Raw genomic sequence first — 144179 nt, 5'->3', positions numbered from 1 at the left:
ACATCCCCAAAATCACGGCTAGAAAAGACCGATTTTGTTTATGCTTTATGAAAATCAGAGTACTTCGTTTTATAAAAAGGTTGCGGAATTTGTTCCCAGAAAAACATGGTAAATACGTTATTAAAACATTTTCGAGGAAACGTATTTATTTCATTTTAAAACGTTCGGGATGTCATCGTTAATACCGAAACATAAGCATAAACAGAACTTACAATGATTTACACTAGTGATCTACATCTCTTTAAATCTCTCAGTGTAATGTCACTTCACTTCGTCACCTGTGATATACATAAACTGAGTGGGTCAGGTTGGGAAGCCTGGTGAGTACATAGGGTTTTCAACCCACAATAATATAATTGTTATGTTCAATCATCAAACAATTAACCCAATTACCCATCCCCGTTATCTTCTTTACTCTTAAGGATTTAACCTAAGAGTCGTCTATCCTGCATTCGTTTATTCCGAAGTCCCTTACTTCCAGGGTTATAGGACTGGCACTAAGTCCATAGCTGCCAATGTTCGTTCATAAAGCACTAATTCCATAGCTGCTATGGTCTATTCATCGGGTACTAAATCCATAGCTACCAGTCTTTATCTAATAGGTACTAAGTCCATAGCTACCAATGTTCAACAGGTACTAAGTCCATAGCTACCAATTCCTATAGGTACTAAATCCTTAGCTACCAGCGTCTAACTAATAGGTACTAAGTCCATAGCTACCAATTCCCAACAGGTACTAAATCCATAGCTACCAACGTCTAACAGGTACTAAGTCAATAGCTACCGGTGTTTGTCCCATAGGCACTAAGTCTATAGCTGCCAATGTATACTCACATCATCTTCTATCTCTCATCATTCATCTACCCATCTCATACCCAACATATTCGTATATATAAAATACGTATACAGTTTAAATTCTTTAAAACATGTATAAAACGTTCATCCAGCATTGACAGCAAGTATTCAGATAATATGCACACATAGCATGTAGTTTATATAAAATACTTCATATCTATGTGTAAGATGAAAGGGACTATGCACTCACTTGAGTAGGTGGTGACTCAACACTCGAACAGCGCTTCGATACTCTCAAAATAATTTCCTTCGATAAAACCTAGTATCAATACAACTAGGGTTTAGTCCAACGATAACCGCGACAAAGTAATAGTCTGACTATTATTAATATATAAGCGTTAAATAATACTCAATATAACTCATAATAATAGCCCAAATACTCATTATAAGTTCCTAATAATGTTACTATATTAAAACATAAGCTATACTAAAGATGGGTTAGGCGTAGCTCACTTACAGCGGGTTTTCTCGAAAACCGGGCTTCGCTGGAGCAGCGTTCCCGAGCCGAAAGGCTCTTTTCTCGGAGCCGTCGGGCGCTCCGGGGCTTCCGCCTCGTGCTAGGGAGTTACCCTAGGCTTTGGGGGGTTAGGGAGGCTTAGAGAGAGAGTTTAGAGAGAGAAAGAAGGGTTTGAAGGTGTGAGAATGAATGGAACCCGGCACCTCTATTTATAGGGTGAAATCCTGATGGACTCGCCGAGTCGGTTCACTGACTCGCCGAGTCAGTGCCACGTGTCATCATCTGATGGCTTTCCTTGGGGAGAAAGCCTTGGCCCATATTCAGCCACATCACCCCTTTTGCAGCAGCACCCTACCGACTTCTAAACCCCATAACGTTCGCATACGAGATCCGTTTTCGACGTTCTTTTTTTCCACGCGTAGGTAAAAACAAGATCTACAACTTTCGTTTAGACTTCATCGGCTAATTCTCGACCGATCTCAAATTTAATAGTAGGAGGCGTTTAGACTGTTAAATGACCGCGAAGAATTCGTAACTCCTTCATACGAACTCCGTTTTTGTCCATCTTTTTACCGTTGAGTTCCTATTAATGAGATCTTCAACTCTCATTTAGGTCGCGTAAGCCAAAAACCGCTCGAACTAAAATTCGAGTTTCGGGCCATGCACTGCTAAGCCGAATCTTAGAAAAATCATAACTTCCTCATACGAAGTCAGATTTGGGCGTTCTTTTTATCGACGCTCTTAGTTTAACATATTCTACAACTTTCATTTAGATTTCTAAGGCTAAATCTCGCTCTATCATAAGTTCACTATTTACGCTTCCCGGTGCCTTGTTGGTTTTGCCGTAAAACTTCGACGGGCCATAACTTCTTCGTTATAACTCGGATTTTCGCGTTCTTTATATGTACGGAAACCTTGTGAAATATTGTACAACTTGATTAATATTATTTATTTTAAATAACCTTTTGTCGAAAAGTCGTTTTCGACCCCTATTGCCTCTAAATTGACTTGCCCGGATCTACGGGCGCTACAAAATAGGCTGTTGATGAAGATTTTAATAAATCTTGGATAGAGCAGGAATTGATCCTTCAACTTCTTGTTAGCATTAGAAACCATCTCTTCCAAAATAAACCTTGAGAAGTTGAAGTCAATCCCAGCAGCCAATGCAACGATCGCCTGAGTATTTCTCGAGGATATTTCGTCTGAACCACCCTTTCTCCCAGATATGCAGTTGACAAATATGTGGGCTAGAAACCTACAGTAAGGAGGTAACAGCTTTTTATGGTTGGTGGAAAGACTCCTTCGTATCGCATCTTCTCGGATACTCATCAACAATTCTTAGATCAATATCAGTCGGGTAAGCAGCTTGATCATCAATCTTCAAGATATCTCTAATGAATTGCTCAGAGATAACAACTTTGCGTCCCCTGATAGAAGCTTCAATCTTCACTGATCCATTGTCTCCAGTCTTGACACTTGCAGATCTCTAGAATTCATTGATCAGGTTCAGATAAATGATAGGGTTCCAAGTAAGTGCAGTTGAGATGCAACACTCCCTTAGCCTATACATCATTTATTTGAACTCGTTGTGTGCTACTGGAGGATCATCAAGAAGAATGGATACGTTGTGACTTTCTGGAACTTTGAGACTTTCCATTTTATCTGCACAAAACAAGCCAGGTGAGAAGACATTTGATTATAACAAATTAAAATTATTTTCTCTATTAAATCCATTAATATTGGCCATTTTAAATTGAATTTTATTAGACAAAACATGGGTTTTCGGTCAAGACAGTCAGACCGAAAACTCATGGGCCAAACACTAGTGTAGACCGAAAGCCAATTAGAACCGAAAAAAGGCTTAAATGAGCCGGTTTGACTGAATCATGGCTTTGACCGAGAGCCGTCTATGTCGGCTTGACCGAGAACGGCTCGGCTTGACGGAAAGCCGGTTAGCTGATGGACCAAAAACAACTTTGACCGAAAACTCGCCGACAGTTCTTTTTCACGATTTGGCCTCGATTTCACGGTCGATTCTTGGTAAAAATTACATGGGCATGGTCGGAATCTTCATACCTTCAAGAAAAACAAGATTATTTGAAGAAATAACACAAAAAATTTTTGAGGGTTTGAGAGAAAACTGGAGGTATTCGGTCAGAGAGGATGAAATGAGGTATCCGGCCCAAACCCGGTTCTTCACCCATGGGTTGATCCCGATTTCAATTAGCATTAAGCCCAATACTCAAAAATTTTAAAAATAAATCATTTTGAGGATTAACTTCAAATAAAATAAAACAAAATAAAATAAAATTTTCTATATTTTACCAATCCTAAAAATTTAAAGACTAAAAATAAAAATAAAATAAAAAACATTTTCTAAAATTTATCAATCCTAAAAAAAGAAAATAAAATAAAATAAAAAATACTAAAATTTTAATTCTAACTAAATTTAATCCTCTATCTTGAAATTGATAAACTTTTTTTGATATTGGATCAAAGTTGTTAGACAATCATTTTCCGTTTATCAGTACCTCTCCTTTCATGAATAGATCTGGTCGATCGCCGATATTGTGGTCCACTTAAGCACGAAAAATTGTGACAAATTTTAGGAATGTTATCAGTGACAGGACAGATTGATCCTAAGTTACTAGATAAAACTTCCTAAGGACCATTTATCTGACGATGACCAAGGATATTGTTGTCCACCTAAATTGAGCAGCGAGATCTACAGACAATCTAGAATTGTTCAGTTTTAGATGTACTAGAACATGTTTCCCGCTTCTTTACATACCCCAATAATCAAGAACTTCTGAGATACTCCTTACTTTAGGTGAGCAGACTATTATTCATAGAGAGAGGATAGTTTTAGAACGCATATGTTGTACACCTTGGTCGGATCTCTTCGAATCACGTAGAGGGTGAAACATATGACTAACTAGAATTTCAGAGGGATTGCGAAGCAGAAGGTTGCATATGTTGTGTACCAGGTCGGATTATTAATCATGCAAAGGATACATCATATGGCTAACAGACAGAAAGAATAGCATAGATAAAAGATGTAGAGAGACAGAATTGCATATGTTGCAGTCCAGGTCGGATCCTTCGATCACACAGAGGAAGCAACATATGACTAACAGTAAGAAAGAGAGAAAATAATTTTCTACAGACCTACTTTATCGGAATTCCCCAGTCGCCCCATCAGTACCGGAATTAAGGACAGAATCTGTACATTGAGGAAAAGTTAATCCACAGTTCTAGGTACGGGTTTCTTTAATGTGACTGGTGGATTCTCATGTATATCTCCCTGCTCAACCTACCCAAGCATCATATTGTCAGGCTAAACGGAACTATCTAGGTCAAGATTTATCAAGTCTCTAGATTCCTTAAGTTCATCTGCACCTAGTCAAAACCATTAAATATTTCGTGCCTACCAGCGCATCGAACACAGAGCCTAGACAATTCAGCTTTGGTACCTTACACAGATTCAGATTGCCTATTATCAAAAGTTTTATATCACTTCCCATCTCATCACTTTTCAGAAATATTTTTGATTTTTCTGTTCTTCTAATGTTTTTGGATTTTCTGATTTTCTATTGTTTTTGGATTTTTAATTTTCTAATTTTTGTTTGGTTTTTGTTTATTTCTCCCCCTAAATTTGTGCATGGGTGAGAATGGAATTAAAATGCGCAAATTTAAACTAACCAAAACAAAAATTAATTCTCAAAGCGAATCATTTTCAAAAAGTTTACCAGCACATCGAATCGAGCTTTGTTAAACGGCTTGGTGAACAGATCCGCCACATTATTATCAGTGTGAACCTGTTCTAGCCAAATGAGCGAGCGCTCATAACAATCTCTGATAAAATGAACTCTGATGTCGATGTGCTTGGTTTTTGAGTGCTGGACCAGATTTTTAGCAATTTGGATCGCAGCCTCATTATCACAGAATATAGGGGTTTCTTAAAAATTCAAACCTTAATCCAACAGCTGATGTTGGATCCATATGACTTGAGAACAACAGGCAGATGCAGCTACATATTCTACTTCTGCTATTGAGGTCGAGATAGTATTCTGCTTCTTGCATTGCCAAGACACCATCTTATCTCCGAGAAATTAACATCCGCCTGAAGTCGATTTCCTGTAAAGCTTGCAACCTCCATAATTGCAGTCTGCAAAAGCATAAAGATCAAATTCAAAATTTTTCGGATACCAAAGACCCATTTTTGGGTTTCCTTTGAGATACCGAAAAATCATTTTAACAGAAATAAGATGAGACAGTTTAGGATTAGCCTGGTAGCGCGCGAATTGACAGACCGCAAACATGATTTCTGGGCAACTTGTAGTCAGATACATTAGCGATCCAATCATCGATCTATAGTAGGTTTGATCTACGGATTCACCTTCAAGATCAGGAGTCATCAATGATCTCTCCTCCATGGGCGTTAAAGCAGGTTTAGTGTCTCTGAATCCGAACTTCTCGAGCATATCGTCCACATATTTGGTTTGATGAATCAGGATTCCGGCTGAACATTGTTTGACTTGAAGCCCCAAAAACATGGTCATTTCCCCCAATGAACTCATCTCAAAACGCTTTTTCATGACGTCGTTGAAATCCTTGCATAGTTGAGGAATCGTCGACCCGAAAATGATATCATCCACGTATATTTGGACAAGAATCTAGTCTGCACCGACATGCTTGATGAATAGGGTCTGATCGATAGTGTTGCGGGAATAGCCATGGTCAAGCAAGTGTTGTATGAGGGTAGCATACCAGGCTCTGGGAGCTTCATGCAGCCCATATAAAGCCTTGTCTAACTTGTAGACATGGTTAGGAAGTTTGAGTTAACAAACCCACGAGGTTGGTCAACATAAATCTCCTCCTTCACCGTGTCGTACAAGAAAGCCGTCTTGACGTCCATTTGATAGACGGTGAAGTTAATGTAGGAAGCATAAGCGAGGAAGATACAAATGGCCTCCAAGCGCACCACCGGAGCATAGACTTCTGTATAATCAAGACCCTTAATTTTTCAGAACCCACGGACCACCAATCTCGCCTTATTACAGACAATGACACCCGAATCATCTTGCTTGTTCCAAAACACCCATCTAGTGTCAAGAGATTTCTTGCCTTTAGGCAGCTCCACCAACTTCCAAACCCCGAGCCTTTCGAATTGATTGAGCTCGTCATGCATGGCATCTACCCAGCTGGGCTCATTCAAAGCCATTTTGACGTTCTTGGGCTCTATTTGAGAAATAAAGCAAGAATAGAGACATGTGTTGACGTCTCCACTCTGGCTTCTCGTTTGAACTTCGTCGCCCAGCTGGCCAATGACATTTTCTATCGGGTGATCGCGCTGTATGCGAGAGGGGATTTCGTGAGTGATGTCATTGAATGAGACGGGAAAGTTATGAATATTAATAGCTCCGTCATGTGCTGAAGAATCCACGGTAGATGTACCAGCTTCGTGTGGTGAATTTTCTACAAACTCATCTGTGATTTTTTCGGGAAAGAGAAGTTCCATTAAATTTTGAGTAACAGCAAAAGCATCTTGGTTAATGAACTCTCTTTCAACTGGAGTTAGAGGAGTAGCGTCAACATCTGGAACAGATTCTTGTGTTGAGGATTCAGGAGAAGCAATTGGAACAATAGACACCACCAGAGGATCAGAAGAAACCATTGGTGGTCTGTAGACAACCTCTTCATCTTCGTCTTCAATGATAGTCTTCGAGCCAGAGGTAGACCCAGCTTGGTTATCAGGTGACACACTAAAGGATTTGAATAGAGACATGTAGTCAAATAGCCAATCAGGACCCACCTTAGCGTCCGTCTCATTCTCTTGAAGCCAGCGAACATCGAAAGACTCCACGATTTGCTTTGTCTTCTTGTTGTATACCCGGTAAGCAGTACGAGAAGCGTATCCGACGAAATAGAAATCATCAGCTTTGGCATTGAACTTTGGGTTGGATTCCAAGTGGAGAAGGGTGCAAGGACAACCAAATACTTGGAAATGGCTGACAGATGGCTTGTGTCCAAAGAGAATCTCATACGGTGTTTTCATTTGGGCTTCGTTGATCAGGACAAGATTTTGAACATAACAAGCTGTGTTGATCGCCTCCGCCCAAAAGAAAACTGGAAGTTTAGAATCACAAAGCATCTTCCTTCCTGCATCTTATAATGTCTGATTCCTCCGCTCAGCAACACCGTTCTGTTGTGGTGTTCGAACAGAGCTAAATTAACGCACGATCCTTTTCTCAGTGCAAAAATGATCAATAATAGTGTTCTTGAACTCTGTTCCATTGTTTGTACGAAGTGCTTTCACTTGGTTATTGGTTTGGTTCTCGATCATCACAATGAACTTCTATATAAGATCGGCGATCCCAGCTTTGTTGGACAGAAAGAAGACCTACGTGAAACGAGAGAAATCGTCTATCACAACGAGAAAATATGAATTTCGGTTGATGCTGAGGACGTTGACCGGACTAAACAAGTCCATATGCAACAATTGGAGCATCTGACTGATGGAGTTGACCTGCTTCGGCTGATGTGGTTTCCGATGGTGTTTGCCTTGAGCACAGGAAACACATTTTTCAAAGGTAATAAAATCTCTAACAGGAAAACCGCGGACCATTTCATTCTTAGCAAGGCGATTCAGATTCTTTGCATTTGCATGGCCAAGTCAACGATGCCGCATCATTGCATTTTGTTCTGAGACTTTGGAAAAGAGACAAGTGACTTCATCGGGTACATTGTTGTTCATGTCGATAATATAGGCATTCCCATCCCGCTTTGATTTTACGCGAATCCACTCCTCCGAGATGACAATGCCTGGCTTTAAGATTAGACATTCTTTATCAGTGAAGTGTGTTGTGTAACCCTTGTCACAAATTTGAGAGACGCTCAGTAGACTGTGCTTCAGCTCAGGAGCATAATTGACATTCTCAAAACTGAGCACTCTGTTGGTCAGTGTTCCCTTCTATGTATCTTTCCGCCTTCTCCGCCCGCGGAGGAGACATATCCCCTATTAAATGTCTGAATGTCACGCAGTTGGGAGATATCTCCAGTCATGTGCCGGGAGCAGCCGCTGTCAACATACCAGGGTCTAACGACATTCCTTCGCAACTGTCCCTGCACGATGAGCGGAATCATTTAGATTTGGAGACCCAGGTCATTACAGTCCTGGGTTGGCCCTTAACTTTCATAGATTCATCTTTCAATTTTTCTTTTGATTTTTCTTTTTCAACAGATACAGAGGAGGATGATGACTGATCAGATTTTAATTTTGGCATCCATTGATATTTAGGTTTTGAAACAGTTTTCTTTTCAGTTTGCTTTGAGCAGGTGGATTTTCTACTCGAAAAGTTTGAAGATCCAGACGTACTCAAACCAAAATGAAAAGAAAATTGTTTCAAAACCACCTGTTTGTGAAAAGAAAACTTTTTCAAAAGAGCAGGTGGATTCACAAACGGGTTTTCAAAAGAACAAACGTAGAAATGTTAGTATCCAAGATTTTATCGTTAGACTTTTCAGAAGCTGATTTCCCATAAACCATGAATGATTCTCTGACAATTTCTTCTTGAGACAAGGGAATAGCATTGTAATTATGATTGAAGGGAGGGGGGACACTCTCAAATTGTAATCCTACTTTTATCTGATTACCACAAGTAATATCCTTCCATTGCATCTGTCCTTCTATCATTTTTGCAACTACTTCACTTGACCCATCGAATTTATTAAAAATAAATTCAGCATTTTCAAGACGATTTTTCAATGTGTCAAGTTCAACGGTTACAGCAGCAAATTTTCTTTTGAGACGATCATAGTTCTCGCATTTGTTGTTGTAATCCTCTTGCAGTTTCTTAAAGTCCTTTGTTTTATTTTATAATTGTGTCTTTAAAGGCTTTTGATTTTTCTAAGTGTGTAACCCTCATATTTCAAGTCCTCGTTCTATCTCTTGATTAATTCAATTTGGTCTCGTAAAAATTTAACAGTTTTAATACGAGATTGAGAGCAACCTAGTTCACTAACCTCGGGTTTGGCAGGCTCTGGAGTGGTTTGCACCATGAATGCAAACTGGAGACTCATCATCTCTTCTTCAGGATAATTCTCTGTTTCTTCTTCCACACCATTCTTGATCTGGGCAAGATGTGCATTTTCAGGTCCTGAAATATTCAGAGCCTGAACTTGGTCTTCCCAATTAAAGGATTGGGCCACCATCGCCAAGTTAGCAGTCTGATTGCTTGAAGAAGATCCCTTGTTGACATAGGTCACTGGCACCATGGTTCGTTCAGAATTCTCTCTTCGATCTGGCTTTGGACATTCCCTAGCAAAATGACTTGGCTCATGGCAGTTGTAACATCATAGTTTTCCTTTGTTGAATCCTACTTTCTTGTCGGAATTCACACTCCAATTGTTCTTTCCTGTTTTCTTGGAGAATTGATTTGCCCTGAAAACCGTCATGGCCATCTGCCATGTAATGTCCATCTCTTCCACATCCTCAGGATGGGTCTGGTCTAGGTCAGCAAATAAGAGTTGTGGGGAGAGTTCTCTGGCCACAAAAGCATTGTAGCAGTTTACCAAACTACTGGCAAGGGCCATATTTTCTTCCTTTTATTTTAAAGATGAAACTTGAGGATTGATTCCATGAGATTGAACTGGTGCAGCTGTGGATGAACCAACACTAGAACCAACTTGTTGAGCTAAATTTTGAAGTTGAGGAACTTGAATGTGTTGCATTTGAGGTGTAACGTATGAGGTGGGCTGATGATTCACATAGGGTTGAACTTGAGGAATATGAACTTGGGGAGCTTGATGAGTAAAAAAGCTTTAGAAAGTAGTGTTGTTGGTGGTTTGGATCCCAAGATTTGCTGTGGATTATGAATTGACATGGTTAATCTCCCTTTGCTTATCATCGAGATCACAAGCCTTGATGATCGCCATCATTTCAGCCAAACTCAAATGGTTCAAATCTTTGGTCTTCTTAATCACTGAGACATTCATATCCTAGGATTTTAGCAGAGAGTTCAGCAGCTTTTTGTTGATCTCCGATCTTGTAACCATCACACCAGCAAAGCTCATTTCTATGGTGAGTGTGATAAACCTTTGCAACTGATTCTCAAGTGTTTCTCCCAAGACATAGTTAAACATATTGAACTTTTGTCGCAGCATCTCTTCGCGACTCTGTTTCATGTCTTCGTTGCCTTCATAGACATCTATCAGAGCTTCCCATAAGGCCTTTGTTGATGTATATTCACGGAAACCTTGAGCGATTTCTGGAGATAATGCTATGGTAAGTGTAGCAAGAGCCTTTTCCTGCTCCTCGACTCTCTCGAAATCATCATTGGTGTAGTTCTCAACTTGCTTATCAATTATGGTTCCATCTTCCAATGTAGTTGTAATGCGGATTGGACCTCTAAGAATACTTCACCATATCTTGAAATCCTTCATTTTGATGTACTTCTCAATCTGATATTTCCATTCTGGAAATCCTTTCGCAGATAATAGTCGTGGAATTCGAGAAGTGGTTCCCATAATCGCATCCAATTCATGGTGAGCTGACATGCTTTGAGATTCCATTTTTTATTATTCTTGTTGTTGTTTTTTTTATTTTTAAAAATAACTTGAAAATCAAATAAAAAGATCAAGTAAATAGGTTTTCGGTTTTGGAAGATTCGAAGGTTTTCGGTTGAAGAACAATTTTCGATTTTTGAAGATTCAAAGGTTTTCGGTTGAAGAACAGTTTTCGGTTTCTGAAGATTCAAAGGTTTTCGGTTGAAGAACAGTTTTCGGTTTCTAAAGATTCAAAGGTTTTCGGTTGAAGAACAGTTTTCGGTTTCTGAAGATTGAACCGAAAACTAAAAGTTTTCAATGAAAAACTTAAATTTTCGATTTGATTTTGATTTCCACACACTTGAAACCTCAAACACAGCTTCCAAACAGCTTAGATCTGAGCAGAAATCAATTGAAGATACATCTTCGGTTGAGGAAGATCAAACCGAAAACAATAAGATTTCAATTGAAAAGTTGAAATCCAAGCAGATCTCTGTTCCAAACGATGCAAACTGTGATTTGATCTTCAAAACTCGAGCAAAATCAAGCTTCAAGAGACCGAGAACATGAAGAACATGATTGTTAAGCAAAAAAACTGAATAAACACACTTGATTGACAACGGTTTGTGCTCTGATACCAATTGTAAGGTCATAGATGGAAGGATCTTCACCAATGATCAATCAAGCATAAGAAAACAAAGAAGAAATGGAGTAGAAGATGAATGAAACTGAGCTTGCATACGATTAAACACTTGAAACCGTCTGATACAACTCAGGGACCGAAAACTAGCAAAAGTACAACTGTTATATGATACTGACAACCTGACATCTATATATACTGACAAGGACCAAAAACTGGTTTCGGTCACACCTTAACCAAAAGCTTCCTAGACCGAAAACATTAAGCATACACAAAAGACTCCAAAATACATTGACAAATTCCCTAACTCATCCATACATTGATGCCTAGCCCAAACCATATATATATTGGCCCTTCATTGTCGCACCGTGGAAGGGTACCAGGATATCTACTGGTAGGTGCTTGAGCTGCAGGGGCGGTTGTAGGAGTGGTAGTAGTGTGAACTGCCACAACTTGTTGTTTCTTGGAGGGCTTCTACGAAGACTATCCCTTTCGCTTGTTCCAAAACTTCTTCTTCCCACCACTCGCCTTTGGTGGTTCGGGAGCGGCTGTCACCCCATCAAGATGAACCCCGTGATCTATCAGGGTCTGCGCCAGGCACTTGACGCTGTCAAAAGTGGAAGGTTTAGCAGCCAAGACTTTTCCTTGAGTTGGGGGCGTCAATCCCCAAATGTATCTCTCTATCTTTTTCCTTTCCGAGGTGACCATTCCCGGATAGAGAAGAGCCAGATCACTGAATCTAGTTGTATAGGTAGCAATTTCGGAACCCTTCATATTCAGGTTCCAAAGTTCGTGCTCCAACTTCTGCATTTCACCTCTTGGACAGTACTCAGCAAGCATAAGTTCCTTTAAACTCTCCCAACCCATGACATTGGCTACAGGCAGAGTTAGGGATTTGACTTGGCTATTCCACCCAATCAGGGCTCTATCGGTGAAGGTGCAGGCAGCAAAAGTTCACCTTTCTAGCCTTAGAACAAGCACAAATCTCGAAGATTGATTGGATTTTCTTGAACAATCGGGTTAGGGCAATGACTCATCCATTATCGTCGAAGGATTTAGGCTTCGCATTCATGAAATATTTGTAGGAACACTCCTTCTGGTGACCCTAGCCACCTACAAGATTAAGGGAATGGACACCACTTCCCGATCCGCTAGAGCCGCCAGAATTTATCTGCGACATTGCGGCAACCACATCAGCCGTAACTGTTGCCTGGAACATGGCAGGATCGAACTAAGGAGGTGGTGGCGTCGGATCTGTTGGGGGATTGTTGTTCTTCCTGTTGGGTCTTTTCTCCGGGGCATCTTGTTCTAAAAATAATCAAGAAGAAGAGGATGTTAAGTCCCCTAGAATCAAGTGATATGAAATAAGGCATATCCCGACCAGATAGATAAAGTGTTCTACTAAGCAATAAACAAAGAACAGTTACCAATGTAAGCAAATTATCGCTAGGAAGAAATAAGTAGCAACACATGTAATGAATCTCTACACTGTATTCGGCTCAAGCTAAAATACTTCTATAGTATTTTAAGTTGTATGCTATGTTCTATCGATATCTTGATGTATAGCTTGGTAAGTTTTAGGCTTGCTGCAACACCACGGTCACTCCCAGACACATGTTGGTAATATCTCAAATAAATATAGTTGATTTGGCTATATTGATCCCAGACATGATTACATAACTATCCAGGTTTAACCGCAGCATTCAACATCCAAATACTTTTGTTTTGTTCTACTTATGATATTGTTTCTGGTACGTATGTATACTTGTATACTTCTTATAAAATACTTATATTTTAAAAAGTATACTTTTAGTTTCAGAGCACTTCGGCCCCTTAGTGTTTATAGTTGTATACCATGTAAGGTTCGGTATACTTAGTTCACTATAAACAATGGCTCTAATACCAATCTGTCACAACCCCAAACCGAAACGGCAGAAACATTTGGGGGTGGAGGACGTCATGTATAGTATCACAACATTTGCATCATAGTAATCAAAGTAAACACAACCATTACATTAAGATATGAATATTTACATCTGTTTGATACATAGTTTGTATACATCAAAAGTATGACAAAATAGGTAAAAGACGTGTCTCTATACGCTCTGTCTTCTCAAAATGTTGCAGGGGTACCTGATTACTGATTTCCTGAGAATACAAGAAATTTTTGAAAGAGTATCAGCATAAAGCTGGTGAGTTCATATGAATTTTTTGTAGTGAAAACCAATCATTGAGTTCTGTAAAAATGTTTGTATCCTTCCCAAGAAAATCCAATATTTTCTAACATATATGTCGTTTACTATGTTCTGTTTGAAAACCCTGATTACCACCAGTATGTATAGTATGTTCTTTTCAAAAACTATGGTTACCACCAGTATGTATAGTATGTTCTGTTCAAAAACCATGGTTACCACCAGTATGTGTAGTAGTTTTATTATTTAAAATAAAACCGAGTATTGTATCCCTGAAATCCTCCAGTGTGATGTAAATAGTTCTGTCAACTAAAATAAAACTAGTGAAGAATGAAATCCCGTAAACAAAGGTTAGTTTATACTATTGTGAGTTCGTATAACCATGCCTGATATGACTGATGCCCTCAATGACGTTCTTCAGGCGTCGTACGGTATGATATTTGTCACCCCATGCATGCCTGCCTAATTGTAGCTAGCATTTTAGGTGCGGGATTGTCAGTCCCGAATAGATCTATTCACAAATCTAACGCTCTCCCTCTAGGAGACTTTGGTTACACTAATTGTTGAGGATTTACCAATAACACAATGGGTACAATTAAAGAGTTGTCTCGTAATTGAAACTGTTTGTATACTTGGTAGAGTATTAATAGTTATAATTAAATAATTATGTGGTGTTATACTCTTGTTATCCGAACGTAGCAATGATTATCATAAACTAAAGTTGCCATAGTTTATATATTTGTCCATGTATATAGTCTGAATCGGTACAAACTGTGTAATGAATTCCCCAAACTATACCCATTATAGTTTGCTTGAAATGTTATGTACTTGGTTTGTGAATTGTTCTGAAAACTATGCAATTATGTTTTCAAGTTGAAATCCTTATGTTTTGATTCACAAAATCATTTGTGTTTGGCTTGTATTCCCCCCCCCCCTTGAAAACGTTAAAAATTCATAAAAGTGTAGGGGTATGAACTCACTGTTAGTTGTGTGCAAGCGTCAAATCTACGAACTGGAAATGAAGACCCTTGAGTTGTTGTATGTGGCACTTAACGGAATCCGGGAATTGATGGAATCGGGGAAGACGAGTTTTCAGTCTAATTCACCACTTAGGGAGGGTTTGCGGCCGTGAAGGGGGTTTACGGCCGTGAACTACCTCTTGAAGGGTTTACGGCCGTAAACGAGTGTATGCCCTTTGAAGAATTGAAGGTTTGAACGGTGTATAGCCTTAAACTCGAGAACAATGATGTTGGATTCGATTCAAATGCGTTTCAGATGCTCCAAAACAACCTCCAAAGGTGTTTCTTGATGATTTTCGGAAAAAAAAGAGGTGTTTTTGGTGTTTACGGTTAAGAGATTAGACAGAGAATGAGGGTGTTTCTGGCCAGAAAGGTGTAAATGAGGGGTAGGGGCTCATATTTATAGGGGTTTTCATGGTCGGTGGTGGGGGCCACATGTCGCTGGCCGTAAACAGGTGTACGAACTTAAACGAGTTTACGGCCGTAAACATCACTCAGCCGAAAACTATTGATTTTTCAAAGGAAACTTGGGTTTTTCGCGTGATTTTGGTTCCGACTCATAAATTTAAAATTCAATTATACAACTAAATGAATTTCCAAACCAAAGGAATTTGACGGAACACAATAAAATTCAAAATTTATTAACATAAATTGGCTAACGGTAACGGAAAAAAGGTTCGGGTTGTCACAAACTCGAACTCGGATCGGCACCAATAAACATAGCTATTCTGCCGACTCTGAGTAGTCTGTAATCTCTTTCTGATTAGCTGAATCATCTCTATAGTCTGAAGGACCACTTTGGTCTGACTCATCACCTTGTGACTAACCTCCCTCCAAAAAACTCTGGTACAACATCTCTGACCATACAAGAGCTCAAAAGGCGAATCACCAATGCTGGAGTGATAACTATTATTGTAGGAGAACTCCACAAGAGGCAGGTAGGAGTCCAACCTCCCACCGAAATCGATAACACAGGCCCATAACATATCCTCAAGGGTCTGTATCCTCCGCTCACTCTAGTCATCAGTCTGCGGATGATAGGTAGTGCTGAAGTGCAACCTCATGCCCAATTCCTCATGGAACTTCTGCCAAAAATAGGAGGTGAATCGAACATCACGGTCTGAAACAATGGAGCCCAAAACCCCATGGTGAGCAATGATCTTGAGAGCATACACATCAGCCAACTTCTCGGCCGATAAACTCTCCTAGATCGCCAGAAAGTGGGCACTCTTGTTCAATGGATCCACGATGACCCAGATAAGATTAAAACCTTTGTCGTCTTCGGCAACTTGGTGATAAAATCCATCAAAATCTACTCACATTTCCACATCGGAACCCCCAGAGGTTGCAGCTTGCCATGTAGCCTCTGTTGCTCAGTCTTGACCATTCTGCAGGTCATGTGTCTCTCAACGTGCCAGACTATCTCTCTTCATCCACGACCAAATAGCGTAATCTCAAATCCTCATACATCTTGGTGGCCCCTGATGAATAGAAAAACGTGAATTATGACCCTCCTCCAATAAAATTTTCTGACCCCACCAAACATTGGAACCCAAACTTGACCATATCGGGTCAACAACTCTCGACTATCTGAAACAAATCTAGTAATCTCACCTTTGATCCTCTCTTTCTTCCAATTCTCTTCCCGGACACCCTCGGTCCGAGCCTCCCTAATCAAAACTAGAAGCGGGGAATCCATAGATATCCTCATACACGACACCCTATCTGAAGACCCAACCGAATTGCGGCTCAAATGATCTGCCACTACATTCGCTTTTCCCATATGGTAAAGGATTTCAAATTCATAATCCTTGACAACATACATCCACCTGCGCTGCCTCATGTTCAGGTTCGGCTGATTCATAATAAGCCTCAGACTCTTGTGATCCGTGTAGATAGTACAACGGACCCCATAAAGATCATGCCTCCAAATCTCCAGGGCAGAAACCAGTGCCCCAAACTCCATATCATACGTGGGATATCGCGCCTCGTGTGACTTCAACTGTCGTGAAGCATAGGCTATCACCCATCCTGTCTGCATGAGGAACGCCCCCAAACCAGTGATGGATGCATCATAGAACACCACAAAACCCTCAATATCGTCTCGGAGGGTCAATACCGGTGCCACACATAATCTCTACCGAAGGGTCTCAAATGTCGACTGCTGCTCAAGGCCCCATCGGAAATCCACCCCCTTCCTCGTTAGACAAATGAGGGATACTACAATCTTGGAGAAATCCTAAATGAATCTCCGATAGTACCCTGCCAAACCCAAGAATCTCCTGATATTCGAAGGGGTTTTTCAAACCTCCCACTGCATCACAGCCTCGATCTTGGTTGGATCGACCAATATCCCATCCTAGTTAATGAGGTGTCCAAGGAACTAGACCTCTCATAATTAAAACTCGCACTTCGAGAACTTAGCATAAAGTTTTTCTCATCTCAAAACCCCCAGTAACTCGTGAAGATGCTCCTCGTGCTCCTCTCGGGTCTTGGAATACACCAAGATATCATCGATAAACACAATGACTGAACGATCAAGCATCAGCCTACATACCTGATTCACTAATTCATGAATACTACAGGCATATTTGTGAGCCCAAATAGCATCACCACGAACTCGTAATGCCCATAACGGGTTTGGAACACGGTATTCTCCATGTCCTCCTCTCTCACAATGATCTAATGATACCCAGACCTCAGATCTATCTTGGAGAACTATGATGGACCTTGTAACTGGTCTAAGAGATCATCAATATACATCCGATGTGAACCATCCTTCTTCTTGATGAAAAAATTTGGCGCTCCCCACGGAGAACTGCTCGATCTGATGAACTGCTTACCTAGCAGCTCCTACAGCTAAGATGATAACTCCTTCATTTCAGGCGGTGCCAAGCGGTACGACACCTTAGAAATATTGGTCGCACTTGGCACGAGTTCAATCCTAAACTCGACCTGCCTCTCAGGAGGAACATCGGGTAACTCCTCCGAAACCACATCTGCAAATTCCCTGACAAACAGGACATCCGAAACTAAAACCTGATCCCCAACTTGCGTATCCACCACATAAGCCAAGTAGCTCGCACACCCATGCTGAATATACTATCAAGCCCTGGCTGCAGAACAAGACCCTGAACCCAACCTAGTGCGTTCTCCATAAATAACCAGTTCTCCCCCACTTAGGGTTCAAACTACCATGTGCTCCTCGCAAACAATCATAGAACCAAACATGATTATCCAATTCATACCCACAATCACACAAACATCCCCCATGGGAATAGGGATCAGATCGATCGAATAAGGCACCCCGAAGATCTCCATCACACGTCCCTAATATACTGATGATGCAAAAACTTTGTGTTTGTTGGCGATAGAGACTCGCAACAGACACTCCAACTCCCCAATGGGTATGACAAACTCCTTACTGAATGATTCAGATACAAAAGAACGACTCGCACCCGAGTCAAAGAACACCAGAGCAGGCAAAGAGTTCACTAAGAACGTACTTAACATAGGCACAAATATAAGCACAACATAAACATAATCAACAAAATAATGGATACAAACATACCAGTCACAACATCTGGAGCTGATCTGGCCTCCTCGACAGTGAGCTGAAAAGCGCGACCTCAAGCCCTTGGGGGTTCTACCTTGAAATGAATCCCATCTGTGATCCTCAAAGTAGCCGAAGCTAGATACTACGTCAGCTGGGCAACAAGCAAGGGACACCGGGCCTTCATATGGCCCACTTGATCACAATGGTAACAAGGTCTTATGCCAGAAGCTGGAGTCTGTTGCCGATAGCCCCTCTTAATGTGGCCCTGCTTGCCTAATTTATGGAATCCTGAAGAAGATCGACAAGATCCATCATGTACCTTACCAAACTACTCACAAGTGCAGCCCCTCTGACTCCCCGACCTAGAATCAACAATTCTAAACCGCTTCGACGCAGGCTGCGACTGCACCGGGGCCAATCTCTGCTCCCTCCTCTGCAAAATCAATCTCAATCTCACGTCGCCTGGCGGCCTCCTGCTTCTCCACAAGGAATCATAGCATCGGTGGAAAGAAACTGTCTGATCTCCATATTGAGCATGCTCAAGTAACGGGTCATCTGAGCATGCTCAGATGCATCAAACTCAAGACAAACATAGCCCTTTCCGTAAACATCTTGGTGATCTCCGTCACCGACTCTGTCCCATACCTCAAATCTAGGTAGTCCTATGCCAACCTCTCACGCTCCACCAGTGGCACATATCTAGAGTGGAACATATCCGAGAACTCCTACCAAGACACAACAGCACTCTGCTTAGCAAAGAATGAAATAGTAGCAAGCCTCCACCAACCCTGCACTCTTTTCCTCATAAGGTTCAAAGCGCATCTGACCCTCTAGTCAGCTGGGCATGAACACGTGAAAAAGAATCCCTCAACATCCGATAGCTACCTCATGGCTATGATCGAGGGCTTCGTATTGTCGAAGTCCGAATACTGGAAAGTCCGCCCAAAACCAATCCCTGCAGCCGCAATGGCTGCGGTGGCTACAGCAGCAACAACCTCAGACAAAGCAGCATAACGCTTATTGAAGTACTCAATCATGGCGGTCTTAATAAACCCAAACATCTTTGTCAACTAAATTCGGAAGAGAGAAACAACCTCCTCCTGCGGGATCTCCCTAATCCTATCATCCAACACAACTGACCCACCTTGACTGCCAGCTCCTGATCCTGATCCAGACCAAGCCTCAAATCGCCTTGCAGTCACCATACTAAAAATAAACTTGGGAGACCTCAGATAACATGCATATCACAATAGTGGAGCCAACTCCCAACAAATCCCTAGGGGTTGTGACTTCATGTTACGCGTACGGGTTCTGTGCTTTAAGTAGTACGGGCCCATACTACCTTTCCTTGCCTATGTGTATTTGTCTCAGAGGATCATCACAACAACCCTAACAATAGACACTAGAATAATCATACACTCAATCCTCACTCAATAGGGGAAGGCTAAACATCTCAAAACTAGACGGATGACCCCACACAACTCATCCATGAAACTTCTACCAACCTTGCAGCACTCGTGTATTCTAGTCATATATAACACTGGACCCTATAGAAAGTCGAATATCTAATCCAACCCTAAGCTGTTCATCAAACAAGGACATGAAATAAGACCAAACCAAACATTCTTAGGCTATAGAGTCTTAGTTATGCATAACCATGATGCATACACGAAGCAACTACAGTAATGATGTCAATTCCGTAAAAAGAAAGGTCCTAGGCTATCATGCATCATGCAATCAGGCAATTCTATCATGCAGTTCCTGAAGATCCCTAGCCTATTACTAGCATGTTGTTCTAACATATCACGATATCAATAACAATGTGGTATTTTGGGGTCTACTTACTGGCTCTGGCTGATTATACACCTTACATCCTCCTCGATTATTTTGAAAACTATTTGAAAATTGTTTTAAAAATCATTTTCCTTAGTTTGAGACTGGATTGACACAAGTGTTCCTACGATTCACTCAAACCAAGGCTCTGATACCAACTTGTAACATCCATAAAATTCATGAAAAATTTAAACTTTTCAAACCAACCAAAAAATATAATTGTTTACAATGTAGCTTTCACATGTTTAATATCAGAGTTATCCCAAAATCACAAAACATAACACGAGGAGGTGCATGATCATGTCTTTGCCTTTCTGCTATCATTTGAGGTAACTGAAACATAACCCAAAACTGTAAGCCCAAAGCTTAGTAAGTTCCCCCAAAGCACCAACACAACAAATAACATGTACACAATAACAACATACTATGCATCCAACCAACCATCATGTTGGAATACCCTAGGCACCTCAACCATTGAGTTGGAATGCAGACATACTATGGGTCCAGTCAACCATCGGGTTGGAATACTCCAGGCCCCTCAACCATTGGGTTGGAATTCCAACATACTATGGGTCCAATCATCCTCGGGATTGAATACCCTCAGTCCCATTTAACAATCGGGATGGAATGCTCGACCTATTGGCTTACACACAAAGGAGTGAAGCCTCGGCCATCGACCAAGCATGTGCACATATAACAAATAATAATGTAACGATATACAACCAGTAAAACAGATCTACAAATAACTAAACATAGCAACTTCCTATTTACCAAGATACTTATCTAATAGATCCCTACAACATAATAACATCCTACCTACCAGGATACTGATCTAACAGTTCACAACAACACAATAGCATACATAACATGATTTCAATCCAATGGGCTGACATTGGTGCCTTCGACCCGCAAGTATGGTGAGGACAACTCACCTCTCAAACTGAATAGAACTGATGAGGCTAGACTCTGAATCTCAGCTCTCTACACAATACCTAATTCCATCAAATGACCAATCTCAGCTCTCTACCCAAAATACCCTTAAGGTCAAGCTTGGTCAAAGTCGAAGTCAAAGGTCAAAGTCAACAGTCCATGTTGACCCAACACGCCGTGTTTACTAGCAAACACATTGTGTTCTGCCAGCATTCAGACGGTCAGGAAAATGTCACCCAACATGCTTTTTTGACTTCCAAACACGCCGTGTTGGCCCGATTTCCAGCAACTTAATACGTTCAACTATTTTCTTTGATTCTAAGAGCTCCAAGGCTCAGATCTAGACCAAAATGTTATTAAGAAGGATAAAGTTTCCAAATTTATCCACTTTGACTACTTAAAGGGTCCAAAACCAAACCAGAAGGCTTGAAAATGCAAGGGCTTAACCAATTAAGCACTTAATCCTTAAAGTCTATAGCTCATCCTTTCCAAAAAGGATTCTAGAACCAAAACCATCCCAAAGGTTGGTGCTTTATAGACTTGCATGTCCAATGCATGTCTTGAACCTATATTAAGTGAAAAAATGGGGATTTATGATCTAATCTCTATGCATGGCATCAAAACTCAACTATAGGCCAGATCCAAGACTCTAGTAGGTCATCTTGACCTGGAGATTCATAAAGTTGTAAACTTCATGAGATCTAACCATTCCAAGCTTCAAAATCAAGAAGCTAAAGGGGGAAAAACTCAAGATCTAGCAATATTGAATGATAAAAATTGGATCTTCGACACTTACGAAGGTCCAGAAGAGTACCAAACTGAAAGATAAGGGTTTGCTTGCTGGATCTTTGCTTCCTTCTTCCAACTTCTTCCATCTTTGGCTTCAAAAACACCACAGTAGCTCACAAATGAGAGGAAGGATGATTAGGGCTTTCAAGGATCGATTTGGGAAATGGAGATTGATAAAAGGACAACTCTTGGGACTAAAGTGGATTATATATGGTGCAAATCCTGAAAAATTAGGGTTTTCTCAACCAGCTGCAAACACGTCGTATTTACACACCAACACGCTATCTCGGTCCATAAAATTACGTGGCCCAAGTGTTCCCCAACACGCCGTGGTGAGGCTTCACCACGTCATGTTCCAAACGAAAATCATGCATAATTAGAAATAAATTTCATACCTGGAAATCCAGATGTTACAGTTCATTTCAGATGAGGTTATTCGCGGTATCTTGGATGCTACTCCTGTGTTGTTTGGTACCATCAAGGAGGGGATTATGGAGCTGATGGATGAGAGGCTCAGGTTGTTTCAAGTTAAGATTGTTGTTGGTCATGTCGGAGCTTGAACTCCCTCATTCCAGGAGTTTAGGGCCTGTGGAGCTCCTGAGTTCTTTAGGGTTCAGGACCCCATCGCTAGCTGACACATATCAATGACATTGAGAATGCTCAGTGGATGAGTTTTTTTCCTGAAGGGGTAAATATGGGATTTGCAACCTGCCTGCTGATGGACCGAGCGCGAGACTGGTAGGATTAAGTTACCTGAGCTTTAGGCTCAACGGTAATGGCATTGATGACCTGGGAGGATTTTGTTCAGAGGTTCCAGATGGAGTTTACACTAGCTATTGAGGTGCAGCAGCTGGCGAGGGAGTTCCAGGACCTTCGCCAGACTATTGAGACAGTGGCGGAGATTACTGCCAAATTTAGGGAGAGGGATTTGTTGGTCCCACAGTATGCTGAGGATGAGGAGATAAGCAAGACGAGATACCATTACATGTTGAGAGAGGATATTAGAGAGTTTGTGAGCTTTTTGGGGTCGAAGATCCTGAATGATATGATCGAGAAGGCCCGTGAGAGGGAGATTGATTTGGAGCTCCAGACAAAGCAGAAGCCAGAGCAGGTACAAATAACAGTGGGCCAAGATAAGATGTCCAAGACTTCTGATGCATACACCAGAGGCCAGTAGGGCTGGGCCTGTTATCTCAAGTGCAGCAAGCTTCACAGTAAGGCATGCTAAGCGACGGGTTCATGTTGTTTTAGTTGTGGCCAGTCGAACACGTGAGTAGGGATTTCCCCATGGGTGCTCTAATTTCTTTCCATTATAGTTAGACTATAAAAGGCCAACTGTCCAAGATTATCCGAAGGAGCAATGCCGGCGCCTGCGCCAACCACCTTGAGGATCACTGATGGCCACCAGAGCAAGGAGGAAGCACCTGTGGTGAAGATCAGGGAATTTTGGCTGACCACCGATGAGGGTCATGCAACGCTGAATATGGTTACTGGTATGCGACTTATTACTATATGCTCTTGCATTCCTTATTTATGCTTATGATTATTTTGATCTTGTATAGGGACCTTTTTGGTCAATGGTACGACTGCTCATGTTCTGTTTGATTTGGGTGCTACCGATCCTTTGTATCTCTTGCACTTAGCAAGAAGTTTTCAGATGCTCCCAGGATTTTGATTTCGCACTGGAGGTTGAGATTTCGAATGACCGTACCATGAGTGCTTCGAGGGTTCATCGTGGGTGCGTTCTGAATCTATTAAGGGATATGAACTCTATTGATTTGGTGTTGATTCCCCCATTGGGATCGAAGGTTATTATTAGGATAGATTGGTTGGGTCCTAATGGGGCCATGATTGACTATAAGTGGCAGTAAGTGAGGGTTCAAACCATAAGTGGTGGAGAACGTCTTATTCTGTCCGAGGGAGCCTCGCAAGGACCAGCTCTCCATTCAGCTGCGAGGGCTAGGAGATATCTTCAACATGGTTGTTCTGGGTTCCTAGCTTATGTTGTAGACACTCGAATTAAGGTCAAGACGAAGCTGAATGGGGTGCCCATTTTTGGGGATTTTTCCGATGTCTTTCTTAAGGATCTTCGAGGAGTGCCTCCCGAGAGGTAGGTTGAGTGTCAGATTGATCTGGTTACCGGTGTGGCCCTGATAGTCAAGGCACCATATCCTGAGTATACTGTAAAGCTCTGGAAGCAAAACAAATGCCTGAACCAACCTTGTCGTCCATCTATGATCCTCAATTTAGCCAATGTTGGAGCCTTCGCCGACCCTATAGTGAGCAAGGAACAGTTTGCCATAATATGGCCAATCTGCTCACAGCGATAACATATCCTGGTGCTTAGTACTGGGACCGTTTGACGACAATCCTTGGCATCATGCCCCTCCATTCCACATTTGTGGCATCCAGATGAAGATCGACAATATCTATTATGAGTCTTGCCACAGTTGCCACAAGTGCGGCCCCTGTGTCCCCTAAATCTCAAATCAGCAGCCTTGAGTTGCTTCGCCAAAGGTTGTGTCTGCACCGAACCCTGCTTTCGCTCCCTCTCTTGGAGCTCTATCTCAATCTACCGCCTCCACACGGCCTCCTGGAGCTCCACAAGTATACCATAATGTTGGGTAGAGACCAACTGACAGGTATTTGTCTTGAGCATGCTCAAGTACCGGGTGATCTAAGATTCCTCGGAAGTGGGAAACTCATGACAGAAAATAGCCCTCTTTGTAAAAATCTTGGTGATCTTGGTGACCGTCTCAGTCCCCTGTCTCAAATCCAGATACCCCTAATCCAACCTCTCCCTCTCCACCAAGGGAACATACCTCGTGCAAAACATCTAAAAGAACTACTCCTAGGTCACCACATCCCTCTACTTAGGAGTGTACGAGTCAGTCACCAATGTCCATTAATCCTTCGCCCCTGACTGGAGAAGGTTCAGGGCACACTTGACCCTCTGGTCAGCAGGGCAAGAGCAGGTGAAGAAACACCCCTCTATGTCAGACGACCACCTCATCGCCACAATCGGGTCCTGGACTCCATCGAACACCGGGGGCTTCGTATTGTTAAACTCCTGATACTAGACAAGTCACTCCCTCAAATCCCTACGACAACAGCAACAGCCTCAAAAAGTGCAACATAATGATCATCGAAAAGCTCAATCACGACGATCTTTTTAGACCCAAACATCTCTGGCATAGACCTTCGGACAGAAGTAGGCACCTTAGTGGCAATGATCTCCCTAATCTGATCATCAGTCAAACCTGGCATATCATGGCCACCCGCTCCAGACCTGAAACCAGATCCTCTCGTAAGCACCATACTGAAAATAAAAAAGAATATATTAGAAATTCCATAATTCATATAGCTATAAACACGATACAAGACTAACCCTTGTGGTATATGTCACAAGGATTCCGTACATATAAAGAACGCTGAAATCCGACTTATAACGAAGAAGCTATGACCCGTCGAAGACTTACAACTAAATCGAGACGGCGCTACATATCGTAAAATGTAAATTTTTGATAAAATACCTTTTAGCCTTAGAAATCTACATTAAAGTCGTAGTATATGTTAAACTGAGAGTGTGCATATAGAGAATGTCCAAATCTGACTTAGTTTGAGGAAGTTATGATTTTTCTAAGATTCAACGTAGTATTTGACAGCCCGGAAATCGAATTTTAGACTGATCGATTTTTAGCTAACACAACCTAAATGAGAATTGAAGATCTTATTAATAGGAGCTCAACGATATAAAGACAGCCGAAAAGGACGTCAGATGACAAAGTTATGAATTTTTAGTGGACTTCAACTGTCTAAGCATGTTAAAATATACCTTTAAAATAAAATCGAAACCAGCCAACGAAGTCTAACAAAAAGTTGTAGGTTCTATCGATACCTTCGCGTGGATATAAAGAACGTCAAAAACGGATATCGTATGCAAAAGTTATGGATTTTAGAAGATAATTACTTTCTGGAGTAACCAACAAGGAACACGTGGCGCGATCTGAGCCACTGCTTCCTCTGCACGCCTTACCACCAGATGGTGACACCTGGCATGAGTACGCCCAACGTATGTATCCAGTACGCCCATCATACGGCCTGTAGACATACTATAAATAGAGGCACAAATCACTTCATTTTTTGACACCTTCTCATTCATTTCTCTCCCAAACACCCCAAAGCCTCTATTTCTTTCCCTAGCACCTCCTAGGTGTTAGAAGCAAGACCCAAAGTGCCAAAAAGCCCCGAGAAGAAGAGCTTTCAACTCAGAAGTTCTACCTGCATAGAGCCCGGTTCTTCGGTAAACCCCATTGTACGTGAGTTATGCTTATCATACTTTAAGTATAACTTATGTTTAAGTTCATTATCGTTATTATGAACCTATAAAGAAGATTTATTAGTGATTCAATTATGTTATACTAATTATTCTAATTACGGAGATGATGTCTAGGCTGTGATTTAGAGAGGTGTTTAAAGTGAGATTTCCAAACAGTATACTTTGTATACCAAACGGACCCTACCTCCAATATGATCCTACCTGGTTGTTCCTTACTTGATAGATGATGACAGTAGACTTTGAGTTAATGATAAATCTAGACTAATAACTAGTTTTAATAAATAGTAGACTAAGACTTTGCGATAATAATGCTAGGTTACGTCAAAGGAAAAGACAGTTGCTAGAAGCGAAGCGTTGCCCAAACTTCAAGTCGTCACTTTAACAAGTGAGTGTGTAGTCCTTTTCATGAACATGATTTTAATACAAGTATTAATAAAAGTGTTAAATATATGTTGAAAGTTTATATGTGAGTTATATCTTTATTATTTGGAAATATGTGTTATATGTATATTTGATGATATACACTATGCGAACTAGACATGGGTCTATAAGTGTTGAGATGTATTTACATGATAATAATATTAGAAGTACTATAAATAAGAAGATTAATGTATGTTAATAGTTAATACTCTATATAAAATATTACACTAAATTAAGATAGGGTTGCCAAAATAGAGTTAGTATTGAAAGTTGATTATAAGCATTATAGGCTTGCTTAGTGATGAAATAAGAATTAAAAGAGTTTCTTAGTTCAATTAAGATGGATATTGGGTTGTATCTTATTAAGGGTATGTATGTGGTCGGTATAGAGAGTACAAACTTTGTTCGAGGAGATTGATGATCGATGGAGTATGTCCTACGTACAAAGGTAATTTCTATGTACCAAATCTTTTTCAAAGCTCTGTGTGTTAGTTGCTGTTTGTGCTGGGGTATTATTATGTTCTTGGGTATAATCCTACTAATATCAGGGTACTATAATGTGCCAAAAGTACTATCATGTACAAAGTCCTTTTTTCACAATATTGTGTGTCGGGGTACGGGAGCGTATGGGAGTACCTTATTAGTATTTCCCCATACTTTTTATTTTGAATACCTTTGGAGTCATCATTAATTTTACGAAGTGATCGGACGAGCTTCATGTGTAAGCGTTTCCTTTCACAAAGTAATTGAGGGAACTTCGTAGACTACCTAATATAATGTGTCAGTAATAGACCACTACTAGGTATATTTGATGTTGTATTGCCGAATAGGGTGAGTCTGGGGGTAAATACCTCACTGTATCAGACCACTGCTAGGCACAGTTATCTAGATAACCACCCCTGACTTAATTGTCTTGTTGTTTTTACGAACGGAGGTTTGTGGTGAAACTGATTCCATTCCCCTCATTTGATGTACTTATTGATCCTCCTTTTCTTCCATGGAATTTCCAAAGCAGGGTCGTCAGATTGTTTTTAATATTGATCCTTTAGGCTAGATATTGTAAGATCGTTGTATAGGATCTATACGGGGGAATCGACGGGATGGGATAAATTGTTTTAGAGATATGATAATGATAATAGTTGGATTTGCAGGTTTGAGATATACATTATTTTTATATTCTGGGATTGAAATCCTTACGTACTCACCAGGTTTCCCAACCTGACCCACACAGTTTATTGTATCACAGTTAGCTATACGAAAGATACATTATGTTGAGAGATTCAAGGAGTATTAAGCCACTAGTTTAATTACTTTAAGGCTTGTAATATTCCGTTATGCTTATGTTTATGTGTTGACGATGACATCCCAATGGTTTAATGTAAACAAAATACATTTCTTCGGAAATGATTTGATAATACCATTATCATGTTTTCTGTGAACAAATTTCGCAATACTACTTTTCAAAAAGGTTACCCTGATTTTTAAATAAGCGTAAACAAATCGGTCTTTTTGGATGTGAAAGTAGGGATGTCATAGTTGGTATCAGAGCATTAGCTTAAGCAAACTAGGAGTAAGGACTTATTCCAAGACTTAAACTTAGAATGCTAAGTGATGATCGTGAGGAGTGTGTCTATTATATTTTAGGTAGTACATCTGAATTGACACAAGCACTAGCTTACTTTAGGATTAGATGACATAATTGCTTTTATGTGCTAAATGATTTATGCTATAAGATGCCATATATGCTTTATGATGCTATCCTTTAATCATATCTATGGCCTATTGCCGACCGGATCTGGAAATATTATGTGCTCAGGTTTCTAACCGTTTAATTAAAATATTAGAACTGGCATATAACTTTTCAAAGTAATAAGAAAGAATATGCTTCTAAACCTTCCTCTTATATTCTTGTCTCGATACACTTTGGTGTACAAAATGTCAAGATAAGTACTCATAGCAAACTGAGTAAATAGAGGAAATGAGAAGGCTTACGATAGTGAATGATACCTATCAAAAGATATCGTAAGAGTGGTATCTTGCCTTTAGAATATGTCTGATAAAATAGCAGTACGTCCAGAGGAGCACGGTACATCTGAATGTATACATTTGATTGGCGGGATGATAAAATGATTGGTGTAATTCCTAAAATTGTCCTATCATCTGGTGTTTCCATCACCAACTGAGTTGAAGCAGAATTGTTGTTGAAGATATGCATGGAAGAAGTCCTAGTAGGGTCTAGGGAAATTTTGAAGATTATTTGGACACATTTGTCTGTGTTAAATCATTTTGTGATATTAGGAAATAAGAACTTAGAGAACTGCGAGAAAATACTTGGGATGAGTATGAGTAGGTGTGAAAGGTATTAGAGGCCTATAATACTGGAAGCACAGGACTCACACTTGGATCATGGAAAGTCACAAGGTTACCAAGGCGCTAGTAATTTCTTCTGTTTTGTTCATGTCTGTCGTTACCATCGTTTCAGTAATGACTAAGAAGATGATTGTTATTCCGACCCTAATGGTCATATCAACTCGAGTCCAGCTAAGATGAGTATGTTACGTGGTTCAGAGAACCAAGTTCGATGTAGCATATGACTTAAGCCAGAAGATTGAAGTGAAAGATAATTGAAGCGATCAATAGAAGTATTGTGATCCTTGTTAAAGTAAAAAGCTTGTAGCTAGAAGTGTTACATGCTAGAATGTGATTATACCACATTAGAACATGAAGGAAGGTGTCGTCCATTCTGGAATCTGACTAAAAAAGACATGAGTCTAAGTGTTGCATCATACGATGAAAGGTCATTAGAACATGACCCTTGTCTCCAACAAGGATTTATTTTGTAACTCGAATGCTACGATTGAAAGTCCAACATAGGATAAAGAGCGGGTGCAAGATTGCGCACCGCCAGTAGTCAAGAAGTCTAAGAGTTAGATACTCATTTGAAATGACTAAAGAGTTATGCTTATTACCTAGGATGAAAAGATAACTTATGGAGTCATTATACAAGCCCGGTTTTGTTGATGATTCCAAGACGTAATCATCCTAAGGGGAAATAATTATAACGCCTGTAGATTCAGGCTAGTCAATTTAGAGATAATAAGCATTAAAAATGACTTTTTGATAGAAGATTATTTAGAACTAATAATCTTAACCAAAGTATAGTATATGTCACAAGGATTTCGTACATATAAAGAATGCTGAAATTCAACTTATAACGAACAAGTTATGACTCGTCGAAATCTTACGACTAAACCGGCACGACGCCGCATATCATAAAAGTAATTTTTTTATAAAATACCTTTTATCCTTAGCAATCTAAATTAATGTTGTAGTATATGTTAAATCAAGAGTGTGCATATAGAGAACGTCCAAATCTGACTTCGTTTGAAGATGTTATGATTTTTCTAAGAATCAGCGTAACAGTACATAACCTGGAAATCAAATTTTAGACCGATCGATTTTTAGCCGACACAATCTGAATGAGAATTGAAGATCTCATTAAGAGGAGCTCAACGATATAAAGACAGCCGAAAACGGACATCAGATTACAAAGTTTTGAATTTTTAACGGACTTTGACGTTCTAAGTTTGTTAAAATATAACTTTAAAAATAAAGTCAAAATTATCCGACGAAGTCTAAACAAAAGTTGTATATCTCGTCGCTACCTACGCGTGGATATAAAGAACATCAAAAACGGAGCTCGTATGCAAAAGTTATGGATTTTAAAAGTTAATTAGTTTTTGGAGTAACCAGAAAGTAACATGTGGCGCGATCTCAGCCACTGCTTCCTCCGCATGCCTTGCCACCAGATGGTGACACCTGACATGAGTACACCCAACATACCCCCTTCAGACAGGCTATAAATAGAGGCGCAAATCACTTCATTTCTTCACACCTTCTCATCCATTTCTCTACCAAACACCCCAAAGCCTCTATTTCTTTCCCTAGCACCTCCTAGGTGTTAGAAGGGAGTCGCGGAGTGCCGGAAAGCCCCAAGAAGACGATCTTTCAGCTCAGACGTTCTGCTATGCAGAGCCCAGTGCTTCGCTAAACCCCCTTGTAAGTGAGTTATGCTTACATCATGTTTATTAAATAAATAAATAGATAAAGTTGATGAACGAATAGTTGCCCTAATTCCATATTATTTAGTGGGTGTTGGTTTTGGGGAGCCGAATGTTATAATTTGGATTATTCGGGGGTTAAAGTGTAACTTATAGGACTTCATTTGAAGAGATTTTGGAGGCTAAGAGGCTGTTTGGTGAATTAGGGATCGAATTTGAGAGGAATTGTGGAAGCAGGGGTGTAATTGGTAAATATTATACATGAATTGTAATGAATGTTAATGCTGAGGGTTGAAACGGTAAATTAATGGGTTAGTTTTGAAAATATTTTTGAAGGAAGGGGCCATTTGCGTCATTATGGAAAAACATTAGGCTGGAGGCAGGTATATAATCCGTCCATAACCTTAACCCTAGTTATGTTGTTCAGCCGCCACCATCTCACGACCCTCCTTTAGACTACCGGCCGCCACCTTCTCGCTCTTTCGATAACCATAGCCACCGCCATGTCGAGGATTGTTGCTTCTATCTTTTAGTGGAGGCTGAAGACGGAGATCGACGGGGGTTGCGCCATTCCATTCGTGAGTATGGAGGAATGCACCACAGCCGCCTATCGCTACAGTTGTTGCAATGCGGAGATGCTTCCATCGCCGGATGCCGCGGCCTTCTTACCAGAGAAGCAAGCTGAGGAGGAGTCGCTGCCATTGGTCGAAGTCCGCTGCCACCATACTTCTTGTTCTCTTCTTCCTCTAGCCGCCACCTGATGTCGAATCACCATTGAAACATCGTCGTTGTCGCCGCCTATGTTACTGTTGTTGTCGCCGCTCACCACAGGTGGGTGTTGGGTTCGCTTTCTGAGCAAGGGCTGCTGGTTTGTGTGGCAGCTTGGCTGGGAACCAAAAGAAATCACCACCACCACCGTGAGGTGGTGGCTGCCATCCCAAAACCGTTGTTGTCGCCGTCATGAGCCACCAGGTGGGTGGCTGGAGTGCATCTCGCAAATCTGTAGTGTGTGTTTGTTGATTTATTTGTGTATTTTGCCTAGCCGGAAAACCAAGGAAGCCATCGCCACCACGGTGAGGTGGTGGCTGCCACCATGTGTCACCGCCGGCCACTACTAAGGTGGCTGTGTGTATGTGTTTGTATTAGTGTGTGTGTGTGTGTTATTTGGGTTTTTGCTTTGTAATATTGTAACCGGTGCTAAAATAATAAAAGAAACTCGTAACCACCACCGTGAGGTGGCCGCCGCCGCCGTGAGCCGCCGTTGACCACCACTACCCGAGGTGGTAGTGGGTAGTGCCCAACTAGGGAAACCCCTAATTGTCCTAATGAAAACCTAATGGGCGTAAGGACTTGAATTTTGGGCCTATTTGGATTGTGATAGGTTGAAAACCATAATTTTGGGATTATTAGTTTGGACTTATCGAGACCCACAATTTGGACAATTGGAGTGAAGTTATGACTCAAGCTCGATTTCAATGTATGTTTGGACTTAATGGATTAAGTCCTTAATGGGTTAACAAGAAACACTTGACCCTAATCATCATTTTATGTGAAAAAACCCCTAATTTGGATTCGGGTTTTTATTGGGCCATTTATTGGACTAAGCTGTTGTGGGCCTTTCTGGACCAATTGGGAACATATTTATGGACTAAGGAAATTATTCGGCTTTAGGATAAGACCTATTGGAGAGGCTTGGGCCTAATTTGGAAAATTGGGCCACAAGTGGGCCATAATTGGGCCTTGAGGATTAGTAGCTGTTGGGCCATCAGAATGCCAATTGTTTGGACTAGAATAAACTGTTGGGCCTTAAGACAAGCCCATATAGAGGTTTGGGCCTAATTTGTAAAATTGGACCATATATTGGGCCTTGATTGATTATTTGGTTTTGGGCTTCAGAGTTGAGTTTGGGCCTTTGTTTTGAACCAAACTAGCTTAGGGGTAAGAGAATATCCTCACCCCAAGTATGGAGTTGTGGTTATGTATTAGAACCCAATTACTGATTGGGTGTTATTTTGATGATTGATAGTTCGGGAATCTGTCATCCAACAACTAGAGTTTTGTCTGCGGGACTTCAGCAGTGTGAGGTGAGTCTGCTCACCATACCAATGGGTCTAAGGCAGCAAGGCCATCCCATTTAATGTTATATGGATTGATAGTTGGTTATGTGATATGTCGTTAGGACATTTGTATGGAAGTCCCTGGGGGGTTCCCGTGGCAGTATATTAAGACCATGAAGGGGTTCCTATGGCATTTAGTATAAGTCATTGGAGGGTTTCCATGGCTTCCTAGTATTTTTACTTGTTTAGCTCATATGATATTTCCATGATTAGTATAGACCGTGTGGAGGTTCCTGCGGCAATTAGCCAAGACCACGTGGGGGTTCCAGTGGCGGCTAGTAATGACCACGTGGGGGTTTCCCATGGCAGTTGGTGTAAGACCTTGCAAGGTTTCCAATGCTTCCTTATATGTTCATATGCATGGTTTGTGCAGTTGATATGATTTATGTGATTATGTGTATAAGACATTGGAGGGTTTCCATGGCTCCCTTATATGATTGTTATGGCCTATGTGATTGATATGGTTTATGTGGTTATGTGGATTATGTGGGGTATGCTATGGGAAACTCACTAAGCTTCGTGCTTACAGTTTTGTTTATGGTTTTAGGTATCATCGTTTTGGAAAGGAAGGGCTCAGCTTGATCACAGTGCACACACCCTTGTTTTCCGCAATATATGATTTTGGGACGAACTCTGATGAATGTTTTTAATTAATTACGTTTTTGGAATGTTTGGATTTAAAGATATGTGTGTTTTTACTATATTAAAAATGAAATTTTTACCTTTGATTTTTGGGTCGTTACAGTAGTCCTTTGGAAACACTTGATTTTCGAGAATCCCATCAAGCTCAAGCTAGGCTCGGCATCTCCCCCATTTTCTTCCTACAACTCATGAAATACCAAGGTGAGTTTCATACCCCCATGTTTTCGTGTTTTTCATGCTTTTCCAGGGGGGTGGAATACAAGTCAAGTTTCATTAATCCATTGGATATTTACATGCACCAACTTGTTTATGGAATGATTTTTGCATTTGATGCCAAAAACCTCATGCTTACATACATAAATATTGTGTTTTATAAACTTGCTATAAGTTAAAATGTGTTGACCATTGGACAATCTCATGCACTATGATTATATGATGAACATGGAACATATTCTTGTATAAAACGGTTAATATCATGTGTTAACAACATAAAAATTTTGACACGTGTGTTTGTCACACCCCAAAACTGGAACGGCGGAAACGTTCGGGGGCGGAGGATGTCATGTACAGTATCATAACAATACAAAGTAGTAAACATGCAACAACATCATCCATTGCATTAATAGTATAATTTAATACAAGTGTGCTCTTTGAAAGTAGTAAGTCACCAAAAATGAATAATCAAAATAAGAGACGAGTCTTGAACATGCTCCGCCTTCTCAAAAGCTGGTCGACTGTACTTGTCTGCTGATGACGTGAGAATACAAGATATTTTGAAAGCGTAGATCAACATTTAAGCTGGTGAGTTCATAAGTATTTAGTGTCAATGTTCGTATAAGTTTGATGAAAAATATTTGTAAATTTTCAATTTAAATGTTTGTATATGTTTGAAAACTCCTAGAAAATCTTATATTTTCTACTAGTATAAAAAGTAGTCTTCTACCAACATCTAACTGTTTTCTATGTTTGTTTCTCTGTAAAAGTGGATGTTTTTCCCAATTATGACTATCATTACTAAAATATAGTTTTATATTACCCTTTATGTGAGAAGATCAAAATTTGAATATGTTGTACGTGTACTGCAATATTACATGTAGTAACTACTGTAATAACTACCTTAAACCAAAAGGCTTATATAAGGTAAAATGTGATGAGGTTGTTACCATACTAAACCGACTATACCACGACAATGTAAGACGTCGAAAGAAATGACATTTGGCACCCATAGACTTGCAAGTCCCACTGTAGCGAATAACATGGTGTAGGATAGTCAATCTAGTATAGATCTATACGCAAACTCACGCTCCCCCTCCAGGACATTGTGGTCACAAAATGTAACACAACGAAATGGTCACTGTTTCATGAAGTAGTATCTCACATTATGTTATTTCTGAACCTTGTTATAGTATACTTGTGTAACAGCCCGGAATTCCAGGTATTGTTATATTTATGATTTTGGGTGTTTTAAGAGGGGACTCGGCGAGTTGGAGCTCAGACTCGCCGAGTAGGATCGCGGATCTGGTCGCGGGTTCGCGACTGGACTCGGCGAGTCCAGATATGGACTCGGCGAGTCCGTGCTGTTTAGCGAAACCCTAACTTTCCAGGTTTGGGACATATATAAGGGGCCTTATAGCCGTCATTGTTCACCCCAGCCCTTTGAGTGAAACCCTAATTTGATTGTGAGCATCTGGAGCAAGGTAGAAGACCATTATTGATCTTGGAAGTGTTATTTTGCAAGGAAGAGGAGGCTTGGTTAAGGGAACAACAGGAGAAGCTATATTCTGAGAGTTAGGGACACAGAGCAACGTTATTCAGGTAATATTTTCGAGTTGTTCCCTTCTATGTTGATGTGTATATGGATTTAGGGTTTATTGAACCCTTTTGTGGCTAGATTGAGTGTTTCCTTAGTCCCCCAAGTGATTGGAACCCTATATTGGGACCCTTGGAAGTCCAGAGTGTCCCATGCCTGAGCTTTTCGGGAATCAATGGAGGTTTTGGATTGGAATCTTTATGCCTTAGGTCAAAATGTCAATTATGAGTCATGGGGTGTATTATGAGCACCGAAATAAGGACTTTACATGATGAACCAGTCTAGGAAGGCCAGACCTATGAATTGCCGGAGCAGATCTGACCTTAGAAAGCAGTTTGAGCGGTTGCATGGCATGGACTCGCCGAGTCCGATGAATAGACTCGGCGAGTAGCTTGAAGATTGCCTTAGAATGGTCCTGTCCGGGTTATGGGTTGGATCGGTGAGTCAGGGCGAGTTAGAGAGGGTTAACAGGTGGTCTGAGTCGAACTGGGACTCGCCGAGTTGTTCTTCAGACTCGGCGAGTTGAGTCGGGGTGGCCCCGCGATTCTTCCAGGAGGAACTCGTCGAGTCAGGGGAGATACTCGACGTGTAGAAAGGTAATCTTAGAGAATTGGTGAGGACGTCTAGACTCGCCGAGTCGCCCTAGCGCTCGCCGAGTCCGGTCAAGTTGACCGTTGACCGTTGACCGTTGACCAGAGTTGACCTATGTTTGACTTCTTAGGGATAGTCAAACTTAGAAGAGAAAAGTGTTAATAAGAGATGCATGATGTTATAGGGAGATTGTAGCTCGGCGGATCGAGCACGAGTGACTTTGGGATTTGCTAGCTTTCGATATTCACGAGGTGAGTCTTCTCACTATACCGTACCCGGAAGGGTTTGACTATGTGACCGGAAGGTCGGATATGATATGTGATATATGTGCTATATGTGATAAGATAATTGTTATGCGTGCTATGTATGTTTATGTGGGCCGGAAGGCATTATGTTATGGGCCGGAAGGCGTGTAATCTGGACCGTAAGGTTGGCGTGGGTAGGACCGGAAGGTTTACCCAGCAGGGACGGAAGTCCCCTGAGACACATGGACCGGGAGGTCAGGGCCTGGAAAGGCGTATGTGCGTAAGTTGTATTTTGGGGAACTCACTAAGCTTCGTGCTTACAGTGTTTTGTGTTATGTTGTTTTCAGGTTTCTTTCAGTATCACGGGACGGCACCGGCTTGATTGTACACACCAGAGAAAGAGTCATATTTTGGAGGATCCTGGTTTTCTATGCAAGTGAAAATGAAGCTATGTTTTGTAATTCAATTATGAATGAGATTTTAAACAAGTGTTCTAAGATTAAAATGATTATTTTAAATGAAAATTTTGTCTTGAAATTTACGGTGTTACAAATTGGTATCAGAGCCTTGGTTTGAGGGATTCGGATGCGCCTTCGGGTAAATCTGGACTCAAACTGTGGAAGTAAGAAAAGTTTTCAAATAAATAGTTTTCTAAAAGTGAATAAGAGTTCAAAGAGAAAGCAAGAAAGAGCAGTGTGTACAATCAGCCAGAGCCCGAACGGTGAATTCCCAGAATACCCTTACTTTTGTGTTATGAGATATTTATGATGCACTTTATGAGATATTATTGCATGCTAGAGACAGGCTAGGTATTTCATATCTTAGGACTAGAGTGGCCTGACTTGTGATGCCTTAGCCTAGGTTTTGTTGTATATGTGTTATGCTTTTAAGTATGTGATGAGTGAGAGTATCCAGTTAGAACCCATGAGGGGTAGAGTTACAGAGTTCAGTGGTACTTCCGAGGATGAGCCGAGAAGGTGGAGTTATCACAGAGAGGGAGTCCTATGTATTCTTCGATGCTCGAATGCTGCTTGCTTTGTGCTTTGTGGAACTCTCGATGATGGGAGTCAGCTACCAAGTGAGTATGACGATATTCAGGAGGTAGATGGCTGGCATCATTAGGAGCTCTTCAGCAGCTGATAGCAAAGAAGTGGGAGGACAACGGAAGAGCCTAGGGAGTAAACCTAGCCAGATGAGTGCGCTGGTAGAATAGAGGATTTCGCTGGGGAGCGAGCACGCACGATGGGATTGGTGAAAGAGCAGGTCGAGCAACTACTTAGGAGCTCTGGGATGGTCCGTGTGGAAAGTATGGGTAGATGTGGCAGGTAGTATGGGCCCGTACTACTGAAAGCAGAGGACCCATACTTGATACAGGGAGTATTCTGAAGGTCCTAAGGAGCGGATTGAGGAGTGATGTTATGGTTCGAGTACCATACATCGGAACAGATTGAGGAGTGATGTTATGGTTGAGTACCATACATCGGAGCAGATTGAAGAGTGATGTTATGGTTGAGTACCATACATCGGAGCAGATTGAGGAGTGATGATATGGTTCGGGTACCATACACCGGAGCATATTGAGAAGGGATGTCATGGGATGAGTACCATGGTTCGTAGTGAATGATGCTTGTGATTATCTTGTTATCCGGTCATGATTAAGTTCGAAGAGGCGTCCCTTGAGAGGGAGATCGAGAGCCCCTCAGAGTATTTTAGTAAGGAGTCAGCGAGAAGGGAGAATTTCGATCTGGGTTGAGCGATCAGTCGATAAAGGAGATGTCACCTTCTATGATCTGGGAGGTACTAATTATGTTCGCATGCAAAATATGAGAAGCATGATGTTTTAGTTTTGGGTTTGGGGGTAAACCCTGCAGGTCGTCATTGACAATGATTTCCCACCAGAGTATCAGGTAGCATGTGTGCCGCGAAGCAGTGATTTATCATGAGCAGATAGTCAGTTGGGACTGAGATAGTCGAGGACCACACTACACCTATTCGAGTATAGTAGGATGGATTGTAGTGGTATCAGTGGGGAGTTCAGTCGAGTCTAGCAGTGCAGAAAGTTTTCTATCTATGTTGGGTGATGAATATGGGAGTGGGTCCCTGTTCTTGGGATCATCCCGGTGTTGGAGCATTGGTTGATGAGTTGAGGCGAGGGGTACGATGATTTTGTGGTTCGGTCTATGAGCCAGGGATGTTATTGAGCAGTTGAGTTGTTTGGTACTAGATTGGTACGAGATTTGGAACGACTAGAGGCGGTCGTGACGAGGAGTTCTTGAGGAGTTCATCAGAGGTTCAGAGTATATGAGGTTGATTGATTTCCTTAAGGGGGGATTATCGGGCGTTGTGTAGCACTTTCCGGGGGCAGGTGCGATTTTGTTGGTAAAAATAGTTATGGGTTGGTTGTGTGTTATTTGGTGATGGTTCGAACCCTAAGTGGGGGAGAACCGGGTGCCGTATGTAAGAAGGCAAAGATTTGTCAAGATCAGTTATAAGTGGAGTATAGAGATCTGCGGTAAGAAATCATGAGACCAGAGATGTCGGTGATCGAGGAAAGGGGTCAGAGCGAGTTAATGCGGGAAGTACTTGTTTGAGAAGGATGAATGTCTCCACGGCAGATGTTATTGGTTAGGAATCTGGTATTGGTCAATGTTGGGACAAGTAGATAGAGAATGATTAGGCAGCCAACTCCCGGGTTCGGTATGCGTATCCTTGTTTGGATTTTGAGCGGCGGGAAAAAGGGTTTCGGAGAATTGTCAGCATATTTCGTAGCGTCAGCGTTTTCTTGTATTCTAATCGAGAAATTAGATGCACCGAAGTTGCAATGTGGGAAAAATGTAGATCTAATTATGGGGTTCAGAGGAAATGTATTATTGTGTCTATATGATGCTTGGGGCAGGAGATCAGTGGTTGTGGTAGGATCTTGTGATGTCCTGTTGGGGTATTCCAGGGTATCCAGGTACGATATCTTTATTTCGGAGTTACTCATGAATCTTGAATTGAGACGACTTGTGGTATATCATGTATCTATGGATCTAGTGGGAGCCCTTCGAGTATGGACACCCATGGAGATTATTAGAGAGAGTGGATCTTTGCAAGGGTGGGCATTGTTATGTCGATTGCCTCCAGAGTCTGTGATGAATATTCGAGTCGAGTATGGGTAGCCGCCTATGATAGTCTGCAGAGCACAAGCTAGTGGAGGCAGAGGGTGTTGTGATACTGCGGGGAGCCGTAGTACTCACTAGTTAGAGGGAGTTGTGATACTACGGGGAGCCGTAGTACTCACTAGTCAGAGGGAGCTGTGATACTGCGGGGAGCCGTAGTACTCACTAGTCAGAGGGAGTTGTGATACTGCGGGGAGCCGTAGTACTCACTAGTCAGAGAGAGTTGTGATACTGCGGGGAGCCGTAGTACTCACTGGTCAGAGGGTGTTGTGATACTGCGGGGAGCCGTAGTACTCACTAGATGGCAAGATCATGTGATGATGGAATGTTTTCCGAACAGTGTATTATGTGGAAGAGTTTTGGGCTTGAGTAGCCTAGTATTGAGTTTTTGGAGCATGAATGTTGAACCGGGGGCGTGACTGGGGTCTCCGTCTCTGTCGGGAAATGTGGTGAGATACGCAAGGAATATGCGCAGCAGAAACCAGACATCAGAGTTGAGACGATCCTCGGTTGGATTGTATTTTTCTCGCATGAGGAAAAGAGGATTTCGTGACTTGCGTGTCACTGGGCCAGGATAGTGGTCACGGGGAGGAAGTTAGTGGGATATTTGGATCATGATATGGGTGACCTTTGGGGGCTTAGCTGTGGAGCCAAAAGCTGACCTGGTGCTCAGTCTCGAAGAGGGATATGAGAAATGAGCTAGAGCTTATTATGATGATGTCTGAGGACACTTTAGAGAGAGTGAACGATTCAGACGCTCGAAGACATGCTTCGGGCATGTGTATTAGATTTCGGAGGAAGTTGCGGCACGTATTTATCCTTGGTTGAGTTATCCTATATCAACAGCCATCATTAGTGCATTGGTATGCCACCATTTGAGCTGTTTCATGGGAGGAGGTGTCGAACCCTCATTTGCTGGGGAAAGTGTGGTTCACGGAAGTGAAAGTAGTGGTGAGAATGGATGATTTGGAGTACGGTGATTTAACACTGTATTTGTGACAGTGGTATGGAATGACATCATGTTGGGATGTCTGCTGAGGACGCGGTAGGGATTCCGCGGGTGTAGAGCCAGGAGTCTCAGGAGGGATGCAGGAAGGGAGTCTGGGACTCCCAGCTTGATTCAGACGACAGAGCAGATTCAGCAGGTCGGACAGAGGTTATTGACCGCCCAGAGCTGACAGAAAAGTTATGCAGACAGACGCCGGTCCGAGCTTGAGTTTCAGGTCGGTGACTTCGTACTCCTGAAGGTCTCTCCTTGGAAAGGAGTGATTCGATTCAGGAAGAGGGGCAAGTTGGGGCCCCGGTATATTGGGCCTTTTCGTGTGATTGCGAGGGTAGGACGGGTGGCCTACCGTTTGGAGTTGCCAACGGAATTGAGACAGATCCACGACACTTTTCATGTGTCGCAATTGAGAAAGTGTATAGCCGACGAGTCGGCAATAGTTCCATTAGAGGACATTCAGGTGGATGCGAGTCTGAGTTATGCCGAGAGATCAGTGGCCATCAAAGATCGGAAGATCAAGGTTCTGAGGAATAAGGAGATACCTCTAGTGTTAGTTCAGTGGCAGCACCGGAAGGGATCGGAAATGACCTGGGAGCCGAAGCGTGAGATGCGGGAGCAGCATCCGGAGCTATTTTCAGAGTGAGACTTCGAAGGCGAAGTCTAGTCCTAGTGGGGGAGAGTTGTAACAGCCCGGAATTCCAGGTATTATTATATTTATAATTTTGGGTGTTTTAAGAGGGGACTAAGCGAGTTGGAGCTCAGACTCGCCGAGTAGGATCGCGGATCTGGTCGCGGGTTCGCGACTGGACTCGGCGAGTCCGGATATGGACTCGGCGAGTCCGTGCTGTTTAGCGAAACCCTAACTTTCCAGGTTTGGGACATATATAAGGGGCCTTATGGCCGTCATTGTTCACCCCAGCCCTTTGAGTGAAACCCTAATTCGATTGTGAGCATCTGGAGCAAGGTAGAAGACCATTATTGATCTTGGAAGTGTTATTTTGCAAGGAAGAGGAGGCTTGGTTAAGGGAACAACAGGAGAAGCTATATTCTGAGAGTTGGGGACACAAAGCAACGTTATTCAGGTAATGTTTTCGAGTTGTTCCCTTCTATGTTGATGTGTATATGGATTTAGGGTTTATTGAACCCTTTTGTGGCTAGATTGAGTGTTTCCTTAGTCCCCTAAGCGATTGGAACCCTATATTGGGACCCTTGGAAGTCCAGAGTGTCCCATGCCTGAGCTTTTCGGGAATCAATGGAGGTTTTGGATTGGAATCTTTATGCCTTAGGTCAAAACGTCAATTATGAGTCATGGGGTGTATTATGAGCACCGAAATAAGGAGTTTACGTGATGAACCAGTCTAGGAAGGCCAGACCTATGAATTGTCGGAGCAGATCTGACCTTAGAAAGCAGTTTGAGCGGTTGCATGGCATGGACTCGCCGAGTCCGATGAACAGACTCGGCGAGTAGCTTGAAGATTGCCTTAGAATGGTCCTGTCCGGGTTATGGGTTGGATCGGTGAGTCAGGGCGAGTTAGAGAGGGTTAACAGGTGGTCTGAGTCGAACTGGGACTCGCCGAGTTGTTCTTCAGACTCGGCGAGTTGAGTCGGGGTGGCCCCGCGATTCTTCCAGGAGGAACTCGTCGAGTCAGGGGAGATACTCGACGTGTAGAAAGGTAATCTTAGAGAATTGGTGAGGACGTCTAGACTCGCCGAGTCGCCCTAGCGCTCGCCGAGTCCGGTCAAGTTGACCGTTGACCGTTGACCGTTGACCAGAGTTGACCTATGTTTGACTTCTTAGGGATAGTCAAACTTAGAAGAGAAAAGTGTTAATAAGAGATGCATGATGTTATAGGGAGATTGTAGCTCGACGGATCGAGCACGAGTGACTTTGGGATTTGCTAGCTTTCGATATTCACGAGGTGAGTCTTCTCACTATACCGTACCCGGAAGGGTTTGACTATGTGACCGGAAGGTCGGATATGATATGTGATATATGTGCTATATGTGATAAGATAATTGTTATGCGTGCTATGTATGTTTATGTGGGCCGGAAGGCATTATGTTATGGGCCGGAAGGCGTGTAATCTGGACCGTAAGGTTGGCGTGGGTAGGACCGGAAGGTTTACCCAGCAGGGACGGAAGTCCCCTGAGACACATGGACCGGGAGGTCAGGGCCTGGAAAGGCGTATGTGCGTAAGTTGTATTTTGGGGAACTCACTAAGCTTCGTGCTTACAGTGTTTTGTGTTATGTTGTTTTCAGGTTTCTTTCAGTATCACGGGACGGCACCGGCTTGATTGTACACACCAGAGAAAGAGTCATATTTTGGAGGATCCTGGTTTTCTATGCAAGTGAAAATGAAGCTATGTTTTGTAATTCAATTATGAATGAGATTTTAAACAAGTGTTCTAAGATTAAAATGATTATTTTAAATGAAAATTTTGTCTTGAAATTTACGGTGTTACAACTTGTTATAGTAATAGTATTCTATGTATAGTATTCTCTATATAGTATCCTTTGTATAGTATTCTCTATCTAGTATTCTCTGTTATAGTATTCTCTGTTATAGTATTCTCAATTATAGTATTCTCTCTTCTAGTAATTGTATATGATAGTATTCTCCTAAACCATACCTATTATAGTTTACTAGTGATTTCTATAATTGAATAAATGACTAAATGTATACCTTTGCTACCCAAAGGTACTGAACTGACTGATAGTACTTTTATATCTACATATGTATACATAATATATATCTAATATTTATATGACCTTCGGAAAAATAACCAATACTCTAAGTCCACATCCAAACAAGGAAAAGGAAATAAGGCGAGTTAGCAGTCCTAAGTCCTTTAAACACTATTTATATAACTATACATATATAGACATGCTTTTGACAATATATAAGTTTAAAAGAGGTTTTGTAATACATTTTAAGAGTTTAACAATGAATATTAATGACTTGATGTCAGTTTATAAAACAATTTAAAAGCAGTTTGTTTGATAATATAGTTTTAAAGTATAAGAAATCCTTTGTTTGAATCACAGTTGAAGTAAACGAAATCCTTTATTTGAAACATAGTTATAAATCACATGTGATTGATTATATAACTAAGATGTTTTCTACTTGTACGCCCCCCCCCCCATAAAATCATTTAAAAGATAAGATAAGGGGTATGAACTCACCCATAGTGAGTAACTCGAATGTAAGATCAATAAGGATTGCTAAGTGTCAAGTGAAGGCTTGAGCACACGCGGATCCTATTTAGCATATAAGGACACATATGTGTGTCTAATTAGTGTTTATAATGTCTAATCATGAAATGGAACAACCTTAGGAACTACAAAACACTTGTTATGATGTGTTAAACCACATAGGGTTGCATATAAGGGGTGTAGGGCCTCGCATAGGAGTTTACGGCCCAAATGGCAAGCCTCCCATGAGTTTAAGGCCCATGGGTTTACGGCCCAATGAGTTTACGACCGTAAACTCATGGTAACTTGTACCATTTTGTGTGTTAAGTTCCTATGGTCTTACTTGAAGTGTTCTAGACTTAGTTCCAAGGCTTAGGAATAAGTTGTGGCAACATTGCACCACTAATTAGGGTTTACAGCCCAAGGAGATTGCCTTGGCCGTAAACAGCTTTTGCTCTTGAGTTCTTGATGTTTTTAAGTCCTTGATTCAACATCCTAACTAACTAACAAGTATAGGAGGTTGGTACTTACAATATAGAAGCTTGTATGGGTGATTAAGGTCCAAGAACACTAGTGTGTGTTCTTGGTGAAATGAACAACACTTGAAGATCTATCAAAATGAAGAGATTTCATGGATGAAATCATGTACAATCACTAGATATTGAAGGATATCAACAAATCAAGGGAAGAAACACTTACAATCTTGAAGATCTTAGTGCAAAATCGGATGATACTTGAGAGAGAACGAGTTCTTTGGCTTAAATGGTAAAAGTGGCTAAAAGTGACTAAGTATCATATATATACCATAGATTTTATGGCCGTAAACTCCATTTTATGGCCGTAAACTCCAATTATTGGAGTTTTGAGACTTGAATGTTGCACATTGAATTCTAGAGTATACTTCCTATAATTACCTCTTGAAGGTACTAGGCTTTAGAACACTTAAATAGACTCTAAACAGTGCTAAAAGTTGGCTGAAACAAGTCTGACTTTGATTAAAGTGAATGGTTGTACAAGATAGAAATTTCGGGTTGTCACATCATCCCCCATTAGAGAGAATTTTGTCCCGAAATTAGAGTTGAAGCAATTAAGTAGTTAAAAAAAACTAAGCGAAAAGTTGAGGATATTTCAATTTCATTTGATCCTCGTGCTCCCAAATGAATTCAGGTCCTCGCTTGGCGTTCCAGCGAACCTTCTCTATAGGGATACAGCTTTGCTTCGTTTGCTTGACCTCTCGGTCCACGATCTCTACAGGTTCTTGCACGAAGTTAAGGCTCTCGTTGATCTCGATTTCATCGAGTGGGATTACAAGAGTCTCGTCGGATAGACACTTTTTCAAGTTCGAGACATGGAAAGTAGAATGTACGTTACTAAGGTGCTGTTTGTTTTTCCGAAGCGAAATTGTCTGAAGTCTGCGGACCACCTCTGCTGCCCTCTGCAGCAGAAGAGGTGGACCAAAGTGTTGCAGACTGTAATGAGAAGCATGTTTGTTTTTTTAACGTCTGCAGACTGTTGCAAATATTAAAAAATTTAAAATAAAGTAATTTAATAAACCAAAAATAGTTTTTTAATAACAAAAAATTAATAATTGTAGCTATTGCTAAAAATATAAAATTAAAACATCTTTTCAAATAGATAAATTAAAATCGTGAAGGGCAAATAATAGCTATTGCTAAAAATGATGTTATTGAGATTTCATAGTTATATATAGTTATATACATCTAAATATAAATATATATTAAGTTTGGGTACAAACGTCCACATGGATCTACCCGATTGGTTATGGGTGACCCAAACAAAACCCAAGAATACAAGCATCAATAATTCATCATTCTCCTAATCCCCTCTGTATTCTTGCTGGCAAACAACACTCTCTTCTCCATCTATTTCTATCTCTATATCTCCGATTCCCTTAAACCCTACACAAAAATATCCAAACACCTAGCAATTCCAGGTGTTATATTAAATCAAACAGATTGCCTATGGGTTTGTTACCCAAAGGTGTCATCGTTCAAACTGTATCCAAAGTAATTTAATATTCCAATCCAATCACCTAACATGCCGGAGGGAGAGGAAGAGGCGTCGGTAGGGTGCTGCGCTGATGGGGGTTGGGCTGAAAGTAGCAGCGAGGTCGACGGGAGGTAGGAGACGAGAGCTTGTGATCGATTTCTTGGAAAGAATGGGGGAGGTCGGCCGCTTTTTTTTTGGTTTAGGTTAGAAGAGGGTAGAAACAATTTTCAAGTGTTGTCCCAAGCAAAGGACGGGAAGAGGTTTTTAATTTAGAAGTCTACGAAAAAACAAATAGCTGCGGGAATGAAAGTGATGCGCGTGTGCTGCGCCGTGCAGCACAAAGAGGTTTGAAGAGGTTTTAAATAAAAAACAAACAACACCTAAGCTTTCGAGGTAGGTTGAGTTTGTAAGCTACAGGGCCGATTCTAGCGAGAATCTCAAAAGGCCCTACGTATCTTGGATTTTGCTTTCCATGCTTTCCGAAGCGTATCAAGCCCTTCCAGGGTGAGACTTTCAAAAGAACGCGGTCTCCCACCTGAAATTCCAAGGGTTCCCTTTTCTTGTCTGCGTAACTTCTCTGTCAGTCTCTAGAGGCTTTCAATCGTTCACAAATCTGAACTATCTTCTCTATCGTTTCTTGAATGATCTCCGGATCTGTGAGAGTGCTGTCAGGAACTCGTCCTTTAGGTAACTGCGTGTCACCCACCTCAGCCCAGCACAGAGGGGATATGCACTTCCGGCCATAGAGGGCCTCGAATGGAGCAGCCTTGATGCTCGTGTGATAACTATTGTTGTAGGAAAACTCGGCAAGGGGTAAATGAGTATCCCATGCCTTCCCAAAGTCATTCACACAGGCTCGCAACATATCTTCCAAGGTTTGGATAGTTCTCTCACTTTATCCGTCGGTTAGTGGATGGTAGGCTATACTCATGTCCAGCCTCATTCCTTGGGAACTTTGTAGCGACTACCAGAACCTCGAAGTGAATCTACTATCTCTATCAGAGATAATAGATATAGGAACACCATGTAGTCTTACGATCTCCCTAATATAGGTTCTTGTAAGTTTCTCCATCTTGTCAGTCTCCTTGATGGGCAAGAAGTGTGCGGACTTGTTAAACCTGTCAACGATCACCCAAATGGTATCGAGACCACCCGCAGTCTTGGGAAACTTGGTTATGAAGTCCATTGTGATTTGCTCCCACTTCCATTCCGGTATTTCTGGTTGCTGTAGTAAACCTGAGGGTTTCTGGTATTCAACCTTAACCTTGGCGCAACTAAGACATTTACTCACGAAGGTAGCAATCTCTGCTTTCATGTTAGGCCACCAGTATAACTTTTTAAGCTCCAGATACATCTTATCTGAACTTAGGTGGACGGAATATCGAGTGTTGTGTGCTTCAGTCATGACCAAGTCTTTGAAGCCACCGTGTTTCGGTGTCCAGATCCGGTCCATGAGATACAAGGCTCTACCACCCTTGACTTCCAAGTTCTTATCCATCCCTCTCCGGGATTCACTCACCACATTTTTAGGTTTCAAGGCTTCGATTTGAGCCTCTTTGATTTGTGTGGATAAGTGCGAATGGATAGTCATAGTCAATGATTTGACTCTACGACCAGAGTATTCTTTCCGACTTAGGGCATCAGCTACTACGTTGGCCTTGTCGGGATGATAACCAATTTCACATTCGTAATCACTGAGTATTTCGACCCACCGTCGTTGTCTCATATTGAGCTCCTTCTGGTCAAATATATGTTGTAGGCTCTTTTGGTTTGTAAAGATAGTGCTTTTTGTACCATACAGGTAGTGTCTCCATATCTTCAGAGCAAAGACAACTACTCCTAACTCAAGATCATGTGTGGTGTAGTTGACCTCCTGTGTTTTCAGCTGTCTTGAGGCATAGGTGATGACCTTGCCTCATTGCATCAGAACACATCCGAGCCCTTAGTTGGATGCATCGCAAAAGACTACGAAGTCTTCTATTCCTTTTGGGAGGGATAGTATCGGTGCGGTGCATAAGGCTCGTTTCAGCGTTTGGAACGCCTTCTCTTGTTTCTCTTCCCACTCAAAGGCCACGCCTTTCTGGGTCAGTGTAGTAAGCGGTTTAGCAATGCTAGATAAGTTCTGTATGAACCTGCGATAGTAGCTAGGGAGACCTAGAAATTGTCGAATTTCGGTAGCTGTCTTCAGTGTTGATCAGTTCTCAATGGCCTTGATTTTGGAAGGGTCCACGTGAATTTCCTTTTCGCTAACAACGTGGCCCAAGAATTCGACTCTTCGAATCCAAAACTCACACTTAGAGAACTTCGCATAGAGCTTATCCGATCGTAATGTTTCTAAGACTCTTCGTAGGTGTTGACTATGCTCCTCCTTACTTCGAGAGTAGATAAGTATGTAATTAATGAAGACAATGATGAACTGATACAAGTAAGAATGACACATCCTATTTATTAGATCTATGAATACAGCTAGTGTGTTGGTTAATCCGGACGGTATCACTACAAACTCGTAGTGTCCATAACGAGTTCGGAAGGCTGTCTTGGGGACATCCTCCTCTAGCACTCGTAATTGGTGATACCCGGATCTTAGATCTATCTTTGAGAAGTAGTTCGCTCCTTAAATTTGATCAAATATGTCATCAATGCGGGATAGAGGATAACGATTCTTGATGGTAAGTTTGTTCAGCTCCCTGTAGTCGATGCACATACGAAACGATCTGTCTTTCTTCTTCAAGAACAAGATCAGTTAAGCTGACTGGTGAGAAGCTTAGCCTAATGAATCCCTTCCTGAGAAGTTCGTTAAGCTGATTGGAAAGTTCCTGCATCTCTTCTGGAGCTAGACGATAAGGCGATTTGGCTACTGGGGTAGCCCCTGGAACTAAGTTGATTCGGAACTCGACTTGATGCTGTGGTGGTAATCCTGCTAGTTCTTCTGGAAAGATGTTGGGAAAGTCACGTACTTCTGGAATGTTCTGAATGTCTTTCAATTTTTGACTCATATCGACGATGTGTGCAAGGAATGCATGATATTCCTTTCGTAAGCACTTATGGGCTTAAATGCACGAAATGATGCTAAGGTTCGTACTTGATTTATCGTCGTAGATAACTAGTGATTCGTTGTTAGGGAGGTTAAGATGAACTGCTTTCTCAAAGCACATGATGTCGGCACGAAGAAGACTCAACCAATCCATGCCGATTATGACGTCAAAACTTTTAATTGAGACCGACGTGAGGTCGGTTTGGAAAGAATGACCATCTAGAGTTAAAGTACAACCTATGTATATGCAGTTAGTGCTTTCCGTTTTCCCGTTTTCCATTTCTACAGTGAATGATTCCTCTAGTGCATGTGGTTTTTGTTTAAGTAAGTTAGCAAATTTCTGATTCATGAAACTCCTTTCCGCTCCACTATCAACTAGTATGCAATCATATGAATTATCGAGGAGAAATGTGCCAGTAACTACCGTAGGATCAGCTACGGCTTCCTCGTGGCCTATCGCCAGAATTCTTCCCACTCCGCCAGTATTTCCTGCCTTCGGGCAGTCTCTATTGAATGACCAACCTCGCTGCAACCATAGCAAGCCTGTCCCACAACAATGCCAGGGACTTTGTTTATTGGCCTTGACGGAGCCTTGCAGAATCGGGCAGTGTGCCCTTTCCTGTTGCAATTACCGCACTGCATTTCCCGACAGGCACCATTATGATCGAAAGTTCATTTGTTGCACTTAGGCAAATTCCCCGTGTACTACTTCCTCAGCGCAGTAGCAGCAGGTGTAATCGCAGCATGAACAGCCACAACTTGATGCTTCTTGGCAGAGTTCTACGCTGGTTTGCCCTTCATGTTATCCTAAAACTTCCGTTTGTTGTCGGGTGCTTTGGAGGGTTCTGAGATAGCCAGGGTTGTTGTCGTTGACAGGTTAGGGACTCCGTGATCGATGAGTCGTTGTGCCAATCGCTTGGCACTGTCGAAGGTAGTGGGGTTTGAAGCTAGGACATTCCCCTAAAATGGAGGCACCAGCCCCCAAATCTACCTCTCGATCTTTTTCTCTTCAGTGGGAACCATATTGGGACATAGTGCCACCAGATCGCTGAATCTGGCAGTGTAAGCCACTATGTTGGAGCCCTTCATGATCAGACTCCAGAGTTCTTGTTCTAACTTCTGAACCTCGCCCCTCGGGCAGTACTCCTCAATTATAATCCCTTTAAGAGCTGCCCATCCCATAGCATTTGCCACTATTAGAGTTAGTGACTTGACATGGATATTCCACCATGCCAGGGCTCCATCACTGAAGGTGCATGCAGAAAATTTGACTTTGCTTCCTTCAGTACAGGAACATATCTCAAAGATCGATTACGTTTTCTCGAACCATTGTGACAGAGCAATGATTCCAACAATTCCATTGAAGATTCGGGGTTTATAGTTGGTGAAGTCCTTATAAGAGCACTCTCGTGAGCGCACAACGACATCACTATGAGTGGAATGAACGAATGTTCCACCTCCACTAGTACCTTGGTTGTTAGTGTATTCAGCCATGGCCGTCGCAACAGCCGCATCTACCGCAGCATTAAGAGCTGCCGTATCAAATTGTGGAGGAGGTGGTGTTTAAGTTGGAATAATCAAAGGATTGCGCCTAATTCACTTTCGAGGAGGCATATTTCAACTATAAGTTTAAAAGATGAGCATAATGATAAGAATTCAATAGTGAAGTTAATGAATTAGTCCCATGAACTAAATCGCTATAGTTCAACAACTAAATGAGAATATAAGTTCCATAGAGTTCTAGAATAAGAATGAAAGTATTTGAACAAAGATTTCCAAAGAAGATTAGTTGAATGCCAATATCATTGATATTAAGGATGTAACAAGTTTGGGAAAAATTAACTTAAGAGTAGGTCTTAAATCATATCAGAAGTACACAAATTTTGACAGCAACGGAGGCTAGTTATAGTACTTGAAAGACAGGAATATTTTACAGGAAAAGTGCTTCATGGAGCATAGATAAAAGGCTACTCCTTAAACCAAAAGAAAAGACGAGCCAAGCATCTTCTACCGGCGACGGGTACTCCTCGGGCGAACCCTTAGTTCTGCCAGTTGATGCACTACGTCTTGAAGATGTCCCTCATGTGCCCTTTGACGCACTCGAAGTTCTATGACTTCTTCTCGTGATGCAGCTAGATGTTGCTGCAGAGCCCTATTGGCTCTCCTAGTCCCTTCCATAGCTTCTTTAAGATGGCGAATGCGGACTGTGTTAACGCCCGAATTGGCGTCAACTTCGATAACTCGATCGATGGCTGCCCGACCTTGCTCATCATTTTGAGCAATCCTGCGGACCATAATGGGCAGGACTCAGTCAACCGAGCCTCCCTCGTTTAGATTGTAAAAGCTTCGGTCTCCGTTGAAGGGTAAAGGTTGACCCTGTTCATCCCTCCAACGGTTCAAGTTTGTCGCTCACAAGGGTGTGGGGCCTTGAAATGCCGGTCGGGGGTTGAGGTATGGGACTTGAACCACGGGGGGTAGGTTATTGACTTCGGGCTCGGAGTCAAAATCCTCCAAATAGTTCTCAGCGAAGTCTTCATCTAGATGGATTGGACGATTCTCTTCTGGCACTGCATCGAGCCATCCTCCGTTACCTTGATTAGGAAAGTACAGGTCGTCGTGGGGATGAAATACAACCATGTTATCTACGCGAGAATAGGGATAAAAGAAATAATTAATAGACGTACTAATTTAGATAATTATAGGATGATCTTTATTAGTTACTTTAGTACTTGCAAAGTGCATACCAGTTATATGAAATCAAAACAGAATAGACCTTCGAATAAATTGTTGGATATAGTGTCTAAGTCCATAACTATATTTGGTATGTACTTGACCCGATCCGGCATGGTCCATTTGGGTTGCACTTCACCCGAACAATTTATGGATAATCTTTGGAGAATAGTATAAGTTATAATTTATTAATATATTATAAGTTCTAATATATTAATATAAGATCATATTATTTAATTAGTATGGATCTATAATTAATCTAGGATTAATTTAGAGATCAAAAGTATTACTCATTAAATATGGGCTTCTATATTTATATAGTGTGGGCTAATGCTATTTGGAATGGGCTAGGCTTGCATGGAAAGTCCATGGATACTCCATGGAGCTTTAACCCATGGATCTCATGGAAATGAAGAGACATGGGTATTAGGGTTTACATGGATGTAACCCTAATCCACCACACTATATAAAGGAGGCTTTGGTTCTTGAAATCACACTAGTTGAGGTGAGTAAAGCAAGAGGGTCGATTTCAAGATAGTTATGACTGTTCTCTCAAAGTTCCAAGTTTGTGGTGATTTGTGATTTCCATTTGAGGCATCCACACTATTGGTGCTAGGCTCTAAAACTCCAAGCAATCAACTACAACTACAAGGTAAGTAATTCTACTAGCTTTATTTGATTCAAGTTCCCCATGCCATGCTAGATAGGATATGAACCTTAGAAAAATAATTATTTGCATGTATCTTAGACAAACATAGATCCAAGGTTTATTAGGGTTGCATGTACACTTAGGAAGTGTTAGAATGCTCAAAACCCATCAGTGATATCAGAGCCTAGGCTTGTTTGTTTGATACTTGATGCAAAATATTGAAAAAAGTCGAAATCTTGGTGTCTGCTTGATGAACTCGCCGAGTCCATGGGGGGACTCGCCGAGTTCATGTGTATCTTCATCCTACTCGTCGAGTAGGTTCGTGCACTCGACGAGTAGGAGCCTCAGAATGCAGATTTTCGACTTTTGCTGCTGGAAATGGACTAGAAACATTACCATAAATTGTTTTGGTGTCATAAAACTTATTTTAGACGGTGTAATGTTTATGCTAATCCATTTATAATGGCTATAATCAAAAATTACAAGATTTATGAGTAATTTATGATTCTTGAAATGTTCATATTCATGTTCTTGAACTTATGAAGATTACATGATCATAGGAATTGTTTGTAACCTACTTGGTAGTTTAATTCTTGATCATTATGTGTTTTAATGGAGTCCATAACTTGTCCTCAAGTTATGGAAAACCAAGAGTCACACTTGAATTAAAACCATTAAAAGAACACAAGAGTTAGAAAAATGAAAAGTCTTCATTTTAATACTCAACTAACTTCATAAGTTATAAGAAATGAAAAGTTTTGAAGGTTTACAAAACATGCCCTCAAGTTTTGGAACAAGTAAAGTCATATTAAAAACTTTAGTTCCAACCCTTAGAATTTTAAAAGTTAAAATTCAACCCTTATACTTATAATATTATAAGGTAATATATATATATATATATATATATATATATATATATATATATATATATATATATATATATATATATATATATATATATGTATAAGATCAAAGTCGTCATACCGCTAGTACGCCTCATTCACGAAGCTAGTCTATAAGGTGGGTATAAGGTTGTTGTCTATAAAATGGCAACTTAATGGGTGTCCACTCTCACCCACCGCTTGCTTGACTGGTGGAGGGTCGTTAGCCGAACGGGTAGGACAAGGACTTATAAATTCTCATTAAAATTATAATGATAATACTAAAGTAACTAAACTTTATTGAATTCCCAATCTTAGTTATTTTAGGAAAATGTGAATAAGGTGCTAAACCAGGAAATTACACTTTACACTTTGTTTAAGTCGTTAGTGGAGCGTGTGTGGTTAACCGGCACACTAACTTGAACTTAACAAGGTAGTTAAAGGGTGACTTAATGTTTATCATAGTATCGATGGAGCGTGTGTGGTTAACCGGCACATCGATTGAGGGGTAATACATTAAGGGTATTAAGTAATTTGCATGGTTACTTCACTCCTTGTTTTGTGATCCTCGGCATCCCAGTCACAAAACGTGAAGAGCACACACAAGATTGAAACATGTCATTGTAGAAAGTTCAATGAATCTCAAAGAATCTAGGAGTTTCTAAATCAATTAAAACCTAATTAAGATTTGGTTTTTCATGGTGGAAATTAGTGAATCATCATTCACCTACCTTCAAATATCTTATAGCTTAGATTACGGCATCCCTCTTCTAAGTTATAAAATATTGTGTTGGGTTCTAGCCTTAATACTACATTTGGGTGTTTTCTTAAGGACTATCTCTAAATCTAATCTAATCTATTCCCTCTTCCTTTCAGATGTCTTGCAATAACAATGCTTCTGGCTCTAACCCTACTAGCTCTTTCTCTCTCACGAATCTTTGTGGGAGAGTCATCTTCGATGGATCCAACTTTACTGATTGGATCAGGAACATCAGGATGGTCACTTGGTATGAGAACAAAGAATATGTTCTCGACAAGGAGCTAAAGGTGCCCGAGCCAACTGCTACTCCTGAAGAGCTTGCTGAATATCAGGTACATGAAAGGGATGCTACAAAAGTAGCATGCATCATGATGGCCACCATGACAGCCGAGCTCCAAAAGTCCTATGAGGACTATTATCCTTTTGAGATGCACCAGGATTTGATGGACCGTTACCATCAAAGTACTCGTCAAGAGCGATATGAAATAATCTCCTCCATGATAACAACCCGAATGAAGGATGGTGAACCCATCACGGGCCACATGCAGAAAATGCAAAGGTATGTGGACCGTTTACTGAAGCTGAATGTGAACTTCCCCAAGGAGTTAGCAATAGACATCATTTTGCACTCCTTACCATCGTGTTATGATCAATTCCGCATGACATATCACATGAACAAGGAAGAATTCACCCTCAATAAACTTCAGTAAGTCGGTTGTTACTACTCCTACTCCTACTCTTACTGCGGCCAATGTCTTGGCAATCGGGCATGGCAAAGGGAAGAAGAGAAAGAACCCTTCTAAGGGTACCAAGGGTAAGACCCTTGAAGGCTCCTCTTCAAGCAAAACCAAGAAAGGTTTTGTCACTCCTTCTGCTAACCCTAATGAGGCTGAATGCTTCTATTATCATGAAAAGTCGCACTGGAAGCGAAACTGCCAAAGTGCCAGCAAGATGTGAAGGATGGGAAAGTAAAACCCAACCATGCAGATATATACACTATATTGTCTAATAAGTCACATCATTCTAAGTCTTGGGTCCTTGACACAGGTTGTGGTATCCACATATGTTGTGATTTGCAGGGACTAAGAAGAAGTGAGAATGTGGAGCAGGAAAAGATAAACTTGATCATGGGAAACAGGGAAGCTTCACCTGTCACCAAGATAGGAGTTTATTCCTTAGTGCTAAATAGTGGGTTTACATTAGATTTGAATAAGTGTTATTATTCGCCAGAAATGGCAAGAAATGTTATTTCCTTTCGTGCATTGTATAAACAAGGTTTTACCTTTTATTTTAGTAATAATAATGGTAGTATTGATGCTTTCTTTAATAATGTTCATTATTTTAAAGCATCACCTTGTGATGGCGTGTATGAAACTGTATCTGTTGTAGATAATCTAGGAAATAATGTATTGTATATTGCCTCTTCCACTAACTTAGATAAAGCATCTTTTTATGGCATTGTCGTCTTGGACATGTAAGTAAGAAACGCATAGGCCAACTCCAAAAGGATGGAGTCTTGGAGTCATTTGACCTAAAGTCAAATGATAGTTGTGAATCTTGTTTGCTTGGTAAAATGAAAAAGTCACCTTTTACTGGCACTTGTGCTAGGGGTGAAGGTTTGTTGGACCTCATACACACGGATGTGTGTGGATCCTTCAGAACTGCCACAAGAGATGCTAATCGGTTTTATGTTACTTTTACTGATGATTTTAGTAGATATGGATATGTCTACTTAATCAAGCATAAGTCAGAAACCTTTGAGAAATTCAATGAGTTTAAGCAAGAAGTGGAGAATCAGTTGGGCAGGAACATTAAGATGCTTCGATCCGATTGTGATGGTGAGTATCTTAGTACTGAGTTCCTTGACTATCTTAAGGAATGTGGGATTATCTCACAATTGACACCTCCTAGGACACCACAGTTGAATGGTGTAGCTAAGAGGCGCAATCGGACCTTGTTGGACATGGTTCGTTCCATGATGAGTCGAGCTTCGCTACCAATCTCATTTTGGGGGTATGCCTTAGAGCCTGCCGCCCATATCCTTAATCTAGTCCCTACAAAGAAGGTTGCCAAAACTGATGGGTTTTTTGAGCATTCTAACACTTCCTAAGTGTACATGCAACCCTAATAAACCTAGGATCTATGTTTGTCTAAGATACATGCAAATAATTATTTTTTCAAGGTTCATATCCTAACTAGCATGGCATGGGGAACATGAATCAAATGTAGCTAGTAGAAACACTTACCTTGTAGTAGTAGTTGATTGCTTGGAGTTTTAGAGCCTAGCACCAATAATGTGGATGCCTCAAATGGAAATCACAAATCACCACAAACTTGGAACTTTGAGAGAATAGTCACTACTATCTTGAAATCGGCCCTCACCTCAACAAGTGTCAACTAGTGTTCACTAGCTTGATTTCAAGAACCAAAGCCTCCTTTATATAGTATGGTGGATTAGGGTTACATCCATGTAAACCCTTATACCCATGTCTCTTCATTTCCATGAGATCCATGGGTTAAAGCTCCATGGAGTATCCATGGACTTTTCCATGCAAGCCTAGCCCATTCCAAATAAGCATTAGCCCACACTATATAAATGTAGAAGCCCATATTTAATTAGTAATATCTTTGATCTCTAAATTAATCCTAGATTAATTATAGATCAATACTAATTAAATAATATGATATGATATTAATATATTAGAACCTATAATATATTAATAAATCATAACTTGTACTATTCTCAAATATTATCCATAAATTGTTCGGGTGAAGTGCAACCCAAATGGACCATGTCAGGTCGGGTCAAGTACATGCCAAATATAGTTATGGACTTAGACACTATATCCAACAGTCTCCCACTTGGATAAGTCTAATAACTATAGTTGCAAGTATGACTTCAGGAACCGATCAGCAATCGTAGCTCTTTAAACTCTGTTGAATTAGAACGCGCCATTTAGATAAGTGATCATATAATCCTCTGTTCAAGATATCATCTGGACAAATACATGGAACATGGTCTTATTTATTGTCCAGCAGTTGTTTCCCGATTTCCGATTTGTTTGACATAGTACTTAACTGAACACATCAATTTAGTTCTGACCGGTCCCGGTACATAGGTCAAAACACAATCATCGAGGGGCCATGATATCAGCTTCTAATGATATTACCGTCTCACGATCACTCGAGATAAAATTGCATGAAGTAATTCCAGTGAGCGTGGGTTGAGTCCAATGCTCAGAACTTATGAGCACTCATTATTGTTGTAGCCATGTTCAACACCTTAGACCTCTGCAACCAATCATGACAGTCTTGATTCATACCTACTTCCGACATATGACCGACTTTGGAGGTTTGAATAATATGATATACCAATCATAATTATTCTGGAAGTCAAAACATGCAAAAGAAATATAGTAAACGATTGACAAGAGATAGCAACACTTTACTCATAAATAAAACACCTTTTATTCATCATCTAATGTCAATTACACTTTACAAATTTCATAATTTATCTAACTACTAAAACTTATATCATCCTTCAGCCCTATGCTCCGAGCATGCTGGAGATGCTTAACCCTACTCAGTCCCTTCGTGAGGGGATCTGCTGGGTTCTCATCCGATGATACCCTCTTTTCCACGAGGATTCCTTCTTCTATTCGATGTCTGATGAAGTGATATTTTCTATCAATGTGCCTGGATCTCCCATGATCTCTTGGTTCCTTGGCTAAGGCAACCGCACTATTGCTGTCACAGAAAATCTCCACTAGCTCTTTTATAGCTGGTACAACTCCAAGGTCTCCAATGAAGTTCTTTAGCCATATAGCCTCCTTTGCTGCCTCGCTTGCTGCTATATACTCTGATTCACAAGTATAATCAGCCACTGTCTCCTGCTTGGAACATTTCCAAGTAATTGCCCCTCCGTTTAGGGTAAAGACCCAGCCCGACTGATAGCGGAAATTATCCCTATCAATCTGGAAGCTAGCATCACTATACCCTACAACTCTCAAGTCATCACTCCCACCGAAGGTAAGGACCCAGTCCTTAGTCCTTCGCAGGTACTTGAGGATATTCTTTACCGCAGTCCAGTGTTCCCTACTAGGGTTCCCTTGATACCTGCTAACCATGCTCAAAGCAAAGGCTACATCAGGTCGAGTACACGTCATAGCATACATGATCGATCCTATAGCTGAAGCATAAGGTAGTCGACTCATTTCTGCTATCTCAGCCTCAGCACTAGGGCTTTGTGTCTTACTCAATCTGGCGTTACTCTAAATGGGTAACTCAACTTTCTTGGAGTTATGCATGTTGAATCTTTTCAACACCTTCTCCACATAGGTGCTTTGACTAAGTCTAATTAGTCTTTTACTCTTGTTTCTCAAAATCCTTATCCCTAGGATATAGGCAGCTTCACCAAGGTCCTTCATAGCGAAACACTTCCCAATCCAAGACTTTACTTCCTGCAGGGTTGGGATGTCAATTCCTATGAGTAGTATGTCATCCACATACAGTACCAAAAAACTGACTATGCTCCCACTAGCCTTGATGTAGAAACAAGATTCATCTTCACTCCTTGAAAAACCAAATTCCTTGACTTTCTCATCAAAGCATAGATTCCATCTGCGAGGTGCCTATTTCAATCCATAAATGGATTTCTCAAGTTTACACGCTCTATTGGGGTACTCTGTACTGACAAAACCCTCTGGCTAAACCATGTAAACATCTTCAGCCAACTTTCCATTAAGGAAAGCAGTTTTGACATCCATTTGCCATATTTCATAGTCATGAAATGCAGCAATGGCTAACAAAACCATAATAGATTTTATCTTGGCCACTGGTGAAAAGGTTTCATCATAATCAACTCTCGGAGTTTGAGAATAACCTTTTGCAACTAGTCGCGCCTTATAAGTGTGTACATTACTATCCATGTCGGTCTTCTTATTGAAGATCCATTTGCACCCTACAGTCTTACGACCTGGTACATTCTCAACCAAGTTCCAAACTTGATTGTCATACATGGATTGTATCTCGCTATGCATAGCCTCCTTCCATTTAGCAGACTCGGGGCCTGCCATGGCTTCCGCGTAGCTGTTAGGATCATCCAGACCTACTAGTGTCTCATCACTAATATTTGTCTCACCTTCCGCAGTAATATGGAAACCATAGTAATGCTCAGGTGCATTCCTAACTCTCGTGGAACGCCTCAGAGGTACAGACTCGTCAACTGGCTCAACAGGAGTTTCCTCCTCAAGTTGAGGGCTAGTGTTTGAAGTTCCTTCACCGCTTGACTCTTGAAGTTCTTCAAGGTCAATTTGCCTCCCACTGTATCCTTGGCTTATGAATTCTCTCTCTCGAAAGACACATCTTCCTGCTACAAAGACCACATTATCACTAGGTCTGTAGAAGAGGTAACCAAAGGATCTTTGTGGGTAGCCGATGAAAATACACCTCTCGCTTTGGTGTTCTAGCTTATCATGAGACTCGCGCCTCACAAAAGCCTCGCAACCCCAAATCTTGATGTGGTCTAGTTTAGGTACTTTACCAGTCCACATCTCGTGAGGAGTTTTGGCAACTTTCTTTGTAGGGACTAGATTAAGGATATGGGCGGCAGTCTCTAAGGCATACCCCCAAAATGAGATTGGTAGCGAAGCTCGACTCATCATGGAACGAACCATGTCCAACAAGGTTCGATTACGCCTCTCAGCTACACCATTCAACTGTGGTGTCCTGGGAGGTGTCAATTGTGAGACAATCCCACATTCCCTAAGATAGTCGAGGAACTCTGAACTAAGATACTCACCACCTCGATCGGATCGAAGCATCTTAATGTTCCTGCCCAATTGATTCTCGACTTCCTGTTTAAATTCCTTAAACCTTTCGAAAGTCTCTGACTTATGCTTGATTAAGTAGACATATCCATATCTACTATAATCATCAATAAAAGTCAAATAATAACGATTAGCATCCCTTGTGGCATGTTTGAATGGTCCATACACATCCGTGTGTACAAGGTCCAACAAACCTTCAACCGTCTCACAAGAACCTGTGAAGGGTGACTTTGTTATCTTTCCAAGTAAGCATGATTCGCAACTATCATCCGACTTTAGGTCAAACGACTCCAAGACTCCATCATTTTGGAGTTGGCCTATGCGTTTCTTACTTATATGTCCAAGACGACAATGCCATAATGATGCTTTATCCAAGTTATTATTATTAATAGAATCAATACACAATACATTATTTCCTAAGTTATCAACCACAGATACTGTTTCATACACGCCATCACAAGGTAACGCTTTAAAATAAAGAACATTATTAAAGAAAGCATTGATCAAACCAACTTCATTATCAAATGAAAAGGTGAAACCTTGTTTATACAATGCATGAAAGGAAATAATATTTCTTGCCATTTCTGGCGAATAACAACACTTATTCAAATCTAAACTAAACCCACTACTTAGCGATAAAGTATAAACTCCAATCTTGGTGACAGGTGAAGCTTTCCTGTTTCCCATGATCAAGTTTATTCTTCCTTGCTCCACATCCTCACTTCTTCTTAGTCCCTGTAAATCAGAACAGATATGAATACCACAACCGGTATCAAGGACCCAAGAATTAGAATGGGGTGAGTTATTAGATAAGATAGTGTAAATACCTGCATGGTTGGGTTTAACTTTCCCATCCTTCACATCTTGCTGGAACTTTGGGCGGCTTTGCTTCCAATGAGCCTTCTCATGGCAATAGAAGCATTCAGCCTCTTTTGGGTCAGAAGAAGGAGTGATGAAACCTCTCTTGGTTCCATTTGAAGAAGATCCATCAAGGGTCCTAACCTTGGTACCCTTCGAAGAACTCTTTCTCTTCTTCCCTCGTCCTTTCCTGATTGCCAAGATAGGGGCAGAGTTGGTAGGAGTAGGAGTAGTAACAACCGCCTTACCCTTAAGACCACTTTCCATGGTTTTAAGAGTCCTTGAAGTTTGCTGAGTGTGACCTCTTCCTTGTTCATGTGGTATGTCATGCGGAATTGATCATAACATGAAGGTAAGGAGTGCAAAATGATATCTATTGCAAGCTCCTCAGCGAAGTTCACATTTAGTTTCAGCAAACGGTCCACAAATCTTTGCATTTTCTGTATGTGGCCCGTGATGGGTTCACCATCCTTTATGCGAGTTGTTATCATGGAGGAGATAATTTCATACCTCTATTGTCTTGCACTTTGATGGTATCTTTCCATCAGATCTTGGTGCATTTTATAAGGGTAGAAATCTTCATAGGACTTTTGGAGTTCCGCTATCATCGTGGCCATCATGATGCATGCCATTTTCGTAGCATCCCTTTCATGTGCCTGAAAGTCAGCGATCTCCTGGGGAGTTGCAGTGGTCTCATCAATCTCCTTAAGCTCCTTGTCAAGGACATATTCTTTGTCCTCGTAGCGGGTAATCATCCTGACGTTTCTGATCCACTCATTGAAGTTGGATCCATCAAAAGTGACTTTCCCACACAAGTTCATAAGGGTAAAGGAGCCATTAGGATTAGAGCCAGAAGCAGCATTGTTTGAAGACATCTGAAGGAAGAGGACAAGATTAGTTTAGATATTAAGAGAGTCCTTAATAATACACCCAAATGTAATATTAAGGCTAGGATCCAATCACAATATATTATAACTTAGAAGAGGTGTGCCGTAGTCCAAGCTATAACATATTTGAAAGGTAGGTGAATGACGATTCACCAATTTCCACCAAATTCGAAATATTAAAATATTAAATTTGGTTCAAAGAAACTCCTAGATTCTTTTGAGATTCAATGAACTTTTCAAAGGCATGTTTCAATCTCGAGTGTGCCCTCCAAGTTTTGTGACTGGGATGTCGAGGATCACAAAACGAGGTGTGAAGTAACCATGCAAATTACTTGGTACCCTTAATAAATTACCCCTCAATCGATGTGCCGGTTAACCACACACGCTCCATCGATACAATGATAAATATTAAGTCACCCTTTACCTACCTTGTTAAGTCCAAGTTAGTGTGCCGGTTAACAACACACGCTACACTAACGACTTAAACAAAGTGTAAAGTGTAATTTCATGGATTAGCACCTTATTCACATTTTTCCTAAAGTAACTAAGATTGGGAATTTAATAACACATTTAGTTACTTTATAATATTCATCATACTTTTAATGAGAATTTATAAGTCTTTTTCTTACCCGTTCGGCTAACGACCCTCCACCAGTCAAGCAAGCGGTGGGTGAGAGTGGACACCCATTAAGTTGCCATTTTATAGGCAACAACCTTATACCCACCTTATAGACCGGCTTCGTGAATGAGGCGTACTAGCGATAAGACGACTTTATTCTTATACATATATATATATATATTATTATTAAATCATAATACTATAAGTATAAGGATTGAATTTTAACTTTTTAAAATTCTGAGGGTTGGAACTAAAGTTTTTAATATGACTTTACTTGTTCCAGAACTTGAGGGCAAGTTTTGTAAACTTTCAAAACTTTTCATTTCTTGTAACTTATGAGTTTAATAGAGTAATAAAAATCAAGACTCTTCATTTTTTCTAACTCTTGTGTTCTTTTAATGGTTTTAATTCAAGTGACTTTTGGTTTTCCATAACTTGAGGACAAGTTATGGACTCCATTAAAACACATAATGATCATGAATTAATCTACCACATAGGTTACAAATAATTCCTATGATCATCTAAACATCATAAGATCAAGAACATGAATATGAACACTTTCATTAATCAAAAATTACACTTAAAACTTTGTAATTTTGATAACTAGTTGTTGTAAATGGATTAGCAAAGACATTACACCATCTAAAACAAGTTTTCAAGTACCAAAACAGTTTAGGGTAGTGTTTCTAGTCCATTTCCAGCAACTAAAGTCGAAAATTTGCACTCTATGGCTCCTACTCGCTGAGTGCATGAACCTACTCGGCGAGTAGGTTGAAGATACACATGAACTCTTCGAGTCCCCCTATGGACTCGGCGAGTTCATCAGGCAGACAGCAAGTTTTTCGACTTTTCCAACTAATTTGCATCAAGTATCAAACAAACAAGCCTAGGCTCTAATACCACTGATGGGTTTTTTAAGCATTCTAACACTTCCTAAGTGTACATGCAACCCTAATAAACCTTGGATCTATGTTTGTCTAAGATACATGAAAATAATTATTTTTCCAAGGTTCATATCCTAACTAGCATGGCATGGGGAACATGAATCAAATAAAGCTAGTAGAAACACTTACCTTGTAGTAGTAGTTGATTGCTTGGAGTTTTAGAGCCTAGCACCAATAGTGTGGATGCCTCAAATGGAAATCACAAATCACCACAAACTTGGAACTTTGAGAGAATAGTCACTACTATCTTGAAATCGGCCCTCACCTCAACAAGTGTCAACTAGTGTTCACTAGCTTGATTTCAAGAACCAAAGCCTCCTTTATATAGTGTGGTGGATTAGTGTTACATCCATGTAAACCCTTATACCCATGTCTCTTCATTTCCATGAGATCCATGGGTTAAAGCTCCATGGAGTATCCATGGACTTTTCCATGCAAGCCTAGCCCATTCCAAATAAGCATTAGCCCACACTATATAAATATAGAAGCCCATATTTAATTAGTAATATCTTTGATCTCTAAATTAATCCTAGATTAATTATAGATCAATACTAATTAAATAATATGATCTTATATTAATATATTAGAACCTATAATTTATTAATAAATCATAACTTGTACTATTCTCAAATATTATCCATCAATTGTTCGGGTGCAGTGCAACCCAAATGGACCATGTCGGGTCGGGTCAAGTACATACCAAATATAGTTATGGACTTAGACACTATATCCAACAAAAACACCTCATGAGATGTGGACTGGAAAAGTTCCCAATCTAGACCACATCAAGATTTGGCGTTGTGAGGCTTTCGCGAGACGCAAGACTCATGATAAGCTCGAACCCCGAAGCGAAAGGTGTATTTTCATCGGCTATCTACAGAAATCCTTTGGCTACATCTTCTACAGACCCATTGATCATGTGGTCTTTGTAGCAAGAAGAGGATTCTTGAGAGAGAGAGAGAGAGAGAGAGAGAGAGAGAGAATTCATGAGTCAAGGAGACAGTGGGAGGCAAATTGACCTTGACGAACTTCAAGAGTCAAGTGATGAAGGAACCTCAAACCCTAGCCCTCAACCTGAGGAGGAAACTCCTGTTGAGCCGACTGAAGAATCTGTACCTCTGAGGCGTTCCACTAGAGTTAGGAATGCACCTGATCATTATTATGGTTTCCATATTACTGCAGAAGGTGAGACACTTATCAGTGATAAAGCACTGGTAAATTTAGATGAGCCTAATAGCTACACGGAGGCCATGGCAGGCCCTGAGGCTACTAAATGGAAAGAGGCTATGGATAGCGAGATACAGTCCATATATGACAATCAAGTTTGGAACTTGGTTGACAATGTACCTGATCGTAAGATAGTAGGGTACAAATGGATCTTCAAGAAGAAGACTGACATGGATGGTAATGTATACACTTATAAGGCACGACTGGTTGCAAAGGGTTATTCTCAAACTCCGGGAGTTGATTATGATGAGACCTTTTCACCAGTGGCCAAGCTCAAGTCTATTAGGGTTCTGTTAGCCATTGCTGCATTTCATGACTATGAAATATGGCAAATGGATGTCAAAACCGCTTTCCTTAATGGAAAGTTGGTTGAAGATGTTTACATGGTTCAGCCAGAGGGTTTTGTCAGTACAGAGTACCCCAATAGAGTGTGTAAACTTGAGAAATCCATTTATGGATTGAAACAGGCACCTCGCAGATGGAATCTTTGCTTTGATGAGAAAGTCAAAGAATTTGGCTTTTCAAGGAGTGAAGATGAATCTTGTGTCTATATCAAGGCTAGTGGGAGCATAGTCAGCTTTTTGGTACTGTATGTGGATGACATACTACTCATAGGAAATGACATCCCAACCCTGCAGGAAGTATAGTCCTAGCTTGGGAAGTGTTCCGCTATGAAGGACCTTGGTGAAGTTGCCTATATCCTAGGGATAAGGATTTTGAGAAACAGGAGTAAAAGACTAATTGGACTTAGTCAAAGCACCTATGTGGACAAAGTGTTGAAAAGATTCAACATGCATAACTCCAACAAAGGTGAGTTACCCATTCAGAGTAACGCTAGATTGAGTAAGACACAAAGCCCTAGTACAGAGGCTGAGATAGCAGAAATGAGTCGACTACCTTATGCTTCAGCTGTAGGATCGATCATGTATGCTATGACGTGTACTCGACCTGATGTAGCCTTTGCTTTGAGCACGATTAGCAGGTATCAGGGGAACCTTGGCAAGGCACACTGGACTGCGGTAAAGAATATCCTTAAGTACCTGTGAAGGACTAAGAACTGGGTCCTTACCCTTGGTGGGAGTGATGACTTGAAAGTTGTAGGGTACAGTGATGCTAGCTTTCAGACTGACAGGGCTAATTTCCGCTCTCAGTCAGGCTGGGTCTTTACCCTAAACGGAGGGGCAATTACTTGGAAAAGTTCCAAACAGGAGATAGTGGCTGATTCCACTTGTGAATCAGAGTATATAGCAGCAAGCGAGGCCGCAAAGGAGGCTATATAGCTAAAGAATTTCATCAGAGACCTTGGAATTGTACCAGCTATAAAGGAGCCAATGGAGATTTTCTGTGACAGCAATAGTGTGGTTGCCTTAGCCAAGGAACCAAGAGATCATGGGAGATCTAGACACATTGATAGAAAATATCACTTCATTAGACATCGAATAGAAGAAGGAATCCTCATGGCAAAGAGGGTATCATCAGATGAGAACCCAGCAGATCCCCTCACGAAGGGACTGACTCGGGCTAAGCATCTCCAGCATGCTCGGAGCATAGGGCTGAAGGATGATATTAGTTTTAGTAGTTAGATAATCTTGAAATTTGTAAAATGTAATTGACATTTGATGATAAATAAAAGCTGTTATTTATGAGTAAAGTGTTGCTATCACTTGTCAATCGTTTACTATATTTCTTTTGCATGTTTTGACATCCAGAATAATTATGTTTGGTATATCATATTATTTGAATCTCCACAGTCAGTCATACGTCGGAAGTAGGTGTGAATCAAGACTGTCATGATTGGTTGCAGAGGTCTAAGGTGTTGGACATGGCTACAACAATCATGAGTGCTCATAAGTTTTGCGCATTGGACTCAACGCACGCTCACTGGAATCACTTCATGGATTTATATCGAGTGATCGTGAGACGGTAATATCATATAAGTCTTCAAACCTAGAGATATGATTTGTTACTTATGAGTCGGTTATGCATTGATTGTACGAAAACGCATTGGTAACGCGATGTTATAAAACGTGCTTTTGTGTATAATTCAATGAGTGGTAGAACAAACATATGAGTCGAAGTTTATCTGTTCCTTCTTGGATTAGAAGCTGATATTTGGGCCCCTCGATGATTTTGTTTTGACCTATTTACCGGGCCCGGTCATAACTAAATTGATGTGTTCAGTTAAGTTCTATGTCAAACAAATCGGAAATCGGGAAACAACTGCTGGACAATAAGTAAGACCATGTTCCATGTATTTGTCCATCTGATATCTAGAACAGAGGATTGTATGATCACTTATCTAAAATGGCGCGTTCTAGTTCAACAGAGTTTAAAGAGTTACAATTGCTGATCGGTTCCTGAAGTCATACTTGCAACTATAGTTATTAGACTTATCCAGGTGGGAGACTGTTGGATATAGTGTCTAAGTCCATAACTATATTTGGTATGTACTTGACCCGATCCGGCATGTTCCATTTGGGTTGCACTTCACCCGAACAATTTATGGATAATCTTTGGAGAATAGTATAAGTTATGATTTATTAATATATTATAAGTTCTAATATATTAATATAAGATCATATTATTTAATTAGTATTGATCTATAATTAATCTAGGATTAATTTAGAGATCAAAAGTATTACTAATTAAATATGGGCTTCTATATTTATATAGTGTGGGCTAATGCTATTTGGAATGGGCTAGGCTTGCATGGAAAGTCCATGGATACTCCATGGAGCTTTAACCCATGGATCTCATGGAAATGAAGAGACATGGGTATAAGGGTTTACATGGATGTAACCCTAATCCACCACACTATATAAAGGAGGCTTTGGTTCTTGAAATCACACTAGTTGAGATGAGTAAAGCAAGAGGGCCGATTTCAAGATAGTTGTGACAATTCTCTCAAAGTTCCAAGTTTGTGGTGATTTGTGATTTCCATTTGAGGCATCCACACTATTGGTGCTAGGCTCTAAAACTCCAAGCAATCAACTACAACTACAAGGTAAGTAATTCTACTAGCTTTATTTGATTCAAGTTCCCCATGCCATGCTAGATAGGATATGAACCTTGGAAAAATAATTATTTGAATGTATCTTAGAAAAACATAGATCCAAGGTTTATTAGGGTTGCATGTACACTTAGGAAGTGTTAGAATGCTCAAAACCCATCATAAATGACCCTAACTCCAAATCCACAACCAAACAAGGAACAAGAAGTAAAGCAAATATCATGGAATCTAAGTCTATGACACCTTAATCTCATATAACTTTAGTGTATCCACTTAACCACTATTGACCTCCTAATAAAGACCTTTAGTTCTCAAATAAGTAATTATAGTAACAAAAAATACTCCTATAGTATTTTAAGTTTATGTTATGTTCTAATGTTTTCATTGTAGTAGTGTTGGTAAGTTTTTAGACTTGTTGCAACATCACAACCATTCTTAGGCACATCCTAGTCACTTCTCAGAAAGATATAGTTGATCAGGCTATATCACTCCCAGGTTTGACTATATGTCCCTAAGCCTAATTGTGTTGTTCAATAATCGTAATACTTTTGGTCTGTCCTAGTGACACAGATTTTAGCATGAATGCAGGTATGCATACTTGGTTAAATATTTTATTATTTAAAAGTTTAAACTCTTGGTCAGAGTATTTTAATCTCGTTGTGTTTATAGTTTGTATATCTTTTATGGGTTGATATACTCGATTCACTATGATAACAATCTGTCACACCCCAAAACCGGAACGGCGGAAACGTTTGTGGGCGGAGGACGTCATGTACAGTATCATAACAATGCAAAATAGTAAACTAGCAACAACATCATCCATTGCATTAATAGTATAATTTAATAAATGTGTGTTCTTTGACACCAAAAGTGAATAATAAAAATAAGAGACGAGTCTTGAACATGCTCCGTGTTCTCAAAAGCTGGTCGACTGTACTTGTCTACTAATGACCTGAGAATACAAGATATTTTGAAAGCGTAGATCAACATTTAAGTTGGTGAGTTCATAAGTATTTAGTGTCAATGTTCGTATAAGTTTGATGAAAAATGTTTGTAAATGTTCAATGTAAATGTTTGTATATGTTTGAAAACTCCTAGAGAACCTTATATTTTCTACTAGTATAAAAAGTAGTCTTCTACCAAGATCCGACTGTTTTCTATGTTTGTGTAACAAGGGAAATTTTAAAACAAATTTTTCATTTCTTAAAAATGTATTTCCATCCAAAATAAGGCATAAAGATCCAATGTATCATGTCATAGTACAAATCATATAAATCCCAAGATCATAAATCCCCCATCAGTGTGTACAGATCACACCGGCGCCTTCCCACAGTCCTCGCTAGTACCTGAAACACATACACAACAACTGTAAGCATAAATGCTTAGTGAGTTCCCTAAAATACAACCTACGCACATACGCCTTTCTAGGCCCCGACCTTTCGGTCCATGTGTCTCAGGGGACTTCCGTCCCGACTAGGTAAACCTTCCGGTCCTACCCACGCCAACCTTACGGTCCACATTACAACGCCTTCCGGCCCATAACATATTCGCCTTCCGGCACATAACATAATGCCTTCTGGCCCATATCAAGCATAGCATACATAGCACATATAACAATTAACTTATCACACATAGCACATATGTCTCATACCATATCCGACCTTCCGGTCACACAGTTAAAACCCTTCCGGGTATAGTATAGTGAGAAGACTCACCTCGTGTATCTCGATAGCTCGTAAATCCCGGAATCACTCGTGCTCGATCCTCAGAGCTACAATCCCCCTATAACATCATACATCTCTTATTAACACTTTTACCACTAAGGTTGACTACCCTTTTCAAGTCAACACTAGTCAACTTTGGTCAACGGTCAACGGTCAACGGTCAACTTTGACCAGACTCGGCGAGTGCACTAGGGCGACTCGGCGAGTCTAGACATTTTCACCAACTCTCTAGTATTCCCTTTTTGACACGTCGAGTATTCCTCTGACTCGACGAGTTCCACCTGGTAAGAATCGCGGGGCCACCCCGACTCAACTCGCCGAGTCTTAAGAACAACTCGGTGAGTTCCAGTTCGACTCAGTCCACCTGTCAACCCTCTCCAGCTCGCCCTGACTCACTGAGTCAACCTATAACTCGGTAGGACCACTCACTGAGTGGTTTAGGACAATCTTCGTGCTACTCGTCGAGTCTGTTCGTCGGACTCGGCGAGTCCATGCCATGCATCAACTCAAACTTGCTTCTGAGGTCAGATCCGCTCCAACAATTCATAGATCTGGCCTTCCTAAGCTTATTCATCACGTAAAGTCCTTATCTTGGTGTTCATAACACACCCCATGACTCATAAATGGTGTTTTGACCTTAGGCATAAGGATCTCAATCCAAAACCCCCATGGATTCATAAAAAGCTTGGGCAAAGGGACACTCTGGACCTCCAAGGGTCCAGATCTATGATCTAAATCGCTTAAGGGACCAAGGAAGCACTAGATCTAGCCACAAAAGGGCTCAATAAGCCCTAAATCAATATAAACATCAACATAACAGAGAGTAGCTCGAAGATAGTACCTCAAATGTGATGTTTTGGACCTCAAACCTTCAAGAAGTGGCTCCTCTTGTTTTCCCTTAGCTAATTCTTCCTTTCCCTTGCAAGATGACACCTCCAAGGTCAATAATGGCTTCCTACTTTGCTCCAAACGCTCACACTCGCTAGGGTTTCACTCAAGGGACTGGTGAGCACAAATGACGACCTAAAGGCCCTTTAAATAGGTCCCAAACCCGAGAAATTAGGGTTACATTAAACAGCGCGGACTCGCCGAGTCCATACCTTGGACTCGCCGAGTCCAGGCGCGAACCCGCGTCCAGAATCGTGATCCTACTCGGCGAGTCTGAGCTCCAACTCGCCGAGTCCCCTCACAAAACATCAAAATCATAAGCATAAAAGATACCTGGAAATCCGGGCTGTTACAGTTTGTTTCTCTGTAAAAGTGGATGTTTTTCCCAAGTATGACTATCATTACTAAAATATAGTTTTATATTACCCTTTATGTGAGAATATCAAAATTTGAATATAATGGTAAGTTGTACGTGTACTGCAGTATTACATGTAGTAACTACTGTAGTAATAACTACCTTAAACTAAAAGGCTTATATAAGGTAAAATGTGATGAGGTTGTTACCATACTAAACTGACTATAACACGATGATGTAAGACATCGGAAGAAATGACAGTTGGCACCCGTAGACTTGCAAGTCCCACTGTAGCGAATAGCAAGGTGTAGGATAATCAATTTAGTATAGATCTATACGCAAACTCACGCTCCCCCTCCAGGACATTGTGGTTACAAAAGGTGACACAACGAAATGGTCGCTGTGTCATGAAGTAGTATCTCACATTATGTTATTTCTGAACCTTGTTATAGTATACTTGTTATAGTAATAGTATTCTGTGTATAGTATTCTCTATATAGTATCCTTTGTATAGTATTCTCTGTCTAGTATTCTCTGTTATAGTATTCTCTGTTATAGTATTCTCGGTTATAGTGTTCTCTCTTATAGTAATTGTATATGATAGTATTTTCCTAAACCATACCTATTATAGTTTACTAGTGATTTCTGTAATTAAATAAATGACTGAATGTATACCTTTGCTACCCAAAGGTACTGAACTTATTGATAGTACTTGTATATCTACATATGTATACATAATATATATCTAATACTTAGATGACCTTCGGACAAACAACCTATACTCTAAGTCCACATCCAAACAAGGAAAAGGAAATAAGGCGAGTTAGCAGTCCTAAGTCCTTTAAACACTATTTATATAACTATACATATATAGACATGTTTTTGACAATATATAAGTTTAAAAGAGGTTTTGTAATACATTTAAAGAGTTTAACAATAAATATTAATGACTTGATTTCAGTTTATAAAACAATTTAAAAGCAGTTTGTTTGATAATACAGTTTTAAAGTATAAGAAATCCTTTGTTTGAAACACAGTTTGAAGTAAACGAAATCCTTTATTTGAAACATAGTTATAAATCACATGTGATTGATTATATAACTAAGATGTTTTCTACTTGTACCTCCCCCCCCCCCTCCTAAAAGCATTTAAAATAATTTAAAAGAGAAGTTAAGGGGTATGAACTCACCTGTAGTGAGTAACTCGAATGTAAGATTGATAACGATTGCTAAGTGTCAAGTGAAGGCTTGAGCACACACGGATCCTATTTAGCATATAATGACACATATGTGTATCTAGTTAGTGTTTATACCATCTAATAATGAAATGAAACAACCTTATGGACTAAGAAACACTTGTTATGAAGTGTTAAACCACATAGGGTTGCATATAAGGGGTGTAGGGCCTCACATAGGAGTTTACGGCCCAAATGGCAAGACTCCCATAAGTTTACGACCCAATGAGTTTATGGACGTAAGCTCATGGTAACTTGTACCATTTTGTGTGTTAAGGTCCTATGGTCTTCCTTGAAGTGTTCTAGACTTAATTCCAAGGCTTAGGAATGAGTTGTGGCAACATTGCACCACTAATTAGGGTTTACAGCCCAGGGAGATTGCCTTGGCCGTAAACACCTTTTTTGCTTGAGTTCTTGATGTTTTAAGTCCTTGATTCAACATCCTAACTAACTAACAAGTATAGGAGGTTGGTACTTACAATATAGAAGCTTGTAAGGGTGATTAAGGTCCAAGAACACTAGTGTGTGTTCTTGGTGAAATGCAGAACACTTGAAGATCTATCAAAATGAAGAGACTTCATGGATGAAATCATTTACAATCACTAGATACTGAAGGATATCAACAAATCAAGGGAAGAAACACTTACAATCTTGAATATCTTAGTGAAAAATCGGATGATACTCAAGAGAGAATGAGTATTTTGGCTTAAAATGGTAAAAGTGACTAAAAATGACTAAGTGTCATATATATACCATAGAGTTTATGGTCGTAAACTCCAATTCTTGGAGTTTTGAGACTTGAATGTTGCACATTGAACTCTCGAGTATACTTCCTATAATTACCTCTTGAAGGTACTAGGCTTTAGAACACTCAAACAGACTCTAAACAGTGCTAAAAGTTAGCAGAAACAAGTATGACTTTGATTGAAGTGAATGGCTGTACAAGATAGAAATTTCGGGTTGTCACAGTGTTAAACAAAACTACAAAGTTTGCTATTTTACTCCAAATAATTTTATTAGTAAAGTAGTTGTAAACTTGTTGCCACTATTTTTGGATGGTTTAAAACCTTAGAAATACATTGTTATGTTTATCACTAGACATAGCAATTATTGACTACTTATATAAAGTTTTATGACTAGTTTTCGCAAAAGAGATTACAAGACAAACTGTTGACAGTAAAAATTTACGTGTCACAGAACACATGTCATAAAATGTGTATCATGAAACTATTAAAAACGCATTTCATAAACTGCATGTCATGAAACCTGTAAAACGCGTGTCATGAAATGCATGTCATGAATTTACGCTAGTGAAGTTTTTCATTATATAATAAAAGGGAGTCGAAGTTCGTGTAAATACGTTAATGCTCTAGTGAGACACTATCTTCACTCTACCTACCTAGCGTACACTCTAAGTCCTATAATTATAACCAGAGTCTCCTTGAGGGAGAGTGAGGTAGTTATGTATAGATCTATACAGGGATTGACACCCACACCTGAGTTGTTCGCTACAGCTAGACGAGGGCTAGTCTAGGGTGACAAATATCTTACCTATTTCCGATGCCTGAAGAACGTCGCAACAGGCATACAGTCATATCAAGCATGGTTATAATGACTCACATAGGGATTAACAATATTATATTGGTTTACGGGAAGCTCACACTCCACTGGTTTTATAAATTATAAAGCTACATACTATTTTTTCAGTATATTATTACCACTATTCCGGTCTTAGGGTTTAAGACTACATATTTTCATACATCAGAGAATATTGGATTTTCTGAGAACATACAAAGAAACATGCATACATACATTTTCTGTCTTTCGTATAAGACATACAATTCACTATTATAGAAAATATCGGATTTTTTGGAAACATACAATACTTTTCAAACAAAACAGATACAAACCGATTTTCATACAAAAATGCTTATGAACTTACCAACATTCATTGTTGACAATTTTCAAAATGACTGGTATTCTTAGGGAACCAGTAAGCAGGTACTTAAGCCATCGGGAACTGGATTTTGGTAGCATTTTGAAACTGTTGCTTTTCAGTTAATGTTGTGTAAACTTTGAGCAAACACACTATGTAACAATGTAACTTTGTATCTCTTAATGTATGTTGTGTGGGTTGCTATGTCCATTTATATTCAATTGTTATGATACTATACAATGACGTCATCCGCCCCCGGACGTTTCTGTTGTTCTGGTTCGGGGGTGTGAAAAAAAGACTTTCTTACACCCCATGAGTCATAAAAATCGAATTATGGTGTCTTATATGTGATAGGTGAAGAAGAAGAGATGGGACGAAGAGAGAAAAGAGTAAGCATGCCCTAGATTGAGAAGAAAGCAAGAAGTGAGAGAGACGGGTATAGGAAGAGATATAGATTGAATGGAATAAAAAGGAAATGGATGAGTTGAGATAAAGTAATGAGAGGATTCGGGAAGAGGCTGAGATAAAGTGTGAATAAAGCATGAAGTGAACATGAGAAGTCAAGAGTGGTGATAGAGAAAGTGGAAAGAAGGAAAGAACAAAGTAGCAGAGTATGAATACATGAAAACATATATGACTCACCAGACCTGTGGTCTGATGTTGTAGATATTTTTCATTTTTTGCAGGTTCATGTAGCAACCGTTGTGCTACCTGTTGTACGTGAGAATGTAGAAGCACAAAGACCGGGCTAGAAGTAGTTTTTATTTTTAGTATACCTTGTTGTAAATTATGTTTATGATTTTTATTAGGGATTTAGAACGAATATAGTAAAATGTGGATTGTTATCACAATCTTCAAATACCCAAATCTTATCTGAAAAAATCCCACTTGATACCGAAACATCAACATAATAATAATAATAATAATAATAATAATAATAATAATAATAATAATAATAATAATCAAATTAAAAAAAATGTTGACAGTGAAAATCAGGAAAATTCCGTTAGTGTTCAGTTTGTTTGGAAGATTTTCGGATCGTATATTAAGAAAAGGAGATAGGATGTAAATACAATATTGTTTTCTGCCATGGCTAGAACTTCACAATTCATGTCCAATTTGCACGACTTCTGATGAATCCAAACTCGAACGAGACCAGGAAGTTTTCCGTGTTATCATTTTCAACACCAACAGGATCTTCAGAGAACGGTTCCTCCTAACAACTTTCTGTAACTCTCCCTTGGTCTTTTAACAACCTTTTCTAATCAACATCATCAACATCAACATCGGGTACTTAAAACACTAAGGTGTTGTTAGGTTCGCAGAATGTTTCTAAAGGAACTATAGTTGAAATTGAAAAAGAAATCTGTTAGCAATTTGAATCCAATTCAATATCTTGTTTGGTATAGTTGGAATTGAAAAACAAATTTGTTAGTAATTTGAATCCAATTCAATATCCTGTTTGGTATAGTTCGAATTGAAAAAGAAATCTGTTAGTAATTTGAATCCAATTCAATATCCTGCTTGGTTGACAGGAAATGAAATTGGAATTAATTCCATATTTTGTTTGATTCACAGAAAATGGAATTTGAATCCATATAAAATGACATAATTACATTTTTTGTCTGTTTTGCTTAATTTTATTTTATTTTCTAACTTATGTGTAAAGATACATTATATAAATTATAAAATAGTAAAATCTCGACATTGGCGGTAGTAGCGGCGACGGAGACGGCGGTAGTGGTGTTGGGTGATGGTAGTGGTAGCAACGTTGGCGGTAGTGGTGGTGGTGGTGGTGATGGTGGCGGGTGATGGTAGTGGTGGTGGTGGCAGTAGTGGTTGTGATGGGTGATAGTAATGGTGGTGGCGGGGGTTGTAGTGGTGGTGGCGGCGGTAATGGTGGTGGTGGGTGGTGGCAGTGTTGGCGGCGACGGTGGTGGCTGTTGTGGTGACGATGGAGGTGGTGGTGGTGACGATGGTGGTAGTTGTAGTGGGTGATGGTAGTGGGATGGCAGCAGTAGTAGTGGTGCCAATGGTGGTGACATTCGTAGCGGGTGGTGGTGGTGGCATTGGCAATAGTGGTGGTGGAAGTGGTGGTTGGTGGTAGGTAGCAGTAACGGTGAGTGTTGGTTTTCTGATAAGTAAATGGATATTTTTGTAATCCGTCATTTTCCTTGATGAGAATGAATGTTTTCTATTAAACTTTGGAAGAAATCCACTTTCCTCAATGTGGTGGAAAGTTTATTTCATTTAGGAATCATTTTCCCCCTCTACGTCCAACCAAACACATAAATTAGAGGGAACTGAAATCTTTTTTCCTCGAATTTCATTTTTTAGTGCAACCAAGCTCGCCCTTATTTGCTAATAGACACGCCAAAGAATGGAAGTGGTCGGAGGGATGATTAATGATATCATATTTAAAAGATATGACCTTTAAAACAGTAAAAGTGTTCGTACCTTCACATAATAAAAGCTTTTAAAACGTAAACAGTAAGTTTTATAGCGACAATAACTTTAAAATTCAATTTTTTTGCTCAAAAATAGAATGAAAAATAAAATGTTGTTGGATATGGTTTAAATCTTCGTACAAAATAACATATAGATATAAGAATCTCAATTCAATTTGCGCTAATATAGCAAATAATGATTACATAAGCAAACAAGGGTTATAACTTAGAAAGAAACAACATTGGTCTAACTCCATATTTTTAAGCATTACCATCCAAATCGGTAAAAGAAAGAAACACAACAAAAACTGCTTGATAACACAAGCTGTAATTCGTTTACAAATAAGGATTTGGAAAAATAAAAAATCCTAGGTAAAAACCAAAGAGAGTTTTGATATTTAACGAAAAGAGTAACAGTAAATAATGTTTGTAAAGCTTTACAGACTTTTTATAAGGAAAATTTCTCCTTCATGCGAGATATAAGTTTAAACTTTTCTTCAGCCTCAACCTGGTGCCTCATGTCCGATCCGGAGGCTCTATCTGGGTGAAAGCTGAGTAATGCCCTCTTATAAGCTGCACGCACCTGAAATATAAATAGAAATAGAAATAGAAATAGAAAATTGATCTCTTGTGCAAAAGAGAGACTTAAATTAAATGGCCTTGAAATTGAAATAAAAAAAAAAAAAAAAAACATACCTCATTAGATAATGGGCAAGGACCTTCACCAACTTGGATGCCTAAACCACGCAATAATGAAGCCATATCAGGACACATGATTTCCAGCCTCTGAAGCTCCTCTCTAACTTCCGTGCGGTATTGTTCTTTCAAATTCATATTTTCCTCATCCTGCCAAATAATCAACAAATACTATTACTATCTATTATTTTCTATAACCATCCTTCTTGTATTACCGTGTTTGGAAGTTGATTGGACTGGGACTGATTGAATAAGACAAAAATACCACTTTTTTTTGTCCCACTTAAAAAGCTAGGATTAAATGAAGGTGTTTTGCAAGGTCAAATAAGTGTTTTTTTTTTACTGTCGAAGCTTTTTGGTTTTAGTATTTATCAACCACTTAGATTATACTAAATCTATTTTTTTTTTTTTTGAGTTATCTGTTTCGTACAAATAGCCCCCTTCATTCAATGATATTTCATTTTACTTCCGTAATTTTATTCAACCCATAGAAATAATTATTTGATTTAATGGCAATTGTTATGACTATTCCAGCTTTGTAAAGATACTTATTTTATTTAATGTCATTGTTATGTTATGTGCTCTCTTTTTAAAATATTACACTTGCTATAAAAATTAACCAATTCTATGAGGCAACTTTTTAAAACATTTCACAAAGAGGTGGATAGATAGTTAATTTTGAAAAGAAAAAAAAAACTTTTAAATGGTCAATGATTGGATTTTTTTTTTAAAAAAGTTGGTGGAAATTTGATACAGCAAAGCAAAAAAAAAAAAAAAAAAAAAATTATACAGGAGGTTGATTGTGGAAATCTTGTGGGAGTAAAAGATCCTCATCATGCAATTGCAAAGACAAGGGGCAATGAATGTAAATAGTTGAAAGTATGATGGTTTGAACCTTTTTTTGAGTTTGACGGATTTCTTCAACACGTTGCTTTTGTCTTCTCTCCATGTCTAATAAACGCAAGCTTTCAGCTTTTCTTCTTTTTTGCAGACGACGCAGCTGCTGAGCTTCTTCTGCCTGTGAAACAAACAGACAGATGATACATCATGCATTGATTGATGTGTTATGTTTGAGTAAAAAGAAAGATGTAGCTACCTGGATCTTTAAGGCTATTTGTCTGGCAGACAATTCTTGCTCTAATGCCCGCTTGTATTCATCAGTCTGTTTAAGCTTTTCACGTTGATCAATAATAGAGTTCTCAACGCTGACATCATCACTTTCCTCCTCATTATCATTACCACTACAAGCACAACCACAAGCTATCTCATCACTCTCCCCAAACTGATCTTGGTTTGTCTTGACACCTGGACCACACTCAACATCAAACATACCACATGGAATTCCATCCTCATTCCCAACAGGACATTTTCCTTCAGCACTTGAATCTTGACCTTGTTTTTGTTTGTTTTTGTTTACGTTGCCATAATCATCATTGTGTACATCGCCTTTTCTCTTCAAAAAAGCTCTTTCCCACTCCTCCCTTAGTTTCCCAGAAGAATCCTCCATCAATTCACAATCAATATGTTCATCTTCATCATCCTCATCAGACTCTATGCTTAAACCATAAGTTCTTTTCCCTTTTGATGATAACTTCAATGGAGAGATATTTTCTTCATCACCAGGATCATATCTCCTGCTGCTGGATGAAGCAACATTTTCAAACTTTGTTTCACTCGGGATTTCATCATCATCATCATCTTCATCTATGTAGATATATGTCCTTGAAAGGGGATTTTTGTCGTTTGTCAATCCACTTGAACCTCCTCCTCGTTTCTTTGTAAGCTTCTCAAGTAGATCAATGTCGATTACATTATTGAAATTATAAGTATCTACGTCTATCAAAACTACATTATCAGCCTCCAAATTATTCCTGCATCTTCTTAAGGCCTTCATCTCATCTATTTTCTTTAGCTATCCCTGTCCTCGTTTATGGAAACAGAATAAAGAATTTTCTTCACTTGGCTTTGCTGTAAATCACTCGTTTCTTGCATTTGTCACTGCAAATCAGAACATGTACACTTACAGGACATAATAATAATACATATTTAGACCAGATAAACACAAGAAACGATTTTTTTTTCTCATCCTCCTATTGTAGAATTATATACTTTTCAACTTTTATCTTATTATCACATTTTATATTTTCAAACATCTACCCAATTATAGTAGTGGAAATTTATGTGCATTTATTTGAATGACATTGCTAGCCTATAACTGGGTATATATCCAGAATACGATGCTGTAATAGGAATAAATAAGTAAGATGCTATAAAACAAATCAAGGGAAGTCCATTGATATTTCTTGTATTTGAAAAAATCATAAAGCTGAGTGACATCTAAACGTTTTGCAAACTACTTTCATGACATAATCAAGTACTATTTTTGGTACATACAATGGATTATAACCCTAAAGATTCTACAAGCAAACAAATAACATTTGTATGGAGGCTAGACGTACTTCAAATTAATCCACTTACATTTTACTTTTACTTTATCTTCAGATTACTATGTGATTACAAAATTTTCTTAAGCATAGCTTCTAATAATTGTACACATCTATCTTAATAAGCCCTAACTCACCCCCATTCAATTACACTTGATAACGTCAGTAAACTCGACTGAACCCCAATTTAAACTAGCCTACGTCTAGATAACTATAACGCCCATGAACACTACTGTTCATTTCTATTAGAGCAGCGATCATTAAACAAACATGCAAAGCTAACAGGATTTCAAAAACCCAGAATACAAACCATGAATTCCACGAAAATCCAACTGTTATAAGCGCAAAACCCTAAATTGGCGACCTAAATCATGCGTAACAACCTATAAAAAAACTAAAACTGAGCATCGATTGTAATATTTACCTGGAGACGAATTCGTTTATGCACTTGTAGAATCGATCGCGCTAGAACCTAAATTTTTTGAGAAATGGTCGTGGAAAAACGAAGGAAAACGAAGAAACCCAAAAGGGGCGTGGAATTTCGAAACTAGACTTTCCAACCTCTTGGGCAAAAGAAATACTTCTGAACACAAAAATACGGGTTCGCTGGGTTTGGATACTTTGGTTGAAAGGGTTTCTCTTACCGCGGTCCTGGATCGGGTTATAATGGACTAGAGCGGTACAGCGGGTCGTGCCCTCCTATTTTTATTTTCTGTTTTGAAAAGGTCGCACATGGTTAAAAAGAAAAAGATAAGTGGAATTTGGTTATCTTCACATTTTGTCATACAGGTTTATGGCTCTTAGAGCAAATACTTATCCGGATATCTAATTTGTTTTTTTTATATAAAACTTGTTGCATTTGATATTTTGCATTTGATTAAATATATATAATCTCCCTAATCTCATAATCAAAAGACGTCAGCATTGATGTCAAACCAACAAACATTGTCTTCTGAACATTCATTGTTTTGGATTTTCCAAGTCTTGTTGATAGGGTTAAAAGACACTCACTTAGTAGAAATGATATATTTTCACTATACATTTCCAAGTCTTTGCAGCCACTTGTACATCAGTGTAGAGACAACTACAAACTTCTTCATGTTTGGTATCTTGATAATGAGGTCGTCATTGGAGATTCAGAGGAAGGGGCAGAGTATTGGACATCATTAGGGTGACAGGTCCAAGATTGGGTATTGAATTGAATATCAAGAAAACTCAACTATTTTGGCCTCCATGTGATGGTGTGAAGCTCCGTGCGAGCTTATTCCTTGTTGACATTGGGCAACTGTAATTAGGGGTGAAGCTTCTTGGAGGAGTTAGTAGTAGAGATACGATTTTTATTAGCGGGTTAGCCATGGAGAGAGTTGTCACCGCTGTTGATTTGATGTGCCTTATTCCACAGTTACATGACCCTTAGAGTAAGTTCATTTTGCTTCGATCTTACATGGACATTGCCAAACTTTTCTTTGCTCATAGGATGTGCCAACCCGTTCACATGGAGAAGGAAGCTTTGTTCTTTGATAAATGGTTATGTGGGTCGAATGAGGACATTGTGGTTTGTGGGGATCCTTTCTTTGGGACATTCAATGGTGACTTGCTTCATTACCAATTAGGTTTGGTGGTTTGGGGTTGTACTCGAATGTAAAGGCTTCCTCCTATGCTTTTGTGGCCTCATGAGCTTAATCGTGGGTGTTACAAAACCACATCTTATGAGATATTGGCATATGTGGTATGGATTCTGATTATGTTTGTACGTTGGTATATCTTCGTGATACGATTTCGGGCATTGACTTTAGTAATTTCACTAATAAGGTCACCGCCCCTCCAAAAGCCCAACATTAATTTGTGAGTGCGCTTTTTAGTAAAACTGTCCCAGGCATGGAAGTTCACTTCGACGTTAATATTAGGCATAAAGTAGTTTTTGAGTGTCTGAGAGCACCATATGCTTAAGATTTTCTTATGACTATTCTATTGACGGTCTTGGCCAACATATGTTACCAGTGGAGTATCATGTTATCCTCAAGTATCTCCTTCTGATCCCTTTATTTCCAGTTGATAAGACATGACTTGTTTGTCGCAAGGCATGTTCAGACTCCTTTGTGGAGCATGCAGTTCATTGTAGAGAGATCACGAGTTTCAAGTACCGATACGATCTGGTTAAGGGTGTTCTTTTCAACATATTTAGGTGTATCAAAGTTTCTGTTAAGGAGGAGGCACCCGTGAACTTTCTAAATGACCCGTTGGAAGGAAGATCAATACTTAGACCAATTGATGTTTTAGTTTTTGCATGGGCTGGAAAGAAGCACATTGTGTGAATCTAACAAGGGTCTCTCTTCTTGTGGGCTTGAGGAGTGGGGTTTTCACTATGGGACAGACTGCTTTAAAAGTTGCTTCCTGCAAAGTAGCAAAAGATGAAAAACTGTGTATATAAATTCAACTCATGTTTATACCTTTTGCATTTGATAAGTTTTTTTTTCTTGCATCGGATGTTGTGGAGCTCATCAATAGATTCCAACAGGTCATGCATAGTAATGTTATGACCCTAAAATCTATGGATGTTGTTTTTATAAGAATTGGTTTTGCCATCCAAAAAGAGGGTTGCAGTGCAACTTGTTGCTCGTTTACCTACTATGTTTATGTAAAACTTTTATGATTTATATTAAAATATCTAGTAACATAAAAAAAATGATTTAACATGAAGGGGTGCTCAAATTGCCACACCAACCCCTATGTACCTTTTCAACAACTTTTTTTTGTTGAGAAACGGATTTCACCATCTCCTAATCTCCAACCTTGATTTTATGTGTCATATCTTGCAATCTATATATTTCTTCTTCTTCGTTGCCTTATCTGAAGAAGTTTGTGTCATATATGTATGATCATGTGTGAAACTATAAGTGATCACTCCCCTCATGCATTGTGACCAAGGCATTTGGTCTTGATTGCTTTGTCCACATGATGATCTCAAATGTTTTACCCACGACTTCACTCTTTTGTATATTTATTAAAATTGTGTGATTTCACCATCTCCTAATCTCCAACCTTGATTCTTTGTGTCATATCTTGTAATCCATATATTTCTTCTTCTTCGTTGCCTTATCTGAAGAAGTTTGTGTCATATATGTATGATCATTTGTGAAACTATAAGTGACAACTACCCTTATGCATTGTGACCAAGGCATTTGGTCTTGATAGCTTTGTCCACATGATGATCTCAAATGTTTCACCTACGACTTCACTCTTTTGTATATTTACTAAAATTGTGTGATGTCGCGAAGTTTGGCACAACCCCTTTGATTAGCACACACATAATACTATAAATATAACTCAAGTAAAGAATTTACCCTTTCTGATTAGGGTGGAAACTTGTCTCTAAGCCACTATCAAAATTTTATGGCTAGTAACAATCGAATCTATAATCTAAACAAATTAGGAACATAATATTAAAAAAACATTAACGCAATATTACACTCTTATATATATATATATATATATATATATATATATATATATATATATATATATATATATATATATATATATATATATATATATATATATATATAAACACAATAAATAAAGAGCTAAACTAAAAAGATGTAATTTCCAGATCTATAAAGTTATGAGAACGTAATAAGCCTAAAATGCAAATTTATTAGAAATTGAATTCGAGAAACATATCAAGCACTAGAATTTTAAAATTAACAATGAATCTAATGAAGAAAAATTAACATTTATACTAAAATTAACCTAATTTAGATGTAAAGAGGAAATATGTACCGATTTTGGCGAGATTATGGATGTTGAGTCCAAATTTAACGCTTAGTCTGATTGTCGCCGAGCTCAATTGCTTCGAAATCCCAAAAACGAAAGAAAAGGTGAAGGAACGAATAAGGCGGCACAAACCCTAATCGCTACCATATATGCATAAAACTTGTATAATATTCATCTAAGAATATAAATGTGAATTCAATGATTCTACATCTCCATTAAATATATGAAACACCCTCTATTTATAGTCTACCGCTATAAAAATTAAATTAAAAGTAAAAATCATGAACATGAAAGGACAAAATTGCCCTTAACTTTTTTCATGTTGAAATAAAGAAAACATATAATACACTCTCACAACAAAACATAATTGGAATGTAAATAACACAAAAAGCAATGAGTTGATGACATATTTCTTTTTATTGATTCAATTGTTACTCTAGCGAGTCAACTTTGTTGTATATGTTTCTATTACAAAAGTTAATGATTTAAGAAATAAAATATGATGTTGTTTTTTGTTTTTCCTTATATATATATATATATATATATATATATATATATATATATATATATATATACTTATAAAATGAAACATTTTTTCTTTCATCACATTCATTTGAAACTCTCATGCTTTTTTTCCTTTCACCACATTCATTTGAAACTCCCATAACTTTTCAATTTCTTTCTAATACTAAATATAAGTTGGTTAATAAGATTAAATAAATATCAAACCTAAAGTGTAATCATATATAAACTAAATTTCAATATTGAAATAATATCTTTACTTCTACTTATAAAGTTATGTTTTTAAAATTTTAAAATATTATACTTAATTTATTAGTTTTAATATATTGTTGGATGTTAACCATTATCATTTTAAAGATATAATTTTGGAGCAATTTGTATAAAATACTTAAATTATTAATTTAAATATAACATTACATGGTCAACTTAAATATAAAATTTAGTTTAACTTAAACAATCCAAAAAATATGTTGTAATAGTTAAAAGTGATAAATTGTAATATCTTTCTAATAATGATTATAAGTTGGTTAATAAGGTTAAATAAATATCAAACCTAAAGTGTAATCTAAGTAAACTAAATTTCAATCTTAAAATAATATCTTTATTTCTACTTATAAAGTTATGTCTTTAACTTTTAACATATTATACTTAATTTATTAGATTTAAAATGTTGTTGAATGTAAAACCATTAATTTTAAAGCTATAACTTTTGATCAGTTTGAAAAAATGCTTAAATTGTTAATTTAAATATAAAATTACAGTGTCAACTTAAATATAAATTTCAGTTCCACTTTAAAAACCAAAGAATGTTTTATAAATATCTAAAAGTGATAAATTTTAGCGACAAATGCAAAAACTAAATTGTAATCTCAATTTAACTAAACTATTTCCTAAATAAAATTTTATAATCGTTAAAAGTTTTCAAATAAGTATCTTAAAATAACTTACAATAACAATAGCTAAAAATAACTCTATATAAATGATTATATTGATACCTTTAAAACTAAAAAATAATGTTTGATGTTTTAAATAATTATAATGATAGAAATTTAAACATTAAGCAAAAAAAATTAAAATTAATTAACAATAACAACTATAAATAACATTAAACCATATATTATATTTAACTTTTATTCATGTGTAACTCACGGGTAGAAGTCATTCCAACGATTGAGATTATACAGTTCTAATAGATGTATATATTATTATATAACTCAAAATAATCAATATATTATATCAATTTAGTATACGAATTATTATATCAAATTTAACAAAGTTATTGTTATATTTAAAAACTACACATATGTTTGTAAGACTTCAAATATATAGGTGTTTCTGTGTAACACGCGGGCATTCGACTAGTCTATCTATCAATTAGTACATCAACAAACTATTATATTGTTTCATTTCCACTGATTAGTGATTAGTTGTTAATGTTCCAAGTTTAATTTGCTACATTATTGACACAAAAAATAACGAGCTGATAACATATTTCTTCTTATTGATTCAATTGGTACTATATCCGGTTAACTTTATTGTATGTGTTTCAATTTCTACAGTGGTTATTGATTTAAGAAATAAAATCTAAAGTTTTTTTTTTGCCACATCTATCTATTAGTTATTACTCCCTCCGTCCCATAATTATTATCCACTTTTGACTTTTGAAGTCTTTATTCATCAACTTTGACCTTAAATATTTTTATTTATGTTATGTATTACTCATTGAAGCATATAGCAATGAAAAAACATTTAAAATACAATCCATTCATATATTTTGCATCAAGTTTTATATATCAAAGACAAAAATATTTAAGGTCAAAGTTGAAGAATAAAGACTTCAAAAGTCAAAGTGTGGACAATAAATATGGGACATATGTAGTACATCAATAACCTATTATGTTGTTTCATTTCCATCGATTACTTGATGATGTCCCAAGTTTAGTTTTCTACATTACACATTAAGATATGCATGATGTTGCTACTAAACCTTACTTGATTGTTCCCATTCCTTAAACTTTTGTTTTAGAATAATGTTGTTAATATGCTACACTATTTCTATTTTATACTCGAGTTTAATTAGGGCTTTATTATTTTACAAATATTTTATATATGTATGTTTTAAATTAATAGGGGAACACTTATGTTGTGTTATTGTTACCTTAATTCTATTATTGATTAAGACTTACATTGTTGTTATTTGATGTTTCTAGAGCTTCTAATAATGATGTCACATCGACCTTTATGGTTTTGTCAATATCAAATGTAATATTATAGAGTCCTTAATTTTATCTCTAAAATAATGCATAAATAAAAAGACGACACTCCAATATATAATTGTTGAGTTTTATTCAAAAATCGTTTCTAAAAACACTAGAAACGACAACGAAAACTGTAAATTTGTGAATACACTTAAAACTATTTTAACCTACTAATCACCATTTTACAAAGGAAATCTCCAGAAAGGTCCTAAAATTTTGTCTAATTTATGAAAAAGTCCAAAACTAAATTTTATTAACGAAAAAGCACAGAATACCGGTTAAAACTTTGAAAAAACCCTTTTTCAGCTAGTTTTGCAGATTTTGCCGGTATTCTGTCCTTTTTCATTAGTTTGCTCAAAATTTTGGGACTTTTCCAAAGAGTACATAATAACCAAAATATTAGGACTTTTTTGAAAATTATCATGAAATTAATAGATATTAATATTAACAAATCATTTATAAATATAAAAAAATTATTATAAAAAAAGGAAATTTGTTGCTAATTTCTAGGAATAAATTGGTGGTCTAAGTACTCCTCTATTACTTCCTGACCACTCAAACTCTCTACGTTCTTCCTATGCATTGTTGTGGGTATGATGGTCAGATTTACTTAGTTAGCATTCATCGTTGGTGTTCCTCTTATGTTGTTTAACCTAACTACCAACCAACATTCATACCTTACATGTTAACAACCATCGACTAACAAACATCTATAAATGTAAAAAGTGAATCGTGAATGATAATTTATATGGAAACAAGTGAAGGGTTATTATCTATTTAAATTGTCATTCAAAGTTTACTTTTCACTCTCAATAGATGTGTGTAATTTTATGGTTGCTACCGAGTAATGTTTGGAGGTTAGGTGGTAGTTAGGTTAAAGAACATAATGAAAGATCTATATGTTCGTGTAATGATATTTTCTAATAACATGTGATCATATATCATCATGTCAAATAGCAAGTAGACACTTATTGATTGTGTATTAATAAATATTATCAACTTTTGTATTGGTCACGCCTAACAAATTACTTCTCACTATGACACTCACAACGATACATAGGAAGAACATAGAGACTTTGAAGTGGTCAACAAACAATAGAGAAGTACATAGTAGACCATTCTATTCCTAGAAATTAGAAACAAATATATTTCCTTTGTTTATAATAAAAAATATTTTTTATGTTTATAAATGATTTGTTAATAATAATATCCAATAATTCCATAGTAATTTTCAAAAAAAACTCCCAATATTTTGGTTATCGGGTAATTTTCAGAAAAGTCCTAATATTTTGAGCAAACTAACGAAAAAGGACAGAATACCGACTAAATCTATGAAACCGGCCAAAAAGGGTTTTTTCGAAGTTTTAGCCGGTATTTTGTGCTTTTCTATAAACAAAAATTAGTTCGAGACTTTTTCATAAATTAGACTAAAATTTTAGGACTTTTTTGAAGATTTCCCTTTTACAAACATGGAAAGATTAAAAAAAACATATGAGGAAAAGAATACAACCTTTGAGGACTTTGGTTCATCTTGGGAGGTTGGGATTTTATGAAGAATGTAGAGTAGAACCCTACCTTAGTAGAAAAACCAACAATTGCTCTACTTTATAAGATTATAGTCTTTTATTATTGTAATAATAAGAATCTATTAAGATTTAAGTCAAAATCCAAATAATGGATTAAAGATAAATGCAAGTATTGGTGGAGATTAGTGCTCATAGCCATAACAACCCTGGTAATATTACTATAAATAATAGTGTCTTCTTGGGTTACACGCAAAACAAAATAAAGCATAACTGAAAAGATATTTATATGAGGTACTTATTTAGTTAATTAATTAGAAAATAATGGAATATGGAATACTCCTGAATGACTTGAATTTCATAGATAATTATTATTAAATTCCCTCAATCCCATATTAATACTCCATGTTCTCTTTTGGTTTATCCTAAAATAATAGTCTACTTCTAAAAATAAATATCATTTTTATCAAAATACCCCTCATTATTAGTTAAGCTACCATGGAATATAATACAACAACCATGGAATTAAATGCAACAAAAGGTTACAATTGTCATTTCATTTAATAAAGTTAGTGGTAATTAATGTTTTCTTAATCCACGTGTTTTATGTATGTGGACAATAATTTTGGGATGGAGGGAGTATTTGGTAATTATCCTTAGGGTTTCAAATCACATCCCTATATATAGAGGGCTCCAAATCCGGTTTTGAAACAAGTGAAAAATACCTTTCAGCTACCAAAATTTGGAACCCTCAAAACCCTAAAGATTCCCAAAGTGCAGTTCTGACCATGTGGTACCTTGATCACCAAGTCGTGGTTAGTTGCATAATCGAGATTTCAATTTGGTTTGCAGCTCACAGTTCAAGGATTGCTTATATATGCTTCTATTTTTCATCTTGGGTGTGATTAGAGAAGAGGAACTCTCTGTTAGGTTCTCTAGTCCAATCAAATGGCTCGTTAAAAGAAGAAACCTAAAAAAAATCAAAGATATGATTCTATTCATTATGTCCTAATAAGTTGCATATATTGTTATGCTTGATCAGTTGTTTCGAGTCTTTTAGATCATAATTGTTATTTTCACTGACATGTTTTTAGTCTTTGACTTGACTCGAAACTCATGAGTGGTATCAGAGCAAAGGTTAACTCAAGTCTATTGCACTTAGACTTTGTCTTAATAGTATGTTAGCGTTTGTATGTGATGGATTTCTTTTTAAAATTGCATTAAATTGTCTATAAATTTGCCTTGATTACAATCGAATCCGTTTATGCTTAAAAATGACGTTTAGGTCATTCTGCCTTTTCATCATGTCATGGCTAGTCCTCCACCATGTCATGGGCTCATTCAATGCTAAACTTGGACCGCGACTGTTTTCATCGCCACATTGTGGTCTCCTCTTGGCCACATTGTGTTCTGCTACTGAGAAACCTAAAATAATTATTTAATAATTCTCGTGTTTTCTGTGTGCCAGGACGTGGTTGTTCATTCACCACGTTATGGAACCTAGAATTCCAGAATATTCTAAATCTATTCCATATTTTTTGGTTTCTCATTCCTTTCGATTTAAACACATAAAAACTAGCCTATATACTAAAAGATAAAGTAAATTTGATTTAATTATAAGATTAATTAAAAGACAAAATAGTAGGACTCTTATAATTTCATCCTATTGTGTTTCTTAAATGTGCATTGCTAATCTTACCTCGGTTAGGCTCATCGACTTTATTGATATAAGGGAGGTTTAAGGTAGGTCTCTTTATTGCTAGGAAATCGGAACAAGATCACTAGTAACTTTATATTTTGGTAACCACATAAATAATCCATATTATTAGAAATCAACCATAGAAAAAGGTTATTCGAAGCTAAACGAAAGTACTTTTTACTCTTGATTTTAAATCATCTATGCTTGTTTTCTTTAGTGAAAGTGATTTAGTTAATTGTTTTGTTGACATTTAAGTTTTTATGAACTTGTTATAACTTTTGTTCCATGTGTTCGACTCATTACTTACTTTACTATACTACTACACGACTAGGTCATTTGTAACAATTGGTAAAAATAGATCAGAGTTCGGCGGTCAAACCACCGCAAACCCTCATGTGTTAAGAGATATTGTATGTAATTTTGTGTTTATAAAGTGTACAAAAGATATAATACTCATAATTACATTCGGAATGTCACAATTTGCTAAAAAAAAACTATCTATCGTTTAAGATTGAAACAAAAATAAAAAAAATAATATTATTTGTTGTGCTAAAAATAAAAATTTTGCATCGAATACTTCAAAACATTTTATGATCAAATTGGATATCTTATACTCTCAAGACTTCGTGAATATAAAGAATGTCAAAAACGATGGTCATATGCAAAATATACTTTTATTTTAAGAAACAAAATAAGTATAATACTAGTTTTCTTAATAATGAAAAAAACGAATTGATCCATTGAGATACTTACGCATCTCGTATGGAATTTCCGAGATTGTTTCTGAACTCATACATAACTTTAATATTCGATTTCATATTCAAAATATTTTTAACCCGAGAATTAATCAAATTCGCGAAATTATTGAATAGGGACGAATTAGACGCGAAACATTAAACGACTTTTCTCGGAGTTCTACATATTGGAATTAAGATTTGTTTGAGTTTTTTAAAATCCTCACACTCGAGACTATCATTCGCCACTTACGGAAAAATTATTGGATGACGGGATCGTGCCACACAAATCGAGAAAGTTAGGGAGTGTCACCATTTCGGATGTCACAAGTATGACATCACCATCTTGTACTCCAAGACTTGCATGCATTGACTTAAAATGGCCATCCAACCTTATTTGCTAGCACATTTCATTCACCATCAACTTCAATCATCTTAATCTATAACACCTGTGACTTGAGGTAATGTTAATTATTTAATTTTTGAAATATTGTTGGACTATGATAGTAATGTTGGACTATTTGAGTTGGGCCTTATTGAGTTGGGTCGTTAGTGAGTGGGCCGACTGAAGACGTATGCTGGCCGTAAGCTTGGCGTACTTGGGGCGTAGTGGCAACATTGGATGCAGAGGATCGATACACGTACTAGCATCATGATAAGGAGTACGCACAACGTACGCGAGCAGACAAAAAACCATAATATTTAGGGTTTAAGCCATATAAATACCTCATTATGTCCCAAACCCTAGTCTCCTTACCAACCACCTTGACTCAGAAACCCTATAAACCTAACCTTCTTCATTTTTGTGTGATTTTGATCTTGTGAAGTCCATTTTAGTGGCTTGAAGCTTGGAAGGAGAAAGAAGAAGTTGGTGAAGAACTTGAGTAGCTTGAGCTCAAGAATTTGAGATATCATCACCATTTAGCACTCATTTGAGGTAAAAAGCTCACAACTTGCCTCATGTATGCTTAGATCTATGATAATGGTGTTTTGGACCTTTTTGGTCCCAAAAATGGATTTTTATGGTCTAAATCCATTTCTAGGCTTAGGGTTGCCACCCTTAGTGCTATATGAGTCCCAAGAACATAAAAGTTTCCATCTTGAAGGTCTTATTGTGGCCATGCAAGAGTTTTAGTCATTTCCATGGAATTTAGTTGCCATATTTCAAGTTTGGGTCCATTTGGTGGGTTGCAAGCAACCAAGTAATCGAATTTATGGATTAACACACTTTAGTGGAGTTAGATCTGTGTTTGGAGCTTAAGGTATTATGGGATTAAGCTATTTTGGAGTTTATGGCTTAACAGTTTAGTACGCTGGGCGTACAAGCCCGTACGCGCAGCGTACAATACGCTTAGTTTACAGAGGAGTACACCTCACGTACTTACTGGACATGGGTTTCGTCATTTGGGCCGATCCATGGACTTTGTTATTATGGGCCGTAATGGGTCATCTGAAATCAACTATTGGGCTAAGAACATGTTTGGGCTTAAGGGAAGGCCAGTTGAGGAGTTAGGCCCAATTTAGAAAATTAGGCCATAAGTGGGCCATTAGTGGGCTTAGAAAGGCTATATAGAATTGGACCATGTATGTTATGGATTTGGGCTTAGATTATGGTCCAAATTAGATCAGGGGTAAAATGGTTATTTTACCCTAAGAAGGATTATTGAGTTTTGACTAAGTGTTATTTTGCACTGATAGCTCGGGGAGTCGTCAGAGCAGCCATTAGAGATTTCGTACTGTGAGATTCTACATTTCAGCTTTGTGAAGTGAGTATTCCTCCTGTATGAACAGGTCGAAGGCACCAATTTTGGCCTGTATATGTATGCTAGTATGTTCCAGACCAAGGTCCGATGCCGGGCAGTACCTGATGTAGGTTTATATGTTTCTGGATTCCGATCTGATGTCGGGCGGTGCCCGAGGAATGTTTGTGTGACATCCCCATTTTTACGGCCAAAAAAAGACCGATTTTGTTTATGCTTTATAAAAATCAGAGTACCTCTTTTAATAAAAATATTGCGGAATTTGTTCCCAGTAAAACATGATAAATACGTTATCAAAGCATTTCCGAAGAAAAGTATTTTTATTCATTTTAAAACATTTGGGATGTCACCGTCAATACAGTAACATAAGCATAAACAGAACTTACATTCATTATCACTAGTGATTTATATATCCTTAATCTCTCAATGTAATGTGCTTCATATCAACACCTGTGGTATAAATAAACTGAGTGGGTCAGGTTGGGAAACCTGGTGAGTATATAGGGTTTTCAACCCACAATAATATTATTATTATGTTAAACATCAAGCAATCAACCTAATTACCCATCCCCATTATCTTCTTTACTCTTAAGGATCTACCCTAAGATTCAGCTATTCCTCGTTCATTCATTCCTAAGGAGTATCCTAAGGAATCGACACTAAGTCTGCATAGTTGCTAGGGTTTATCTCGTTTATTGATAGTATCATTTTCGAGAGTACACTCGCAATACCTGTCAATGGGTTTTTAGAGTACACCGGGTGAACACATCATTCACAACACCTACATGTTGTGAGTCTGCTAGTGTTCCACTAGACTGTCTAGAATAGTCTGTGGTTGTCATCCATACTCTGCTAGATGATAGGGCCATCGCTTGGGTCATCATTTGGCTCATCGCTTTGGCTCATTGTTTTGGCTCATCGCTTAGGTCAGCGCTTCACACCATATTTTATCACTCATAATCATCGCTCATCATTCATCTCATCTTTCACCGCTCATCATTTATCTCATCTTTCATCGCTCATCATTTATCTCACCTCTAATCTACCCATGTTTTACCCAACACATTTGTAGATATAAAATACATATACAATTTAGATCCTTTAAAAGATGTATAAAACATTTCATCCAGCATAGACAACAAGTATTCAGACAGTATACACACATAGCACGTAATTTATATAAAATACTTCATATCTATGTGTAAGATGAAAGTAAATATGCACTCACTTGGTAAGGTGGTGATTCCGAACTCAGACAACGCTCCGTTACTTCTTAAAACAATTTCCTTTGACAAAACAGCGAGTTTTTATCAAAAAAAATGGGCTTCGCTGGAGCAGCGTTTCCGAGCCGAAAGCTTTTCTTCTTAGAGCCGTCAGGCACTCCGGGGCTTCCTTCTCGTGCTAGGCAGGTTCCCTAAACTTGGGAGGGGTTTAAGGAGGCTAGAGAGAAGTTAGAGAGAGAAAGAAAGGTTATGGTGTGAAGAAATTATGAAGGATTCATCCTTTATTAATAGGGATTTTATCGTAGAGTAGCCCCTAAGCTTCATCTGTATCTTCCGCGTACGAGCTCCATTTTCTACGTTCTTTATATCCATGCGTTGGTATTTACGAGTAATACAACTTTCATTTAGATCTCGTCGTCTAATTGTCATTATATCTTCGATTTGCAAAACTGTATCAAACTTATCGCGCTCGAAGAGTAGGGACTAAGTTTCGTCCATATCTTTCGCATACGAGCTCTATTATCGATGTTCTTTATATCCATACGTTGGTATTTACGAGTACTACAACTTTCATTTAGATCCCGTCGGCTAATTCTCACTATATCTCAGATTTACAAAACTGTATCGAATTCGCCGCGCTCGAAGAGTAGGGACTAAGATTTGTCCACATCTTTCGCATACGAGCTCTATTATCGACATTATTTATATCCACACATTGGTATTTACGAGTACTACAACTTTCATTTAGATCCTGTCGGCTAATTCTCACTCTATCTCAGATTTACAAAACTGTATCGAATTCGTCGCGCTCGAAGAGTAGGGACTAAGCTTCGTCCATATCTTTCGCATACGAGCTCCGTTTTTGACTTTCTTTTTATCGTTTAACTCCTATTAATGATATATTCATTTCTATTTTAGAATATTTTGGCTAAAAATCGACCGATCTAAAATTCAATTTTTGGGTTGTGCACTTCTATGCTAAATCTTAGAAAAATCATAACTTCGTCATACGAAGTCAGATTTGGACGTTCTTTTTATGCACACTCTCGGTTTAACATATACTACAAATTTCGTTTAGATCGCTAAGGCTAAAAAGTATTTTATCATAAATTCACTTTTTACGATTCCCGGTGTCGTGCTAGTTTAGCCATAAAACTTCGACGGGTCATAAGTTCTTTGTTATAACTCAAATTTCAACGTTCTTTATATGTATGGAATCCTTGTGACATATACTATAACTTGGTCAGGATTATTTATTCTAAATTATCTTATATCAAAAATGTCATTTTTGACGCTCATTGTCTCTAAATTGACTAGCCCGAATCTGCGAGCATTACAATTTGTATGCTTGATGTCTTCATGATTCTTGCATGTATCTGTTTTTTATGTTTTCAGATTACGGTACGATGTCAGGAAATGCCCTAGGAATGTTTATATGCTTCCAGATTTCGGTCTGATGTCAGTCGGGGCTGGAGGAATGTTTATATGTTTATGTTATGTGATTATTTATGTGTATTTGTTTATATGTTTATATGTATACCGAGCTTTGCCCGATGTTGGGCGGGGCCGATGTCAGACTCTGTCCGAAGCTGGGCGGGGCCCGATGTCAGGAGGGGCCCATGATATGTTATTATGTGATTATGTGTATGATATGTTGTAGTTTAGGGAGACTCCCTAAGCTTCGTGCTTACAGTTTTCAGTTTTGGTTTCAGGTACTTCTGGTAGAAAAGGGAAGAGCTCGGGATGACTGTAGTGCACACACCATTATGTTTAGTCTGGGATGTTTTACTATGATATATTGACATGTGTTTTTGATACGATGTTTTGAGATACTATGACTTATATTTTGATGAGATGATTTTGATAACTATGGTTTAATGATGATTTAAAAATGAAATTTTTGGTCATGATTTTTGGGATGTTTCAAGTTGGTTTCAGAGCCTTGGTTTGAGGGATTCGGGCACACTCTCGGGTGTGTCTGAACTTAAACCGAGGACTTGGTATAAAATTTAAAAAAAAGGAAAACCATTTTCATAAAAAGGATTTTGAAAATAGAAAAGATATGGTGCTATGATTATGAGAACTGCATGCTAGATTCGGGCTAAGGATCTAGGAAGGATGCCTTGTATGCATGTTATATGTGTATGAGAACTGCATGCTAGATTAGGTCTAAGGATCTAGGAAGGATGCCTTGTATGCCTATTGTATAAGCTTTATGAACTGGATGCTAGTATTGATTAGTCAGTGATATGATGGCATGATTAGGATATGCTTGGTTTTGTTTACTCAATGCTCGAATGCTTCTTGCTTTGTGCTTTTAGGAGTTCTAGTTATCTTTAACTAACTAGTAAAAGAATATGTTAAGTTACATATTACGAGGACTAAATAATTTCAGAAGGTTAGGTTTACCTCTATTTCGCAGCTCTCGTTTGAGTCTAACCGTTGTAGGGTAGGACCTCTCATTCGAAGAATTATCTAGTCTTACTGATATGTAATGGTATTCGCGAGCAAGTTAGGGGAGATAGCAGGGACTTTGTAACAGCCCGAAATCTCAGGTATTGTTAATTATGTTTTTTTGGGGTGAGTTGAGAGGGGACTCGGCGAGTTGGAGCCTAGACTCGCCGAGTAGGATCGCAGACCTAGTCGCGGGTCCGCGACTGGACTCGACGAGTCCAGATATGGACTCGGCGAGTCGACGCTGTTCAGCAGAAACCCTAACCGTTCGGTTTTGGATCGTATATAATGCTCTTATATGCCGTCATTGTTCGTTTTTAGTCGATTGAGAGGGACCCTAAACGGTTGTGGGCATCTAGAGCAAGATTGGAGGATATTAGGGCTTGAAGAGGTTGTGGGGCAAAGAGGAGAAAGGTTTTGGCTAAAGGAACAGCAAAGGATTCGAGTTCTGCGGTTTGGAAACACAGAGAGGGCATATTCCAGGTAATATTTCGGATTCCCTTCTGTTGTTGTTGTGTTTATGAAGTTAGGGTTTATGAAACCCATTTAGTGATTAGATGGGTTATTATGTTATTACCCAAATGTTTATACCCCAGTAATGAGATGTTTAGAAGTCCAGAAAGTCCCATGGTTGTATATCTCGGGACCACACGTAATTCAGGAAGCAGTTGCTCGTCTGCATGGCATGGACTCGCCGAGTTGTTCTTCAAACTCGGCGAGTAGCTTGAAGATTTACTGGGACTCGCCGAGTTGTTCTTCAGACTCGGCAAGTGGAGTCGGGGTGGCCCCGCGATTCCTTCAAGGGTAACTCGTCGGGTCGAGAAGGGTACTCGACGAGTAGATAAGGAATCTCAGAAAGTTGGAGGGCGTCTAGACTCGCCGAGTCGCCATGGTACTCGCCGAGTCCGGTCGAGCTGACCGTTGACCGTTGACCAGAGTTGACCTAAGTCTGACTTCTTAGGGATAGTCACCCTTAGAAGTTATAAGTGTTAATGAGATATGTGATGTTATAGGAAGGTTGTAGCTCGTCGGATTGTGCACGAGTGATTTCAGGAGTTGCTAGCTTTCAGCATTTACGAGGTGAGTCTTCTCACTATACTGTACCCGGAAGGGTTTGACTGTGTGACCGGAAGGTCGGATATGTTACGTGATATGTATGCTATATGTGGTAAGTTAATTGTTATGTGTGCTTATGTATGTTATGTGGGCCGGAAGGCAATATGTTATGGGCCGGAAGGCGATTATGTTATGAGGACCGGAAGGTCAGGGCCTGGAAAGGCGTATGTGCGTAAGTGTATATTGGGGAACTCACTAAGCATTTATGCTTACAGTTGTTGTGCATGTATTTCAGGTACTAGCGAGGACCGTGGGAAGGCGCCGGCATGATCGATACACACTGAAGATTGTCTTTATGATCTTGGGATTTTGAATAATTGTATTTGACAGAATAATTAAACTATTTATGCCTTGTTTAAAATAGAAATATTTATGTTTTTAAAAATGAAAAATTTGTTGAAAAATTTGAGCTGTTACAATTGGTATCAGAGCCTTGGTTTTAGGGATTCGGGTGCACCTTAGGGGGTAACTGAACTCAAACCGAGGATTTGAGGAAGCTTTTCAAATAAAGGCATAAACTTTTGTAAATGGTTTTGTGGTAAGCAAGAAAGAAGCAGTGTGTACGATCAGTCAGCGCCCGAACGGTAAAGATCCCCAAAATACCTTACAATATTATATGATATGAATTGTTATGCATGCTAGAAGACTAGGTATTCATGATAGGACTAGAGTGGCCTAATTTGTGATGCCTTAGTCTAGGGAAGTTGCCTATATGAGATGCTTTGCTAGTATGCGGGTAGATAGAGCGTGTCAGAAGTAGAGTACTCACTATCCGGAGTTTGGGGAGGAGGACTTGGGATGAACATTGATGCGGTGTGGTCGGTAGTATTGGGCCCGTACTACCGAGGACACCGGGTCAGTGGGAGGCCCAAGTAAGAATCCCTGGATATCTGGGACTGAGTAGGGTTGCGTATCGAGTACGATTATACTCGATAGAATCTCTGATAGTTTTATGTTGTATTTCAGAGATATCATGGTTAGACCGCGTCACGGAGCAAGTACGAGCGGTGTGAGTGACGAGGATATTCGTCAGATGATCCACGAGGAGGTGGCGGCGGCGATCCGGGCCGAGATCCCGGAGATGTTTGGGTCTATCAAGACCACCCTGATGGAGACGTTCGACGAGCGGTATGCCGCATTGACTGAGGCTGCAACCGCTGCAGCTACCGCAGCTGTGGCCGCTGCTAGGCCACAGGGGGGTGATTCATTGCTGTTCCGAGAGTTCAGCAACACGAAGCCACCAGAGTTCGATGGGACACAGGATCCGATTGCTGCGATGAGGTGGATCGCAGATATAGAGGGGTGCTTCTACACTTGTTCATGCCCGGAGCACCTGAGGGTACGGTTCGCTTTGAACCATCTCCGTCTGGGAGCAAAGGACTGGTGGAAGTTCGTGACGGCGAACTTCACTTTGGCAGAGACTGCGGCAGTGACATGGGAGGGGTTCACTACCATGTTCAGGGAGGAGTATGTTCCCCCGGTGGAGCGGGAACGATTAGTTCAGGAGTTCTTAACCCTCAAGCAGGGTACTGATTCGGTGGCAGTGATCACGCGGAAGTTCCATGAGAGGGCGATGTTTTGCCCCGAGCTGGTGGCCACAGAGCAGGCTCGGATGAGCCGGTACTTGGGTGTTCTGAGGAGGGAGATCCGGGAGTTTGTGTCAAACTCCACTTACCATACTTTTACTGAGCTTCAGGCGAATGCCAGGAAGCGTGAGATCGAGTTAGAGACTCAGGCCAGGGAGGAGGCCGAGTCTCAGCAGGCAGACCGGCGGCCGGCTCAGTCTCAACCGGCAGCCAAGCGGATCAAGTCCGCCGATTCGAGGACGGGAGGTTCGAAGAACCGCACTTGCGTAAAGTGCGGCAAGGGTCACGATGGGGCGTGTCGAGCCGGTGCCTGCTACAAGTGCGGCAAGGAGGGGCACATTGCTAGGGAGTGCCCCAAGGGGTTTATGGTTTGCTTCCATTGCAACCAGACCGGCCATCGGAAGGCCGAGTGTCCGCAGCTTCGTCAGGGATCTGCACCTGTTGCCAGGACTACTGAGACTCGACCGGTGAAGGTCGAGGCCCCGAGGGCTCGTGGGAGAGCCTTTCAGCTGACTGCGGAGGAGGTCCGCGCTGCGCCCGATGTTGTGGCAGGTATGTTGTAATTTGTGTAATTATTTTAATGTCGATATGTTATGCTTATGTTATTATGCGCGTAGGTACTTTCCTTGTGAACTCTGTGCCTGCCTTAGTGTTATTTGACTCGGGTGCGAGTAGGTCCTTTGTGTCCTTAGCCTTTAGTCAGCAGATCGGCGTTAGTCGTGAGTCGTTGAGTCGACCTTTGCGAGTTTCTATAGCTGACGAGAAAGTGATTCGTGCTACGGAGGTTCTTCGGGGATGTGTACTAGAGATTTTCGGGGTTGAATTCCCGATTGACCTGATTCCTATTGCGATGGGGGATGTCTGTGTTATCGTGGGCATGGACTGGTTGAGCCGATTCGGCGCTGTCATCGACTGCGAGCGTCAGTTGGTGACCATACGAGACCATAGTGGGGGAGTTCTTTCGGTATACGGTGAGGGTACCCGTTCAGGATCAGCTTTTTGTTCGGCCGCTAGGGCGAGGCAGTGTCTACAGCAGGGCTGTAAGGGTTTTGTGGCGTATGTGACGGATACGCGGGAGGTTTCCGAGAGACCGAAGTCAGTTAAGGAGGTCCCTGTGGTGCGTGAGTTTTCAAATGTTTTTCCCGAGGAACTGCCGGGAGTACCTCCTGTGAGGCAAGTAGAGTTTGGTATCGATCTGGTTCCGGGGGCCGCGCCTATTGCTAAAGTGCCCTATCGTCTTGCACCTCCAGAGATGCAAGAGTTGTCCTCGCAACTCCAGGAGTTGCTGGGAAAGGGATTCATTCGGCCGAGCAGCTCGCCATGGGGAGCACCCATTCTGTTCGTCAAGAAGAAGGATGGTTCACACCGGATGTGCATTGATTACCGGGAGTTGAACAAACTAACGGTCAAGAACCGTTACCCGTTACCTAGGATCGATGATTTATTCGATCAGTTGCAGGGAGCATCTTGGTTTTCCAAGATCGATCTGAGATCAGGATACCATCAGGTGAGGGTACGGGAAGAGGACGTCCAGAAGACAGCGTTTAGGACGCGATATGGGCATTATGAGTTTGTGGTGATGCCTTTTGGACTCACCAATGCCCCGGCTGTGTTCATGGATCTCATGAACAGGGTATGCAGGCCGATGTTGGATCGGTCAGTGATTGTATTTATCGACGACATTCTGGTGTATTCGAGATCTAGAGAGCAGCATGAGGAGCATTTGAGGGAGGTCCTTGAGGTATTGAGGTCGGAGAAGCTTTATGCAAAGTTCTCCAAATGTGACTTCTGGTTGCGGGAGGTCCAGTTTCTAGGACATGTGGTTAATCAGAAAGGGATATTAGTCGATCCGGCCAAGGTTGAGGCGGTGATGAGTTGGGAAGTGCCGAAGTTACCCTCTGAGATCAGGAGTTTCCTTGGGTTGGCAGGATATTATCGGAGATTTATCAAGGATTTTTCCAAGATCGCAGTGCCACTCACCAGATTGACCTGGAAGGGTGTTGCATTCTCATGGGGACCCGAGCAGCAGACCTCCTTTGAGACACTTCGCCAGAGATTGTGCGAAGCCCCGGTATTAGCTCTCCCAGAAGGAATGGAAGATTTCGTGGTATATTGCGACGCATCGATTTCGGGATTGGGTGCAGTGTTGATGCAGAGGAGTCATGTGATAGCTTATGCGTCGAGGCAGCTGAAGCCTCATGAGACGAGATATCCCATACATGATTTAGAGTTGGGGGCAGTAGTGTTCGCTCTCAAAATTTGGCGTCACTACTTGTATGGGGTTCGATGTACGATATACACGGACCATAAGAGTCTGAAGTATTTGATGGATCAACCCAACCTAAATATGCGTCAGAGGAGGTGGTTGGATGTGGTCAAGGATTATGATTGTGAGATCCTGTACCACCCAGGCAAGGCTAATGTGGTAGCCGATGCATTGAGCCGCAGGGCGGAGAGCACTCCATTGCGAGATGTATGTTTGAGACTGACTGTGATGACTCCAGTATTGGACGCTATTCGTGGAGCCCAGGCAGAGGCTGTGCGACCAGAAATGCGGAGGAAAGAGCGGGTTGTGGGGTTAATCTCAGAGTTTGTCAAGGATAGTCGAGGCCTTATGACGTTTCAGGGTCGGATTTTGGTACCGTTCGTGGGCGGTACGCGTATTACGTTGATGGAAGAGGCTCATAGATCTAAATTCTCCATCCATCCCGGTGCTACAAGGATGTATTTGGATTTAAGGAAGGAATATTGGTGGCCCTGTATGAAGAGGGACGTAGCATGGTTCGTTGAGAGGTGCTTGACCTGCCGTAGGGTTAAGGCCGAACACCAGAGACCGCATGGCAAGTTGCAGCCATTGGAGATCCCCGAGTGGAAGTGGGAACAGATCACTATGGATTTTATCACCAAATTGCCAAGGACTGCTAAGGGAGTTGACGCAATTTGGGTGATTGTGGATAGGTTGACGAAGAGTGCACACTTCCTTGCCATCAGTGAGAGTTCTTCAGCGGAAAAGTTGGCGGAGATATACGTGAAAGAGGTGGTGTCTCGGCACGGGGTGCCGATCTCGATTGTGTCAGACCGCGATGTGCGCTTCACTTCCAGGTTCTGGAAGAAATTCCATGAGGAGCTGGGTACTAAATTGCATTTTAGTACCGCATACCATCCCCAGACAGACGGTCAGAGCGAGCGGACGATTCAGACGCTGGAGGACATGCTCCGAGCGTGTGTGTTAGACTTCGGGGGTAGTTGGGATGCGTATTTACCATTGGCAGAGTTCTCCTACAACAACAGCCATCATTCGAGCATTGGTATGCCACCTTTCGAGCTATTGTATGGTAGGAGGTGTCGGACCCCCATTTGCTGGGGAGAGGTGGGACAGAGAGTGATGGGCAGCACGGAGATCGTGCTCCAGACGTCAGAGCAGATTCAGCGAGTGAGACAAAGGTTATTGACTGCCCAGAGCCGACAGAAGAGTTATGCAGACAGGCGCCGATCCGAGCTTGAATTTCAGATCGGCGACTTCGTTCTCCTGAAAGTCTCTCCTTGGAAAGGAGTGATTCGGTTCAGGAAGAGAGGCAAGTTGGGGCCCCGGTATATTGGGCCATTTCGTGTGATTGCAAGGATAGGTCGGGTAGCCTATCGGTTGGAGTTACCAGCGGAGTTGGGTCAGATCCATGACACTTTTCATGTGTCGCAGTTGAGGAAGTGCATAGCCGATGAGTCGGCAGTGGTTCCATTGGAGGATATTCAGGTGGATGCGAGCCTGAATTACGCGGAGAGACCTGTGGCGATCAGGGATCGGAAGATCAAGGTTCTGAGGAACAAGGAAGTACCTCTGGTTTTGGTTCAATGGCAACACCGTAGGGGATCGGAAATGACTTGGGAGCCGGAACGTGAGATGCGGGAGCAGCATCCGGAACTATTTGCAGGATGAGACTTCGAGGGCGAAGTCTAACCCAAGGGGGGGAGAGTTGTAACAGCCCGAAATCTCAGGTATTGTTAATTATGTTTTTTTGGGGTGAGTTGAGAGGGGACTCGGCGAGTTGGAGCCTAGACTCGCCGAGTAGGATCGCAGACCTAGTCGCGGGTCCGCGACTGGACTCGACGAGTCCAGATATGGACTCGGCGAGTCGACGCTGTTCAGCAGAAACCCTAACCGTTCGGTTTTGGATCGTATATAATGCTCTTATATGCCGTCATTGTTCGTTTTTAGTCGATTGAGAGGGACCCTAAACGGTTGTGGGCATCTAGAGCAAGATTGGAGGATATTAGGGCTTGAAGAGGTTGTGGGGCAAAGAGGAGAAAGGTTTTGGCTAAAGGAACAGCAAAGGATTCGAGTTCTGCGGTTTGGAAACACAGAGAGGGCATATTCCAGGTAATATTTCGGATTCCCTTCTGTTGTTGTTGTGTTTATGAAGTTAGGGTTTATGAAACCCATTTAGTGATTAGATGGGTTATTATGTTATTACCCAAATGTTTATACCCCAGTAATGAGATGTTTAGAAGTCCAGAAAGTCCCATGGTTGTATATCTCGGGACCACACGTAATTCAGGAAGCAGTTGCTCGTCTGCATGGCATGGACTCGCCGAGTTGTTCTTCAGACTCGGCGAGTAGCTTGAAGATTTACTGGGACTCGCCGAGTTGTTCTTCAGACTCGGCGAGTGGAGTCGGGGTGGCCCCGCGATTCCTTCAAGGGTAACTCGTCGGGTCGAGAAGGGTACTCGACGAGTAGATAAGGAATCTCAGAAAGTTGGAGGGCGTCTAGACTCGCCGAGTCGCCATGGTACTCGCCGAGTCCGGTCGAGCTGACCGTTGACCGTTGACCAGAGTTGACCTAAGTCTGACTTCTTAGGGATAGTCACCCTTAGAAGTTATAAGTGTTAATGAGATATGTGATGTTATAGGAAGGTTGTAGCTCGTCGGATTGTGCACGAGTGATTTCAGGAGTTGCTAGCTTTCAGCATTTACGAGGTGAGTCTTCTCACTATACTGTACCCGGAAGGGTTTGACTGTGTGACCGGAAGGTCGGATATGTTACGTGATATGTATGCTATATGTGGTAAGTTAATTGTTATGTGTGCTTATGTATGTTATGTGGGCCGGAAGGCAATATGTTATGGGCCGGAAGGCGATTATGTTATGAGGACCGGAAGGTCAGGGCCTGGAAAGGCGTATGTGCGTAAGTGTATATTGGGGAACTCACTAAGCATTTATGCTTACAGTTGTTGTGCATGTATTTCAGGTACTAGCGAGGACCGTGGGAAGGCGCCGGCATGATCGATACACACTGAAGATTGTCTTTATGATCTTGGGATTTTGAATAATTGTATTTGACAGAATAATTAAACTATTTATGCCTTGTTTAAAATAGAAATATTTATGTTTTTAAAAATGAAAAATTTGTTGAAAAATTTGAGCTGTTACAGACTTCTTATGCAGCTGATGGTGTAGAGTGGGTCAGAGGTTACCCTAGGGAAAGCTTAGGATGAGATTAGCGAGAAGAGAAACAATAGTAGTGAAAGGGACTTGGTGGAGTCAAGGAAATTCTTGAGGAAAGTACGTATAGATATGGAAGGTAGTATGTGTCCGTACTACTGAAAGTAGAGGTTCCGTACTCGAGTCAAGGAGAGTTGAGATGAATCTAAGAGACTTGTAGTGTGTGTGATCCCTCGAGTTATGATGACTATTATAATGTTTTTATGGTGTATTTTCAGTATGGTGACGCTACGCACTAGAGCAGTTGGCAACTCTGGCGCCGATGAGGGATTAGGCTCGGGCTCTGGAGCCGGGCAGCTCGATGAGCAGATGAGAGAGTTACATTTCATCTGAGTTCACGCACAATATATTGGACCAAACTGTTGGGTTTTGTGTACTATAAAACTCCTATGGTGCACATACAACCCTAATACCTTTGGATCTAAGTTTTCTCTAGTTATACATGCAACAAAATTTCCAAAGCTAGAAACCTACAACTAGCATATAATATTGGTAATTGAAACATAAAAGTAAGTTAGAAGAATACCTCTTGATTGTAGCTTTTAGGAATTGGTCTTTCAAGAGCCTAGAACCTCAAGTGTGATGCCTCAAATGTCTTATAACAAACCAAGAACAAGAGGTGGAATTTGAGAGAGAAGTTGGAGACTCGAAATCGGATAGAGCTACTAAGAACACATAGTGCATGATTTTGGCTTTAAAGGAATACATATATAGTGTAGAATTCCAAGATTCATAATCAAACCCTAATTTTTAACTTAGGCTTATGATCCATAATCCATATGGACTAATATTTCATTGACTTTCACATAAGCTTAGTCCATCATGGATCAATAGCCCAAATCATATGTATCACTGATTTACATAATCAGTTCCCGTTAATTTAATTAGTCTCTTTTGATCACTAAATTAATTCCAAATTAATTCTTGATCAATACTAACTAAATAATATGATTTCAAAATTAATATATTATACTTATAATATATTAATAAATCACAAATGTGACAACCCGAAATTTCCATTCTGAACAAACCATTTGAAGCCAATAGAAGTAGAACAGTTACAGTGAAAACTCATATTTCGAGTATAAGTTTGGCAGTTTTCAGGATTTTACACTTAAGGAGATATTAGGAGAGTGGATGCACTAGGGTTTTGTGCAACACTGTTATTCCAATACTCTAGGACGTTAGAGTTCGTTCCAGGAATAAAAATATTTTCTGCCAAAAATATCTTAGGACTATAAATAGAATTCTGAACCAAATTGGTTCATTTGTTGAATTCCAATTAGAGAAAAGTCAAAATTCTCTCTCAAGGATCTTCGGGTTTTTATCCCAAATTGTGAGTACTTCGATCTAGTTATGTTATATAACTTAGATTGTGTTTAGAAACACCAATTACATATCAAATCTGTGAGATTCGGGAGTTTACCACCCAAGAACGTTCTTGGAGAGTAAACTCCGATAAGTGGCTTAAATGCTACCTAGTCCTTTCCCCGTGAATTGTAACTACCTTAGACTTGTATGCTAGTGAGTATATGACTAGAAAACATCAAAAACGGATTAAGACCCCAAGATTTGGGAGTTTACCGCCCCAAGAACACTTGGGGAGTAAACTCCATTTTAAGGTCCTAAAGCGTTCCAATGACCCTCAAAGCTTTAGGACTCGAACTAGAAGCCTTCATTTCATATTTAGGACACCAAAATCATTTCAAAACATGGATGAAAGAGAGTTCACGGCCAATGATGTTCCAGGGCCGTGAACTCCATGTTTAAGGGTCAAAATGCCTTGAAAACCTTCCTTAAGCCAAGAGACAAATTAGGACAAGTACCCTAGTGTGTTTGGGGCTAGCAAACACCACTAAAACACCAAGAAAGGGAGTTTACGGCCCAAGATATTTTAGGGCCGTGAACTCCAATATATGGTGCCAAATGGTGCCATAATTCCTCCTAAAGCCTTGAACAATTGCATAGAACATATCCTATGTGAGTATGGGACTTGAAAGCATCATAAACACCCTCCCAGGGGAGTTTACGGCCGTAAACTCCAAGGGATATGGTCCCAGGGCCGAAAACTCCTCAAAGGAGTTAATAAGAAGCCCAAACACTTGTTTAAGACTAGAAGCACTTCACCACTTGAGTTATATTAAATCTAAGCTTCAATTAGAGACCTAGTTGAGAGTTTACGGCCAGGAGTTTACTCCCCTGGGCTGTGAACTCCAAGACATATGGTCATTTAGACCATAAACTCCCATTAGGGGCATTGCACTCCTTTGTTGCAACCCATTAGCCTCCTAGCACTTGACCAAAAGTGTTTTCCTCGCGTTTAAATGTTTATACTTGTATAATTAGTGTTTTAATCACTAATTATTTATATATATATGTTTTCATATGTAATTAGGATCATTGTGTGTGTCTAAAGTCTTCACTTGACACCAAGCACTTGCCCGATCCTTCCTTACGATAACAGTCCGTTCAATTCCAGTCACTTACTGCAGGTGAGTTCATACCCCTTAATCAATGATTTAAACTGTTTTCAAATGTTTTATGGGGGGGATACAAGTAGAATTATGCTAGTTATTATATCAATCACATGTGATTAATATGCAGCATTCAAATGAATTACTACACATTAGCCGTTTTACCAAACAGTTTCCTTCAAATGATTTTTATAAACATTTTATATGTTTTAAACTCCTTATTTCACTGTACATTTTACTCTGTATATTACATTTCAAACTTATTTACAATTGTGTTTCAAACAAATGTTTCCTTATACTAAACTGTTTTATCAAACCCATGCCTTCAAATTGTTTTATAGATTGACATCAAGTCGATCTTTTCTTAAAATAATAATTATGTTTCAAATGTCTTACAAAAATTATTTATGCTTTTTTATTATAAATTGCATGCCTCTATGTGTATAGTTATATAAGAAATGTTTAAAAGACTTAGGAAGGCTATCCACCCTATTTCCTTTTCGCGCTTGAGATGTGGTCTGGTGGGATATCGGGTACTCGTCCAAAGGTCGTTTAAATATTAGTTATATAACATATGTACATATATAGTCATAAAGGCCCTTCCAGTTCATCCCATGCCCTTGGGTAGCAAGGGTATACATCCATGTCCATACGTACCAGTTAGATTACTAGTAAACTACCATATGGGTAGTTTAGGAAGATACTAGAATAATTACTAGAACGCAATATCTTACAATGAGTCAGTTCATTCATGAGTCAATACTTTCTAGAACATTACAGTACATTACATATACTACGATACTAGGAATAGAACGTATACAACGATACTAGAACGATTACATTACTATACTTGCTAGGTAGAGAGCACGTACATTACAGCTAGAACAGTTCATTACGTTACATAGATATGAATATGTTAATTATTGTGATGTGTATCGGAGCATGCCTTAAATGTCATGGCCCAAGTTGTAGCCAGAGTCTCTTGAAGGGAGAGCGTGAGTTTGCGTATAGATCTATACTCGATTGACTATCCTACACCTTGCTGCTAGCTACAGCCGGACCTGCAGGTCTGCGGGTGCCAAATGTCATTCCGTTATTACGACCATTCTTATGTCGTTGTTACCAGTCAATAGTATGGTACAATTAATCACATGATGCCTTAATATAAATCCTGTTTAAGGTAGTTAGTACAGCAGTAGTTCTTATAGCGCTACGTTTTAGTACTACATTAATTTTCCCTGTATATATATTTAGTGATCCTTTCACTTAAACTATAAATGTAAAAATTATATTTTGTTAATAATAGTTACACTTGGGAAAATTACACACTTTTACATGACACGAACATTGAGAACAGCTAGGTCTTGGTAGAAAAAACCCTTATATAATAGTAGGAATCATAGGGATTTCTAGAGTTTTTCAAACACTTACAGTTGTTTTACAAACATTTTCAATACTTACAATTCATTTACTTACAAATTCTTACAAATTCTTACATACAATTTAAGACACTAAATACTTATGATCTCACCAGCTTTAAAGCTGATACTCGCTTTCAAAATTACTTGTATCCTCAGGTCATCATAGACAGGTACCGATGCAAGGAGAAAGGAAGATGGAGCTTGTTCAAGACTCATCTTTGATTTTGATTTATGCTTTAGTGTTTATCAAAATTTGACAGAACACATGTATAATAATTATATTATTAATGCAATGGATGATATTGTTGCTTGTTTACTACTTTTCATTGTTGTGATACTGTACATGACGTCCTCCGCCCCAGAACGTTTCCGCCGTTCTTGGTTTTGGGGTGTGACAACAAATAACCTCTTTCTCAAATATACATCCTATCAAATTCTTCCACAGTGTTATAACCCAAATAGACCATGTTGTATCGGGTCAAGTACATACCAATTATAGTTATGGGCTTAGACACATAATCCAATAGTCTCCCACTTGGATAAGTCTAATAACTATAATCTCAAGTACAACTTCAAACTTCGATTGGCAATCGTAGCTCTCAAAAAGACCGTTGTCGAACTCTGATCTTATTAGTAACGCGTCCATAAGATAAGGGATCATATATTCCTCCATTCTAGATATTGTATGAATTGAGACATGGATTATAATCATTCTCTCTATTCATGTGTTGTTTCCCGATTTCCAATTTATGATGATCGGCTAATTGAACAAATCAAAGCAGTCCAGGCTTGGCCAAGCGCTTAGGGTTGTCATCACTAAATCATTGAGAGCCCCACATATATCGGTTTTATCCCACATTGGGTAAAACGGATGGATAAACTTCGACCCATATTCTTGCTCCATTTACTCATCAAATGACACACAATGATACGTTTTATAACACTGAGTTACCGGTGCGTTTACATATCATCAATGTGCAACCGACTTGTAAAATACAACTCACATGTCTTGGTTTCAAGAATATAAGATATTATCGTCTCATGATCACTCGTGATAAAATCCATGAAGTGATTCAAATGAGCGTGGGTTTAGTCCAATACTCAAATCTTATTACAGGAGTACTCATGAATACTGTAGCAAACTTGTGCTATGTCTAAACACCTTTAGACAATCTACAGACCCATTCATGACAATCTAGCTTCAATACCTACTTCCAAAGTATGATCGACTGTGGATAGTTTGAATAACCTAGTTATTCAGGAAGTCAAAACTTGCAAAGTGAAACACAAGAATAATCGAACCCAATATGGTTTCAAAACTTTTGAATATAAGTAAAACACCTTTTATTCAATCACCATGTTGATTGGACATTATTCATTGTATAATGTTTCGATTTATCAACTTTATACTTGAATTAAAAACAATAGTTATCCCATGCTCCAAGCATGCATACTATGTTTACCTATGGTCCTTTCTTTGTGAAATAGATCTTGAATACATTTTCAATGAAAAACATTTCACAGCTCCTAATCTTTATCACAAATATAAGAATGACAAATTCTTGCCACTATTAGAATGTGTCAGATTCTAAACTGTCGTGCAATGTTGTACCCTTTTGTAATGTTGAGGTACCAAAGTCACAGAGACTTGGACAACGAAATTACATAGTATTCCGTTGGAGATTGACAAAAAAAACAAATCCTTGGAAGCGAAGTCTCAAATTCAAAGTACATTCCTTTATCCTTTTTGCATAAAAGTTTCCAACCTACACATAGATTCTTAATATCCAACTCCCATTATGGATACATTTCCATATTTGCCATATGACAGCTCATTATGATAGAAGCTTGTCTATTCATAATAATGCCAATATCTGGTTCATAAGGGTAGTCCTCCACTTAGTTAATGTTGTAAGTGTCCAAGGACTTGTCTCCCAATTATGTTAACGAACTTACAGGTAATACTATGTAAAACGTAATGTTCTTTCGTATGTGAATTCGATGTGTAGATTGTAGAGTAAAAATATAATTATACTCAAATAATTATTAACTATTGTACTCTAGTAATAATGTGTATCATAAACTAAATCTGTCATAGTTTATATGGTTGATCGTGTAAGTAGTTCGTATCTGTCAAACCGGTAATGAAATTCCCCAAACTATACCTATTATGGTTTGACTGTTATGTTCGTGAAATTGTTCTGAAAGCTATGCAATTGAATTTAGAAAATGTCCCTTATGCTCCGCATAATACAAAACAGATAAAGTATCTAAATGCTTTATGAAGACCATTGATTTGTATAAATTACATAAGTTTTGATTCATTAAAAAACCTTTATGTTTGGCTCGTATTCCCCCTGAAAACGTTTAAAAACCATAAAAGCTTAGGGGTATGAACTCACTGTTTGACGTAGAATTCGTATGTAGGTCGATAGGAATGTTGAGTGTCAAATGGAGCCTCGGACCCAAACGGATCCTATTTAACATATAGAAGCACATATATGTATTAGGTGAGGGCATAACACTATTTGTTATGGAAGGAAACCACCTTAGGGACTAGGAAACACTTGAAACTAAGTGTTAGTATTACAAGTGAGTGAAGAGAAGGAGTTTGCGGTCACAACAAAGGGTGTACGGTCATGGGTTTGTGGCCCAAAGGGGGGGTTTTTGGCCCAAGAGTTTGCGACCCAGGTGATTGCGGCCCATGGGTTTTCGGCCGTAAACACTCGATGAAAGGTGCAATTTGCGGTGTTTCAAGGTCCTTTCTAGCCTCCCAGAAGTGTTCGAAGTCCCATGCATAGCTAAAAGGAGTGTTTAAGGTCAATATTTGACCAAATACTAGGGTTTACGGTCCATGAGGTGTTACTTACTATTAGGAAGCTTGGAATGAGGTTTTTAGCCACCAAGAACTAGTGTGTGTTCTTGGTGTTCTTGGTGAGAGAGAAAATATAGACAAAGATGTGATTAAATGAGATGAAACATGAATTCATCACTAGATGAGTGATTGAAACACAATCAATGTGAAGAATCACTTACATTCTTGAGGATTCCTTGAGAAAAATCGATGAATGTAGAGAGAGAGAGAGAGAGTAGAGAGAGAGAAAGTCCTTTAAGTGGGTAAAGTGGTAAATGAAGGCTAAGTACCCTATATATAGGGTGGAGTTTTCGGCCAAGGGTGTGGGTGGGGGTGTACGGCTGTAAACTCGAATTTACGGCCGCACACTCCTCTCGAAGTGGTGTTTGGCCCAAATGCTATGCTTTGATTTAGAAAACCTCGTTTTTGAACCCAAAACTTGATTGTACTGAGCATAGAATATTTAATTAGACTCAAAATAATGCTGAAAAGAGTAGAAATAAGTTCTGAATTGATTTATATTTTTAACGTTTGAACAGAAGAAATTTCGGGTTGTCACACTATAACAACACGTTATTTCGGGTCAATGTAACGGCTAAAAGTCGAGTCTTGTAACCTCTTTGTAAAGTAATAAGAATATCATCGAAAATGAAATGTTCAAAAAGCTCTGTTTAGGTACACTATGTGGTAGATATCGTGATAAGGTTTCCTAAAATATAAAGAACACCAAAATCCGTGTTATAACGAAGGAGTTATGATCAATCAAAGATTCATAACGCTACCGGTAAAGCGCTGTTAAGCATACAACGAGAAATTTCAGTAAATACCTTTTAGTCTTAGGCATCTAAATGAAAGTTGTAAATATCTTTAAACCACGATCATACATAAAATGAACGCCCGAATTTGACTTCGTATGAGGAAGTTATGATTTTTCGAAGTTTCTGACCTAGTAGTAGACAGCTAAAAACTCGAAATAGAGATCGAGCGGTCTTTATCCAACCCAACCTAAACAAAAGTTGAAGACCCCAACAATAGGAGTACAACAGTAAAAAGTCTGAAGAAAATGGACAGCAGATGAAGGAGTTATGGGATTTAAACGGACTTTTCCAAGCCCGGCCTGTTAAAAATAAAATAATAAAAATAAACTCAAAATTAGCCGACGGAGTCTAAACAAGAGTTGTAGAGCCTTTTCACTCCTACACGTGCACATAAAGAACGTCGAAATCGGAGCTCGTACGCAAAAGTTACGGATTTTACAAGTTTGGGACACAAAATCCGAGGCTGACTCAGCCTCACGACGTGAGCTCGTGATTGATGGGTTCCACAGTGTTAGACACGTCAACTCGTCGAAGAGGATAATGCTGACTAAGCCTCACGACGTGAGCAATCCAAACTCACGACGTGAGACCCCAAATTAGCCCCTATAAATAGAAGCTTAAGGGTGCCTGGTTTGGTGCTCATTTCTTTCCTTCTAAGTACTGTTACTCTGCGTGATTACCTCGTTAAGCCTTCAAAAAGCCCCGGTTTTGCATACTCAAGTTCCGAAGGAAGTTCCACACTCCCGAGATCCCCGAGGATCCCGAGATTTCAACTCTCTCTAGTCGAAGTTCTGCTCGATTCTTCTCTCGACTACTTCAAAACAACCACTTCAATCAAGTGAGTTCATACCCCCTTTTATACGCCTTCAAATACTTTATAATGTACTTTTAATACATTTCGGGGGAGAATACAAGTAAACACCCGGTTAATCCCGAGTGAAAACGTGAAAACTCTTATTATATCTTGCATGCACTAGATTTATACAAAATGCATAGTATCCAGGGTAGCCATCCTTGTTAAACCATTCTATGCATTAAAAGAACTTATGATTTATGCTTTGTCAAACATTGTGAGAGACGATAAACATTGCATACAAAACTATCACTTTAATACAGACTTATTTGAGAATCCGTGAGACGATTACATCTTCAGTGCTACCTTTTTGTTAAAAGGTATTACCTAAAGTCCTGTCTATTATAACCAGAGTCCCCCTTTTGGAGAGCATGTCAAATGTGTATAGATCTATACGGGAAGTCATGATACCGCGTCCTGACTGTTAGCTACAGTCCTTTGGGTGACAGTTTGTCATAAACGTTTCGACGCATGAAGACCGTCGCCACAGGCATATTATGTTTAGTATGGTTATAAAACTCACCGGATAGACAGTTATTATGGTATTCCGATTTTATGAATAAGTAGCTGTTAAAACTATCTTTCATCTAACAAGTGCGATCCTGTTATAGCTTTATTATATAAAACTATGCCTCAACCTTTAAGCATGTCAGTTGCTTGCGATTTTCGGTCTTGGACATTAGAGACTGCCTTTTACCTTAGGAAAATAAGGGATTTTCCTGTATCTAAAACAATCAAATAATAGAGAAATGAGGGATTTTCCTGGTGCAACTATTCACAATTCACACCACGAACATTCATACGCATTTCATACATTTATAAGAAAATAAGGGATTTTCTTGGAAAACGCACGAACTTTGGAATGACATATATTTTCTCAAAACCGGTTATGAACTCACCACCTTAATCATTGACACTTTTCTTTGAAATAACTTGTATTCTCAGGGAACCACTAAGCAGGTTTGGAAACCAACTTTTGGGGATTAACACTCCGACGTTAATTACTTCTTTTGAAAGATGTTTATGTATTTATCTTTTGAACATGTAACAAATACAATTATGTAAACATTTTGAAACCTTTATATATATATATATATATATATATATATATATATATATATATATGGTGGTGTGTACTTTCCTTACTATGAACTGTTATGATACTGAATATGACATCCTCCGCCCCCGAACGTTTCTGCCGTTCTGGTTTGGGGGTGTGACAGATTGGTATCACAATGTTGTTTATAGTGAATTAAGTATATCAAAACCATTTTGGTATACAACTATAAACACAAATGGGCAAAAACACTCTGAGTAAGAGTCATACTTTTAAAAATTAAATTTATTTAATTTTTGTAAAGTAGGCAGGCATTCATTTCGTATTAATAAAGTGTCATAAATAGATCAATATAGAAGTATTATAAATAAATTGTGCAGTGTAGGTGTGCCTTGGGACATGTAATCGGAACTGAGATGAATATAGCCTGATCAACTATATTTGTCCAAGAGCCGACTAACGTATGCCAGGGAGTGTCTGCAGTGGACAACAAATTTAAAACTTACCAAGAGCATATCATTAAAAATACTATGGGAGTATTTGGATATCTTCAACCGTCAAACTTAAGGGTAAAACTTTACATGCTTTAGCTTATAGTCAATTCTTAACCCTATTCTCGTATAGACTCAATGGCTGGATTCCATCACCCCGACGACCCCTACTACCCTAACCAAGGTAATGAAGGATGGATTGTAGGCGACCCCGAGGAGGAACCCATGGAAGATGAGGAAGAGGAAGATTCAGATAGCTCAGCCTCAGAGCCCGAGGTAATCAATCTGCCAGCCGTCCGACCTCCATCCGTTCGACCTCCTTTCAGGATGGGATTTCAAGGACCAACTCCCGTCTGGGGAAGCCACATCCATCATTGGAGCCATCAGCAAGGACAGGCGTCTCATGGGAGCCAAGAAATCGGATGCGGAATCGAGCTCCAAGCGCAATCCGCACCGTGATTAGTACTCGCCTAACTCCCAAATTTTGATATAGAATAGGACCATCGGCTAAAAATCTTACTTTCTTTAACTTCCTGTAATCGAAGACCTTTAGAAAGGTTAATTTTGTTCTAACTTCGGATGTAACACAACCATATGTTTAATATATAGGGCATATCTCTTTCGTGTATTATTTCTGTGCGTTTCTTTCGAGTTCATGAGTTTATCTATTACTATTTAAACTCCATTTGTGAATCAAACTCAAAGCCCTGTGTGGTCCAAACCAAAATTTTAAACTATTAAAGATAGTTAACTCATTCAACAATCGACCACCAAAACTAATGATCTTTCATTTTTAATTCTTGGCAGCGTAATGCCTCCTCGTCCAAACCTAAGACCCAGGCCGGGCACGATGTGACAACCCGGAATTTTCTTTCGGTCAAACCCTAGAAGTAAATCACTTCTTATTATAAGTTAATGTCATCATTTCTTATTTTAACAAATTTAGAGTTCGTTTGATTATTTTAATATTATTCTTTAAACGAACGGGTGTGAGAAAGTGTCGTCTCGGGTTTTGAATTTTAAAAACCGCAAACACATCGCGTCTTAGAAGTTCCCGGCCAAACTATTTTGTTTGGGTCGAAAAATCATACCAAAATCCATAAACTCATGCTTATCCATGAGTTTACTCCCTAAGTCTAGTCAATATGAGTTTACTCCCCATTTATCCAAAAGAGTAAACTCCTAAAAGAGTAAACTCAAGAAACACTCTCAAGTAGCAAACTAGAAACAATTCAAGATCTCCTAAGTTGTAAGTGTTCTATCCATTTCAAGTTGATTAAACACTTAATCTAGTGTTTTTGCATCTATTCATTCATTCACTTTTGTGTTTTTGATTAGATTTCCAAAAACACCAAGAACACACACTAAGTGTTCTTGGACTTTTAGCATACTTCAAGCTTCCTTATAGTAAGTACTTCACTCCTTGAGTCTTATTGAGTTAGTATTACAAGTTAGCATCAAGAAAATATGCCAAGAACACATGGAACAAGGTGTTCACGGTCCAAGAAGGTTCTTGGGCCGCAAACACCATATAAGGCACCAAAGTGTGCCTAAGTCACAAATCTAAGCCCTAGTTGGATGTTTAAACCATCCTTGACATGTTTAAACCTTTCCTTATTGTGTTTAAGCCTTGAAAAACATCAAAAACCAACATTTATAGGTGTTTACGGTTTGGGGATCTCCCAAAACCGCAAACACCCTAAAGTGTGTTTAAGTTGGTCATTTTCCTTCCTTAGGATTAGAAACTAGTTTATACACTTACCTAATTGTGTCAAGGACTTGAAAACATGGCAATACCCTTCTCCATGAGGGTTTACAGTAGTAAAACCAAAGGGAAAAGTCCATGAGGCCGTAAACTCCTCCAAGGAGTGTTTTTGATGCCCTAGTCCTTTCCAAAGGCCAAATCACTTAGTAGAAATGCTTCAACAGGCTTGTTAAACCACAAAACAACACATGATCAATAGGAGTAGAGTTTACGACCATAAACTCTAGAGTCTACTGCAGTAAACTCCCTAGGTTATGACCATCAAAACCGTAAACTCCAAGGGAGTTTACCCTTGAGCCCCAAACACAATGGCAAGGTCCTTTAGCACTTAGATGCAATCCTTATGGCTTGTAGCACTTATATAAGGTGTTTTACATGCCTTGGGATGTCTTAACTTTGTCAATTAGTGGTTTAAAGTCTAACTGGGTACATATATGTGTGATTATATGTTAACTAGGATCATTGAGTGTGAACAAGTCTTCACTTGTCACCTAGCCATCCTACATCATTCAGTACATCCAAACCACCATCTACAGGTGAGTTCATACCCCTTAATCAATGTTTAAATGATTTTAAATGCTTTAATGGGGGGGGGGGGGGAGGGGGAATACAAGTAGAAAACAGCATGTTATCAAATCTTTCATATGTATTTATAACTATGTTTTCATCCAGCAGATTTTACATACTTCAAAATGTGATGCATGAAATGGTTTTCTATCTTAAAAATACTTTGTTATCAAATGTATTACTTATGAAATGTTTATTAAAATGACATCAAGTCATTGTTAATTATTGTTCAAAACTGATAGATGTTTTACAAAACCATTTTTACCCTCTTGAACAAAACTATATCTATACACTTATGTTCTTTTATATGTATTGATATTATAGTTTTCATCAATCATTCAGTTTCCCACACTCTTGTGTAGCAAGGACGTACAAACTTGTTTGGACAATCAATTACCTTCCAGTTAACTATTATGGGGATAGTTAGGAGATACATAACATTATTCCTATTACAAGGAATTACATCAGAGTCAGTTCATTCATGAGTCTACACTATACATTACATGAGTACCCTACATGAATACATTACATGAGTACCTTACATGAATACATTACATGAGTACCTTACATGAACACATTGCATGAGTACCTTACATGAATACATTACATGAGTACCATTACATAGATACATTTTCCTGTATACACTTACATGGATACTTGTACCTAGAGATACGAGGATGATTTATTAGTACCTTCTGTGTAAATTGTCCTGCCTATCCCAGTTCAACGGGATATCAAGACGGGACTAACCATTCCAAAACCCAGCTGATTAGCACCAGTGGTTGATGAACATCTACGGATGCCTACGGTTATTACTTATATTAGAATACAATTATGGGACTAACCATTCCTCGAGCCTACTATTCGCGACAGAGGTTGATGAACATCTACGGATGCCTACAGTTAATACTTATATTAGGGAATTGATTACGGGACTAACCCTTCCTCCCCCCTTCTGTATGCTGCAGAGGACAATTGAACAATCTACGGATGTTCATTAGGTTATACATTTCGCTAACCGCGATGTCATGTTAGTCCTGGTACCAAAGGATAACAATTGTATTAGTACATTTTCCTATTTACTTTATTTTGTGATACATTCACATAAACAAGGAGTTGACTAAGTACTTTTAGTACTAGTCAATAGAAAGGAAAAAATATTATTTTACTTACAAAACATCCGGGTCTTGGTAGAAGACTACATCTCATACTAGTAGGAAATAAGGGATTTTTTTAGGGTTTTTCATTACTAACATCAACTGTTTCATTTAAAGATTTACAGGGCATTCATAACAGTTTTCCCAAAACAAGACAATGACACTTAATTACTTATGAATTCACCAGCTTTAGGCTAATACTCGCTTTCAAAATAACTTGTATTCTCAGGTCACCAGTAGACAGGTACGATGGCCAGGTTTTGAGAAGACGGAGCACAGACAAGACTCGTCTTTTATTTTGATTGTATTTTTGGTGTCTTGTTACATATAAAGAACACACATGTATTAAAACTTTACTTTTAATGCAATGGATGATGTTGTTGCTTGTTTACTACTTTACATTGTTTGTGATACTGTACATGACGTCCTCCACCCCGGAACGTTTCCGCCGTTCTTGGTTTTGGGGTGTGACACACGATACCAACACCAACTCCATCACCAACTTATGATCTGACCATGGTCCAGGCTGCTATCATAGTAGCAGTAACCGCCGCCCTCTCACAAATAAACTCCAACGGAAATGGAGGGGCAGGAAGCAGCACGAATCATCCCAACCATGGAACTGGTCATGGTCAAGTATGGGAATGTACTTACAAGGAGTTCTCCAACGCAAAGCCAAAAACTTTTAATGGAACAGGGGGAGTCATTGCACTGATGCAATGGTTTGAAAAGACCGAAACGGTCTTTGAGATCTGTTCTTGCCAAGAAGCGAGCAAAGTCAAGTTCGCCGGTTGCACCCTCACTGATCACGCCCTCACCTGGTGGAAAAGCCATGTGAAGTCCGTGACTCTCACCGTCGCCAACGCCTTAAGTTGGGAGGATTTAAAGGTCCTACTACTGGAGGAATATTGCCCAAGGGGTGAGATACAAAAGCTAGAGCAGGAGCTCTGGAATCTGAAGATGACTGGATCTGACCTAGTAGCCTACATGGCCAGGTTCAGTCACCTTGCCGCCTTGAGCCCTGCCATGGTCAACCCAAAACCAAAAAAGGTTGAGAGGTACATTTCGATAGCCTTGATCAAAGATGGGTGCACGTGCATAGCCAACATCTGAGACAAGTCTTAGAGACATTACGAGCTGAGAGACTTTATGCGAAGTTCTCAAAATGATCGTTTTGGATTAGGAAGGTGTACTTCCTAGGTCACGTGATCAGCGAAGAAGGAATCCACGTGGACCCATCTTTGATCAAGGCTATCGAAAATTGGTCTGCACAAGTTACACCAACGAAGATTCGCCAATTTCTAGGCCTTGTTGGTTATAATCAAAGGTTCATTCAGAACTTCTCCAGCATCGCAAAGCCTCTTACCTCCCTAACTTTGAAAGGTGTGACCTACAATTGGGGAGAAAAGGAAGATGCTGCATTTCAAACCCTGAAACAGGCCCTATGCAGTGCACCCATTCTTTCTCTTCCAGAGGGGAACGAAGATTTTGTGGTGTATTGCGATGCGTCAAACCAAGGGTTGGGATGTGTGCTAATGCAGCAAGGAAAGGTTATTGTGTATGCCTTAAGACAACTGAAAACATATGAAGTCAACTACACCACACATGACTTAGAACTTGGAGCTGTGGTCTTCGCTCTAAAAATTTGGAGGCACTACCTTTACGGTACCAAGTGCACCATATTTACAGACCACAAGAGCCTTCAACACATACTCGACCAGAAGGAGTTGAACATGAGACAACGACGTTGGGTCGAATTGCTCAACGACTACGAGTGTGAGATTCGTTACCATTCGGGAAAGGCAAATGTAGTGGCTGATGCCCTTAGTCGTAAGGAGTACTCTGGTCGAAAACTGAAGTCATTAACCATGTCGATCCATTCGCATCTGTCGACACAAATCAAGGAAGCTCAAATAGAAGCCTTGAAACCCGAAAACATGACAGGTGAAACCCTTAGAGGGATGGACAAGAATCTAGAGATCAAGAGTGACGAAGTGCATTACCTCATGAACCGAGTCTGGACACCAAAGTTTGGTGGGTTCAGAGAGATAGTTATGAATGAAGCACACAAGACTCCATACTCCGTACACCCAGGTTCAGATAAGATGTATTTGGATCTCAGAAAACTCTACTGGTGGCCAAACATGAAAGCACAAATTGCTATCTATGTGAGCAAGTGCTTGACTTGCGCCAAGATAAAAGTGGAACACCAGAAGCCCTCAGGTATACTCCATCAACCCGAAATACCAGAATGGAAATGGGAACAGATTTCCATGGACTTCATAACAAAACTACCCAAGACTGAAGGTGGTCACGACACCATTTGGGTGGTCGTCGACAGACTAACCAAGTCTGCTCATTTCTTGCCGATCAAAGAAAGTAGGAAACTGATAAAATGGAAAAGCTAACGAGAACCTACATCCGAGAGATCGTGCGACTTCATGGATGTGACAACCGTCAATTTTCGGTCAAGTCAAAGTCAACTAAAGTCAACAAGTCAAACCGGTCAACTCAATTTGCCGTGAGTACTAGAGATTACGTTATGTAACTTCTAAACAACTCTCTATTCTAATGAGAGATCATAAATCGAAAAGTGCGTACATCTAGATCTCCTTAACCTAAAACGGTGATACGTGGAGAGCCAAACCGATAAAACAATGTTACATACTCATCGGGAGTATGCAAGATCCCTAAACAAGGCTTAACGGGGTTTACGGACCTTGCAGTGCGTAGCCGGACACTCAAAAAGGTCACCAATGAAACCTCTCTCAATCGTTTTCACTCCATCTCCAAGTATGTCAAATCTCTCCCAAATCTCTCTAAGTATGTGAAATCTCTCCCACATATCTCTTTGTATGAGAAATCTCTCCAAGTATGTCAAATCTCTCCCAAATCTCTCTAAGTATGTGAAATCTCTCCCACATATCTCTTTGTATGAGAAATCTCTCCAAGTATGTCAAATCTCTCTAAGTATGTGAAATCTCTCCCACATATCTCTTTGTATGTGAAATCTCCCCAAGAATGTCAAATCTCTCCCAAATCTCTCTAAGTATGTGAAATCTCTCCCACATATCTCTTTGTATGTGAAATCTCCCCAAGAATGTCAAATCTCTCCCAAATCTCTCTGGGTATGTGGAATCTCTCTCAAATCTCTCTCGAAATCTCTCCCCAACTTTCTATAATCACTCGGGGCATCCCTACCCCCGAATTTGGCGAAAATAGCCCAAAAACGGAAGTCTACGCGAAAAACGGACTTAAGGAAACGAACCCTCCGAACCGAAAGTACTATTCATGAACCGAACCGAAAGTACTATTCATGAAGGTCCGAACCGAGACTACTGTTCATCCGAGCCGAACATCGCATAAGAGGAAGAACCGAACCCGAAGGTACTGTTCATTACTGTTCACAACAGTTCCTTCGGTTCTGGCTTCCCTTCGGACCGAACCGCCTGACTTCGCTTCTGACTTCTCTTCGGACCGAGCCTCGGACCAATCCTTGCTTCGCTTCTCGCTTCTGGCTCGCGTCTCTCGCCTCCGAACCCTGCACCCATCTGACCGAACTTCGGCCTAGGGACCGAACCTCGGCCTAGGTCCGAAGGGTCTCGCTGGAAAGCTCATTTTTCACCCGGTTTCGCGTAATTTTGCGTTTAAGACCCGTTTTTAATTATTCTAACATGAGATTTTCACCCAAAGCTTTATTTTAAAATATAAGACCCCTAAATTAATGATTTAATCATATTTTAAGGGTAAAATCTTATCCAAATAAGAATAGGTAAAGTACAAAGGTAGAGTGTTGACTTTACCTTATTTTATGACACAAGCAACCCCATACCCACTCCATGATTAACCCACACTCCTCCCCACCATACCTTGTCACTTCCTTGTACTTTTCACCTCCCTCACAAGCCATCTCCATGTTTTGAGAGCTGGATATTCATCCTCTCTCCTCATTTTCTCTCATTTGCTCTCATTTCACAAGAATATCAAATTCTTCTCTATCTCACTTTCTCTCTCTAGAAATCCGAGATTCAAGGGCTGATCTTGAGTTTTTCCTCCACATTTGGTAAGCATAATCCATTTCCTTTATGATTATCTCAATTATTTCCACTCAAATCATGGATATCTTACACAAACTCCATTATATTCGTGTTAGAGCTTCGAATCTTCAAGGGATTCTTCAAGTGTTCTTGGGTTGAACACTTCTCTTCTTCAACACTTATCTACTGAAATCACACAAGGTGAGTTCATACCCCTACATTTTCATGTTTTCTCAAGTTTTTAGGGGGGGGGGGGGGGGGGGGATACAAGTTAAAACACCAAGAACATAACTAAATTCTTCTAACAGCTTTCATCAGAAAAGTTGGACTCCATTCACGGACTGTTTTGGACATCTTAAAAATTTTAGTTTTCAAAACTGTTTTAGGTGCATGTAGTTCCACTTCTTAGCTTTAAAATGACTACTTGCACACCTCCATACGATTTTTCTACAATTTATGGTGATTTTTACAAAACTGCCTATCATTTCAAACACCAATCCGGACCAGTCTGTGATTATGGACTTTTTCACCTAAGTTGCAAGTCATTAAAAATCATGATAACAATATTGAGTAAACTAGACACATTTTGGGAACTCCCAGAATTTACGGATTTAGTTTTCGACTTCGTATGATTTTTCTATGAATTTTCAAAAACAGTGTAGAAAGGCTGAAAATTTGTTAACAGCTTGTAATTTTTATAACACTTTGTATTATGTTGAGCAAAGTGTATAATGTCAAGTTCTAAGTATTGAATGTGATACGTTGTAAATTTTATTATCATAAACTGAAAATAAGTCATTCATGATAAGATTACTCTGTCATTTAGAACACGTATATATATATATATATATATATATATATATATATATATATATATATATATATATAAACTATAATAAGCATAGTTTAATGGGTTTCATAATCCTAACGCTTTTTCATAAAAGAGTTCCTATATATTACAAACGTTTTGGATAAAACTATAATAGGTATAGTTTACGATACATCACCTAACACACACGTACAAAAAGGGTACATTCATACAGAAAGGTTTTACACTCCCGCATACAACTTGTAAACTTGTTAACCTAAATTGTGAGACATTCTCTTTCCGTACGTCCGAGTGCGGGATATAAAATCCTGTTCGTTATAATCAGAGTCTCCTGGAGGGAGAACGTGATAGTTGTGTATAGATCTATATTGGGTTTGACACCCCACACCTTGCTGCTAGCTACAGTTGGACCTGCAGGTCTACGGGTGACAAATGTCATTTCAGTTTTACGACGCCTGAGAAACGTCGTGGCAGGTTCATTTAGTCTTAAGTATGATTATAGCGGCTCACATAAGGATATAACAATACATAAAGTTTACGGGATTTTTATAAAACTTAAATGGGTTTTATGACGATTTTAAAATCACTTTTTATCTCAATAAGTACAGGTATTACTGTACGCTTTCGGTTTTGGTATTTATGACTACACATCATTTGAAACCACATTTATAACGTTAAGAATAGACAATACTTGTTATTTTCTCGGTCCTGAGACTTAGGACTATAGATACATAAAGTATTAACAAACATGAGAATTTGCGGGAACTTCATTTAATTCAAGCGCGTTTATGTCAATTTTAGCACATTTTATTTTCCTTTAATAAGAAAGGTTACTTATACATTTTGGTCGTCGGTTATAAGACTACATTACATAAATTTTATAAAGAAAATATCGGATTTTCTGAATACATATCATATTGTTTTTACAAGGAAAACAGTCTTTTTCTCCAATAAAATCTCTTATGAACTCACCAACCTTTGTGTTGACACTTTTCAAAACTACTTGTATTCTCAGGAATTCAGTGAAAACAGGAAACCAACAACGTTTTGAGGATGGGACGATAAATCGTCAAACAGTTCATTTTGTTTCATAATGTAACTGATTCGAATCATGTAAAAATATACATTGGTGTAACTTTTTCAATTATATTTATGATGGTTGTATTTACTTTGAGCACTATTATACTCGTTGTTGTGATACTCTACATGAAGTCCTCCACCCTCGAACGTTTCCGCCATCCTTGGTTTGAGGGTGTGACAGATTGGTATCAGAGCATTGTTTATAGTGAACTCAGTATATCGAACCACATAAGATATACAAACTATAAATGCATTGGGACTAGAGTCTCTGATTTTATGTTTTCAAAACAACTATACTTTTAGAAATAAGTGGTTTCTTATTAAAAGTATACACGCATGCATACATACTAGGGTCACGTCGTTCTAGAACAAAACAAAAGTAATGATTGTTGGATATCACAGGTAAGCTCGGGGATGTATGGTCAGTCTTGGGATTGGCATAGCCTGATCAACTATGCTCGTCCGAGGAGTGATTAGCACATGCCCAAGAATGGTTGTGATATGGCAACAAGTCTAAAAACTTACCAACACTACCACAATGAAATACCATAGGGGTATTTGGTGTTATTATAATTACTTATCTGAGAACTAAATAGATTTTTATCAATAGGTTAATAATTGCTTAGTGGATACATTAAAATTATATGTATCCAGGACGTCATAGACTTAGAATCTGTGGATCTTTGCTTTACTTCCTGTTCTCGTTGGATTGGGGATTTAGAGTTAGGATCGCTTATTCGAAGGTCTATCCTGTCCCAAATACATATGACTAGTATGCACTAAACAATGTATTGAAGTACCTGATAAAGATCATCTTATAATTATCTAATTAGTACATCTACTTAGTTACTTCTTATATCCCCACTTCTCGCGAAGATATCATGGCTGGATTTCATCCCCACGACGATCCGTACTACCCTAACCACAACAATACCGAATGGCTCGGAGAGGAGCCAGAGAATGATCACCCAATCCCTGTGGATGGTCACCAAGCTGAAGGCCTTGCTGACGGTTCTGACTCCGAACCTGAAATGGTGAACCTATCCTCGATGACCCGTGTTCCAAAACCCAATCCTCGACCGGCTTTTCAAGGCCCGATGCCTCCTTGGGTAGAGTGCTTGGAAATCTGGAGCGAAGAGCAAGACCAACCTATGTCATTCGATAGAGATCGAAGCTTCTACAACATAAACGAAGGAACCCCAGCCGATAAAATTTTTCCAATCCTGGTCCGTAGAGTTGCCCGAGACGAGATTCGGGGCAGAACAACTCTCCATAGTATCGCAGAGGTTGATGCAAATGCGAGAATACATACAATCCGCACCAATTGCCTTGAGCACACTTGTGAAAAGTCTGCGGAAGACTATGAAACCTTGCTGCAAGCACTGGCTGAATCACGAACCGATGTCATAAAACTCCGAGTACCCCAGAGGGTGTACGAAAGGCACATGCCTGATATGGAGCGGCAGCTAGCTGAACTGAGAGATCACAAGAAAAATGACCCCCGCCAGTAGTAAATGCCTTACTTCATTTCATGTTAAAAAGGAATCGTTATCCCTATCTATGCCCTATGTGGTATTTCCTATGAAACTATCTTGTACTGTAGGTACCTTTAGTGAGGCCTTTAGGCGGCCAAGACACCCCTGCTTTGATATGATATAAGACCCTCTACAAGGTCAATTTTCCCTAATTTGTTACATCTTAAACATCAATGACGTATCAATCAGCCGAGTTCTGTGTCACCTTTTTGTTCAAACACTCCCATCATGCTGCGATAGGAGCCTGCCTACAACCCACTCTATTCAAGTTGTAAGACTAGAGTAATCTAGCTCCGTAATCATTCCTGATCTTCTCTCCAAGGTTGGATCATGTCATTCACCAACCAATGGAACCCGGTTTCAAACAACAAACATCAAAGGATCACTACCTGAACTTACTTTTACTCTGTATTAGGACTGCATCATAGGGATGCAGGTCAAACCTTCGAGAACATGTTCCCATTTGGTCATAATAAGGACCTAGCCTGGGTCAACTATAAGGCACCACTTGGGTGCAGAACTACTAAAAAAATTCATGGGTTTCCATATAAAGACTCCCGTTATGAATTATTTTCAGAACGCCGTTAACGACCAAATTACGTTACAAAGCAATATAAGATAAAACTTAGTTAGAAACTCACGACGTTTAGCCATTCTAAAAACTCATTATCATCTCACCCTTAATCATTTTGTTGAGAAGTTCCTTCATCATAGACTTGTGGGTGCGATCATACCAGCACTAATGCACCGGATCCCATCAAAACTCCCCAGCCAAGCGTGTTTGGACACACATGATTCTAAGATGGGTAAAGCTTGACGCCCATATGAAACCTACCCCTACCCACTGCTGTAACCCTATTTCAAGAATGTTAGCGGAAACACTAGGAGTAGTACAGTAATGTGCAAAAATTTATATGCGTTAATATAAATTGTAAGGATGCACTTAAGATAATCATTTCCACCAACGAAGATGTTTTTCATCGTGAAACAGAGCTATGTCTTCACCAAGAGACAACCAACCAACTAGTAAGGCGCCAACTCTGCAGATAGACGCTGCTACTTTTCAGGCTGCAGTCACGGCAGCCGTGGCAGCCGTCATGGCACAGTTCAATGCTAACAACGCCAGCAGAAAGGGAAACGGTGCTGACAATACAGATAATGGTAATATTCAGGAACACCAACGGGTGTCCGCCAGCAAAAATACCTCAGGTCTCAAACCTACGAGCAAGAAGAGAAAGTTTTGGAACATGAAAGAGCGCCACCAATCTCAAAGATCCATTAAAAGACAACAACCTATGGCCAGCCCCACCATCACAACAGCAGTCACGACGCATGCCCCGATACTAGCCACAGGATCTACCACCCAAACGTCGGCCAGACCATATGAGGGATCTCTCCCAAAGTGTGTCAAGTGCAGTTTCCATCACACAGGAGCTTGCCGAATTTTAAAATGTGATAACTGCAACAGGAAAGGACATACCACCCGTTTCTGTAAGGTCCCGACCCAGTATCTCCCTTCAATCACCAGCACCAGGGCGGACCTAGTATGCTACTCATGCGGTGAAATGGGACACTTCAAGAGAGAGTGTCCAACCAAGAAGAATGACGGAGGAGCAGGAGGAATGTAACAAACGAACCAGCAGGATCAGTAGGAAACCATATTAGGACTTTTGTAATGTTTCCAACGTCAAAAACGTTGAAGTACTATATGTTTGTAATGAAATTGTTATGCTTGCTAAAGTCACCTTCTTTCTAAAAGTAGTTAAAATACTCTCTCGTTTAAATCAAACCAAATACATTCATGTATGATCTTAGGATCATTACCTGTAAGATGTGATGACTCTGTTCATACATCGGGGTTAATTATAATCAAAATACTGAAGTTTTGAAACAAATAATTTCATCCCGACTCCTAATCTGTGTCTAATAGTAAGAGTTGAGTGGGGCCACCCACTCGACGATTCCCCAACATCAGATCACATACGACGTTCTTATACCATTCGATCATAGGGAGACCTGTCAGGGGTCATGATGTCAAATATCATTACTAAATCTCGAAACACACCCACCGCCAGTGCTAGACACTGTGGTATAAATCATCTACGATAATGATAACATCAAACAAAGTTTATCACCCTAAAAAGAAACACAAGATACTCTATCACTCTAGTGATCTCTTCTTGCGAATACAGCTTAGCTAGTTTTATCTAAAAGGATATTGTTGTCATCATCCAATTTTCATTGATATAGCCCTCATCTTCCCAATTTAACGTCTACAAAAGGACCTTTCACCTAACCCCCCTCCAAACATCGAAACCTTCGTCTCTCATAAACATCCAGCTCGAACCTACGGATTATCTTTTGCTATGGAACCCCAAAACACGCATCAGAGGAGTGTTATACTTTCGAAACCTTATCACAAGTGCTTACAGGAGACCCTTGGGAATGTCACGCATGTAGCAGACAAGGTCCAAGCACAGAAGCTTGGGAAAGACATGGTACGAGTTCTGCCATGAACTTCGGGCCAAGGTAGCCCAGGAGGGCGAGTAAATGTCCTACCATCTAAGAAGGCCTAATCGTGTAAACCAAACCCACATGCTTCCTACCGAGCTACAAGAACTCTTAGGTCAAACCTGTCGAACTATTCAACAATAAAATTTAAGAACCAAGCTTTTCACCCTGGAAAACTCTGTTCTTATTCTTCAAATAGAAAGGCAAATTGCTCATAGTTCCATTAACTTCAGAGGCCCTGACAATATCTCCAGTAGAAACCTTCACTATCTGCCTCACTTAAACGAATAGGCCGACTAACCACAAAGAACGAGGTACCCTTTAGGAATCAGACCTAAGATCTGAATATCACCAGTCGCGAGTATTGGAAAAGGATGTCCGAGGACAACCCTCCAAATTCGATGCGGACACTGCAAGTCCGTAGTGATACCCTCGGATAGGACCAACCCGTTCGCAGTATTCATAGGATGTGTCATTCTTACTAGGATCAGTTCATCGTTGTCGTTGTAAGTGACTCCCTTATCTACCCTTGTAGTAAGAAGGATTACTAAGTTATTTGTTATGATTTCCTCACTTATACATTCCCCAGTTATATATAACGAATACCTGGTAGATAATAGCATGTGAGAATTCTGACTTAGTTTCTTTTCCTCGTTGGGATGTGAAACTGAAGTAGAATCACACATTTTACTATCCGCCCAGTATTGGTTATATCATAATGTGTATGAGCTAAGATTTCGTGTACAATAACTCATTTCTTAGTCGGAATCAAAATAATGTAGAGCCGACCTTAGTCATTTACCAACTCCTTGCCTAAATTCGAATTTCGGGACGAAATTCCCTCTAACAGGGGGATGATGTGACAACCGTCAATTTTCGGTCAAGTCAAAGTCAACTAAAGTCAACAAGTCAAACCGGTCAACTCAATTTGCCGTGAGTACTAGAGATTACGTTATGTAACTTCTAAACAACTCTCTATTCTAATGAGAGATCATAAATCGAAAAGTGCGTACATCTAGATCTCCTTAACCTAAAACGGTGATACGTGGAGAGCCAAACCGATAAAACAATGTTACATACTCATCGGGAGTATGCAAGATCCCTAAACAAGGCTTAACGGGGTTTACGGACCTTGCAGTGCGTAGCCGGACACTCAAAAAGGTCACCAATGAAACCTCTCTCAATCGTTTTCACTCCATCTCCAAGTATGTCAAATCTCTCCCAAATCTCTCTAAGTATGTGAAATCTCTCCCACATATCTCTTTGTATGAGAAATCTCTCCAAGTATGTCAAATCTCTCCCAAATCTCTCTAAGTATGTGAAATCTCTCCCACATATCTCTTTGTATGAGAAATCTCTCCAAGTATGTCAAATCTCTCCCAAATCTCTCTAAGTATGTGAAATCTCTCCCACATATCTCTTTGTATGAGAAATCTCTCCAAGTATGTCAAATCTCTCCCAAATCTCTCTAAGTATGTGAAATCTCTCCTACAAATCTCTTTGTATGAGAAATCTCTCCAAGTATGTCAAATCTCTCCCAAATCTCTCTAAGTATGTGAAATCTCTCCCACATATCTCTTTGTATGAGAAATCTCTCCAAGTATGTCAAATCTCTCCCAAATCTCTCTAAGTATGTGAAATCTCTCCCATATATCTCTTTGTATGTGAAATCTCCCCAAGAATGTCAAATCTCTCCCAAATCTCTCTAAGTATGTGAAATCTCTCCCACATATCTCTTTGTATGTGAAATCTCCCCAAGAATGTCAAATCTCTCCCAAATCTCTCTGGGTATGTGGAATCTCTCTCAAATCTCTCTCGAAGTCTCTCGCCAACTTTCTATAATCACTCGGGGCATCCCGACCCCGAATTTGGCGAAAATAGCCCAAAAACGGAAGTCTACGCGAAAAACGGACTTAAGGAAACGAACCCTCCGAACCGAAAGTACTATTCATGAACCGAACCGAAAGTACTATTCATGAAGGTCCGAACCGAGACTACTGTTCATCCGAGCCAAACATCGCATAAGAGGAAGAACCGAACCCGAAGGTACTGTTCATTACTGTTCACAACAGTTCCTTCGGTTCTGGCTTCCCTTCGGACCGAACCGCCTGACTTCGCTTCTGACTTCTCTTCGGACCGAGCCTCGGACCAATCCTTGCTTCGCTTCTCGCTTCTGGCTCGCGTCTCTCGCCTCCGAACCCTGCACCCATCTGACCGAACTTCGGCCTAGGTCCGAAGGGTCTCGCTGGGAAGCTCATTTTTCACCCGGTTTCGCGTAATTTTGCGTTTAAGACCCGTTTTTAATTATTCTAACATGAGATTTTCACCCAAAGCTTTATTTTAAAATATAAGACCCCTAAATTAATGATTTAATCATATTTTAAGGGTAAAATCTTATCCAAATAAGAATAGGTAAAGTACAAAGGTAGAGTGTTGACTTTACCTTATTTTATGACACAAGCAACCCCATACCCACTCCATGATTAACCCACACTCCTCCCCACCATACCTTGTCACTTCCTTGTACTTTTCACCTCCCTCACAAGCCATCTCCATGTTTTGAGAGCTGGATATTCATCCTCTCTCCTCATTTTCTCTCATTTGCTCTCATTTCACAAGAATATCAAATTCTTCTCTCTCTCACTTTCTCTCTCTAGAAATCCGAGATTCAAGGGCTGATCTTGAGTTTTTCCTCCACATTTGGTAAGCATAATCCATTTCCTTTATGATTATCTCAATTATTTCCACTCAAATCATGTATATCTTACACAAACTCCATTATATTCGTGTTAGAGCTTCGAATCTTCAAGGGATTCTTCAAGTGTTCTTGGGTTGAACACTTCTCTTCTTCAACACTTATCTACTGAAATCACACAAGGTGAGTTCATACCCCTACATTTTCATGTTTTCTCAAGTTTTTAGGGGGGGTGGGGGGGGGGGGGGGGGGATACAAGTTAAAACACCAAGAACATAACTAAATTCTTCTAACAGCTTTCATCAGAAAAGTTGGACTCCATTCACGGACTGTTTTGGACATCTTAAACATTTTAGTTTTCAAAACTGTTTTAGGTGCATGTAGTTCCACTTCTTAGCTTTAAAATGACTACTTGCACACCTCCATACGATTTTTCTACAATTTATGGTGATTTTTACAAAACTGCCTATCATTTCAAACACCAATCCGGACCAGTCTGTGATTATGGACTTTTTCACCTAAGTTTCAAGTCATTAAAAATCATGATAAAAATATTGAGTAAACTAGACACATTTTGGGAACTCCTAGAATTTACGGATTTAGTTTTCGACTTCGTATGATTTTTCTATGAATTTTCAAAAACAGTGTAGAAAGGCTGAAAATTTGTTAACAGCTTGTAATTTTTATAACACTTTGTATTATGTTGAGCAAAGTGTATAATGTCAAGTTCTAAGTATTGAATGTGATACGTTGTAAATTTTATTATCATAAACTGAAAATAAGTCATTCATGATAAGATTACTCTGTCATTTAGAACACGTATATATATATATATATATATATATATATATATATATATATATATATATATATATATATAAACTATAATAAGCATAGTTTAATGGGTTTCATAATCCTAACGCTTTTTCATAAAAGAGTTCATATATATTACAAACGTTTTGGATAAAACTATAATAGGTATAGTTTACGATACATCACCTAACACACACGTACAAAAAGGGTACATTCATACAGAAAGGTTTTACACTCCCGCATACAACTTGTAAACTTGTTAACCTAAATTGTGAGACATTCTCTTTCCGTACGTCCGAGTGCGGGATATAAAATCCTGTTCGTTATAATCAGAGTCTCCTGGAGGGAGAACGTGATAGTTGTGTATAGATCTATATTGGGTTTGACACCCCACACCTTGCTGCTAGCTACAGTTGGACCTGCAGGTCTACGGGTGACAAATGTCATTTCAGTTTTACGACGCCTGAGAAACGTCGTGGCAGGTTCATTTAGTCTTAAGTATGATTATAGCGGCTCACATAAGGATATAACAATACATAAAGTTTACGGGATTTTTATAAAACTTAAATGGGTTTTATGACGATTTTAAAATCACTTTTTATCTCAATAAGTACAGGTATTACTGTACGCTTTCGGTTTTGGTATTTATGACTACACATCATTTGAAACCACATTTATAACGTTAAGAATAGACAATACTTGTTATTTTCTCGGTCCTGAGACTTAGGACTATAGATACATAAAGTATTAACAAACATGAGAATTTGCGGGAACTTCATTTAATTCAAGCGCGTTTATGTCAATTTTAGCACATTTTATTTTCCTTTAATAAGAAAGGTTACTTATACATTTTGGTCGTCGGTTATAAGACTACATTACATAAATTTTATAAAGAAAATATCGGATTTTCTGAATACATATCATATTGTTTTTACAAGGAAAACAGTCTTTTTCTCCAATAAAATCTCTTATGAACTCACCAACCTTTGTGTTGACACTTTTCAAAACTACTTGTATTCTCAGGAATTCAGTGAAAACAGGAAACCAACAACGTTTTGAGGATGGGACGATAAATCGTCAAACAGTTCATTTTGTTTCATAATGTAACTGATTCGAATCATGTAAAAATATACATTGGTGTAACTTTTTCAATTATATTTATGATGGTTGTATTTACTTTGAGCACTATTATACTCGTTGTTGTGATACTCTACATGAAGTCCTCCACCCTCGAACGTTTCCGCCATCCTTGGTTTGAGGGTGTGACAGATTGGTATCAGAGCATTGTTTATAGTGAACTCAGTATATCGAACCACATAAGATATACAAACTATAAATGCATTGGGACTAGAGTCTCTGATTTTATGTTTTCAAAACAACTATACTTTTAGAAATAAGTGGTTTCTTATTAAAAGTATACACGCATGCATACATACTAGGGTCACGTCGTTCTAGAACAAAACAAAAGTAATGATTGTTGGATATCACAGGTAAGCTCGGGGATGTATGGTCAGTCTTGGGATTGGCATAGCCTGATCAACTATGCTCGTCCGAGGAGTGATTAGCACATGCCCAAGAATGGTTGTGATATGGCAACAAGTCTAAAAACTTACCAACACTACCACAATGAAATACCATAGGGGTATTTGGTGTTATTATAATTACTTATCTGAGAACTAAATAGATTTTTATCAATAGGTTAATAATTGCTTAGTGGATACATTAAAATTATATGTATCCAGGACGTCATAGACTTAGAATCTGTGGATCTTTGCTTTACTTCCTGTTCTCGTTGGATTGGGGATTTAGAGTTAGGATCGCTTATTCGAAGGTCTATCCTGTCCCAAATACATATGACTAGTATGCACTAAACAATGTATTGAATTACCTGATAAAGATCATCTTATAATTATCTAATTAGTACATCTACTTAGTTACTTCTTATATCCCCACTTCTCGCGAAGATATCATGGCTGGATTTCATCCCCACGACGATCCGTACTACCCTAACCACAACAATACCGAATGGCTCGGAGAGGAGCCAGAGAATGATCACCCAATCCCTGTGGATGGTCACCAAGCTGAAGGCCTTGCTGACGGTTCTGACTCCGAACCTGAAATGGTGAACCTATCCTTGATGACCCGTGTTCCAAAACCCAATCCTCGACCGGCTTTTCAAGGCCCGATGCCTCCTTGGGTAGAGTGCTTGGAAATCTGGAGCGAAGAGCAAGACCAACCTATGTCATTCGATGGAGATCGAAGCTTCTACAACATAAACGAAGGAACCCCAGCCGATAAAATTTTTCCAATCCTGGTCCGTAGAGTTGCCCGAGACGAGATTCGGGGCAGAACAACTCTCCATAGTATCGCAGAGGTTGATGCAAATGCGAGAATACATACAATCCGCACCAATTGCCTTGAGCACACTTGTGAAAAGTCTGCGGAAGACTATGAAACCTTGCTGCAAGCACTGGCTGAATCACGAACCGATGTCATAAAACTCCGAGTACCCCAGAGGGTGTACGAAAGGCACATGCCTGATATGGAGCGGCAGCTAGCTGAACTGAGAGATCACAAGAAAAATGACCCCCGCCAGTAGTAAATGCCTTACTTCATTTCATGTTAAAAAGGAATCGTTATCCCTATCTATGCCCTATGTGGTATTTCCTATGAAACTATCTTGTACTGTAGGTACCTTTAGTGAGGCCTTTAGGCGGCCAAGACACCCCTGCTTTGATATGATATAAGACCCTCTACAAGGTCAATTTTCCCTAATTTGTTACATCTTAAACATCAATGACGTATCAATCAGCCGAGTTCTGTGTCACCTTTTTGTTCAAACACTCCCATCATGCTGCGATAGGAGCCTGCCTATAACCCACTCTATTCAAGTTGTAAGACTAGAGTAATCTAGCTCCGTAATCATTCCTGATCTTCTCTCCAAGGTTGGATCATGTCATTCACCAACCAATGGAACCCGGTTTCAAACAACAAACATCAAAGGATCACTACCTGAACTTACTTTTACTCTGTATTAGGACTGCATCATAGGGATGCAGGTCAAACCTTCGAGAACATGTTCCCATTTGGTCATAATAAGGACCTAGCCTGGGTCAACTATAAGGCACCACTTGGGTGCAGAACTACTAAAAAAAATTCATGGGTTTCCATATAAAGACTCCCGTTATGAATTATTTTCAGAACGCCGTTAACGACCAAATTACGTTACAAAGCAATATAAGATAAAACTTAGTTAGAAACTCACGACGTTTAGCCATTCTAAAAACTCATTATCATCTCACCCTTAATCATTTTGTTGAGAAGTTCCTTCATCATAGACTTGTGGGTGCGATCATACCAGCACTAATGCACCGGATCCCATCAAAACTCCCCAGCCAAGCGTGTTTGGACACACATGATTCTAAGATGGGTAAAGCTTGACGCCCATATGAAACCTACCCCTACCCACTGCTGTAACCCTATTTCAAGAATGTTAGCGGAAACACTAGGAGTAGTACAGTAATGTGCAAAAATTTATATGCGTTAATATAAATTGTAAGGATGCACTTAAGATAATCATTTCCACCAACGAAGATGTTTTTCATCGTGAAACAGAGCTATGTCTTCACCAAGAGACAACCAACCAACTAGTAAGGCGCCAACTCTGCAGATAGACACTGCTACTTTTCAGGCTGCAGTCACGGCAGCCGTGGCAGCCGTCATGGCACAGTTCAATGCTAACAACGCCAGCAGAAAGGGAAACGGTGCTGACAATACAGATAATGGTAATATTCAGGAACACCAACGGGTGTCCGCCAGCAAAAATACCTCAGGTCTCAAACCTACGAGCAAGAAGAGAAAGTTTTGGAACATGAAAGAGCGCCACCAATCTCAAAGATCCATTAAAAGACAACAACCTATGGCCAGCCCCACCATCACAACAGCAGTCACGACGCATGCCCCGATACTAGCCACAGGATCTACCACCCAAACGTCGGCCAGACCATATGAGGGATCTCTCCCAAAGTGTGTCAAGTGCAGTTTCCATCACACAGGAGCTTGCCGAATTTTAAAATGTGATAACTGCAACAGGAAAGGACATACCACCCGTTTCTGTAAGGTCCCGACCCAGTATCTCCCTTCAATCACCAGCACCAGGGCGGACCTAGTATGCTACTCATGCGGTGAAATGGGACACTTCAAGAGAGAGTGTCCAACCAAGAAGAATGACGGAGGAGCAGGAGGAATGTAACAAACGAACCGGCAGGATCAGTAGAAAACCATATTAGGACTTTTGTAATGTTTCCAACGTCAAAAACGTTGAAGTACTATATGTTTGTAATGAAATTGTTATGCTTGCTAAAGTCACCGTCTTTCTAAAAGTAGTTAAAATACTCTCTCGTTTAAATCAAACCAAATACATTCATGTATGATCTTAGGATCATTACCTGTAAGATGTGATGACTCTGTTCATACATCGGGGTTAATTATAATCAAAATACTGAAGTTTTGAAACAAATAATTTCATCCCGACTCCTAATCTGTGTCTAATAGTAAGAGTTGAGTGGGGCCACCCACTCGACGATTCCCCAACATCAGATCACATACGACGTTCTTATACCATTCGATCATAGGGAGACCTGTCAGGGGTCATGATGTCAAATATCATTACTAAATCTCGAAACACACCCACCGCCAGTGCTAGACATTGTGGTATAAATCATCTACGATAATGATAACATCAAACAAAGTTTATCACCCTAAAAAGAAACACAAGATACTCTATCACTCTAGTGATCTCTTCTTGCGAATACAGCTTAGCTAGTTTTATCTAAAAGGATATTGCTGTCTTCATCCAATTTTCATTGATATAGCCCTCATCTTCCCAATTTAACGTCTACAAAAGGACCTTTCACCTAACCCCCCTCCAAACATCGAAACCTTCGTCTCTCATAAACATCCAGCTCGAACCTACGGATTATCTTTTGCTATGGAACCCCAAAACACGCATCAGAGGAGTGTTATACTTTCGAAACCTTATCACAAGTGCTTACAGGAGACCCTTGGGAATGTCACGCATGTAGCAGACAAGGTCCAAGCACAGAAGCTTGGGAAAGACATGGTACGAGTTCTGCCATGAACTTCGGGCCAAGGTAGCCCAGGAGGGCGAGTAAATGTCCTACCATCTAAGAAGGCCTAATCGTGTAAACCAAACCCACATGCTTCCTACCGAGCTACAAGAACTCTTAGGTCAAACCTGTCGAACTATTCAACAATAAAATTTAAGAACCAAGCTTTTCACCCTGGAAAGCTCTGTTCTTATTCTTCAAATAGAAAGGCAAATTGCTCATAGTTCCATTAACTTCAGAGGCCCTGACAATATCTCCAGTAGAAACCTTCACTATCTGCCTCACTTAAACGAATAGGCCGACTAACCACAAAGAACGAGGTACCCTTTAGGAATCAGACCTAAGATATGAATATCACCAGTCGCGAGTATTGGAAAAGGATGTCCGAGGACAACCCTCCAAATTCGATGCGGACACTGCAAGTCCGTAGTGATACCCTCGGATAGGACCAACCCGTTCGCAGTATTCATAGGATGTGTCATTCTTACTAGGATCAGTTCATCGTTGTCGTTGTAAGTGACTCGCTTATCTACCCTCGTAGTAAGAAGGATTACTAAGTTATTTGGTATGATTTCCTCACTTATACATTCCCCAGTTATATATAACGAATACCTGGTAGATAATAGCATGTGAGAATTCTGACTTAGTTTCTTTTCCTCGTTGGGATGTGAAACTGAAGTAGAATCACACATTTTACTATCCGCCCAGTATTGGTTATATCATAATGTGTATGAGCTAAGATTTCGTGTACAATAACTCATCTCTTAGTCGGAATCAAAATAATGTAGAGCCGACCTTAGTCATTTACCAACTCCTTGCCTAAATTCGAATTTCGGGACGAAATTCCCTCTAACGGGGGGATGATGTGACAACCGTCAATTTTCGGTCAAGTCAAAGTCAACTAAAGTCAACAAGTCAAACCGGTCAACTCAATTTGCCGTGAGTACTAGAGATTACGTTATGTAACTTCTAAACAACTCTTTATTCTAATGAGAGATCATAAATCGAAAAGTGCGTACATCTAGATCTCCTTAACCTAAAACGGTGATACGTGGAGAGCCAAACCGATAAAACAATGTTACATACTCATCGGGAGTATGCAAGATCCCTAAACAAGGCTTAACGGGGTTTACGGACCTTGCAGTGCGTAGCCGGACACTCAAAAAGGTCACCAATGAAACCTCTCTCAATCGTTTTCACTCCATCTCCAAGTATGTCAAATCTCTCCCAAATCTCTCTAAGTATGTGAAATCTCTCCCACATATCTCTTTGTATGAGAAATCTCTCCAAGTATGTCAAATCTCTCCCAAATCTCTCTAAGTATGTGAAATCTCTCCCACATATCTCTTTGTATGAGAAATCTCTCCAAGTATGTCAAATCTCTCCCAAATCTCTCTAAGTATGTGAAATCTCTCCCACATATCTCTTTGTATGAGAAATCTCTCCAAGTATGTCAAATCTCTCCCAAATCTCTCTAAGTATGTGAAATCTCTCCTACAAATCTCTTTGTATGAGAAATCTCTCCAAGTATGTCAAATCTCTCCCAAATCTCTCTAAGTATGTGAAATCTCTCCCACATATCTCTTTGTATGAGAAATCTCTCTAAGTATGTCAAATCTCTCCCAAATCTCTCTAAGTATGTGAAATCTCTCCCACATATCTCTTTGTATGTGAAATCTCCCCAAGAATGTCAAATCTCTCCCAAATCTCTCTAAGTATGTGAAATCTCTCCCACATATCTCTTTGTATGTGAAATCTCCCCAAGAATGTCAAATCTCTCCCAAATCTCTCTGGGTATGTGGAATCTCTCTCAAATCTCTCTCGAAATCTCTCGCCAACTTTCTATAATCACTCGGGGCATCCCGACCCCGAATTTGGCGAAAATAGCCCAAAAACGGAAGTCTACGCGAAAAACGGACTTAAGGAAACGAACCCTCCGAACCGAAAGTACTATTCATGAACCGAACCGAAAGTACTATTCATGAAGGTCCGAACCGAGACTACTGTTCATCCGAGCCAAACATCGCATAAGAGGAAGAACCGAACCCGAAGGTACTGTTCATTACTGTTCACAACAGTTCCTTCGGTTCTGGCTTCCCTTCGGACCGAACCGCCTGACTTCGCTTCTGACTTCTCTTCGGACCGAGCCTCGGACCAATCCTTGCTTCGCTTCTCGCTTCTGGCTCGCGTCTCTCGCCTCCGAACCCTGCACCCATCTGACCGAACTTCGGCCTAGGTCCGAAGGGTCTCGCTGGGAAGCTCATTTTTCACCCGGTTTCGCGTAATTTTGCGTTTAAGACCCGTTTTTAATTATTCTAACATGAGATTTTCACCCAAAGCTTTATTTTAAAATATAAGACCCCTAAATTAATGATTTAATCATATTTTAAGGGTAAAATCTTATCCAAATAAGAATAGGTAAAGTACAAAGGTAGAGTGTTGACTTTACCTTATTTTATGACACAAGCAACCCCATACCCACTCCATGATTAACCCACACTCCTCCCCACCATACCTTGTCACTTCCTTGTACTTTTCACCTCCCTCACAAGCCATCTCCATGTTTTGAGAGCTGGATATTCATCCTCTCTCCTCATTTTCTCTCATTTGCTCTCATTTCACAAGAATATCAAATTCTTCTCTCTCTCACTTTCTCTCTCTAGAAATCCGAGATTCAAGGGCTGATCTTGAGTTTTTCCTCCACATTTGGTAAGCATAATCCATTTCCTTTATGATTATCTCAATTATTTCCACTCAAATCATGTATATCTTACACAAACTCCATTATATTCGTGTTAGAGCTTCGAATCTTCAAGGGATTCTTCAAGTGTTCTTGGGTTGAACACTTCTCTTCTTCAACACTTATCTACTGAAATCACACAAGGTGAGTTCATACCCCTACATTTTCATGTTTTCTCAAGTTTTTAGGGGGGGTGGGGGGGGGGATACAAGTTAAAACACCAAGAACATAACTAAATTCTTCTAACAGCTTTCATCAGAAAAGTTGGACTCCATTCACGGACTGTTTTGGACATCTTAAACATTTTAGTTTTCAAAACTGTTTTAGGTGCATGTAGTTCCACTTCTTAGCTTTAAAATGACTACTTGCACACCTCCATACGATTTTTCTACAATTTATGGTGATTTTTACAAAACTGCCTATCATTTCAAACACCAATCCGGACCAGTCTGTGATTATGGACTTTTTCACCTAAGTTTCAAGTCATTAAAAATCATGATAAAAATATTGAGTAAACTAGACACATTTTGGGAACTCCTAGAATTTACGGATTTAGTTTTCGACTTCGTATGATTTTTCTATGAATTTTCAAAAACAGTGTAGAAAGGCTGAAAATTTGTTAACAGCTTGTAATTTTTATAACACTTTGTATTATGTTGAGCAAAGTGTATAATGTCAAGTTCTAAGTATTGAATGTGATACGTTGTAAATTTTATTATCATAAGCTGAAAATAAGTCATTCATGATAAGATTACTCTGTCATTTAGAACACGTATATATATATATATATATATATATATATATATATATATATATAAACTATAATAAGCATAGTTTAATGGGTTTCATAATCCTAACGCTTTTTCATAAAAGAGTTCCTATATATTACAAACGTTTTGGATAAAACTATAATAGGTATAGTTTACGATACATCACCTAACACACACGTACAAAAAGGGTACATTCATACAGAAAGGTTTTACACTCCCGCATACAACTTGTAAACTTGTTAACCTAAATTGTGAGACATTCTCTTTCCGTACGTCCGAGTGCGGGATATAAAATCCTGTTCGTTATAATCAGAGTCTCCTGGAGGGAGAACGTGATAGTTGTGTATAGATCTATATTGGGTTTGACACCCCACACCTTGCTGCTAGCTACAGTTGGACCTGCAGGTCTACGGGTGACAAATGTCATTTCAGTTTTACGACGCCTGAGAAACGTCGTGGCAGGTTCATTTAGTCTTAAGTATGATTATACATAAAGTTTACGGGATTTTTATAAAACTTAAATGGGTTTTATGACGATTTTAAAATCACTTTTTATCTCAATAAGTACAGGTATTACTGTACGCTTTCGGTTTTGGTATTTATGACTACACATCATTTGAAACCACATTTATAACGTTAAGAATAGACAATACTTGTTATTTTCTCGGTCCTGAGACTTAGGACTATAGATACATAAAGTATTAACAAACATGAGAATTTGCGGGAACTTCATTTAATTCAAGCGCGTTTATGTCAATTTTAGCACATTTTATTTTCCTTTAATAAGAAAGGTTACTTATACATTTTGGTCGTCGGTTATAAGACTACATTACATAAATTTTATAAAGAAAATATCGGATTTTCTGAATACATATCATATCGTTTTTACAAGGAAAACGGTCTTTTTCTCCAATAAAATCTCTTATGAACTCACCAACCTTTGTGTTGACACTTTTCAAAACTACTTGTATTCTCAGGAATTCAGTGAAAACAGGAAACCAACAACGTTTTGAGGATGGGACGATAAATCGTCAAACAGTTCATTTTGTTTCATAATGTAACTGATTCGAATCATGTAAAAATATACATTGGTGTAACTTTTTCAATTATATTTATGATGGTTGTATTTACTTTGAGCACTATTATACTCGTTGTTGTGATACTCTACATGAAGTCCTCCACCCTCGAACGTTTCCGCCATCCTTGGTTTGAGGGTGTGACAGATTGGTATCAGAGCATTGTTTATAGTGAACTCAGTATATCGAACCACATAAGATATACAAACTATAAATGCATTGGGACTAGAGTCTCTGATTTTATGTTTTTCAAAACAACTATACTTTTAGAAATAAGTAGTTTCTTATTAAAAGTATACACGCATGCATACATACTAGGGTCACGTCGTTCTAGAACAAAACAAAAGTAATGATTGTTGGATATCACAGGTAAGCTCGGGGATGTATGGTCAGTCTTGGGATTGGCATAGCCTGATCAACTATGCTCGTCCGAGGAGTGATTAGCACATGCCCAAGAATGGTTGTGATATGGCAACAAGTCTAAAAACTTACCAACACTACCACAATGAAATACCATAGGGGTATTTGGTGTTATTATAATTACTTATCTGAGAACTAAATAGATTTTTATCAATAGGTTAATAATTGCTTAGTGGATACATTAAAATTATATGTATCCAGGACGTCATAGACTTAGAATCTGTGGATCTTTGCTTTACTTCCTGTTCTCGTTGGATTGGGGATTTAGAGTTAGGATCGCTTATTCGAAGGTCTATCCTGTCCCAAATACATATGACTAGTATGCACTAAACAATGTATTGAAGTACCTGATAAAGATCATCTTATAATTATCTAATTAGTACATCTACTTAGTTACTTCTTATATCCCCACTTCTCGCGAAGATATCATGGCTGGATTTCATCCCCACGACGATCCGTACTACCCTAACCACAACAATACCGAATGGCTCGGAGAGGAGCCAGAGAATGATCACCCAATCCCTGTGGATGGTCACCAAGCTGAAGGCCTTGCTGACGGTTCTGACTCCGAACCTGAAATGGTGAACCTATCCTCGATGACCCGTGTTCCAAAACCCAATCCTCGACCGGCTTTTCAAGGCCCGATGCCTCCTTGGGTAGAGTGCTTGGAAATCTGGAGCGAAGAGCAAGACCAACCTATGTCATTCGATGGAGATCGAAGCTTCTACAACATAAACGAAGGAACCCCAGCCGATAAAATTTTTCCAATCCTGGTCCGTAGAGTTGCCCGAGACGAGATTCGGGGCAGAACAACTCTCCATAGTATCGCAGAGGTTGATGCAAATGCGAGAATACATACAATCCGCACCAATTGCCTTGAGCACACTTGTGAAAAGTCTGCGGAAGACTATGAAACCTTGCTGCAAGCACTGGCTGAATCACGAACCGATGTCATAAAACTCCGAGTACCCCAGAGGGTGTACGAAAGGCACATGCCTGATATGGAGCGGCAGCTAGCTGAACTGAGAGATCACAAGAAAAATGACCCCCGCCAGTAGTAAATGCCTTACTTCATTTCATGTTAAAAAGGAATCATTATCCCATTCTATGCCCTATGTGGTATTTCCTATGAAACTATCTTGTACTGTAGGTACCTTTAGTGAGGCCTTTAGGCGGCCAAGACACCCCTGCTTTGATATGATATAAGACCCTCTACAAGGTCAATTTTCCCTAATTTGTTACATCTTAAACATCAATGACGTATCAATCAGCCGAGTTCTGTGTCACCTTTTTGTTCAAACACTCCCATCATGCTGCGATAGGAGCCTGCCTACAACCCACTCTATTCAAGTTGTAAGACTAGAGTAATCTAGCTCCGTAATCATTCCTGATCTTCTCTCCAAGGTTGGATCATGTCATTCACCAACCAATGGAACCCGGTTTCAAACAACAAACATCAAAGGATCACTACCTGAACTTACTTTTACTCTGTATTAGGACTGCATCATAGGGATGCAGGTCAAACCTTCGAGAACATGTTCCCATTTGGTCATAATAAGGACCTAGCCTGGGTCAACTATAAAGAACACTAAAATCCGTGTTACAACGAAGGAGTTATGATCAATCAAAGATTCGTAACGCTACCGGTAAAGCATTGTTAAGCATAAAACGAGAAATTTCAGTAAAATAGTTTTTAGCCTTAGGCATCTAAATGAAAGTTGTAAATATCTTTAAACCATGATCATACATAAAATGAACGCCCGAATTTGACTTCGTATGAGGAAGTTATGATTTTTCGAAGTTTCTGACCTAGCAGTAGACAGCTAAAAACTCGAAAAAGAGATCGAGCGGTCTTTATCCGACCCAACCTAAACAAAAGTTGAAGACCCCAACAATAGGAGTACAACAGTAAAAAGTCTGACGAAAATGGACAGCGGATGAAGGAGTTATGGGATTTAAACGGACTTTTCCAGGCCCGGCCTGTTAAAAATAATATAATAAAAATAAACTCAAAATTAGCCAACGGAGTCTAAACGAGAGTTGTAGAGCCTTTTCACACCTACACGTGCATATAAAGAACGTCGAAATCGGAGCTCGTACGCAAAAGTTACAGATTTTACAAGTTCGGGACACAAAATCCCTAGCTGACTCAGCCTCACGACGTGAGGGGACCATGCTCACGACGTGAGTTCGTGATTGATGGGTTCCACAGTGTCAGACACGTCAACTCGTCAAAGAGGATAATGCTGACTAAGCCTCACGGCGTGAGCAATCCAAACTCATGACGTGAGACCCCAAATCAGCCCCTATAAATAGAAGCTTAAGGGTGCCGGGTTTGGTGCTCATTTCTTTCCTTCTAAGTACTGTTACTCTGCGTGATTACCTCTTTAAGCCTTCAAAAAGCCCCGGTTTTGCATACTCAAGTTCCGAGGGAAGTTCCACACTCCCGAGATCCCCGAGGATCCCGAGATTTCAACTCTCTCTAGTCGAAGTTCTGCTCGATTCTTCTCTCGACTACTTCAAAACAACCACTTCAATCAAGTGAGTTCATACCCCCTTTTATACGCCTTCAAATACTTTATAATGTACTTTTAATACATTTCGGGGGAGAATACAAGTAAACACCCGGTTAATCCCGAGTGAAAACGTGAAAACTCTTGTTATATCTTGCATGCACTAGATTTATACAAAATGCATAGTACCCAGGGTAGCCATCCTTGTTACACCATTTTATGCATTCAAAGAACTTATGATTTATGCTTTGTCAAACATTGTGAGAGAGGATAAACATTGCATACAAAACTATCACTTTAATACAGACTTATTTGAGAATCCGTGAGACGATTACATCTTCAGTGAACCTTTTTGTTAAAAGGTACTACCTAAAGTCCTGTCTATTATAACCAGAGTCCCCCTTTTGGAGAGCATGTCAAATGTGTATAGATCTATACGGGAAGTCATGATACCGCGTCCTGACTGTTAGCTACAGTCCTTTGGGTGACAGTTTGTCATAAACGTTTTGACGCATGAAGACCGTCGCCACAGGCATATTATGTTTAGTATGGTTATAAAACTCACCAGATAGACAATTATTAAGGTATTCCGATTTTATGAATGAGTAGCTATTAAAACTATCTTTCATCTAACAAGTGCGATCTGCTTATAGCTTTATTATATAAAACTATGTCTCAACCTTTAAGCATGTCAGTTGATTGCGATTTTCGGTCTTGGACATTAGAGACTGCCTTTTACCTTAGGAAAATAAGGGATTTTCCTGTATCTAAAACAATCAACTAATAAGAAAATGAGGGATTTTCCTGGTGCAACTATTCACAATTCACACCTTGAACATTCATACGCATTTCATACATTTATAAGAAAATAAGGGATTTTTTTGGAAAACGCACGAACTTTGGAATGACATATATTTTCTCAAAACCGGTTATGAACTCACCACCTTAATTGTTGACACTTTTTCTTTGAAATAACTTGTATTCTCAGGGAACCACTAAGCAGGTTTGGAAACCAACTTTTGGGGATTAACGCTCCGACGTTAATTACTTCTTTTGAAAGATGTTTATGTATTTATCTTTTGAACATGTAACAAATACAATTATGTAAAAATTTTGAAACCTTTATATATATATATATATATATGTGTGTGTGTGTATATATATATATATATATATATATATATGGTGGTGTGTGTATATATATATATATATATATATATATATATATATATATGTGTGTGTGTATATATATATATATATATATATATATATATATATATATATATATATATATATATATATATATATATATTGAATATGACGTCCTCCGCCCCCGAACATTTCCGCCATTCTGGTTTGGGGGTGTGACACACACTAACTTGCAACACTTACCATAATGATTATGACCCCACTAGCATAACAACTATTTCTTTAATAGCATAGCACTTATGCTCCCACTATTGTGACAATTGTCAAATTTGAGAGAGTTCTAGATTTGATAAACTTTGTTGCGCATGTAGGCACGACACATACTAGACTTACTAACTAGAAGCTAAGTTATAACTTACTAGAAACTTGGAAACAATTAGAAACGATGAATAGTGTACTTTGATTTCACATTCATACATGACTTCTATAGTTACCTTAACTATAGTGAATATCCATATTCGGGTCACTCTTTGACTCGAACACCTTTTCATGAATCATATACACACATCATGCACTTGAACTAGTAGTAGAAATTAGGTCCGAGTCTTGTATGAACTTAAGTTAAAGTTGAAAACTATGACTAGTATACTTGATTCCTCAATTTCGTATGGATCTCAGAATCACTACATAAAATGCCAATATATCGATAAAAATAAATT

At 39.4% G+C, this 144179-nt stretch overlaps 1 protein-coding gene across 1 annotated transcript; it reads right to left on the bottom strand.

The window, feature by feature from the left end:
• Positions 1-75662: 75662 nt before the first annotated feature.
• Positions 75663-79159, bottom strand: LOC111901261 (uncharacterized). Its single transcript, XM_023897116.3, has 5 exons — positions 78985-79159; positions 77213-78114; positions 77012-77134; positions 76117-76266; positions 75663-76003 (listed from the first exon to the last, which is right to left on the bottom strand). The coding sequence occupies exons 2-5, from the start codon at positions 78008-78010 to the stop codon at positions 75869-75871; spliced, it is 1206 nt and encodes a 401-aa protein (XP_023752884.1). The 5' UTR covers positions 78011-78114; positions 78985-79159; the 3' UTR covers positions 75663-75868.
• Between the last annotated feature and the right edge of the window lie 65020 nt (positions 79160-144179).

The sequence above is a fragment of the Lactuca sativa genome, chromosome 3 (assembly GCF_002870075.4).
Source record: "Lactuca sativa cultivar Salinas chromosome 3, Lsat_Salinas_v11, whole genome shotgun sequence".
In the NCBI taxonomy this organism is placed as follows: Eukaryota; Viridiplantae; Streptophyta; class Magnoliopsida; order Asterales; family Asteraceae; genus Lactuca; species Lactuca sativa.
The sequence above is the reverse complement of the archived record's forward strand: the minus strand, read 5'-3'. Positions and strand labels throughout refer to the sequence as shown.

Excerpts from the sequence above, each read along its gene's own strand:
- LOC111901261 (XM_023897116.3), bottom strand. The coding sequence starts at position 78,010 with ATGAAGGCCTTAAGAAGATGCAGGAATAATTTGGAGGCTGATAATGTA. Across the intron at positions 76,267-77,011 it reads TCCGTCAAACTCAAAAAAAG|GATGAGGAAAATATGAATTT; the intron begins GTTCAAACCATC and ends ATTATTTGGCAG. Across the intron at positions 76,004-76,116 it reads CTTGCCCATTATCTAATGAG|GTGCGTGCAGCTTATAAGAG; the intron begins GTATGTTTTTTT and ends TTTATATTTCAG.